At 39.8% G+C, this 144,179-nt stretch overlaps 1 protein-coding gene across 1 annotated transcript; it reads left to right on the top strand.

The window, feature by feature from the left end:
- The first annotated feature begins 28,082 nt into the window (after window positions 1–28,082).
- Window positions 28,083–132,723, top strand: LOC116422862 (histone-lysine N-methyltransferase PRDM16-like). Its single transcript, XM_031962979.1, has 2 exons — window positions 28,083–28,545; window positions 129,382–132,723. Exons 1-2 carry the CDS (start codon window positions 28,219–28,221, stop codon window positions 129,478–129,480), a joined length of 426 nt encoding a protein of 141 aa, XP_031818839.1. The 5' UTR covers window positions 28,083–28,218; the 3' UTR covers window positions 129,481–132,723.
- The last annotated feature ends 11,456 nt before the right edge of the window (window positions 132,724–144,179 follow it).

Here is a 144,179-nt window from a genome sequence, read left to right as displayed (position 1 = left end):
CATATATATCATAAGAGTTAGAGTTAGAAGAGACCCTAAGAAGTAATATAGTCCAATCCCCTCTTCTACAGATATGGACAGAGAGGCACAGAAGTTTGGAAATAATGTGACCAAGGTCACACGGGTATTAACTGGTGGAGATGGGATTGGGATCCATTTCCAAAATCAAAATTCTTTCCACCAACATACCACGCTATTAAATCAAGATTAGCTATACAGAGAGTCTTGTAAAGGGCAACAAAAACCATGGAAAGTTGAAGGCCATCTCCCCTTTCCCTTTACCATCCTCTATCTCTGTGAGGTCAAACTGGTACTCAGATGGATGACAATAATATTTTTTCCTTTGCTGAGAACAAGGAGTTCCCAGTATCAGACCGTCATGCTAAGTGCCTTTTCCTACCTGAATGGAAGAAACAAGAACTTGTAAATCAGTCACTAATTAGCAAAATGAGGAAATTTCCATTGGCCCAGAAAATTGGAAAGAATGCCAGAGGGAGAAGAAAACTAGCTGTTTCCTCACATGTACAGCCCCCTTCCCACCCCATACACACACATCCTGATTGGCCTCTTTTACCCTTGATTAAACTGTCTTCCCAAGCCTCTACTTTTCCCATTTCCTCAAATTGACCACAGATTTAATATGTGTGAGAAAGGGAAAGATGCCAACAAAGAGTTAAAATATGTCAAGGAAAATATGCCAGATAAGTCAAACAAATGAACATATCAGCACGTCATCCGTGTCCATGGTGTTATTCAATTTTACATATATATATATATATATATATATATATATGTGTGTATATATATATGTATATATATATACACATATATATGTATGTATGTATGTATATATATATGTATATAACACATATCCGAGTAGTTGGAAATCTAGATTTGTAGTTTAAATGAACTTCTGCTGAGCCCCAGAGAGGACAATGTTATCTTGTCTGCTTCCCCCAGTTGGCTGGTTTATTCCATCGGGTCAGTTCTTCTTTCAAAGAGAGCTAAGAGCCAGGTCTATGGGCTGGGAATGAGCTGAAGACCGGGTAAGGGGAGGGGAGGGAACCAGAAAATGTGGCTCATGTTTGTGGGCCTTGGAAGGAAGACTTGGCTCTGTCAGTTACACTGATGGAAAGAGTCTCTTCCCTTAACAGAAAGGGAACACAAAGTAGTTCACAGGTTCTTTGAATGGTTGATGGTTTCTGGTCCCAGTTTTAAAAGTAAAGAAGATGAAGGAAAAAAAGGGAGATTTTCTTATCCTCTTCTCTCCTGCCTTCCCTTCCCCTCACTGTTCTCTCCTCTTTGTCTCTTCTCTTTTTTTTTTTTCTTTCCCTTCTCTTTTCTCCATCTTTTCTCTCCATCTCCTTCCTTATTTTTTCATCTTTCCCCCTTTCTATCTCTTCCCCATTTCTCCTTTTCTCTTTTTCTCCTTTTAATCTATCTCCATTCTTTTTTATCCCCTTTCTTTTTCATTCCTTTTTTTCTTTTCTTTTCTTCCATCTCCTTTTCATCATTCTCTCTAGTGTCCTTTCTCCCTCTTTCCTCAGTTCTTTTTTTAATCTTTTCCTTTTCTCTTTTTCTCCTCTTTTCTTCTCTCTCTGTATCTCTTTCTCTTTCTCTTTGTTCCCTCCTCCCAACTTCTCTGTCTCTGTCTCTAACTCTGTCTCTGTCTCTCTATCTGTGTCTGTCTCTCTCTTTCTCTCTGTCTCTCTGTGTCTCTGTCTCTCTCTGTATGTCTTTGTCTCTGTCTCTCTGTCTCTTTGTGTCTCTGTCTCTGGGTGTGTGTCTTTGTCTGTGTCTCTGTCTCTCTGTGTGTCTCTGTCTCTTTCTCCCTTGTCCTCCCCTCCTCCTCCCCCTTTCTCTTTCTCTCTCTCTCCTCCGATCTCCTCTTCCCCCTAACCTCCACCCCCCCCCTCCCCCCCCCCTTTCCCTCCTTCCTCGTCTTTAAAGTCAGAAGGGCTGGGGGACGGTTGCCCGGAGCCGGCTTCGGGGCCCGCGGCCCCCGGGCCGAGGCCGGGCGGGCCGGGCCGGGCCGGGCCGCGCTCGGGTCAGCGGGCGCCTCGGCAGCTGCTGGCAGGGTGATTAATAGCGCCGGGGATTGTCGTTAATTCACTGGCTAATGACTGCGGCCCTGGCCGCTCTCGGAGTAATCGGGTGATGTATGTGGGGAGCGCGCACCTCGTGGCAGAGGTGAAAATCATTTCGACAAGTCAAATATTGTCACAGGGAACAAATGGCTCTCCCTGTTAATAAAAATTAATGCATTTTTTTCCCCTTTCTTACCACCACTGGCCTGCTAAATGAAGCTGGCGAGCGGCCGGCCGCGCAACGGGGACAGGCCCGGCCGACTGAAGCACTTTATTTCACGCTTAAAACGATACACGTCTTTATTAAGGCCCGGTGGCCCCGGTTAGGGTTTGGGGAGGGGCCTGGGAGCAGGAGGCAAGGGGGTGCCTCCCTCCTCGGGGTGCGCCCGAGAGCGCGGGAGGAGAGCCGGGGAGTGGGCGTGTGCACAGGGAATTCCCTTATACACACACACACACACACACACACACACAGAGACAGACTGAGACACAGACAGAGACAGACACACAGACAGAGACAGAGACAGACACACAGACAGAGACAGATATAGAGAGACAGATGGACAAAGAGAGACAGACACACAGATACAGATTCAGACTCACAGACAGACACAGAGAAAGACAGACAGAGGCAGATACAGACAGAGAGAGACAGATGGACACAGAGAGAGACAGACACACAGACACAGACAAACACACAGAGACATTTAGTCACGCAGACAGACACACAGAGAGACAGCCAGACACAGAGACAGACATAGAGACACACAGACACACAGAGACAGACAGATGGACACAGAGAGAGACAGAGATGCAGACAGACAGACACAGAGACAGACAGACAGACAGGCACACAGAGAGACAGACACACTCAGAGAACCCAGGGGGTCTCACAGAAAAGGCTGTGGATTCAGAGAACCTCTGTTCAGATTCTTCCTCTGACTCTTAACTCCCTGTCTGACCCGGCAAATCACTTCAAATTCTGGGGCCTCAGTTTCCTCGTCTGTAAAGAGCAAATTCTATTGCTTCTGAGATCCTGTTCTAGCCTTGTGATCATTTGACTTGTAGCCATTTTGCAATTCATGTCACTTTTCCGGCCTCGGTTTCCCCATCTGTAAAATAACAAAGAATAATATGGCTTCTCAGGTCTCTTCTGGTTCTTAATTTAGGAATATTTGAAAATATTCTGAGAAATTTCCCAGAAAAGAATGATGATGATGATGATGATGATGATGATGATGATGATAACTGGTGAATTACTGGATACCCCCAAAGTCTTGAATTGGTGAAAGTTTCTAACAATTTTAATAAAGTTGTTAAAGGAAATGCTTCTCTTTGAGCTTCGCATGATCGATAGAATGTTACCTTTGAAAATTCAAGAAAACCTGGGTTTTCTTGCCTCTGACGATTGCCAGCTATGTGACAAGATCCTTCAGTATTCTAAGGCCTCTTTTTCTTCATCTGGAAAATGGCCATATTATTGCTCTTAGAGTTATTGTATTATAGTGCATCTGTTATTTCCACGTAAGGATGCCCTCTATGAATGCAAACACCCATCTTCTGATAGCCAAACCCTACCTTCCTATCTTGTATGACTCTAAATGTATTATTGGTGACCTCTGCCCCTTTGGTAGCTACCTGTACCACAAAAGCTGAAAGGGACTCGGGACCAAGAACCTTTATTTTTGTTTTACAGTGAATTAACCTGTATTATCCTGGACTAACCTTTAGGAACATTAGTTCCTCAAGTTATAGCAGAGATTTCTAGCTGTAGAATGCTGGCACTATTCTTTGCCTCAGTTTCCCTGCTTGAAAATCAGAGGGGGTAGGGTAGGGTGGGGCCAAATGGTCTTTTTAAAGTCGATTTACTAAAATCGAATTTTGTTGTTTTCTTCATTTCATGGATTTTTCTGGGCCTCTTAAAAAAGGAATGCATTTGCAAAACATTTTGTAGACCAGAGGATAAGATAGAAATGTCATCATTCTGAGATCTAGCTTTGAAAAAAGGAAATGGCTCCAGCTTATAGGTAGGAACTATTGGGCAGAATTGGAACCTAGAGATCAATGACCCCAACGCCAGCTTTTTATCCACTTTTGCATGATGGTCTCCAAGTAGTCACTGGTGGAAGCTACTCAAGATTCAGTCGGCACAGGCTCTTGAACCAAGTGCCAGTGTCAAGAGAACTGCGCCTAGCCCTTTGTGCTCCTGACTGTTCGATTTTCACGGAGCCAGACATTGCCATTCACCTACCCATCCCATGGAGATGCTGATAGAGTTTCTTTTTCTCCTTTACCTTCAGCTGTTTGTCATCTTTTTAAGACTAGAAATATTAACCCATTTGGCTAGCAACAAGAAAGGGAGGAGGGAAGAGGATTTCCAGCAGCATCTTAGTGGGGGAAGATGTTCTAAAGTCTGTGTAGCTGTATCTGTCAAAAGTGATCAGTCAGCTCTGGGGCAGCATGACACCCAGGGTCGATTTTGGCTGGAGGAGATCCACAACCCTTCATCTGAGTAATTGGGTGATGTATGGGGAAAGCTCAGACCTTCAGGCGCAAACTCACAGGTCCTTCCAACAGTATCTTAGGTGAAAGGTGAGATCAAGCTGTTCGGGCCATGGAAGTAGAGGAAAGAACCTTATTGGTCATTTAGTAATGCAACTTTCTTATTTCAGAAATAAGGAAACTGAGATCCCGAGGATTTGCCCAAGCTTTCAAGAATTCAGATTTAAACCCAGACCCCACTGCCTCAATTTCCAATGCTTTTTCAACTGAGATTTCCTCTGCTGGTTATCACAAATTTATCCTGAATGTATCTTGTTTGTATGTAGTTATTTATATGATGTCTGTTGCCTAGATCATGAGCTCTTGGAGGGCAGGGGCTGTCTTTTATCTTTCTTTGTATTCTCAGCACTTAGCATAGTGTCTGGTACTTGTTGACTTGTCTTGAGGCATCCCTGATTCTCTGCGAATGTTGCTTTGGTTCAATCCAAAATATGAGCAGGTATCTTATGTTCCACCATAAACTTCTATTCTATGCAAGATCTAGAGCAAAATATTATGTAAGAACAACAGAGACACTTGTAGAAGCAATGAAGGATGAAAGATCATTCCCTAACCCACTCAACACCCTTCTCACTGTATTCTGAAGTCAAAATAAGAATGGGAAAGTTATTTTCCCAAATTTCCAAATAAAAAATCCAATTTCTGGTTTAGAAGAATTCAAGGGATCATATTAATATCAGTTTATAGATGGAAGAAACCTTCGATGTTATCTAATCCTCATCCTTTGTTTTATAGCATAAGGAAATCAAACAAGTCTTTTCCTCTCTGAAAAGTCTTGTCTGGGGATCAATAAGTCAATCAACATCTATTTATGAAGTACCTACTATGTACAATACACTATGTAGGATTACGGGATTAAAAAGACAAAAGCCAATACATACAATACACATACAAAGCAGATAAAAGGCAATCCTCCAAAAGAAGACACTGGTGGTATTAAGAGATCAGGAAAGATATTCTGAAAGGCTGTTGAGTTGACTTTTGAAGAAAATTCAGAATTCTGAGAGATAGAGGTGAGAAAGGAAAGTATTTCAGCTCCTGGAGTAAGTCAAGGCAAAGAAACAGATAAAGAGTTCTGATTTGGTTATGTTGAGGTTGAGATATTTCTGGGTCATTCAATTTAAAATGTACAACGGGCACTCTGGGGTTAAAGCTCAGGAGGAGAGACTACAGCTGAATATAAAGAACTTCCAGTCATCTGTCTCCAAATACTAATTAAGCCCATGGGAGCTAAAGGAGTCACCAAATGAGAGAGGATAGAGAGCACCTAAGATAGAGCCTTGGGAGACACCCACAGTTGATAAGAGAAAATGTAGGGACAAGAAATGGAAAAGAGAAAGAGAAAAAATTATGCAAAAAAAAAGGTACTCTGGTGAACTGGACCTCAAGGACCATCATCCCCCAGCCTCTGCGCCTTTTCCCAGAACTCAGAAAGGAATGCCAGCCCCTCCCTTGTTGTGATCACCATCCCCCTACCCCTGAAGTGGCAGTCTCAATTTAGCACTCCTGAAGCAGACAAGTAAATGAAAGACTCAAGTCCCACACAAAGCAACTTTTCCTGTTCTTCTGTTGACAAAAATTTCTTCCCCTCAAAGTTCCTTAGTGCCTTGTAGCCCTGGGATGACGCTAAAGATTTCTTTTTTTCCCATTCTCTATCTCTTCTTCCTATTGCTGTTTGTGTGTAATGGAGGAGGGGTAGGGAGGGAATGGGAGACTTCTAGCATATTTGGCTGGTGTTTTCTCTTCCGCTGCTAGAGCCCATCAGTGGTGACCACAGATCCAGTTGGTATAAACTGAAAAGATTAATGTGTCTATACATAGTTGAGGGGTGGTTATGTGCATGTTTGCATAACATTTAGCCCTCTGACTCGCACTAAATAAAAGCCCCCAAAACAATGAGAGTCCATTTCCCCCCATAATGCAGCCTGGCTTGAAGCAAACTTCTCATCCTGGAGATTAGGTTTGGAATGTGAGCCTGTGGATTGGCTGGCAGAGAGTACTTGGGTAGAGTCTAAGCGGTTGTCTTGTCTGCCTGGCTCTCTCTGTCTTGGGGCCATCTATGCCCTGGAGAGAACTTCACGGTTTGGGGCTTGCCCACTAATCTGTAGTAGGGCACCTTTTTACCCCATCCTTGGAGTGGAATCAAGGGCATTTTGCCCACTCCCAGAAGATCCAAAAGGAAGGCTCCCAAAGCTAGCCTCGAGGAGTTGCGTGCTTCCCCCCAAACTGGCACAAAATCGATGCTGGGCTTGTATCCGGCCCTCGCTCTCTTTTCCTAGACCGTTTCCAAACCTCAGCACCAAGTGGAGTCAATGTTCTCACCACAACCTTATCTCTCCTTCATCTTCTGCACATGTGTTTTCTTGTTCGCCTCAGCATCTCCGAGCCTCCCCTTTAACTCTGGCCCAAGTGTCCCGGTCTGGAAAGAGCCCAAAGCTCCATATTGTCATATTTCCTTCATGAAATGAGGAGGGAGATCAGAAGGAAAGGGCATGTCCCTGCCACTGAAGCCTCCTTCGAGAAACCAAGTTTTCATTCATGTGAGGGACAAGTGACCTGAATGACCCATTGATGGCCAAGAACATTTTATCTTTCTAATCTTGAGACTGAGTGGAAGTGGAGTGTTAAAAGTGTATTCAAATCCTGACTCTGGTTTTACATATTGTGTGATTTGGGGCTAATTATTGAATTTCTCCGAGTCTTTAAATCAGAAATTTTTACAGATAAAAAGAGTCACAATGATGATCGATCAAACCATGATCAACCCTAAAGGGATGTTCATTACTCTAGTCCCAATAAGTAGACATCTGGCCTCTGCGCACAGACTTACAATCAGGGAAATGCAGTCCCTCCACAGGCAATTCATTCTACTTGTGATAATTTTAACTGTCATATTTTTCCTTACTTTCAGCCAAAATTTGTCCTTTTCCTCTTCTACCCATTGCTCTTGATTCTCTCTGGGACTGAGAATGGTTAATCCCTTTACCTCATTAGGACCCTTAAAATATATGAATAAATAAGATAAACATCCCCAGTTCCTTCAACCAATCCTTAAATGGCAGAGATTCAAGGCAATTTACCATTCTAGTTGTTTGCCCTTCTTCAATAGTAGTTTCTAAAACTTCTTCCTTCTCCTTTACCTCTTCCTTTCCCTCCTCCTCCTCTTCCTCCTCTTCAATTGGCACAGAGGATACTCCTCCAACCAATGTACACCTATAATCATATTGTAACTTCCAGCTTTAATGAGTTGCTTAGGCCACTGAGAAATAAAGTCATTTACCCAGTCAGCATTCAGATCTTTCTGACTTAATCAGTTCTCTCTCTTCTAGTCCATTATTTCCTCTCATGCTTTTGCTTCTTTAAGACTTAGCTCAAATTCCCTCTTTTCCCAGGAACTTTCCCTGCCTGCTCTAGCTCACAGTGATGCTCCTTCCTCAGAGTCCTAGTTGCACTAATTGGCCATAACTCTCTTTGGCCCCTGATTATAACCTGTCCTCTCTTGCTGGATATTCTTCTGGGCATTTTTCTTGTCTCCCCAATCATATCATCAGCCTGTTGAAGGCAAGGTTTAATCTTCTCTATCTTTGTTTCCTTGGCATCTGTTCTGTCAAATGCCTTAGACATCAGAAAATAAAAATAAAAATTATGATAATAACAATGGAGTGGGAAGGGAGAGAATACTCAAAATTAAAAAAATAAATATTAAAAACTTCATACATGTAATCAAAAATAAAATATTTGAAAATTTTAAAAAAGAATATGATGAAAATGAAGAATATGATGGAATATAGGGAAAATAAAATATTTGAAAATAAAAATGTGATGAATAGAGTTATTCAGATTAAACTTAAAAAATAATGTATATTTATATATAAATAATATAAATTAACAATATAAGCATAGTATAAACTAATAGAAATATTATATATAAGCATAGCATAAACTAATAATATAAATATTATATATAAGCATAATATAAACTAATAATATAAATATATATAAGTATAACATGAACTAACAATATAAATATATATAAGCTTAACATGAATTAATAATATAAATATATATAAGTATGATATAAACTAATAATATGAATATTATATATAAGTATAATGAACTAATAATATAAATATTATATATAAGCTTAACATAAATTAATAACATAAATATTATATATAAGTATGATATAAACCAATAATATGAATATTATATATAAGTATAATATGAATAACATAAATATTATATATAAGCTTAACATAAATTAATAATATAAATATGCTATAAACTACTAATATAAAGATTATATATAAGTATAATATAAATTAATACTATAAATATATGCAAGTATAATATGAACTAATAATATGAATATTATAGATAAATGTAATATAAACGAATAATAATAACAAAGAGCTAGTATTTATATAGCACTTTAAAGGATACAGAATGCTTTATAAATATTATCTTATTTCATTTGATCACATGTGGTACTCAATGTATAGAGGATGATTTAATTTTCATTAAGTTCATACGCAGGGCGAATGCTACCCTCACTCCCTCCACCAAAGTCAGCCAGAGGATCTTTAGCTATATCTTGCTTTCTTTTCTAGTATATTGCTCTAAATACTTGTTTGAATTAGGAGACAGGCAGATGTACAAAGCTAGACTCAATCCCGATTCTGACTGAAGCTGAAAAGGGGACTCTTGAATTGAGCCCAGAAATGCTGTGGGCAATTAGGACTGCTTATAGGAAAAGCGGCTTCATTATATTGGAGCTCTGGCTGGGAAAACCTCACTTAATTTTGACTTTTCAGCTTGGTTCTGATGATGAGAAGTCTATGAGGGGGCGTTATGACTAGGTTTTTTCCTCCATCCGCTCCATCTCTTCACCGATGGGAACTGGTCCTAAGCCAATCCTTTCCATCATCCGCATCCTGCAGCAGTGGAAAGGGGGTAGCCGGGGAGTCGGAGGGTTCAAATCCTGGTTCCACTACTCGTCATCCGTGGGACCTCGAGCAAATTGTCTCAGTTTCTCAATCTGTAAAATGAGCAAATGGAAACAGCAGGCTTATTGTAGCTGGAAATCTATGACCTGAGGCTACGAGACATTCAGGCAGCAAAGGGTTACTGTGGAAATTAAACCTCCAGCCCAGACTGCCAGTTTAGATAGTGCTTTTGCATGGGTCGAGGAAAAAAAGTCAGTTGTGATTTAGAAGAAAAACAGTGAGATTCGAGCAATTCCATGGAATACCTTGCTTTCCCTCAGGGCACGTGGAAGTGGTATATTAACCAAGGAATCGGGGAGAGGAAGAAAAAAGGCCAAATCACATTTCTTTGAAACAAAGAGGCTTTTTACCAGGAACAAGCCTTGATAAAAATTACAGTGGCATCGCAAGGCATTCACCCGCAGCGCCTGGGGCTATATTAAGGGAGGGAGGAAATCGGGGATGCAGCAGCCCAGAAATACAAATACTGCTGTCCCAGGAGCATTTTACATATAAATAATCCTTCTTAGAATAATGGATTGGCTTTAAATAGGGCCAGGTGGTGTGTGCAGCACCTAAGATCTCTCCAATGGCAGTGGCAGGGATGTGGGCTCCCGGGGGGCTCTGGGTACCCCAGCAGCGGGCCTGGTCGCTGATTTAAGGGGAAGGGGGACTCCTCGGTCCTCAATGCTCCCCCAGACAACTGACAAAAGGCGTCTCAGGGGCCCCTGCCTGCAGAGAATTGAATGGGTGGCAGGAGTGGGAAGGATGAGAGACCAAGATGAGAAAGGAATTATTTATTCAGGGTCTACCATGTACCAGGCACTCCACTAAACCCTCTTACAAAAATTGTCTCATTTGTAAAAGCCTCGGAGGGAGATGCTGTTACTAGTACCATTTCACAGACAGAGGTGAAATGACTTGACCAGGATCACACAGTCAGAAAAATATCTGAGGCTGAATTTTTTCAGCTCACAGCTTTCTGACTCCAAGCCCCACTCTCCCTATGGCCAGCTGTCTCTTGGAATGACTCCATCCCAAGGGACGGCTAAGACTTAATTACCTGGCACGTGCCAAGCTTTGGGACCTGCTTCTAACATCATTATGGGCTGGGAAGTTTTCCCTGGAATCCACAAGCAGGAATCAGCCCTGATTCCATCAGCATCCTTTTAAGATGGAGTTTTTTTTTTTTTTTAAGTCAGTTTTGTTCATATATGAACTAGCTTCTTCCTTATTATCACAGTCCTTACAGTTCCTGGGTATAGCTTTATCTCGGGCTCTCCTGCCTTAAGAACATCTGAACCTGGCTTATTTCTATCTCTTGTCTCTATATCTCAGGAGAGCAACTTTAGTTTCCTCACAAATTAACAGATCATGGAATACAGAACAAATTCATTACAAACACCAAAGGAGAGTTAGGGAAGTCATACTTTCATAGAAAGTCAAGGAAACTTTGGTCTCTGATGACCCCACCTTCCCTAGGAAGACTTACTGATTTTCCAAAGCTTATTGGGATAATTATAATTCAATCAAGATGAACAATTACATCAGTGTGGATAGTCTTTCTGCTAATATAAATCTCCATTCCTCGATTGGCTTGGTAGAGCATCTTCGCTTGTAACCATGGCTAATGTGAGTGTAAAGTGCTTAGCCCAATGTCCGGCACATAACAGATATTTAACAAATATCCCTTCTCCCCCTTAAGAAATTCATGGTTGTTCTAACCACCAGGCTCTCTCCAGCTGGCAGGGATTCCTAGTGTCCTGTCCAGTTACCTTCCGGTTATGGAACAACCTTTCCAGAGGAGAGCTTTTATGGAGGAACTCCACCAGCAGCATGAGCAGTTAACATTTACATAGAAAACTAAGCTTTGTAAAGAACTTTTCACATGGGAAGAACCAACCGGGGTTCGTTGGCAAGAGAATCCATGCGATACATTGGCCATGATTTCCCGGCATGGCTCTGGCCCCAGCAACAATAAATGGTTCAAAAACTCACAACTACCGAACCTCTCTGTAGATTGTATGATATGGCAGATTGGGCAAGTAGCAGACATTCAACTTTGGGCTGGGAAAGTAGCTTTGGGAATGAGGGGGAAAAATCAGTCCTTATGAAGAATCCTGGCTTGGAAGAGATCTGGAATGGGAATTAGAAAACCTGATGGAAAAACCTTGGGCCTTTCTGGGACTCAGTTTCCTCATTTGTAAAATCAGGGGTTTGGACTGTGTATTTATATATATATCCAAGCCTTCATCTTCAGAGATGTCCTTGGTTGACATTGAAATAAGCAAGGACTCGGCTTTAAAGGGCAGAAGGGAAAATAAGTTGCCGAAGCATCCTTTGATAAGGTCCTTTTTGAACCTGGACACTAAATTTGGGGCGATTCACTCAATCAAGAATAAGTCTCTAGTGTTTCTGCAGCCATCAAAGGCTTTTCCTCGGTTGTGTGTGGTAGCTGTAAAATTTGGGAGCCGAGATAGGGTCTGGGGCTGGCCCAGAACTTCTGTCTCCTTTTGGCAATCTGTCCCTTCTTCTGAAGTCATCTTTCCTGAGGCTGAATCTCAGGCCCTGATCCCAATTCCCTTCTCTCCGCTTTGCAGCTGATGCCCCTTCTCTCACCAGTCCCCGGGGGTCGTGTCCCAGGCTCATGTTAGGAACTATAAACTGTTATTGATTATTATTAATATTTAGCATGTTTGTGAAAATGTCTTTCCCCCAGTGTTATTAATCTGCTGTGTTAATAATACCCAGTCTCCTGTTCCAAGCTCTGGGGAGTGCTCAGTGAGTGGAATGACAATGAGACCAGAGACCTGAGCTGGCTAACATTTGTCAGGAGATGGGAATGTGGAATTCAAGGCCTCCTTTTGGAGTCATTTCCCTGTGTTATCCATGTTTTATTCTCATCTTGCTACCAAGGTCCAGCTTTTAGTGAGACCTGCCTTGATGGATTTATTAAAGAACTAACTTCACTGTGATTTTTATTCGAAATCAAACAATCATGATGTGAAGAAAGGGAAAAATGCAACCAAACAGTGACCAAATTTCTCTTTCTAACAAAACCTTTTTTTTCCCCAAGAATTAGGTCTCTAGGTTGGACCCCTTTGCATTTTCATGAAAAAAAAATTTCCATTGACTTAGGAAGTTTTTCCATGCTTTATCAAACTTGACAGCAAAGTATTTGTACAGAAAATACTTGGCTAGAAGAAAAAAGGCAATTATACGTTTCTTTTTCTCTGGGAATCTGGGCTCTGCAAGATGTTGTCTGGATTGACTTTTGTCATGATGGTGAACTGGGAGCAAACCAAGGCGGTTGACCCTTCCAAAGGGGAGTCCAAATCCTTTGGGTATTACTACAAGCCTGGAGGCCTGTGTGGGACCCCATGCAGGGAAGGTGGAACTTACTGAAATGCTGGAGAATTTGCCTTTCTCGCAACCTCAAGTTCATTTTCCTTTTAGGGGAGTCCAAACCCTTAGGCTGGGAGACTGGAAGACAGGCCTCTGGGGTGGCAGGTGGGATTCAACTAAATGTGTGGGCAGAATTATCATTTCCTCAGAGGAATTTTCCTTTTTTAGAAATCTATTATCCTATGATCCAATTTTCGTTCAAGGACTATCAGAGCCCTTTGTGTTGTTTTCATTCTTTCGACTGACTGAAATAAAGACTATCCTGTATTGAAGATATATTGTGAGCTGAGTGTTTGCCCAGGAACGGAGGATCCTTTGCATCCTATCTGCAGAGACCAAGGCACAGGCTATATTCTCCCTTTCTCAGAGGAAACTCTTGGTAGGAGCAAATGAGCCAAATTCTGAGGTTCCCAGGGAAACCTGAATTGGGGCAAAATAATGCAAAGAGAGTAGTTGTTTTGGGTTTTGCTTTTTTTTTTTAAAGAAACCATTCACATTGAACCTGTTCCATGTAAGCCTGAGATTCTAGGTTATGGGTTATTATATATGTCTTCAATAGGTTCCATTTGTGCTTTGCCATAACTTATTTGGCATCCCCTTCCCCTTCCCCTTCCCCTCCTCCCATGCCCTCCCACCATTTCCTTCACCAAACTTCCATATGTACATTGACTTAGATGGTCACATGAGCTATAGATTTTTATGTATTTCTTTGGAGGTTTTGCTATTAAGAATCACCTTCAACTAAGGTCTAGCTATCTAGTATCAGAAACAGAGGAAATATGTGAACGGCCATAGATATCTCCCAGAACTGATTTTTTTTAGTTGTTTTTACTTTATTAGAGAAACATTCAATCTGTATCTGTTTATTGATGGCAGGGCTCCTTAAAAAACCATCCTGAGCTTGACTGGACTCTCAGACCCCAACCCCTTCCATCACCTCAAAGTATTGAGCATTGTGATTAACTCAGAAGTAAACCAAACATCCTTTCTGAAATGTTTGAATAACTAATTACAGATGTTAATGATTTCTAAATTCAATTAGATTCAAAAAATATTTATTAATTTTGTGTTGTATATAAGGGAATGTATTGAGCATATGGATACATGAATGAAAAATAATATCGTACCTGCCCTCAGATGACTTATATAATAAAGGATAGAATAATAACACAATAAATATACTATAATAAATATAAGCAAGAAGATATAAACCTGTGTGACACATTACCTTAGGGCTTGTGTCCAGGAAATTCTTTTTAATTTAAGATGAACACAATCATCAATGATATTTTTAATCCATCAAGCAAGTGAAATAGAACAAAGTTTAATTACAATTATTCTCATTGTAAAGTTAATTCATAAAGATCGGGACACAAACTACCAAAAAGTTTTACTCATTAGGTCACACCCCAATATACACTCCATATATCCACCTATGAAAGGGATATGAAGGAAGTAGAGAGGCAAATCATTTGATGGATGGAAAATTTATCCTGGAATCCAGAAGACTTGGATAAACTAGAGCAGGACTTCTTAAACTTGTTCCCCTCTTGATACATTTTCACCGGAGTATCATTAGCCCAAATGAATTAGTGCAAGTGGGAAATCTGATTGGAGAAATCAAGCTAGCTGTGGGCAGCAACCTCCTGGTCATGTGTAATGCCAATAGACTGTTTCATGAAAATATTTCTGGGGCCCACCAGGTCAGTCTCTACTTTTGCTACAAATAGGACACATGAATCAAGTAAAGAGCTATTTGGACATAGATTTTATTGGAGGAAAGGCATGTTAAGGAACACTTTGAATTGCTGCCATCGGCATTATTTTCTTTGTTCACTCAGGGAAATACTGTATTAAAAGAAAGAATCTAATTGTGAATCTAAAAAGAAAGGGACTTTATAGTCTATAGGGATATATAGGGAAAAGGCAAGTGGAAAATTCACGGGGTGAATTCAGTCAGTTTAATGAGTCAATTTAAATAATTTATTTTTTGTTTTCCACTCAAGCAGCTTTTTGAGTCTTGTTTGGAATCTAGGTGAAATAAGTACTGAGCTAGAGAGTAAAAAACACCTGAATTTGAATCTTGGTTAGACAGTTACTTGCTGTGAAACTCTGGGCAAATTGTGGAACTTCTGCCTGTCTCATTTTATCTGTAAAATGGGGATAATAAAAGGTGGGGGGATAAGGATAAAAGCATCCATCTCCCTGGTCTATTATAATTGAGGATAAGTGAAATCATAGATGAAGAGCTTTAAATGTCATATAAATGTCATTGTTATTGTTATTATTAGGCAATTTAAATTCTCTGAAGCAGGACATAACAGAAAAGAGCTCTAAATTTAGGGGCAGGAGAGATCTATGTTATTAGTTGAATGGACAAGTTACTTAACCTCTCTGAAGTAGAGCTAGAATTCAGAAGACCTGGATGCAAATCCTTATTCTGCCACTTATTTGATGTTTGGTTGTAACAGTAATTTCATCTCTCAGCAACTGTTTCCTTGTCTGTAAAATGAGGACTACATGAATGTTAAGGTCATTTCTGCCTCTAAAACTATACTCCTCATAGTTAGAATGCACTGCCTACCTCATTGGAAAGTTGGAAGGTGATATAGAACCCTGCAGGGTGGAGTCATTATTATTGCCATTGTTGTTATTAATAGTAGTAGTCCATCATCGTCATCATAGTCATCATCATAATCATCTTTATGGTATAGACCCATCATAACACTTATCTTGGAGAAGAGTTTTCTATACAACTTCTCTAGTGGTCCATTTTCTTTCAAAAAGATTCTTGTTCGTTTGTTTTTTTAATTTTCAGTAGTATTTCATTTTTCCAAATACATATAAAGATAGTTTTCAATATTCATTTTTTTAAAAAAATATTTTATTATAGCTTTTTATTTACAAAACATATGCATGGGTAATTTTTCAACATTAACACTCACAAAACCTTCTGTTCCCATTTTTTCCCTTCTTCCCCCTCCCACCTCCCCTAGATGTTCAATACATGTTAAAAATCAATATTCATTTTTGTAAGATTTTGTATTCCAAATTTTTTCCTTCTCTGCCTTAGCTGCCCCCTCTCCAAAACAACAAGAACTCTGATATAGGTTAAATATGTGCTATTCTTTTAAATGTATTTTTCATATTTGTTACATAATACAAGAATAATCAGATCAAAAAGAAAAAACACGAGAAAGAAAAAAAACAAACAAAACAGGTGAAAATACCATACTTCAATCCATTTTTAATCTCCATAGCTCTCTCTTTGGATGCAATTGGCATTTTCCATCCCGGTCGATTGGAATTGCCTTGAATGACCACATTGTTGAGAAAAGCCAAGTCCATCAGAGTTGATTATCACACAAGTTTGCTGTTACGGTGTACAGTATTCTCTTAGTTCTGCTCACTTCACTCAGCATCAATTCATGTAAGTCCGACAGAGATCTTTGGAAAGTCATTTTCCCATTAGTATTTTCCTTATTTAATTTGAAACCCCCCTTTTTCTGAAATCAGCCATAAGTGGCCTTGTGGAGAAATAATCTCTGATTTTTCTATAAAAAAAAAAGTTTGTTTGGCTTTTTCTTTCTTTTTTCTTTTCTTTTCTTTTTTTTTTTCTTTTCTTTTTTCTTTTGCCAGTGTTGATTCTCCTCTTTGGCATCCTCATCCCCAATGCCCAATCCCCCAGCCTTCTGGGAGATGTGACATAATGTTCTAATAATAGCAAGTTAGCCCTACTATTCAAGAGTAATTAAGAAAACAGGCTGTGCAGTCCAGTGGAAAGAATATTGGCTCTATAGTTAAAGACATAGACTCAAATCCTCCCTTCAATGCATACTATTTCTGTAACTTTGAGTAAGTTACTTCATTTCTCTGAGCTTCAGTTTCCCCATTTGTAAAGTAAGAGGGTAGCACTAGGTGATCTTTCAGGTCTCTTCTAGCTGGGAATCCGGGACCACTGGATGATGATGTTGTTAGAAGGTCGAATGTTTCATCACAGGCCGTGCTTGTCTGTAGGCGCATAAGTAGGTAAAATGACTTATGGGTGCCAAAGGTAACTAAGTTAAAGGGATTCTTGTTGAAGGATGGATTAGACCAGATGGCCCTTATGAGTTCTTCCAACTCCGATATTTGGGGATGCTATAATTCTATTTGGTAGCAAGGCGGGGGATTCTTCTCCCTTCTTCCCAAACTTTAATTTTTTATTTTTCTTTGGTGGGACAGTAGCATGTGCCTGATTTCTAGCCCACAATTAAAAACCAATCCAAACAAGAGTCTGACCCAAAATAAGCCAGGAACACTTTAGGGAATTTAGTCATATTCTATAAAGTTGGAAGGAGAATTTTTGTGTTTCCTTACTTGTTACAAATGTGGCTTATTTCTCTTTTGGTTGTCCCCTGCCTGCATCAGCACAGAACATCTTGACTTGTACATACAGAGGAAGCATCATGGCCTAGAAGAAAAAGGACTGGACTTGACTTGGGATCAAATGCCACTTTCCTTATATGCTCTCTGACCCTGGGTAAACTTAACTTCTCTAAGACTCAGCTCCCTCATTTGTGAAATGGGAATAAAAAGACTTCTAGTGACATCCTCCTAGAGTTGTTGATGAAAGTGTTTTGCAAACCTAAAAGTGCATTAGAAATGGCAGGTGGCATTATTATGATTTTTTCAGTGGTTCCTGTGGTTCCTCTCAATGCCACCCATTCTTGGCTCCCTGTTTCCTTATTTCATTTAGGTTTTTCCTTTCCTCAGCTCTTAAGGGAAAACTGATAAGTAACTACATTCTCCAAATCCTCCTCTCTCCTTTGTGTAAAAAGTTAAAGGGGGAGGGCAGTTAGGTGGTGCAGTGGATAGAGCACCAGCCCTAGAGTCAGGAGGATCTGGGTTCAAATCTGGTCTCAGACACTAGATACTCCCTGACTGTGTGACCCTGGGCAAGTCACTTAACTCAATTGCTTCAGCAAAAAGAAAGAAAGAAAGAAAGAAAGAAAGAAAGAAAGAAAGAAAGAAAGAAAGAAAGAAAGAAAGAAAGAAAGAAAGAAAGAAAGAAAGAAAGAAAAGAAAAAGAAAAAAGAAAGAAAAGAAAAAGAAAAAAAGTTAAAGGGATTTCAGGCATGAGGCTATTTGGAAGCATATAAAGGGCACTTCTCCAAGTAATATAGTCATAACCACTGGTGCTGTGCTGGCTAGCATAAAAAACCTGATGGTTGCCTGATTATACGTCAAAAGGGGTTCTTAGGAATGCTATAAAAGCTGGCAGAGCATTGGCCCTCCCTGGAAAATTAGAACCCCACCTTTCTTCAAAGCCAAGGACTGTTGTGACTACCATGGGGTAGGGAGCATAGGTTAGATAAGCAAATGTCCTTGAAGTTCCTGAGGGAGTTAGCGATTTTCCTGAGATTCCACTTCCACAGAACTGTTCATTTCAGGTACTATGTGAAGACTTGGGGCATTGCAAGGTGAGAAAGCATAAAAAAAGAAGTTAACCCCCTAGGGTCAAACCTCCAGAAATAGCCTTGGAAATTAAGAGGGTTTTAGTCCGTGGGAAGCAATAATAATTACTTACACTTCTATATTACTCTGAAATTTATAAAGTGCTAGATCTTTGCATCTGACTTAAAGCTGAAATCTTTAATATACAGTATCTGGGGGGGGAGTGAAATAATTTATACAGGGTCACATAATAAATACCGGAGGTAAGATTTGAACTCACTTTTTCCTAATTCCAAGGTCAGCGTTCTAAGACTATGTTGCAATAACCTTATGAGGCAGGTTAGGTAGTAAAACAAAAGAATGATTTTTCTCCTTATACACATTTCTCCATATATATATATACATATATACACATATTTATATATATTTCTCCATATATACACATATATTTATATATATTTCTCCATATATACATATATATTTATATGTATTTCTCCATATATATATATATACATATATACACACATATTTATATATATTTCTCCATATATATACACATATATTTATATATCTTTCTCCATATATACATATATATTTATATGTATTTCTCCATATGTATATATATATACATATATATACACATATTTATATATATTTCTCCATATATATGCACATATATTTATATATATTTCTCCATATATATATACACATATATTTATATATCTTTCTCCATATATACATATATATTTATATGTATTTCTCCATATGTATATATATACATATATATATATATATACACATATTTATATATATTTCTCCATATATATGCACATATATTTATATATATTTCTCCATAAATATACACATATATTTATATATCTTTCTCCATATACACATATATATTTATATATATTTCTCCATATGTATTTATATATTTCTCTCTCTCTCTCTCTTTATATATATATATATATATATATATATATATATACACACATACACACACATCGACTGCTATAGTTGAATAGAATTTTTACACGTGGACGAAGGAAGTCCTGGGTTCAAATCCCACTAGCTGCGAAACTAAGGGCAAATCCCTCCGAGATTCAGGCAGCTTTAACCAACTTAAAGGTAGATGGGGATCTGTCTCGGTCCTTCATTCACTCAGGAGTATATTAGCATTAAGTCTGCCGAGTTAAATGGCTTCTCTGCGACCACACAGCTAATAAGTATCAGAGGCTTGGCTCAGACGCAGGTCCCTCCTAAGTCCCTCCAGTCAAGTCCAGTGGACAAGCATTTAGTGAGTACCCACTATGTGCCAGGGCTCGTCTCTCCACCCTGCCTCTCTTCAAGAAAACAGAGCGCCCTTTTAAATCGCCCTCCCCCAGATAGCCAGCCCCCGATTCCCCTCTGGACCCGATCGCCCGCGAGGCTCAGCGGGGCTCCTTTGGGCCGCACCCACAGTGGGTGAAAAGTGAGGCTGGACCAGCCAGCATCTTGTACCTGCAGCTGGCGGCAGCAGCTCGGGCGGGGAGCTCGGCGCCCTTTCTCGCTCCTCCGTTGGAATTAGGAGCCTAATCATCGGGCAGGCAGCAAAGCGTCGGACGGGCTAATACCGGGAGGGAGCACATTTACAGTAACCACAAGTATTTTCGGGATTACGGCCTGTAATACTTAGGAGAGCTTGTTTCTGGGGTCATGTTTGCCTAAGAAGCCCGCTGTACTTTTTACTAGAGGAAACATGTGGAAGTTACAGCAGGCCCTTGTGAGTTACAGCAGAGAACTTGGGGGGGGGGATTGGAACTGGAAAAATGGAGGAGAGCAGGATGCTTCCTGGAATAAATTAGTTTTCTGTGGGTGATGGGCAGGAGGAAAAGCTTTCTGAAGTTTGGGGATGGATCCCGTGGAAGACAGTAAGGAAATGGAGTGTTTGCTCCTTAAGGCCAAGCCTGATGTTATTAATTCATTTCTCGGGATGAACGTGGTTCATGCTGAAAATGGTCATTTTTTGTGGGGTGCTATTCCCTACCCCATTACATCACAGGTCAGTCATTAATATGCACTGTGGGAGACCCTCTCTGTTCACCGGGGCCCACAATGGATCATTTGTTGTTCTTATTCTGGTGGAAAATCTAGGGCTTCTCTCCCCAGTCATGCTGCTGTGCATTTCACTGAGAAATCAGCTCCCAAAATTCTGCTCGGGAGGCTTTGGCGAATGGGAAATGTGTTCCTTTCCCCCCTCTTAATCTCAAGGAACCCATGGGGACTGTAGGGGGATGTCTCTGCCACCCTGCAAGGGCCAAATCTTGGATAAAGATTGCTGGTTCTTTGTCATTTGATTCAATTAAAGAAGCATTTGTGAAGAATCTTAGGCGGCATCCTAAGGTAGGAATAGATAAACACAAACACGAAACAATCCTCAAAGAGTTTATAATCCTCATTTTTTTTGCAAGGGTTCAGGGGGACAAATATTTATTAAATACCTATTATGTAGAAAGTAGTGCAAAATCGGGGTGCTGGGATTGAATAGAATACTCTATTTAGAACCATATAATATTAGATCTCAGAGGACCCTTATGGTATTGTGTGACTTAAAAACATAGAATGTCGGGGTTGGGAGGGACCTTAGAATAGAGAATATTAGATCTGGGAGGGGCCTTAGAACAGGGGAGTTCAGAACAGGAAGAGGCCTTTGAACAAAGAATGGCAAAGCTGAGAGGATTTTAGTATATAAAATGTCAGAGCAGAGAAAGGGACCTTAGCAGAATATCAAGTCCAAAGCCTTCATTTCACATATGAGGAAACTGGGACCCAAGGAGATGAAATGATTTTCGGAAAGTCAGATGGAAAATAGGTGGTTCGTCCATATCTAGATTACACAGACCACCTTTCCTGCCTCTCTCTGCCAAGGCCATCCACATGAAAATTAGCTTTGGAGAGGTGGGGAAGATCCATCTTCTGGAGCCCAGACATGGGCCGTTTTCCTCTTGTAACAGCGCCTGCATTCTGAATAGCCTTTGTAAAGCCTCTAAGACAAAGGTCCTTCATCTTGTTCGTCATGGATCCTTTTACAGTTAGTCTGATGAGGCCTACTGTCCCCTTCTCAACATCATGCGTAAGACAAAATAAGTAGGATTTAAGAGGAAACCAATTATTTTGAAATATGGTTGTCAACATATATGTGCATATACATATGCATAACCTCAATACATGTATACTACCATACATATGTGAATAAATTTATATATACATCAGTACATGTACCTCATACACATAGATATGTGTTCCTGCTTCCCCTTTCCATATATATCTGCCCAAGTTCACAGCATCCAGTTTGCAAACCTTGGAAGACAATAAATGAAGAAATAAAACAATTTAGAAGCTAACTCAAAACAAAACCCCAACAAGCCACCAAGAACAACCAAAACACCTTCCTGCTTTGGTGACTCAGAGATCACAGGTTTAGTGGAGTCCATGTTTTGTTTTAATAGCAGCCACAGAGATGACAAGTTCTGAAGGCAAGGCATTGAATTACTTCTCAGTCTCAGCTTTCTCATCTGTAAGATGAGAAGTTATGATATTATACATATATTACATACACAAATATATTATGCATAATATATACCATACAATCAATATGTTATATGTAGACATACATATTTTATGCATATAATATCTACTCACCACATGTAAATTATATGATACATATATAATATAAAATATGTTTATTATAATATATATCCATTGTAATATGCATGGTACTTGTAATGTAGAAATGTAATGTAATGACATATATAACAAATCACTGCGTTATATACATGCAATTGCACACATGTATATACATACATATATATGATTATACATATGAATATAATATTATATCTATGCATATACATCTATATCAGCAGATTATGTGTACACACACACACATACATATACATGTATATGTATGTGTATGTGTATAATTTATCAAAGTGATCTGGCTTTTAGCTAAGAAAACCCAGTTTCAAGTGTAACCATTGACATATAATAACTTCATAACTCAGAAAGAAGATGTCAACTTCTATTGGTAGAAGAGACTTCCTCAACTGGCAGAGGGTCAAATAAGTTAAAGCACTTCAGAAAATTTAAAGTGCTATATAAATGCTAGCTATTATTTTCTAAACCAATGAAATCATTAGTCTAGTGCCTTTTCACCTATATATTTCTATATCTATACATATATCACCTCATATACATGTTATATAATATATAGTATGTATTTATACAAATATGTCCTTATAAAAATGATTCCTCATAACAGAATGTGCTGCTTGGTATAATATTTAGCTCGTGCTTCACGGATAGCACCTGATTTGAACCTCAGAACAATTTTATGATGTAAGCATGATTAGGGATTACTTGTCCATGGTGATCCCGTAAAAAAATATGAAAAGGAAGACTTCAACCCAGGTCTCTCTAGTGCATCCCAGCAGTCACTCTGATATAGTAACTCCTGCAGGCCCTTGCTTGATAAGTAGCTCTCCAGAGACCCTTTTATTGACCTGGCCACATTCACCCTGCTGGCCAGCAACATCACTTGTATTCTTGCCTTCTTTCTTAATCTTCTAAGCCTAGAACTTGGTAGGATACCTCTCACTGGAGTTGCTGGGACACGGGGAGGAGGCAGACAAGGAGCCTGAAACATTAATCTGAGGATTCTTTGGAAATATAAAAATCCATCATCAACTTATCCCAGAAATACAAAAGACCCTCAAAGAGAAAGGGAAACCTATGTAGTCTGTCACTGAGAAAAAACTGTAGAGACAAAATGGAGAGGGGAATAAAAAACACAGGCTGTTATAGTAAATGGTGTGGTGGATGTGGGATCAGCAAGACCTCAATTTGAATTCTGCCTCAGACCTACTTTAGCTGTGTGACCCCAGCCAGTGTCTCAGACTCTCTGGACCTCATCTTTCTTATCTGTAAAATGAGGGACCTGTGACCTCTGTAGTCCCTTTCAGCTCTGAAGCTATTATCTGGGAAGATTTTAGAGGGGAAGGTGTCCAATTGAGTTGAGATGGCTGAAAAGGAGAAAAGGAGTTTGGAACTAAGCTTTAGTTAGAGCATCCCTCAGGGGATGAATGAATAAATGAATGAGTGAATCAATCAATCAATGGATGAATCAATGGATTGATGAATGCCTACTCAGTGGGAAGTCGGTTGGATTTCTTCACTTCTCAGACCCAATTTATAAGTTCCAAGGATTGATTGCTAACAAGTGGGGCTGTCTACAAGTTTCCCAACAGGAATTCAGCCTGAATTCAATAAAGCAGACAAAGAGTGGGTCAAATGATTCCCCCATAGGAGAAATGTCTTATGGGGTGGGCTATTACTTAGGAGAAATGAAGAAGCTTGGCATTTCCTGGCAAGATTCAGGGTATTATTTCTCCTCTTCTTGTTCCTTACCTCTTCTCTTTTCTATTCCCTTCCATCTTTATTTCCTTCTATGGGTAGGCCTCCCTGAAGGATTCTTGGGAAAGGGCCCACACAGCCATGATTCCATAACCTGAAACAGCCACAAAACCCAAATAAAAAATTTCAGGTTTCCTTACAAGTAAATAACAGAATTGTATCACGATGATTTCTAAAGTTATAAGGAGAGAGGGGGAGGAGGGAAAGACACAAAAACTGGTATTCTTGGCAGTGCCTTCTCCTGTGCCAGAGAATAGTGATCGGGGATACTCCGGCCATAATTGAAGGCTGGTTAGCAGTGATTGTAGGCCTGCCTTGGTGTTGCAAGCGCTAGTGGTACTTTAACAAATTACCCTGAGCTTACTCTGTCCATTTGCTGAAAATCTCCATCCAGTCCTGTTTTAAAGAGGTGTCTATTTGGGGGTGATGCCCCAAATGCCTCTCTGAAGGAGTCTGCTTTGGATCCCTTCACTGAGAGAAGCCATTCTTTTAAACCCCGAGCCTTACTGGTAAGCGCGCCAACTTATGTCAGAATTGTGACCTGGACCTTGGATATCTGATCCATTTCTTCCTGCTCTACCTGATTTCCAAACTGTTTTTTTTCCTGCTGTTGTTTGTTGCTCCCCAAACACATCCATACTAATTAAGCCCTTCAGTCAGTCTAAGAAGTAAGGCTGAGCTCTCACCACAATTACAGGAGATGAGATGGAGATATACAGAGGATAAGCCTACCCCACCAACTAGCCAGGAGACCTGATGGAGGAACCATGCTTTAATCAGCAGGAAATCCTTCCTCCCTCCCATGAATCCTTTGGTTGCTTGGCCCATAGATTAAACATGTGCACCCCACCCCTAAAAGTGCCAACTTTCCAACACTGGGTGAGAATGTTATTTTATTTTGCAAGTCGTATCAAGAAAAAGAAAATTCAAAAATCCCAAGAAGACTCTAGACTCAGATTTAGGTCTGACAGGGACCTTAGAGATCATTAAACCCCCTTGTTTTCTGGCAGGAAGATGCTGACATCCATCCCTGGGATGTGACTTGCCTTCCGTCTCACAGGCAGCAAACAGCAGAGGCGAAATTTAAGCCCCGTCCTTCAGACATCAAAATACAGCCTTTGTTCTACTGAACCGTATTGCCTTTTACTCAACTTTTGGGAAAGTTTCCTGACTTTTAATTCTAGTTGTAGCTCTCAGAAATAATCACACATTCCCTAATTGTGCTGGAAGGGGGAGAAAAAAAGGGGGTCCACACCCTTCAGGATCTGAAGGAAGTGTATTGTACAGAGACTGAGTTCTCCAGCCTCATTTTGTTTGTTAGCTCAGTGCAGTTACCAATTCCAGATAATAAGGTGGCATGTTAATTACCCCCTCTCATAATTTACCTCTATTCTGCAGGCATTCCGTGGGGATGTTTTATGGGGGTGTTCTTTGAAACCTAAACAACTCCAGATCCTTAGGGTGGAGGGAAGCAACAGCTGTAGTTTTTGTTGTCGAATTTCTGAAAGGATCCTAGGAGTCAATTAAAAAGGAACCGTTGGCCACTTAAAATGTAATAATTACTTCTGTGAATGCCGCTAAATTAAATAAGTGTTATCCCCATGATTCCCCCCCACCCCAAGACTTTGGTTTCTTTTGAAAGAAAACATTTTGTTAGTCTTTGAGTGAATCTGTTAGCAGCCAGTGTGCGAAAATATTAAATCTGCTTTTTTTTCCTTTCTTTTTTTCCCCTTGGGGCATGAAAATAATCTTTTCCCTGAGACTTTGCTTTCTACAGTTTTATATGAACTAGCAGATAGGGAATGAACCATGGTGTGGGGAGGGGGATAGGGAGAAGAGGGTCAAACTGACCACATCATTAGATAGACAAAAGGTTAAAGTGATTGAGGCAGGAATTAAATGAATTGAATATCCCTCCTTTGGTGTCTGGTTTTTCAAGTACTCCTTTCCCCTATTCTTTCTTTTTTTTCCCTACCAACTCCTATCATCCGTACCCTCTTCTCCTTCATAAACAGTTTTCTAGCTTCTTCTTCAGTACCTCTAAGTGGTAGGAACTATGCAAAATGGTGGGGATGGATACAAGGCAAAAATATAACAGCTCCTGCCCTCAAAGAGTTTCCATTCTATATTATTTTGGAACAACATATGACTGTATACAAAATGCATGCAAAGTAATTGGGAGGGAGATGCTGGAAACTAGAGTGGGGAAAGGAATCAGGAAAAGGTCCCTATTACTTAAGCTGAACTTTGAAGAAAATAAGATTTGGTTAATATGGGGGTTTGTTTTGCTTGCTTACAAGTTTGTAATGTGTTTTTTCCTTTTTTTCTTGCTTTTGTACTTGTGGGCAAAAGAAGGAATAAACTAAAAATAAAATAAAATTTAATTAAAAAAGAGGGATTCTATAAGGCAGAAGTCAAGATGGAGCACCTTCTGAGCCTGGGGAAACATCTGTGAGATGGGATGTTGTATGTAAGAAACAGAAAAATGGACAATTTCACTTAAAATGAAAAGTCCATACAAAGAAAGAGAATCATGAATACGTCAGTTGGAACCATGCTGTAAAACGTTTTGCTTGCCAAACAGAAGATTTAATTTCACCTCCATCCTCAAAAGCTCCTCACTTGATCACTCATTCCCTGGTAGCTATTGTCCCAGAATTCTCTTTCATTTTGTGGCTAAAATACTTGAGGCAGACAACTACCAGAAAGCTGATGATGTCCCTCCAGGTCTTACCCTTTCTTGCTTCCCCCTTGATAACATTCCATGTGATGACTGACTGAGTGATGTGAGGTAATACTCCAGCCAGCATTATGGGATGTGACTTGTCTCCCCCACTTTAGGACAAGGCTCTGGGGTCTCCTCCATCATGTCCTGAAGTTGGGAGTTCTTCCATTCTCCCTCTCTCCAAAATCATATTCATCCAGGATATCAGATTTTCTGGGTTTGGCTCCAATCATTCCAAGTATCTGGGATTTTTCAATGACCACCCTGTTTGGGGGAAAGAAGTCAGATTCGACTTTCAGTATCTTTTCAAACCTTTGATATTGTCTTGTGGACAACATTGCCCTCGTCTTCCAATGCAGCATTAGGGTCTACTTTGAAAAGGTTCCATCTCTTTGGTATCTGAGCCTCGAAAAGTTGTAGGTAAAACATTTGGCCAAAACTGTGTAGAGGTTAAATGAGTATTGTGTTTCCCATCATTCACATAATTTTACCTTCTGTCTCCATGCCCTTGGAGCTTTTATCCAACCCCTTTTCAGGAGGAACAAGAGGAAGTGAGCCTTAATTATAGTGTGAAGGCCTTACACTAGAAACAAGGAAGAACTTGTTAATGGTGATGGTTGACGTCTCAGTTACTGGAAGACGTTTTAGAATTCTGTCTTTGGAGAACTTTAAAAATAGGGTAGTCTTTCCTTTGGCCAGGAAGGTTTAGTATGGTATGGCCTGCAGGCAGGAAGATGTATTTGTTGACCTTTTGACTTACTTACAGGCTTAAAAATGTCCAAAGTCTTAGGTGAAATCGCTCCCTTTACATCTCAGGGGCCACTCATTCTAGTAAATCGACCTTATTCCTCCTAGAAATAAATGACTTCGATGTTGGGAAAAAAATCTTAGAAAAAGTTCGAATCTAGATCCAGAGTTCCTGGGTTCAAATGATCTTTGTGACCTTGGAAAAGACACAACCTCCCTAGACCTCAATTTCTTTGTCTGTAGAATGAAAGGACTGGATAAGATGACTTTTTAATTTCCTTTGAGCTCAAGGATCCAGGATCTTAACATTTAAAGCTACCACATAATGAAATGGGATGCCTCCAAAAGTGGTGAGCACCACACTTCAGTGGAGGTCTTCAAGCAGAGGCTGAATTTAATAAAATGCTAAAGGAGTCCTTTTAGGAATATGTGTTGGACAAGACGTCTCTGACTTCCCTTCCAAATCTGCTATTTTGTGCTCTCTCCCTTCCCAATATCTCCTCATAATCCCCTCCCTAGGGATATCCTCCCCATATTTACTTGGAAATATTATTTACTCCACTTTCATATGGTAAGCTCCTTGGGAGCAGAATCTGTGCCCGTACCTCTCATCCACAGCTCCTGGCAGCAAACAACAGATCTTTAATAAATGGTTATGGCATGGAATTAAAAACCTAGGTTTTGTTTTTTCCCCCATTTTATTGACAATCTTCCCGGTCTAGCCCAACTAGTTTCATGATTTCTTCCACTGTGGGAAGGGTTTACTACTCAGCCTAAGAGCCTTCTATTATTTCCTCTAGGTGACAGCGATATTGTAAATAATATGTATGAGACAGACCCGGACCTCTTGGCTGGTGAAAGTGCAGAGGAGGAGACCGAGGACAGCATCATGTCGCCCATCCCCATGGGACCGCCTTCCCCCTTTCCCACCAGTGAGGATTTTACCCCAAAGGAGGGTTCACCTTATGAGGCCCCCGTCTACATTCCTGATGACATTCCAATCCCAGCAGACTTTGAGCTCCGAGAGTCCTCGATTCCAGGGGCCGGACTGGGAATCTGGGCCAAGAGGAAGATGGAAGTTGGGGAACGGCTGGGGCCTTTCATGACAGTGCCCAGGACCACGCTGAAGGAGACAAACTTTGGATGGGAGGTGAGAACTCTGAGTATGATTGATCACCCTCATTTGTCTTGTGCTCAATCTATTTATAAATCAGGGGATCGAGCCCACCCGGCTGCCCCGAGGCGGGAGGCCATGGGTAAAATGAGTTGGCTAATGTCACATTTCCCTGGCTTATTTTATGCCCCAGCCTCATGACGCCATTCAGAAAACATCAGAGGTTCTCATGGGCTGCTCTGGGCCCCAGAAAGTTGTGCTTATTCTCCTCCAAGAAATGTATCTTTAATGACCTCATGTCTTAAAGAATCCCATGCTTCCCTTGTGGCTCATAGGTGGTAAGGCTATGGAGTCACAGCGGCCTACAAAAGATTAATCAAACGGATGAGAGTCAGTTCCATTTGCAAATGTTTCTGGGGCTGAGAAACTTGAATCTCTTCTGGCCCAAATGGAAGCTAGCCGTTAAAAAACAAATCTAGTAGCCAATGGCATTCTCCAAATACCTGACAGCCATGAGCTATAAAAAGAAGGCTGTAGCTCCTTCATCCCCCAATTATCAAAGGCTTTGGGGTTTTTATAGGTGTCTGGAATGCCCAATTCCCAGATTAACATTGAACAGAAAAGAATGAGAATTTCTACCTCCTACTCACCCCCCACCTCCAGAGCATGTTTGTCTTTTTAAAAAAAAATCCACTAATGAGGTCCAGCCAGAGGTGGTCTGCAGAACAGAAGGACACTAGGGCAGGAAGTTGGCTTAAATTTGAGGGATGCAAACTATAGTTACCTGCTGGGATAACTGGAAGGTAGAGGCAATCAGAAAATCTGTAGGCAGGGATCTATTTGGAGCTTGACCTAGATCTTCCTAGATTTGCAAGACTTTCAGGACTGTAAACACTCAGGGTGGGGGCAGAAATCTCATAAAACAGGTTTTTTTCAATTATTCCTGGTCTTTACACTGTATATGGAAACTAGGTTTTTGGTGAATATTTTTTTTTTTTGGTAGTGATCTTTCCCAAGGAGAAAAAAAAGGAATTAAATGTCTGGTTATTTTGTAGCTTTTTCAAGGGTTAGAAGAGAGGAAGTTCTGAGATAAGAGATGTAAGATGGAGAAGGAAAGAACCTTGAAGGGAATGGTTACTCTTTATTGAAACATCCAGGCTAGGGAGCAGAGCTAGAGGAATGAGGTCAGAAGCAGGTTATACAGAATCTCTTTTTATCTTTTCTCCTAACTCCTAGATCAATAAACATTTATTAAGGACTTAATATGTGCCAGGTATTGTGCTAAATGTGTACAAAAAGGCAAAATAATCCCTTCCCTCAAAGAACTCTGGTCTCATCACTTCTGGAATATTATATTTCAGTTGGAAGTATATTTTAGGAAGGGCATTGATAAGACTGAGATTGATCAGAGGAGAAAGATCAGGTGAATAAAGGACTTGAGTCTGTACCACATTGTTATTGGTCTTTGCAGTCATGTCTGACTTTTCACGACCCTATCTGAGGGTTTTCTTGGCAAAGATACTGGAGTTGTCGGCCATTTCCAGATTAAAAGAATCAAGCTAATTAACCAGAAGAAAAGAAGATGCGGAGATCTAAAAAGCTGGTTGAAGAGCAATTAGACTATTTCTATCCAGAAGGCAGAACCAGGAGCAGTGGTTTTAAAGTATGCATATCATTTGTAGAGAGGCAAATTTAATGTTTTCATAAGAAAAAGAAAAGAAACTTCCTGACATCTCGAGCTCTCCTAAAATAAAATGAGTTGCCAGAAGAGGGAATGGCTTCCTTCTCAATCGAGACCTTCCCACAGAGGTCAATTTTTATTTTTATTTATTATTATTTATGAAGTACCTCCTATATTCCAGACACTGTGCTATGTGTGATGTGGGAATGTTGTAAAAAGGATTACTTGTCAGATATGGATTAGACTGGATGCCCTCTGAGGTCTCCTTCGATTCAGAGTCCTGAGATTTGGTGAAATGCTTTCAGTTTATCACCTCTCTGTGAAGGAGGTTTTTTTTTTTTTTTAAATGCTCTCCAAATTAAATAGCTACACCTAGGGTACTCCTTGGTGATGATAGAAACTCTGTTTTGGGGATGCTGCATCTTTCAGGAGATTCAGGAGCACATAGGTCTTTTATGATCTTAACCTCACTATGCCTCTTGCCATATGCGACTGATTCAAGTGTATTAAAGTAACCCTCTTGGCCATAAAGAGTTAATGTGCTTTGCAATTATGCCTTGGAGTCACTTGGGTCCTGGAAGACTGACTTATAATTTCTTTCAGAAGGAATTGCCTCCTAAAGAGAGGATATGTCTCCCATTAGGATACTGGGACATAGTCTAGATTCTTTAGCATTATCAACAGTCATGGTGAAATGTAGCCCCATGGTCTCAGATTGGGCTTTGGATATGTTGCTGTAAAATAGAATAAAGCAAAAAAAAAAATCAGTACAAAGGATGACTTTTCTCAAAGAGTTAATCAGCTAGCCAACAGTCAACAAGCCCATCTCAATCTCTTATTATGTGCTAAGAATTCTGCGAAGTGCTAGGGATTCAAAGAAAAGCAAAAAACACAATCTCTGTCCTCAAGAAGCTCACAGTTTAATGGGAATGGGGAGAAAAATAAGATCAAAATAAGGTGTACATATGAGGTACATACATGTAGAACACTTCAAGAGGAAGCCGCTAACTTTAAGGGGCAGCAGAAAAGGCTTCCCGCAGAAGGTGGGATCCGAGCTGGAATCTGAAGAAAGTTAGGAGGCGGAGGTGAAGAGGGCAAGCATTCCAGACATGGGGGAACGCACGTGCAAAGAGAGAGTTGGGACGTGGAGCGTCATGTGCTCTGTTCAAAGCGATGTGGGTCACTGTAGGATTGTAGTATGAGAATCTGAATGAATGAGTGATTAAGCCGAATGAATCAGATTTACCTCTGCTAGAAGATATTAGAAATTACAATGAATTTTGTCCTGGGTGTATAATAGAGGCGAATTCTCGGCTACTCCTTTCGAATCAATGGATGATGGTGGATGATGGATCATAGAATAAACCATAGATCATAGAATAAATATGTTACAGCTTATTTTACAGATAAAGAAACTGAGTCAAACAATGACTTGTTTAGGGTCACACAGTGAGGAAGAATCTGAGGTCAGATTTGAACTCAGGAAAATGAATTTTTCTATCTCCAGGTACACTATGGCACTTTTTGCCTGCTCCCTCTGTCCCTACTATATAACAGTCATTGTACTAAATTCAGAGAATAGAAAAAAAATGTTTATAAAATACTAGAAAACTAGCCTGATGATCAAGAAGATGAGAGTTAAAGTCTAGATTCTGATTGTGTGACCTGGGTGCTCAGTGCCCCCCTAAGGGCAAGAAACTGAAAAGTAGGTGCCCTTCTGTTTCGGCTCCCTGGGAGCGCACCCTGATGAAATCATCGGCCCAATTTTGTGAAAAAGGCACGTGGTTTTTTGGCTGTGAAATGAAGCTATTTGCCCTGCCCTGCCCTGCCTGGCATTTGGACAAGTAGAATCAAAGACCAGATAGTTCGGCAGCCCTCCCAAGAGTAGGTGGATTGGGGATGATGAAGGGCATGTGAATTCGACGATAATCTTTCTCAAGACCTTCAGGGGACTTTGTTCTCATCTACTGTGTCCTGATACAAGTTTCTATTTGCTCATTTTTAAGAAATGGTCCATATCTCCATTACTCATTGAATGCCAGAGCTGGTACGAGCCGTTTCTGTTATCGGCCTCATGTGTTGACTCTGTGATATTATTTATTTTGGGTCGGACGTGCGAGAACGTTCTCCTCAGATTTCTGCCCCGCTCTTTTGTTCCCCGAGCATGACCCAACAGCTACCTTTCATGCCAGCAGTTGGAAATATTTGCCCTCGATCCAACGTCCTCAAACAGAGCTGCAGACGCACCCGGCATTATCTCTTCTGACCTTGTTTTCTTTGAGAGTTCAGGCCCTGATTACCTTGCCTTCATGATCCATCTTGTGCCTTTGTTACCCCGTGGCCATCCATTAAGGGGGCGAGTCATTGCTGTCATGGGGTGGAGAGGCCCATGTGAAGCTGGAGAGGGAGCATCTACACACGCTGAAGAAAGGGGAGATGGGAAGCGATAATCCAGATAATGAGGACTTGGAAATAGTTAATTACTTATGGGAGGGTAGGGCTTTGAGATTTTTTTTTTTTTTGGTTTTGGGGGAGAATTGAGCAAGTCACTTAACTGTTTAGATAGAGATTTTAATTCTCCACACCTGGGTTGTGTTCATATAAATAGTCTAATTTGCCAAGTTCACCAGAAGGCTTTCGTGTTTACACTACTGAACACCAAATTAGTGTTGATGTTGTTCGGTATTACTTTCATTAATGCTACTAATAATACCTAACACTTTAAAGTTTGCAAAACACATTACAAATATTATTTCCCTTAATACCCACAAACAACTCTGGGAGGTAAGTGTTATTATTATCCCCATTTTACAGAAGAATAAAACAAGGCTAACAGGGGTTGCCCAGTGAGTAAGTAATAGAGGAAAACCTTGGACTCAGTTCTTTCTGACTTCCAAACCAGCATTCTATTAACTAGACCACTTTGGGGAATACAATTTGATTCATTGCAGTCAAGTCAGCAAGCATTTATTAAATGTCTATTATGTGCCAGGAACTATGCTAAGCACTAGGGAAGGTGCCTGTTAGGTCCCGGGGCTGGGAATTTTCACTTCTCACCCATTGCAAGCAGATAAGTGCTTGAAGATTGTCTGGCTATATATCCTCCATTGTCCTCCATACTGTTCACTAATGACTTTCTAATTCACAGGCTTGCTGACAACTTGCTCTATAAGCATTTCACTCCATACCAGAAAATATTGAAATGTAAAAATGCAAAATAAAATACGAGAAGTTATGGTTCTATTTGAGAGGTAATAGGATTATAATACAGAGAGTTAAGCTCAGAACCAGAAAGAAGATGTGGGTTTAAGCCCTGCCCTTAATACACGCTGGTTCTATGACTCTGTGTAAGTCATGTGGCCCTTTAGCCTGCCTGTCCCCCCACCCCCAATTCTCTAAGACTACAAATCCCCATCTGAGATTTATATTGGTCAAAGGGAGTTTCTTTCTGGGGTTATCTATGACAATGAAATTACAAATCCCATTTTTTTAAATGAAAAATTCTCAGTGAATTATCCAGGAGTCACTTTCCTCAAGATCCTGCTTAGGAGAAAGAATTTGAAGGCAGGGCAATGAAAAAATCTGGGGATGGGGATGGGGAAAGAGGGAGGTGATTTCTCAAACTCTGTCCACTTTAGAGTAGGCCTTCACAGAGATCAGAAATTCTGGGCCTTAAGAAGCATTCCTAGATCACAAAGTCTTTGGCAAATTTATTTGAAAAATAACCTATTTTTTGAGTGCATTTGGAATATTTAGTGGGTTCCCCTCACTGGTAGCATTCATGAAGAGGCTGGATATCAGCTGGATGTGTGTCTTGTAGTATATTTCATTGTTCAGGTAAGGTTGTTAAAAAAAAAAAACTCCAAGCCCCTTCCCATCCTGATAATTAATAATAATTTATTCTACTCAATCATCATCATCAGATCATTTATTTGGACTAGATTTTGGAGACAGTTATGACCTAGGGCACAAAAAGAGAGTCTTGGTCAAGAAGGGCAAGCCCTGTTTCCGACACATGTTATCTGTGAATCTGGACAAAGATTCTGTCAGCCTCAGTTTCCTCATTTATGAAATGAGTATAATGATAACACCTAATACTCGAAAGGTTATTTTTGAGTATCAAGTGAGGTAGAAGTTTCTATGAGTCTTTCCTTCCATCACACCTTTAACCTAACTGAAAACACAGTACCCAAATCAATTCAAACTGAATTTTGGGTTTCCCTATTTCCAGCTCTAATAGAAACCATGTCTCATTTGAGGACCTTAAAACATCCCATTCACCAAAACTTCAGGCTTACTCATTATAACCTGAATAGCTTCGAAGATCAAATGAAGTCCCTAGAAGGCTCTCCAGGACTTTAAAATCAAAGAAAGTACACAATTATTTATTCAGGAAATTTCTTCTTAAGCCAAACAGGAAAAATCATGCTTACCTTATTTACAAAACTCTCCTTTAACGTAATTTATTGCTTTTGCATGCTGGCTTCACTACTCGAGCTGTATATTTCTTAGCCTTTTCTGTCCAAATTGCCTTAAAACAGGAAAAAATAGATCACAACTCCATTCCATGGGTCAGAGTTTTTTTTTAGGAGTGGCGGTATATGGGTAGTGAGTTATTCACTCCTGTTTCAAAGGGAAAAATGAGACGTGTCAGAGGATTTCCCACGTATGTGTGTGTGCACATGTGTGTATACATGTGTGGACATATGTATGTATGTATGTATGCTCAATGTTAGTCTGAAAAGTGTTTTTTTTTAAAAAGTCTTGGTTGTTGTTTTTCCTCTTTGGGAGAATATGTTTAAGAGATGTCCTTTTTGGGAAACCTTCACTAGAAGCAACAGAAAGGATCACATAATCTTGAAGTTTGGAACCTCAAGAATCATCTCGAACATCCCAAACCTAAACAGAAATCCATTCTCTAACATTGCCCCAAAGTTGGTCATCTACCCTCCCGTTGAATACTTCCAATGATGGGGAATTCACTACCTATAAAAAGAACCTATCGCATTTTTAAAAGAATGCTCTAGGTGCTCTAGTTGTTGATTTTCCATATTTTAACCATAAATTTGTCTTTTCCTCCTCAATATGCTTAATTCTGTTCCCCAGGGTGAAACAAAACACATCTAGTTCTCCTGCATAACAGTTTTGTGCAATAATTGAAATCTAAGTTTAATGAACCCCTTTTGATAATTACTAGCTGTGTGACCTCAGGCAAGTCATTTAATTCTATTAGCCTTGATTTCTTCACCTGTTAGAAGAAGGGGTTATTTGATGATGATAATGATGATGATAGCTAATATTTATTTAGCATCTATTATATGCCAGATATGGTGCTAAGCACTTTATAAATATTATGTTTTTGGATTCTTACAATAATTCTGGGAGATAGGTACTATTATTATCCCCATTATACAGTTGAGAAAACTGAGACAAACTGGGTTAAATGATTTTCCCAGAGTCACATAACTGATGGGTATCTGAGGTTCCATTTGAACTCATGATTTCCTGACTCCTGATTCAGGACTCTGTGGCTTGCCCAGCAGCTCCATCTTGATCCTAAAAAAGGAAGTCTTCTGCCACAGTCAAGGCAAAAAAATAATTTCTGATCCATATTGTTTGTGTGGTTTGGGGGAAATCATTTAATTTTCACAAGTCACGGTTTACTCATGTTTAAGATGAGCATGTGGATGAAGTAGTCTCTGAGATTCCTTCCAAACTACGATGAAAACAAAACTTGGGGTTAGACATCTCTGAAACCTAGAACCAGGATCTTGAGGTTTGATATTACAGTCAAAAGACATGGATTTCTATCCAGGAAGTAGCTATTTTTATTAATTTGGTGATCATGGGCAAGTCACTTCCCCTCAGTTTCCCCATCTGTAAAATAATGACATTAGAAGAATGACAGTTAGTTTATTGTGTTAATATACAAAGATGGTCTTTTTCCCTTGAGAAGCCAAAGAACAGCATTCATTACAAGGGTAAAACTGAGATGACGACTTTGGGATTTCAATTTCTCTTCCATCAGATTTGTTGGCACACCAATCTCTGATAGGAAAATGCTGCTCTCCACCTCAACAAAGGTTATGGAGACAGGGGAAGGGAATAGATGACCTCTCTGAAGATTTCTTCTACCTCTCTTATTCTGAGTTTACAAATCTTACAAGGATCTTTTCCCAAGACACCTTTTGTTTTAAGAAAGAAAGGTGATTAAAACTGAAACAAAAATACGTCTGTGCACCAAATGATTTTAGTGGTGAGTTTTTAAAAAATTGTACCATTTTCGTGCCTACCCCAACCCTTAACCAGGGAAGATTTTGGATAAAATAAATGTGGAGTTATCTTCATGGTGAGAAGAAACAGAATCAAATTCCAACCAAGGGGGCTCCGCTGGTGTCTGAATTTCTGAGATGTTCTGCCATGCTAGAGCAAACCCTAATGGCCCCCGGGACGGGGCGTTTAAAGAATTTTACAAAGAAGCTATGACGCAGACAGAAATACACGGTTTGGGAGAACTGGCTGAAAGATCTCAGAAAATATTCATGAGTCCCAGGGGTTGGAATGGAATTAAGTCAAATTGGTTCAAGGATTGGAAGAGACGTGATCTAGAAATCATGTAGGACTGAATGAACCACCTTATATCATGGAAGAAATGGTCCTCCTCTCTCTATTATTGGGGTAGAAAGAGAACTGAACCTAAAATCAGCAGAAGCTGATCAAATTCCAGTTCTGATGATTATGACTGCTGTGATCATTTGCAAAGTTTTCTCAACTGGACCTGAGTTTTTCCTTCTGTAAAATGGGTATAGTGATATTTGTAGTAACAACCAAACAAAGCTACTATGAATAATGCAATTCGTAGAAGAAAAAAAGCAAGAGGGGGGGATGAAGGAAGGAAAGAAGGAAGGAAGGAAGGAAGAAAAAGAAAGAAACAAAGGAACAAAGAAAGAAAAGAGAGTGAGGGAGGAGAAAGAACGTCTTTATCACATAAGCACAATCAAGGAAAATATATTCCCATTTTGGTCATGTCCCAAATGCTATAATGGTGCCAGGTTATTTTTGTTAACATCTTAATTGTTTTATTAATATCTTAATTCGGACATTTATTGGTTTTATATTTCCCTGACGAGTCAACGAGATAATATTTGTAAAATGTTTAGCAAAGTGACTGGCATATAGTAAGTACTTAATAAATGCTTGTGTCCTTCTTTCCTTTTTTCTTCTTTGAGCTCTTCATCTATAAAATTCATCTAGGAGGAACACTGGCATAGCTTATCTCATAGGTTATCAGTTGATCTGACTCATTTCTGGAGCAGGAAAAAATAGAACCAATCAAATGAATTCACCATTCATTGGAACCCCAAAAGGGGTTCAGATTTCACTGAAACAAATTGAGGGCATTCATCAAGAGCTCTCTCTCTTCTCCCCTCTTCCTCTTCTTCTATCACTAATATGGCTTCTGCCCCATCACCCCTGTCTCACATGAGAAGTTGGTTTAACTGAGGCTAACTGTAGGCTCAAGCTGTCCTGTTCCTCTTATCTCTTCTAAGACATTGCCCTCTCTCTTATTCCCACTTTATCATTTTTTTTTGTTTTCTGGCAAAGCAGTCAGGGCTAAGTGACTTGTCCAGGATCCTACAGCAAGTAAGTGTCTGAGGCCATATTTAAATTCAGATCCTCCTGAGCCAGAATGGTGCTCAATCCACTGTACCACATAGCTGTCTCTATCACTTATTTTCAATCTCTACTTAATCCTTATATACTGAATTCTTCCCTACTATCTACAAATAGTTCCAGGTCTTCCCATCCACAAAAAGCCTTCCCTTGTTCCTTCCTACCCTTTTATCCTTTTATATCTCTTTTGACCTTTGGGGTAAACTTCTTGAAAAAGCTGTCTACAGAAGATATCTACAACTTCTTTCTGTTCACTTTCTTCTTAATCCCTTACAACTTGGCTTCTAACCTCACCTTTCCACAAAACTACTCTCTTCCAAGTTCCCAATGATCCTTGATTGCAAATCCAATGGCCTTTTCTCCATCCTCATCCTCCTTGACCTCTACAGTTTTTGATACATTTATCACTCTCTCTCCTTCTTGATACTCTTTCTGTCTTAGTTTTCTGGACTCTATTCTCACCTGGTTCTCCTCCTACCTACCAGATTGCTCCTTCTTAGTCTACTTGTCTGGATCTTTAGCCAGGTCAATCCTCCTAATGGTAGACCTTCTTCTCTTCTCCCTCTACTACTCCCTCTACTACTCGGTAATGTTATGAGCTCTCAGGGATATATCTTTTCTGTACTGATGATTCTCAAATCTATCTAGCCCTCATCTGTTTCCTGAGTTCTCCCTTTGAGACATCTTGAACTGGATTCCACTAGTCATTTTAAATTCAGCATATCCAAAAATTTACAAAATTAAATACAGGATTAAATGATTTACATAAGGTCACACAGCTAGTAAGTGTATGAAGTCAGATTTGAACTCATAAAGAGATATCTTCTTGACTTCAGACCTAGCAATATATCCACTGCACCATCCAGCTGCTCATCTACAGTTAAGTAAAAGACATTTATTAAACATCTACTATGTGCCAAATATTCTGTTAAGTGTTAGAGATACAAAGAAAGAGAAAAAGAAAAAGTAAACCAGTGTCTGCTCTCAAGGAGCCCATAATTTAATGGGATAGAAGATGACATGAAAACTAGCATGTTCAAACAAGATGAATATCCAGGATAAATTGGAGGCAGTCTTTGAGGAAAACACTAAGCTGTAAGATTAAGGAGGACTGGGAAAGGCTTTTTGCAAGAGGTAGGACTTTAGTGGATTCTTCAAGGAGCCAGGGAAGCCAAGAGGTGGACCATCACTGTCTACAACATTTATGTACTCACTCAGAGGGCCAAGGAGATGCCAAATAAAATACCAGCAGAGGAAGAACCCAAGATCAACAGGACAACCTCATGGCTCAGTGTCTCAGGAAGGAAACCAGCATCCTCCAGGAAAAACAAAAACAGTGCTGCTGAATTGGTTTTGGACAGACAGGTGTTTCAATTTGCTATTAGGACCCTGAAAATGTAGGGGAAGAGCTGGAAGGCACTGGATTCATTAGAAAGCCGGCCATGGGTCCCTTCCTGGAGAGGAACTCCACTTCGCTTTTCTGAGGCTGTTAATAGCCCCAGATGTCACGGCATTTTCCATTCCTTTACCATTAAAGTGAGCATGTCAAGCCCCAGGATAAAGCCTGACTAGGAAAAGCTTGGCACTAAGCAGAAGTGTCAGCCCTGCCCTGAAAGTACAGGGCTGATGATGACTCTCTCCAAGTTGCCAGAGTTGTATCCACCCTTCAAGTCAGAGAAGCTGGGTCTCATCCTTCACCATTTATTAATTCTGTGATTTTGGGGCAAGTCACTTCACATAAAATGAAGAGATTGAAATAGATGAACTTTAAAGTCCTTTCCAGCTCTAAGTCTATCATTTTGTTTCTTCTGATTTTAAATACTGGGAGGAGATTCAGGGAAGGGAGTAAATTTACATGTTAACAAGCTCCAAGAAAATTCTTCCTCCCTATGCATCCCATCCACTTGATAGTTTTGGACCAGAAAGTCAGGTCAAAAATATTCCTTAAATACGTGTGTAAATTTTTAAGAGTTTGAGATCATGATTTTTCTTGTATAGCATAATAATTGTGGAAATATATGTGTAGAAATCACACATGTTTAGCATATATTGGATTACTTGCTCTCTCAGGAAGGAGGTGGGGGAAAGGGAGGGAGAAAAAAAAATTGGACCACAAAGTTATGCAAGGGTTAATGTTAAAATTTGTCTGTGCATATGTTTTGAAAATAAAAAAGCTTTAGTGAACTTGAAGAAAATCTTAAAAAGAATTTGAGATTATAGCTCTGAAGGGACAAGTGGAGGAGGAAAACAACTTTGAATAAGACTGACTCACCTGGATGGTCAAAGAGTTGAAAGAAGGGTTAATGAATTTTGGATTATGGAAAAAAGCAAGGGTTTCCTTATTATCCATTATCCATCAACTCTTGAGAAGTTGGATCTAAGAAGCAAAGCTATTGTTGAACCTAGTTAAGGTTAGATGGTGCAGTGGATAGAGCACTGACCCTTTCAGGAGGACCTAAGTTCAAATCCAGCCTCAGACACTTAATACTTCCTATCTGTGTGACCCTGAGCAAGTCATTTAATCCCAGTTACCTCAGCAAAAAAAAAAAAAAAGGTTAGATGGGACATAAATGTCAACTTTATGAGAATTATTTTTTCTCTTATATTTAACTTGATTCCAATGGCTTTTGTAATATCCTCAGACTGCTCATTTTTCTGCAGAACAGCTCTTGGGCTTATATAACAAAGCAGCTCTCTCTCTATATCAGAGATATAATGACTTTATCAGATACATTTCCTCAAAGATTTTTTTCCTAGTTGCATTGATTTCGCTTGTGCTGACGCTTTCCGGTATTCATGGTCTTCCTTCTTCTAGCATGCACATATGTGTGAGTATGTGTCCACATCCTCAGAGTACCATGAACTCTGAATTTGGGACTTCTTAACATCGAATATCTTTCCAGGAAGTGGCCCTACTAATGTTAGCCTGTCCCCCAGGTCTTTCATTTCTCCCATCCCCACCGGGAGCCCAGAACTACAGAGACCTATGACTACAGAATTCTCATAGATAGCATGCTCTTTTATACTCAGTGCTCAACCACCTTATTTTTGATTTATTCTTCTGATTACAAATCAGGAAAGTGTAAGAGGAACACATGGGGGTGTTGGTGGGAACCACAGATCTGAATAGTGGGGGGCAGAGTAGGGGAGAATAGCTCCACAGATATATCTATAGTTTGGTTCTGCTGCCTTAGCTGATATGTATGAGTTATTTGAAAAGCCGTTTCAAAGACTTTTAAATCTAACAGCAGGATTTCCCCTCCTTCACTCTCCCCACACAAAGTGTTACAGTTGAAAAAAAGACCTTCATGATCCTCTGTTCACCCACATAAATCCTCTATCTTAGGGAGTCCTTATACCATATGGTCTTTTGCTACTTTTCCCCTCTAAGGCAAAGACCAGCTTGATTTCAGCAGCTCAGTTAGGCTGCTTATATTTCTTCCCTGACTGCCTAGGAAGGTTTATTTTAGGCTAAAGAGAGCCATGGGCCTATTCCCAAATGATACCCCCAAAGCTCTCTCTCAATGCTACCTCATCTAAATGGCGATGGCGGAGGAAGGGGAAACAAAAGGGGGGGTCTGTGATGAGATGCTATTCAACGGGCAATCAAGATGGGCTTCGTGTCAGGTTATTCTTTATTTCTAGCATTTTAATCAAACAAAACCAAATCCCAGACGCTTTTCTTTATTTCCCCCAAATGTCCCCTGACATCAGGTTAGACTTTTTTAGACCACAAATACCATGAAATCCTGTACTATCTTAGGCCCAGCTCTGAAACATGGGTATATAAGGAATTTATTTTATTTTTTTTAAAGGAGAGAGAGAGAAAGAGAGAGAGAGAGAGAGAGGGAGAGTGACTAAGAATACCTCACTGATATTTCTCCTTTATTTCCTTAAGGGGCAATAATTCAGTTGCGATCCGGCAGAGGGTACTTTCTTTAAATAGAACATTCTGATTCACAAGCACAAGAAGGAAATAAATATTTTCTTTTCATTTTCAAGAGACATCCACGAATAACTGGTTTCTTAAATAGTATTTTATCATCCACATTTTTTAAAAAGAAAAAAAAACACAGAGGAACCATAAGAAAGCCACCCTTCAACCCAAGAATGGTTTGCTTGTGACCTAGATATTTGAAAAATAGCATTAGGCTTGTCAGAAGCCCGGCAGGATGGAGGCAGCCTACTGTCCTCCTCTGGAATGCTGGCTCCCTGCTCCTCCCCAGGCTGCCTCTGGGAACTGAGGGGCTCAAGAGACCTCTTTTTGAGGGAACTGATCAATGAGGATTATACATTAAGGGAATGTAACAAAGGCACCTTTAATCCTCCTGGCTCACCCCCTTGTTGCGTCTGGGTCTGGATGGGGCTGGGATGGCCTTGCCCCTGGGCTCCCCTACCTAGCTAAGGAGACTCAGGATTTAAAGGGCCATTGGGCCAGGGTTTTCCATTAGTCTCTCTGTGAAATGTCCTGAACTCGGTGAAAAGAACAGGAGTCCCTCCCCCCCTTCCTCTCTCCCCTCAACACAGGAGAAATGGTCTGAATAGAGTATCTGGAATCAGAAAAGCCTGGATTCTGCCCCGGAAGTTGTCTAGCTCCTGTGATGTGCTGGACAAGTCCCTTGTGCCTATGTCTCCCTACTATTCCTTTTGATTTCTAGCAGAATAGGAGCTCATTTCAGTTTTATTTGTAGCTGTCCCCATTATACAGGTCAAGAAACTGCCATACATGGACCTGTTATGTGATAGAGAATAAATAACCATGGAAGGGATGTATATGAAATGCATATGATATTTTGAGAGGGAGGCTCCTCATGGGGACATCAGGGAAGGCTTCTTGTAGAAGGTTCTATATTTGGAATAATTCTGGGAGATGGAAGTCCATCTTGTTGTTTGCCCTTTGTTCTTCAAGAGGACCGTGAGGGAGGGAATCCCGTGACATGCAGGAGAATTGGATTTCAGTGAGGGAGGGCTGGCCAAGGTCATCTGCCTCACTTTCCCCTCCAGAGCCATCTGGGTCTAGTGCCCAGATAGAGATCAGAATGACTGGAGATGGCCCTGGATGCAGGGGGAGGGCCAAGGTCTTCACCAGGTCTCAGTCTGACTCAGGCTGCACCCATTCAGTGATTAAGGCTGGGGAGCAGTGGAGGCAAAGAATGGCCTTTCACTTAGTCCAAAAAATCTGAATAAATAAATAAATCAGTAGGTGTGAGGGACAGTCAGGATGCTCTCTGGATCCAAAATGTCTTTCTTTCTTCAGTTCTTCAGTGACAGTTCTTCAAAAAGTCAATGATACTATCATCTCCATAGACCTTCATTTACCAACTACATAATTTGGGGTAAGCCATTAAGGCTTCTTGGAGACTCAGTTTCCATGGCTTCTTGGAGACTCAGTTTCCATATCTGTTCAGTGGGTCTAATAATACATTACAATATAGAATTGTCTTGAGGAAATTGTTTCATTTACCTTAAAGGAGTAGGGGTGTATGTGTGGATGTGTGTGTGTGTGCAGTACATCTGTTATTTCATGGATGAATTCGTATCAAAGCCCCTCTGTCACAGGAACTCCATGAGACTCAGAGGCTTGGAGAGTCGTCTGGGAGGCACTGGGAGATTGACTGCCTTACTCAGGATCTGGGCCAGTACATGGTAGAAAACAAAACTAGAACTCAGATCCCCCTGATTCCAATGCTGCTGCCTGAGTTGTGTCCCTTATTAATACCGAATATGGGTTGTATTATGTTCTGTTTGTTGTTGTTAAGTCTGTCCAGCTCTTCATGACCCCATTTGGGTTTTTTCCTTCTCCATTTGCCATTCCCTTCTCTAGCTCATTTTATAGATGAGGAAACTGAGACAAATAGGATGAAATGACTTGCCCAGGGTCAATCAGCTAAGAAGTATCTGAGGCTGGGTTTGTGAGTTTTCCTGATTCTCAGGTCCAACATTCTATCCACTGCACCACCTAGATGCTCCATCCCCGTTCTACAGATGAAGAAACTGAGACAGACAGAGGTAGCAATAAAATTTGAGCTTAAATCGCTTCTCAATCACGTATTATCTCATGACTGTGAGAAAATCATTGGCCATCTCTGGACCTCAGTGTCCCCATCTGTAAAATGAGATAATTGGACTAAATGACCAATTCCAACCTACATTCCCATCATCCCTAAGCTGACACAAATAGTCCCAACCACTTTGGTGGGTCAGATAAGTTGTCTGTATGCTCATTAAGTAATTGTCCAAAGGTCTGAATCTTCCCCAAGCAGAGACCAAATTCCAGCTCCCTCCTCTTTCCTCCCCCCGCCCAATCCTAGCACTAGTCCACGCTTATCAGGGATTCTTTTCTGTACAGAAGTTTTATGATCTGTCACCTTCAAACCTCAGAACTTGCCACCAGAATATGGCAAACCACCATGTACTGGAAAGAGCCCAAGATGTCCAGTCAAAAGACATGAGTTCGAATGCCCGCTTTGTTCTTTATTTCCTGAGTGACTTTGGGTGATCTCCTTAGGACTTTAGTTCTGTTTGTCAGAATCAAATCCACAGGCTCATCAGATTGTACATTTTACATCAGAAGGGATCTCGCAGATATTGTTTCTCTCTGATTTTACAGATGAGGAAACTGAGGCCAAAAAAATATAGGTGGCCTACCCAGAGTCGTCTAGGAAGTACTTGTCTGAGGCAGGAGTCAAGTCCACATTCCCTGGCTCCAGATCCAGTGTTCTGTCCATTTTTCCACACTTGCTTATGTGTTTTTTACACTTGCTTATGATTCCCTTGTTAGCTAAATGACAGCTAAAGCCTCTAAAGTTTGAAATCCTAGAATATGAAAGAACATTCCTATAGCAACTCAGAACAACCCCCTGAGGCAACAGGTAACCTGAATCCCATTTTATAGATGATAATGTTGAGTCTCAAAGAGTTCCCCATAATTATTATGCAGCAGAGGCAGGATTTGAACCAATAGCATATAGAATTCAAATCTGGCCACCACATGCCATGCTGCCTCACCCATATATGTTCCCATGTCATTATTAGTAAAGGAAGAAAGGAGATGAGACACAGAGGGAGAAAGAGAGGAGACTGTGACAGAGACAGGAAGATGGGGAGTGAGACTAAGACAGATGGACAGAAGAGGGAGGGGAGAAAGAGAGGGAGAGAGAAAGAGAGAGACAGAGCAGAGAGAGACAGAGAGAGAGAGAGAGAGAGAGAGAGAGAGAGAGAGAAGAGAGAGGAGGGAAGAAGGTGGAGATAAAGAACATATTTCTATATGGTATCCAAGAGCCACTTATCCCTAAACAGTGACTTTCTTGAGATATCTTTGCATCTTTCTGCTTATTTTCTATGCTTCAGTTTCTTAGAGCTTCACTTTCTGTACCTGTTAAAGGCATAATAATATACTACACTTTAAGTTTGTTGTGAGGGAACAGTCTGATATACACTTTAAAGCACTATAAATATATAGGATTCTCTGTGTGTTTGCATCTATATCTATATATCTATATACACACATACATATGCATGCACACATTCACCCATACATAGACACACAGAGATCTGTCTTCTATGGGGACTTCCCAGAGCCAAACCCCTCCATCAAAGCAGCTCAGATTTCCCAGGAAGCAAACAGCTCCCAGAATTTGTGGACAAAGTGGGGGTGAGAGGTGTGGAATTAGAACTGGAGAGATCTAAAACTTTCCCAGATGGGAATTGTCCTGAAGAGTTTCTCTCCCTTTGGCATTCCCTTCAGGAACCGTAAGGACAGACAGTTGCCATTCTTTGTATCCCTGGGCACTTAGCCCAAGGCACATGTAAACACTTAAAAGATGCTTTTTCAACTGACTGACAGACTTCAGGGTGGTTAGACTAGCAAACTTAAGTAGTATGTGGAGCTTAAGAAGGAGCATCTTTCCTGGACAGAAATCTGCTGGTGTGTACAGTACAAGACACAGAATAGGTTCACTAGACCATCAGTTGCCTGGTACGGCAGAATACTCCCATAATCCTTGCTCCTGAGAAAATTGAAGCTGGTGGATCTCTTGAGCTTGGGAGTTCTGAACTGCAATAGGGACAAATTAATTGGGATTCCTCCCTATGTCTGGACCATGAGGAGGCTCTGAGACCAGGGGGCCACCAGTTTGCCTAAAGAAGATATGTGCTAAACCAGATTGGGAATAGAGCAAGTTGAAGCTCCCTCAAGGACCAATAATGGGATTCTTTTTTTTTTTCTTAATGACTCAATAAACAAGCATTATTTTTATCACTACTAGGTACTGGGGCTGCAAAGATCAGCTCTTGCCTTCAAAGAATTTGCCTTCCATTGAGGGAACATCAACATTTGCTATGGCTTCTGGAGGGAAGGAATTAGACAGGTACAAGGGAAATGAAATCCCATTGGCTTCCTCTTGGATCACAACTGGGAAGCCATTGTTTTAATTCTGGCCCCATAAATGGGACATGGGATGTGTTAGCCCACATTTTTAGTTGAGAATTCTCCAGAAAGCATCTCCCCTCCTTCTTATCCTCCCGCTTTGAAGCAAAGAGTACATTGTCTGAACTAACAAAATATAGAAGAAATCAAGTCAGATCCCATCAGCAGTGACCTGTGGAAGGGGCCGCTGTGTTTTGCTGCTTTATAACCCTTGAGCTCATGGGTGAGGCTCGACTCTGGGAAGATAACTGCTGGATTTTCCCCAGAAATGGTCGGGCTGGAGTGGGGAGAACTTTTCTTTCTCTCTCGTCTGATCTGGACCGGCGTGCTTCTCCACTCCGAGATAATGCCGGCTTTAATTGTACATCTCATTGTGTCATCCCCGCTCAGTCGTGTTCAAAAATACCTCCATCCACTCCTTTCCCATTTAGGTCTTACTAAAGTCCATTCGAGCTTATCAGCACAGTAATTTCATGAGCAGAGCTAAGATTTCTCCCATTTAGACCCAGGGCATTGTCTGTCGCAGCTGCCGCTGAGATAAACCCTCACCCAGAACAAAGTCGAAATGACCTTTTACAAGTAGAATCGGCCTTGTTTCCCTCCAGACTAATTTATCAGCCTTCATTTCAGCCCAGGAGCTCAGCGGAGGCCTGAAAGAACATTATGAAGACCGTGAATGGACAGAAGGATTAAGATGCTTGCCTAGTTTCCTCTTTTTTTCCCCTTCTCCAACAGACACCTTCTGGATTTACTGAGATGTAAGCTTTAAATGACCCTAAGTGGGGAACCAACATAAACTTGGGGGGGGGAGCAGTGAAAAAAGAAAAATAAAACAACTCAATATCCTCTACTAGGGAGAAGATCTAGCAAAAATTCATCAAGGCTCCTCCTATTCCAGCCTACATCCGGATAACCACAGTGGTCCCCCCCTAAACATCCCCCCCGACAACTTCTCAGTGTATCCTTGCCTCCTTGGCAGCAGGCAGGGCTAAAGTAAACTCTGGGAAGCTAGACAGACTGAGGAGCCCACTCCCATAAACAGAGAGGGAGAGACAGAGGCTTTTCTGTTCAGGTGATTGGTAAGGTCTAAAATTCTGCCATCATGGCTTCTGGAGCTCGGACCCTAGACCCAAGCTCGCTGCACGTCGGAACGAACTGCTTCCTTTAATTGCTCGTCGGAAACACTTGCATCATAGGGAAAGACACACACATCCACATAGATGACTGACATTTGCGTGAATTATGAGGGTATTCAGGGAGGATTGCTGGACAGAATATTTTCCAGTTTGGGTAAAAAATTTTTCTGGCTTCCAGGTGAATCAGCTAACTCCTGCCCCCATGTCACACTATTACATGACCCTCCCACTCCTTTCTTTCATAATTTATTGAACACGGGGGAAGAGGAGGAAGGAAGTCTTTCCAGCACCGACATATTTATGCCGTGTCATTTCTCAGAAATTCGGTAGATGGCTATTACTCATGCCTTGACTTTTACAAAGAGCTCTGAAGACATAGAAATTTCTTGAATAGTCTAATTACAGATTGAAAGGTGGACAGAACCTTGCTAGCCATCATCGCACCCCCTCATTTTACAACTAAGGAAACCAAGGCACCAAGAAGTTAAACAACAGTAGAGCCATTCCATGATTTTGTCCACTTTCATAATCCCTTGCACATAGTAGGTGCTTAATAAAAGTTGACTTGATTCAAAAGACTTAAAAAAAACCCTTTGTCATAGAAAAAGCAGAATGCTGTAGTGGAGGAAACACTGGCTCTTCAGTCAGAAAAACTGGATTTAAATCCCATACCCAACACTTATTAATTAGGCAGTGAACCTTTCTAGCCTCAGTTGCTTTTTTAAAAATAAATTGAAGGGGATTGACTCTTGTGGGCCTTTCTAGCTTTAACTAAGGAATGCCATGACCTGGGTTCAGTTTTCCCCTTGTAAAATGAGGGGGTTCAACTAGATAACCTCTGGGGGGCATTTCTAGCTTCAGGTCAGTTGTTCTTAGCCTGGGTTCTCTGATTTCCCAAGAGTCCGTGATCTTGGGACCTTTAAAATTTTTTTGTTAACTATATTTCAATGGTATTGATTCTCTTGTAATCTGTATTTTAAATCTTATGTATTCAAAAACATAGGAATCTCTGGATTTCACCAGACTTCCAGAAAGGCTGCCAAAAATATTAAGGATTTCTGTTCTTTTTCTATGATTTAGTGATTCAGGGATGGGGAGGGGGAACCGTCAAGGTCATCTAAACCAAATGCTGCATTTCACTGTTGAGAATGGTTGATCAAGTTCCCACAAATAGTAAAGTAGCAGTTGCAGAACTTGAATCCAGAACATCCTTCCCAAATCCATCAGCTTTCCATTACCTTACACCAGTCAGAATTACTTGCATTTTTATTTTTGCATTTTCGAGTTTACTCCAAACTTTTGCCTAAACCATCCCCAAGGGAGAGTCTGTATCATGATTATTGTACCCATTTTAAAGAAGGGGGAATTGAAGTCCAGTGAGGTGACCTGCTCTTGAGTGTGCAATGCAGCTAGGATGCAGAAAGCGAGATTTTTGTATCTCCTCTGTTGCTGATCTTCCTTGTCAGAGTCAGGTAACCCAAAACCTTTCAGACTTTCTGCAGCTGTTTGATCAAAATCCAGTGGAGGTTAAACACTGCTGCCCCAATCTCCCAAACATTCATTCTCCATCTGCAGAAGGAGATGATGAGAAGAAGGCATTGTGCCAGACTGTCTTCCCCTAAATGAAAGATGGAGGGACTGCTGTGTTTATCTCCTTTGGAGATCCTGAGCGCCTCTTGGTCTAACTGAGTTAAAAGACCACACAATGAAGACAGCACACTGTCTGAGGTTTCCATGTGTCTCCCTGAGATGCCTTTGGAAGCAGATCCATATAAACACGGTGAGGGTTCATTTTCAGGCTGGAATGAACAAAATGACTAAAGGAATTCTGAGCTACTTCGGGGTTTGTTACTTGAGGGAAATACTAATCAACAGCATCACTGGATCTTAAGTCTAGATTTTAAGAAGGGATGTTGGATGGTAGAAACTGGTAATGGTAGAAACTGAGGCATGGGGAAGATGAATTACTTGATTAAGATCAAAGAATCAGAAATCTAGGCCTAGAAAGGATCTTTGTTTTTAATTCAGGTCTACCTGACTCTCTGTGACCTATGGAGTTTTCTTGACAAAGATACTGGAGTAGTTGCTATTTCCTCATCCAGCGGATTAAGGCAAATACAGGTTAAATGGTTTTGCCCAGAATCACATGGCTAATAGCTTTAGGATTCATATTCAGGTGTTACTAATTCCCAAACCTGCCTATTGTATCTGAAGCAGGATCTTACATAGAATCATTGGTTTAGAACTAGAAGCAAACTTAGCCACAATTTTATCCAACCTCCTTTCTCCAACACACCTATCACTTTATCCCACTCTAATTGTCAGGGTTCTAGATTTAGAGGCAGAAGAAAGACAGGATCATGAATTTAGAGAGAGGATGAACTTTAGAAGCCATCTAGTCTATTTCCCCTGATTTTACAGTGGAAGAAACTGGAGACTCAGGAAGATTGAGGGACTTGCTCAAGATCATACTGGCAGCACCATAGGATCAAAGGTAGAGTTTGAACCAAGGTTCTCTGAACCCAGCGCTAGCATATGTTCTGAGTTATTATTCTTTCAATTGGCAATGAAATAAGTCTGTGAAATCCAGACTCTGCCCAGCTCCTTTGGGAAGGAACCGTATTTGCTGTGGCTCTTCTGATGGATGGTGTCTATGTGACACCAGATGGACCACACCTGGCAGGAGCATGTGATGGCCCTTTTACTTATATACACCTTCAAATCCCAAGAGAGCGGAGACCTATCCAAGCAAATCCTTGCATTTTAATTATCCTACCTTAGTGTTTCATACTATCGGCCATGGGGGGGAGGTGCAGGATATGGTCCATGAAAAATGTCTGCATCTATATTATAAATCCCAGGTGTGCTTTTGGAGTTGTTTAACCTCTTCCTTATAATCATCATCTCATTGCATTTATCTTCTTTGTGGAATGCAGATAGAAACAGAATCTGAATGAGTCACTTTCTGCTATTATTCATTTATATTTAATGCTCTACAGACCATTGAATTAGTAGATAAAATCACTGATTTGAGGGGGCTAATAAAAATATAAGCTCATCTTCTGAAAACTCTCAGAAAGCATCCTTGGTACCACTCAAGTAACAATAGACAGAATGACAAGGACAATATGCAAGTGCTTCTTGTTCCCACATGTCCTTAAACTCTTCCACGGGGTCCCTATAGTTTGAAACTTTTCATTCTCTAGCGCATGGAAGTTATGAATTCTTGGTATTCTATTTTGGCCAATCTATTATAAAATGATGTTCTAAAATTTTATGGACCAATGTGAAATTATGGCAATGTTATGTTTGTGATGATACTCTGATTTTTTTTAATTGTCCAGGGTATTTAAGAGTTAATTACAATTAATGTGATCATATATCAAGACAATTAATTGTTTAGGGGAAACGGTACTTTTCATTACCACCATGAGAGATACAGTATCATGGAAACAACACAATATTGGGGCATCATGAGACCTGAATTCTAGTTCACCTACATGCTGTGTGACCTTGGACAGCTCCTTTCCCCTTTCTGGGTCTCAATTTCCTTATCCATAAACTGAGAAGTTAAGACTAGATAATCTCTCTCTCTCCTCTCTTTCTCTCTCAAATAATAATAGCATTTAATCTTTCAAAATACATGCAAAGATAACTTTCAACATTTACCCTTGCAAAACTTTATGTTCCAAATTTTTCTCCCTCCCCCCTCTCCTAGATAGCAAGTAATCTAATATAGGTTAAACATATGCAGTTCTTCTAAACATATTCCACATTCATCATGCTGTGCAAAAAAAAAAATTCAAATCAAAAGAAAGCGTGAGAAAGAGAAAAAACTTAATAATACAATACAGAGGTGACTATCTCTCTGGATGCAAATGACTCTCCACCACAAGTCTCTTGGAATTGCCTTGAATCACTTCATTGTTGAAAAGAGCCAAGTCCATCACAGTTGATCATCACATAATCTTGTTATTGCTGAGTACAATGTTCTCCTGGTTCTATTCAATTCACTTAGCATCAGTTTATGTAGGTCTTTCCAAGTTTTTCTGAAATCATCCTGCTGGTCATTTGTTATGGAATAATAATATTCCATAACATTCATATATCATAACTTATTCAACCATCCCCCAACTGATGGGCATCCACTCAATTTCCAGTTCCTCACCACTACAAAAAGGGCTGCCCTAAACATTTTTGCACATGTGGGTCCTTTCCCCTTTTTTATGATCTTTTTGGGATTACAGACCCAATAGAGACACTGCTGGATCAATGAGCACACAAAGTTTGATAACCCTTTGGGCATTGCTCCAAACTGCTATCCAGAATAGTTGGACCAGTTCACAATTGCACCAACAATGTATTAGTAGGACTAGATTATCTCTCAGGACCCTCTAGCTAGCTGTGTGACCTTTAACAAATCATTCCCGTCTCTGATCTTCAGTCTCTTTATCTCTCAAGTGAGGGGCACGGTAGGTGATACACACTTGCCATCTCAACTATTGTATAGGCTAAGGTCGATGGATTGCATGAGCCTGGGAGTTCTGAGCAGCAGTAGGCTAAGCTGAGGAGGTGTCCATACTAAATCTAGCCCCATTATGGGGTAGAGAGGCCACAAGGTTGCCTAAGAAGGAATGAACCAACACAGGTTGGAAATGTAATGGAGCAAAGGTCCATTAGCAATAAGCTTGCTTGAGGTCTAGGAACCTTCTTTTGCCTCTTTTTTGTATTCCTATGTTTACTATAGTGCCTGGTACATACACTAGGTACTTAATAAAATATTTATTTGTAGACTGACAGATTGGACCTGTGAGCAGCTCTTACAGGGAGTGAGATAGGGAAACCCAGTCTCAAACTAACAAAATTCTCTAAATTGAGAAGTTCAGATTAGATGATCCCTAAAGTCACTTCCAGCTTTGACATTTCGTAGTATTGTATGAACACTGAATAATGTTTAAGGTCACTTGGAGGAGCGAGCAATAGGGAGCTCATATGAATTAAACAGAGGACAAAAGGGTATTTTTTGTCCACCATTAACAGTTTTCTGATTTATTCTCATCTGTCAGCCCAACTATTCTACAAAAAAGCTTTTCCTGACCACCCCATCCTTGCTAGTGCCTTCTCTCTATTAATCATTGACCATTTAGCCTGTATATCTCTTACTCATATGTAGCTTTTTTTGTAGATCGTCTCCCCCCTTGAGAGCAAAAGGAACTGCCTTTTGATTTTCTTTGTATTCCCAGTGCTTAGTACAATGACCAGTACATGGTAGGTGCTTAATAGATGCTTATTGATTAATTCATCAGTAGATTTTGTTGAGTAAAATTTCACAGTTGCTCGCTTCTGTCTCAGTTTTTTTTAGCAGCACACATTGCCTTCATGGGACCCAGCACTGCCCTTTCCCCAGCCTTACAAATCTCTCTTTGAAAAAGACATGTTGTGAATACATTCTAAACAACCAGAAAATGGATACCGTGTAGTCACCGGGGCAAGATCTGAAGGACTTTTGATTCCATATATTCCTTTATAAAGAGCAGTGCCAATTTAGCGGAGAGGGTAGCCGTATCCAGATGGTAAAATCGGGATTGCATGGATTATAATTTATTACCTATGGTAGTCATACAGATAATTTATCCACACTCTACATTTTCTATACTGCTCGCTCTCTCCTTTCTGGGCTATGTTTTCACTAGACTGGCATTTTCCTACTCTGATGAATTAACTGTCAATTGAAGTTACTGAGATAAATCAAAACAAATGGAGAGGGTGCTCCATATTGACTTTCTCCCCTCAATGATTCTCAAAGCCACTTTCTGAGACTGGGGCTGCTGCTGGCGCCTTCTCAGGGTTCTAAAGACATTTACAAGGAAAAGGTAGGGACTGGGGGATCATCAGGATGGTAAGCACTTATTAAATAATTTGGCTTCATCATTTAAGTAGCCACTGACAAAGCATTTGAAGGAACTGTTCATTTCTGGAAGGGTTTTCTAATAGACTCCATTGGCCGGGGGGAAGATATAAGGCAAGTGAATAATGAAAGAGTTATAAATCCAAATCACCAAAGCAATGACAAGAGCCATTTCCCTTGTTTAAAGTATTTAAAGTTATTAGCCCTCAGAGTCAAATATATGCACATTGTTTATTTACAGGTAGATTGTAGGAGAGTCATGGAATCTTAGAAATTCAGAGTTGGAAGGGCCCTTGAACACCCAGAACCCTACCCATACCTGAAAAAGAATCCCCCTGTGCAACAACAAATTTGAGAAATGGCCATTAACCTTTGCTCAAAGACTCTAAATGAAGGGAAATCTTTTAAATCCTAAGGAAAGTCTTCCCCTTTGGGTACGATTCTAATTGTCTATAATCTTTTCCTCAAAAATGTGCCTCTTGGCAAGTTCTGCCTGGCTGTGCTCCCTCTGGATCCAAGCAGAATTAGTTGAATCTTTTCCATGAGACAAAGGTGATACAGCTGTCATCTCCCCCTCAAAATCTTCTCTTCTTTAGGTAGCTATGAAAAAGCACTGGACCTAAGAGTCATGAAAACCTGAGTTCAAATCTGACCTCAGACACTATGGATTCTCTGATCTTGGGCTCTGTTGACTCAGTTTTCTTAACCATGAAACATTAATGATAATAATAGTGAAGATCAAATGTGATCATATTTGCAAAGTGATTACTTAGTGCAATGCTTAGCACACAGTAGTCTCTTAATAAATGTTTTTCCCCTTTCTTTATTCCTACTAAGATAAATAGTTAAAATTTGTTTTTTTTTTAATCTATCCCCATGTGAAATAAATGTAAAGCCTTTTACTTTTAAGGCTGCCTTCCTATGGGCATTTTTAATGGTAAATTTTTTGTTTTCTCAGTTGTGTCTAACTCTCTGTGGTTCTATTTGTTTTGTTTTGGCAAAGATACCTGAGTGATTTGCCATTATCTTCTCCAGTTCGTTTGACAGATGAGGAAACTAAGGTAAACAGGGTTGAGTGACTTGCCCAGGATCTCGCAGCTAGAAAGTGTCAGAGGCCAGATTTGAAGCCAGGAAGATGAGTCTTCTTGACTCCACACCAGCAATCTATCCACTATGGCACCACTTAGCTGCTCAGATTAATAAGCATCTTCCTTCAAACATAGTACCTAGAGCTGAACACAATCCTCCATATTTGAAAAATCCAAATGCCATCTTCTAAGGGAGACTTTTCTTTATTCTCTTAGATGTTCAAATCTTCCCTTCAAAGGCTGTCTACCTTCTATTCTATCCATTCTAAAATATACTTGGTTGTTTATTGTCTCTCCAATTCAATGCAAGCTTTTTGAGGGCATAAGGCTAGTTTTTGTCTTTCTTTGTAGTTTCCATGCTTAGCACAGTGCCCAGAACATAGTAGGTGCTTAATAAATGTTCTCAAATTATGTTGTATTAAATTGAATGACCAACTCTTCTGCCTTCAACTCAACTCAATTCAACTGCCTTCAGAAGTCTAGCTTTCTGAGCTTTCGCATCATACTGTTGACTCCTATTATCTTTGTAGCCCCTGAAATTTGATTTAGATTTGAAGGATCTGAATTCAAATCATGATTCCCCTATTTATTATCTGTGAAAATATCTGTGTTTTTTTCCAAGAGAACTTTTGTCTCAGTCATGCCTTTCCCATCTTGTGCATGTGAATGATTGAAGTAGGGAGAGAAGGACTGAGGATGCCTGATACTGTGATTAGAGAACAGAGCCCTTTGAAATGTAAATGTAGCAGATGGATTCTCTTTGAGAGAATCATTATTTCCAAGGCCCATTGGTTCAGTCCATTCATCGGACCAGATCATGGATAGCTACTGGACCAGAAGCAGTGACAAAAGGGCAAGAGAATAGCTAGTTTGAATCCCATGTGTGGACATGTGTATTAAAGATGACGCTAATAAAAAAGATGTCACATACCTATAAAAGATGGTGTGAATAAAAAGATGTCAGAAGTTTTTTGTTTTTTTTTTTTTTCTGATTGGAATTTTTGTAAAAGGGACCCTTCCAAAATCACAGAGATGGAATCCAATTTGGCCTAAGCATGGTCTTGCAAGTTTGATTCCGTACAGATAGAATTTCCCATTCATCCTGTCCTCCATGGTCTCTGTGGTGTATGCATAAGTAAACCTCTCAATTAAAGGAAGGGCTGGCAAGGAGAACAGGATTGGATGTTTATTCTACATGCGTGGGGAAGGCTTTTGTTGTTGCAGTTGCTTTTACAATCATGTTCTAATCAAGAGAAAATGATTTGAAGATTAAACAATATGGCTTTTCCATTTTGGTGGGAAAAAGTACTATCAGTTCCCAAGCAAGACCCCCAAAACAGAGGAACTTGAATAAACATGATACAATGGAACAAGATCTTTATTGAGGATTGAAGGACTTGGGTCCAGAATTTTACTCTGTCACTTCTTACCTATATGACATAGGCGAGTGACAATTTCTCAATGCCTCAGTATCCTCATCTGTAAAATGGGGGAGTTGGACTAGAAGGAATCCAAATTTCCCTCCATCTCTAGATCTATAATCTACGAAATTAGGGCATTTAAATAGATGACTCCATAATAACCTTTTGCTGTAAAGCAAACATCTTTTAGGAAATTTCCAAACAAGGTTTTTTTGAGGGGTGAATGGGGAGAGGAGGTAGAGGAGGAAAAGAAGGAAGAGGAGGAGAAGGGGACAAAGGATGAGGAAGAGGAGAGAAAAGAGAGATAAGAATTCTTTTTTTTTTTTGAGTTACAATTCTTATTCTCCATAACATCAGTAATATGTCTCTATTTTGGGTGATTATTAAACTCTACTCTTGAGATGAGTTCTGAACAATCATAGTTTTGAAGCTAGGGTGGGCCTTCAAGGCCTTCCAGTTAAATATGTCAGAAACTAGACTCAAAAGCATGTTTTTCTGACTTCCATTTCCTACAAGAATTTCTCTCTCTTGTTTTCACTTGTAAGATTAGTTATCCAGATTTTGCTTGGAGGAGGGAGAATATACTATCTCTCATATGTCTGTATGTGTGTACACACACACAAAATATAAAAATATATACATGAATTAGATAAATATATAATATTTACTCATATATAAGGACACATTTATATACATGTATGTTTATGTTCATATAGTACATATAACATGTGATCATATGATATACAATTCCTATGTCCATAGAGGTTTATGGGTGGATTTTCAAAACACTATATTTCTATTTAGTTGAAAACATTCATTTAAATGTATACTTGTCTTTGCCAAAGAATACTAGTGCCTCTTCCTACATAAAGCCCTTCCTACCCCTCCACCCAAGATGCTGATGCCCTGACTTCTTCCCCAAACTCCTGGAAATATATTACACTGTTTTAAAAACTATATTTTCTATTACCTTAGGGTCATGTTGTGTTCAGTGTGGCTCAGTAGAAAGAGTACAAGACTTGGAGTCAGGAAGATCTGAGTTCAAATACTGTCTGACACTTACTAGCTGTGTTAATTTGGACAAATCTCTCTGATGATAATTCACCAGGAACCCTAAGGGTTCTGGGAGGGGAGTAGGGATTGAGTTGGATCAGAAGTCCCTGACAATTGTAAAATTCTGTGATTTGGGAAGTTAGTGAATGAATGGATCAAGATCAAGTTTGGTTAATACATTAAAAGTTCATACAATGTACACATGCACTTACCCACGCAACCTGCCAACATATACATATATGTGCACAGACATACACAGACGATAACAAGAAGAATCAAGAATCAAACATCCCTCAGTCTTCAAAGTGCTATTTCAGGGAGTCACTGACAAGGCTGCCCAATGTGGCTCATGGGACAAACCCAGCCCTCCAGCCCCTTGACCAATAACAAGGGGCAGAAAGTGAATAACTACTTCACTGAGTTGAGAGGTTTGCATATTGCCCTGAAATGGCCAACTCAGAGTATTACTATCTTAAAAAGGGGAAAAAATTCCCCTTTTCCCTCTGCTCTAACCTATGAACCAGAAGCCATACCACTAGGGACTTCCCATCAGTCAGTCAATCAGCAAACATTCTACACTCTCACACATGATCAGAATTAAACCTTTAACCAGTTCCTGAGTCCCAAAGACATTCTTTAATTCATCCCCTCCAGCACTCCAAGGGGAGTATACTTATAACCCAGAACCAAGGTGAGGTCTGTGTCTGAACAACAAAATCCAATTGCGTTTACTTACTCTATCTAGTATCAGGAGGTTGACAGATACAAAGACAGAGCTATACCCAGGGTGGAATGGCTGGTACTTGCGTCAGGATGCCAATATTTGGAGTGCCCCATACTCCTTCAGTGGATGGAACCAGTTGAGCTTAGTGTCTAGTTAAGAAGAACAATTAGCAAAAATAGGAAACTACCAGATGGAGAATTTCCTCCTTCCCTTCTGTCCATGTGAATGATTCTTATTGTCATTTCTCATCTCTGTGTGTGATGGGATTCAGAGAGAAATGGCCCCACACGAGTTACTCTTCTTTTGTGTCTAATGTTTTCCATAATATCCCACTGAGGGATAAAATGCTTGCTCTCTGGAACTGAATGAGAATTTGGGGATGTAAGCTCATCTTTTCTAAATACTTTTCTGGGACAGCTCCAGCAGCAGATGGGACCATGGAGATCCTAGCTACTTCCTACTGTTCCCACATGGTTTTGATTTCTTCTGCTAGATCCCTGAAAGCTTTTCCTTCTACCTAGTTTGGAGGTTCTGAGTGTGTGGTATGACAGAATGGATCAAAAATGTTGTTTAAAAATTTTTGTGGCTCTATGTTATATCTTGCTATTATTACCTTCATCTCATCTTTCTACAGATACTGTAGAATTGGTACTGGCACAAGTGATTCTCCTGCTGTTTATCTCTTATATTTAATGTACTATTGGTTATTTCACAAGTAGAAAAAATAGCAGCTTTTTTGAAATGAAATAAAAGTGTTCGGATCTAAGATCCATCTCTCTTGGATCCCTGAAAGACTTTTTTGGGGGATACAGCTTCAATAGTAGATAGGTCAATAGGGAAGACACATACCTATATTCTGTTGCCAAATGATTTGGATCTTTTTAAATTGGGGTAGGCAGATAGCACAGTGGAGAGAGCACCAGACTCAGGTAGAAAGACCTGAGTTCAAATCCAATCTCAAATACTTTCTATCTATGTGACCCTAGGAAAGTCACTTCACCCTGTTTGCCTCTCAGAAAGACCTAAATCCAAGTTCAAACTATGATACCAGCTGGCTATGTGACTCTAGGTAAGTCACTTAAACACTCAGCATCCCTAGGAAACTGTCTTAAGACTCTAAGATACAGAGAAGAGACCCACCTTCAGATAAGTCAACAGGGATGACATGAACAGTGTGTTGGTAAATCTTTAACAACCTGCTTTCCAGAGGGAAAAATATACACTATCCATACTTTAAAAATAATTTATATTATTGAAAAATTTCCCCATCGCTTTCTTAAGTCCAGTTAATTAACAAAACAACAAAAAGGCCCTGGTTGATAGCATTTGTTGATTTCTGAGATGTAAAAGCTCATCTTTTAATAATCAATTCTTGAGATCCAATTCTAGCTACCTCCAGCATATGAATGGATGATGTCTATATTTTTAAAGTTATATATAATCTGGAAGATGAGTATTTGTTAAAGCAACTAGTAGAACTGAGTGTCTGAATCGGGATCAAACTAAAATCATGAGATATGGAGGTTTGGGAGTCAACAGATGCCTGGATTTAAATCTTCTCTCCGATAGTAATTTACCATTTCATCATAGTCAAGTCTCTAATTCTGTTTTCTCATCTGTAAAGGGGGATAATGAGAACTCTAGTCTATCCCTTATTAAAAAAAAAACAGACCTCAAAAGGTTTTTTGAGAATAAAATGAAATTGCGGGTATAAAGTGTCCCGTTAACTTTAAGGTAGCATATAAATGTCTCTTTTTCTCTCTCCCCTCCCCTTTCCTCTTGCATTCCTTCCTTTCTCCCTTCCTTCCATTTTCCTTTTTTCTTTCTTCCATCTTTACTTTTTGCCTCCCTTCTTCCCTTCCTTCCTTTTTTCCCTTCCTCTCTCCCTCCCCCTTCCTTCCTTTTTTCTTTCTTTCTTTCTTTCTTTCTTTCTTTCTTTCTTTCTTTCTTCCTTCCTTCCTTCCTTCCTTCCTTCCTTCCTTCCTTCCTTCCTCCCTCCTTCTCTTTCTCTCTCCCTCTATTTTTCTTTTTTCTTTCTTTCCTTCTTTGTTTCTTCCTTTTTTCTTTCCATCCTTTCCCCCTTTTCCTTCAAATAAAATTATTAAGACCCCATCAAGTGTAATGCCCCATGTCAGTCACCTTGGGCAGGTGGTTGTGTACTAGATGACTTCTAAGATCCATTTCTTTTTCTAAGATGTTCTGGTTCAGTGACTTCAGTACACTTTAGACTCCTCACTCCTAGGTGCTAGACTAAGAAAAATGATGGGGAAGTTTGTTTCAGAAAACAGAGGGCAGGATTTAGGGTGGGATTGGGGGTGGCTAGTAGAGAAATCACTCCAGATCTAGGGATTTGCTATGGAAGAGTGTTATGAAGAAGATTCTTATCTGGCATGGGTTGGACTCAATGTTCTTTTTTCCATCCCTTCTGCCTCTGGCATTCTATAATTCTAGATGAGAAGGAAGACAAAGGAGTCAGAGAAGGAGCCATAGCCAGAAATTGATTTCAGGGGCAGCAGCCTTGGGCTCAAAACAATTTAGACAATGAAATTATTTTTACTTTTTAGTCATTTTTCAGTTGTTTCTGACTCTTCGTGATCCCACTTGAGATTTTCTTGGCTGTGGGAATGATTTGCCATTTCCTTCTCCAGCTCACTTGACAGATGAGGAAACTGTGGTAAATAGGGTTAACTTACCCAGAGTCACATGGCTAATAAGCACCTGCACTAGATTTCATCTCAGGAAGACTCATCTTCCTGCCTCCACGCTTGATACTCTATCATCTTCATCACCTTGATGCAGATCTTAAGTTTCTTTAATATGGAATTTCCATGGCACAGCAAAAAAGGAGCCTGAATTTGAAAAAGACCTCAGTTTGAAGTCAAACTATAATAATTACTAGCCACAAGATCTTGGGCAGGATAGGTACCTTCATCTCTAGAAGCCTCAATATTCCAGATTTGTGATTATCCAGCCTTTGTTTAGAGATTTCCAGTGAGGGAGAACTATCCCCTTTCAAGAAGCTCAGCACACTTGGAAAGACCTTCCTTTGTTAGGAAGTTTTTCCTGATATCAGCCATCCATTTTTCTCTTTGCATTTTCCATTCCTTGTTCCTCCTTCTGCTCTCTGAAGCACAGTAGGACAAGCCTAGCTCTGTTTCCACATGAAAGTCATTTATCTGGATGTGGAGGTGGTCATCATGTGCCTTCCACCAGTATGGCCTTGAGCAATCCTCATGGCCCCTGGCGAGTTATTTAACCTGTCCAGATTTCCATTTCCTCTTCTATAAAGTGAGAAGCTTGGAAGAAATGATCTCTGTGTTCTCTTCTTCCTCTAAGTTTCTGTGATCTTAAGTCTCCAGACTTAGAAGCTCCCCAGTTCTTTTATCCAATCTTTATACAGATCGGTCTCACTTAAATCAAATTCACAAGCAAGTCAAGACATCACTCTCATGATGTCATTGGTCATATTGCTTGAACTTGGATTCCCTCCAGCTAATGAAGGTCTTTCTTAAAGTGTGGTTCCCTAAATCAAAACTCCAGGAGGGATATTTCTGGGACAATCAATCAATTAATCAATGAGCATTTATTAAGTTCCTACTATGTGCCAGGCATTAGACTAAGGTCTGGAAATAACAACAACAACAACAACAAAAAGGCAAAGGATGGTCTCTGTCTTCAAGGAGCTTAATTTCTAGTAGAAGAGAAAGTCAGCTATAAAATAGGAATAGATGAGAAGAAAAAGAATGAATGGGAATTAATTAACAGAGGGAAGGGACTAGAATTAAGAAAGAAGAGTTCAGAGGGACAGGGACCACTACCTTTCTCCCCCTAGACACTAGGGCCTCTCTTGATTCTCCCGGAAATCATATGGCTTTTCTTGGCTGCTATTCCACAGGGTTGATTTACCTATTGATGCTGCACACTGAACACTTTCTCAGGCTGACTTGAAGCCAGACCAAAGTCAATTTCTTAGCACACATTTTATGGACCTCCGTAAATTTGGCCTCGATTTGTAGCAATGATAACTTAAGTTATTGCTTTATAAAACACCCCCAAAGAGTTTAAATCAACAGATTTATATTGAAACAAAATATATTTGTAATAAAACATTCCCAGGCCAGAACTAATAAACCAGATGATGCTATTCTCAAATATTCGCTGTGAAATTCATAATTTATACATTTGTGGGCAGCACCTGGGCACTGTTTGATTCCAGTTTGCTTTCTTGGCAATCACCCACCTTACTCAAATAATCTGTTGTCTATTCCATCATCATTAAATGGTTGAATCACCAATTAATATCAATTGAACCTGATATTCCCATAGCATAAAAGTGAGGTTTTCTGCACATGTCCCCTAATCCAACCAATTATTAACTACTGACCTGCTATGGAGGAACTAGATTCCTTGGCAGTTTGAAATCCAATGTGATCTCATGCTATATTTGGAAAGGTATCAATCAGGAAGTGATAATGCCATTGTACTTTGTCATGGTCATATAGGATATAGAATAATATATTTCTTTCTGGCCATCACATGTTAAAAAAGAGCATTGATAAATTATAGGCCATCCAGAGGATGGCCACCAGCAAGTTTTAGAGCCTCAAGTTCAGACCGTACGAAGATGAATTGAAAGAAATGGTGGTGTGTAGTTTGAAGGAAAGTAGACCAGGGGGAGCATAGGAAGAGATTTGATAGCTGTCCTTGACCATTTGAAGGGCTTATATATAGAAAAGAGATTCAGCTTGTTCTGTTTGGCCATAGAAGGTAGAATAAAGGATGATGGGTACAAAAGAGATAGCATTTAAGGAAATTCTTTCTAATAATCAAGATAACCTGGAGTTTTATTGGTAGAGGGAACTCCAAGGTAAGAAAACCCCTTCAATGTAAGTTAGCACCTTCTCAGCGACTTATAGTTTTATATAAGACTGCATAGCTTATGGTTAGAATTTTAATTAAGTTTTAAGAAATATTAAATAAGAGATTAAGTAACTTGCCCAGGGCCACATAGGCAGTCTGAGCAATATATATCAGAGGCAGCATTTGAACCTTGGCTTCTTGACTTCAAGGATGGCTCTGTCCCTGTTGTTCCATATTATAAAAAAAAAATCAATGGTTATTCATATAATGAATGGTTATTCATTAAAATGTCCCTAAATGTCAGAGAGAGACAGAGACAGAGGAAAGAGAGGAAAGAGAAAGAGAGAAGAGGGAGAAGACAGAAGTAGAGAAGGAGAAAAAGGGAAGAGAGAAACAAAGACAGGAAAACCGGAATAGAGGAAAGAGGAGAAATACAGATAGACAGAGATAGGAACAAACATAGACATCAACATGGAGACAGAGGTACCAAGATCTAAGTGGAGGATGTGTTTTGTTGTTGTGAATTGGATTTAGGTGACACTGACCTGAACCTTAAAGAGAGGAAGAGCTAAAAAGGAGCAAACTGGCTTATGCCAGGCTCTAAAGAATAGCAGCCTTTTGCTCCTGGTGGGAGAGGAGTACCCAAGGAAATACCCTGTCTCTGATGACATACACCCTAGCAAACCTCTGAAACTTCAGTCAGAAAAAAGTTATCTCCACCAACTCCATTGGGTTTAACATAATACCACCCTTTGCCTTGGTTACCTTTCTGAGTCCCTTATTCAGAGAGCTACTGTGAAAGTCCTGGGTCCAGAACATGGTTTATTGATTTGGGCACGAGGCTTAATTCTCTTTTTTCTGAGAACAAAATTCAAGTTAAAAGAATCTGGTTTTCCCTCTTCTCATTTGCAATGATAACTTGAGTTATTGCTTTATAAAACACCCTCAAAGAGTTTAAATCAACAGATTTATATTGAAACGCTATGTGCCCGGCACATAGAAGGTGCTTAACAAAAGTCACCCAATGAGTTTAAGTGGACATTGTTTGGCGATTGTTACAGTTATTTTTCATTTCCATAGTGTCTCATAGATTGACCCCAGCCTGAAATGCACTCCTCATTTGTGTCCATATATCTCTTGATATCTCCAATATCCTTCTGAATATGATGCCGTCTGCCTCAGTTTCCCCATCTGTAAAATGGGGATAATAACAGCACTTACCTGCCGGGATTGTCATGAGGATCAAATAGATCACATTCGTAAAGTACTTTCTAAATTTTAAAAGTGCTAGATAAATGCTATTTAATATTATTATCATTATTGTTATTGCTCTTTTCCAAAAGGGATCTTTCCTAGCTTCCTAAATTATTAGTATTCTGCTCCTCTTGAAATACTTGGTTTCACTTACATGTTGCATTCTTCCCAACATCCCTTCTTCTTGTTTTGTTTTTTTGTTTTACTGAGGCAATTGGGGTTAAGTGACTTGCCCAGGGTCACACAACTAGGAAATATTAAGTGTTCTGAGATCAGATTTGAACTCAGGTCCTCCTGACTTCAGGGTGCTGTATCCACTGTACCATCTAGCTGCCCCCCTTCTTTTATAGGATATAAACTCCTTAAAGGATTTCAATAACATTTTCAGGTTTGCAAAACAATTTGTGTCTATTATCTATTTGATCCATAACATAGGCACTATAGATAGTATTATTCCTATTTTATAAATAAGGAAACTGAGGTACATAGGATCACATAGGTTTTAAGTGTCAGGTCAAAACATGAAAGGGCATAATTTGAACTCGGGCCTTTCCTGCTTCAAGTACAATGCTATCATCTCATTATCTCCCATTCTTAGAGTTTGAAACTCTACCACCATCATAGACCCAACTTTTGTCTTTGGTTTTGACAATGGCAGAATTACCATGTCCAGCTCTGGTATGCATTGTAGCTTGCAAGGTGACACATACTCTTGGTTTCTGCCTCTTATGGGTATTTTACAATCTGGAATCAAAAGATCTGGATTCAAATGTTGCCTCTGATACGTATTATCTGCATAACTATGCGTCAGTCACTGAATCTCTCTGGGTCTTGGTTTTCCCATTCATCATTGGTTTAAACAGTCTCTGAAGGTACTTTCAGATTTAAATCTAGGAAATTACAATCTCTTTCAATTGTTCTTACAAAGCCGAGTTCCTTGAGAACAGGGGCTGTCTTTTGTCTTTCTCTAGCACTTAGCACAGTGCCTGGCACATAGTAGGTGCTTAGCAAAAGTTTGTTGACAGACTGATTTGTATCCCCAGTGATTACACCAGTAGAAGAATTTAACAAATATTTGTCAACAAACTAAATTGTATCTCCAGTGTTTCCACAGTGTCTGACACATAGTAAGGGCTTAATAAATTTTGTTGACAGATGATTTGTATCCCCAGGGATTATTAACACAGTGTCTGGCACATAGTAGGTGCTTAACAAACATTTGTTAACCGATGGATTTGTATCCTATGATTAACAAAGTACTTGGCACATAGCAAGAGCTTAATAGATTTTGTCTGACAGAGTATCCCCAGGGTTTATTAGCTAGTGCCTGGCACATAGTAAGTGCTTAATAAATGTTTGTTAACAGACTGATTTCTATCTCCAGTGATTATTAGCCCAGCTCTTGTCACACAGTTAAGTGCTTAATAAGTGTTTGTTGAGGAACTGATGTGTATCTCCAGTGATTAGCACAGTGCCTGGCACATAGTAGGTCCTTCACAAAGTTTGTTAACAGACTGATTTGTGTCCTCAGTGATCAGCACAGTACTTGGCACATGGTAGGAGCTTAATAAATGTTTATCAAGTGACTGACTTATGAAATAACCCCTCCTTCCCCCCTTTCCTGCCCCATGGGTGCACAGCCTAGCCTGGCTGCTCCGACTCGGTTGAGCCAGGGCTGAGTGAGTGGAGTGAGTGAGTGTGTTGTTTCATTCTTCTTGAAATGCTTCACCACAGTAGGCAAAATGGATGAAACATGAAAAAAGAGGGAACGATAAATAGTTTCCTAACCTTGCTTTGATAATGGAGAAAGTTCTTTAGACTTATTAATCCTCATTTTGCTTTTGGACTGTCAGCTTGGGAGTGACAGTGAAAAAGCTTCTGACGACTTTGCCTAATTTGCACTCCATTCACTTTCCCATGGAAGCCCATCAGGGCTGGCGAGGAACAGCCCTGCAATTGAGCTCATTCAATGCCAGAGTGATATACTGGGAAGCGGGCCAGTTTTTACAATGCCGAAAAGAGCAAATTGGACGCAAGCTTTGTTCTTCCCTTTTCTCTCTTTCCTTTTTTATTCCAGTCTTGCACCAGTTAAGCTCCTCATTTGCTCCCTCCAGAGCTCTGGGGCTCAGGTCACCCTCGGGGGCGCCTTTTCAGGTGATCTCCATGAACTGGCTGCCCTGGCTAAAGCAAGGGATGCTGGGGGAGAAAAGCTCTGACAGGCCTTGGGGTGCTGCTGACCCAAAGGGGGACGGCGGGAAGGGGTGCCTAGAGCAAGAGGACCAAATGCTGATGGGAAACACTCATTTAATTTGGAAATGGCTATGGAGGATAACTGGAGAGTACAGAAATTTGGCAAGCTGTGGAGGAGGTGGGCAGAAAGAGAAGAGGCATTAGCTCAAAAGTATCAAAAGATGCTTTCCTTAAGGTCTTCCTTCCTTCCTTCCTTCCTTCCTTCCTTCCTTCCTTCCTTCCTTCTTCCTTTCTTTCCCTTCTTCCTTACTCCTTCCCTCCTTTCCTCCTTCCCTTTCTCCTTTCCTTTTCCCTTTCCTTTCCTTTCCTTTCCTTTCCTTTCCTTTCCTTTCCTTTCTTCCTCCTTTTTCCCCTCCTTCCTTCCTTACTCCCTCCCTCCTTTCCTTCTTTCCTTTCCTCCCTCCCTTCCTTCTTTTCCTTTCCTTCCCCCTTCCTTCCTTTTCTTTTTCTTTCTTTCATTCCTTCCTACCTACCTTGCTTAAAAAACAAACAAAAGACAGTAATTTCAGGACATTAACATTTTGAACCCTCTTATTTAACAGAGGAAAAGAGTAAAAATAGTCTACTCGGGAGTCATGTGCCACAATGTACACAACATTCTGCTGTCCCCTCCCTCTTTGCTGACCGCACTGATGTATGTATCTGTTCTGCAGGACCCATAATGACTCTCCTGACCATTCAGACTTTGACTTCCTCAGACTCCTTTTCTATCCAGAAAAATAAGGAACAGTGTATGAGGATTAGGTAACTAACTATAAAACACTTCAGTTAGAAGTTCATTCATCTTCTCAGGGCACTGCAAATCTGTTCTGTGAAGGATACAAAATTATATCTGTGGATTCTCTCCCCCTTGTTGTTTTATTATAGATTTACAGAATAAAATGAAATTAATGAAGCAAATACCCTTTGGACCTCCATCCAAAAGCTTTTCTCCTCTCCCCAACCCATTACACAATTACTTATGTTCAGCAATATCTTATTTCCTCCCTTCTCCATGTCTAATTTCCTGCTTTTTCCCTTTAAACAGTAGTGTCAAAGAGTGATTCTCAGGTATATCCCATTTAATTTTTTTTAATGGAGCCAACATAGTTTTCCCTTGGGAATGGGGAGGAGGGGGTGGGAAGCCTCTGTTCAATGACGTTTTTCTTGAAACCTATACATCCATTACATAATACTGGCTGATATTTGTATAGAGTGTTTTCAGGTTTACATCATCTCACTGGAGTCACACAATAACCCCATGAGTTGAATGTTAAAGGCAATATTCTCCCCATTTTAAAGATGAGTCTCAGATAGCTTAGGTGAATGATCTCACACAGCTAGGAAGTGTCAGAGGTCTACCAAAGTTTCTCCTGATACCAGATTCACAGCTCAAAACAAGTTTTATTGAATTGTATGTTTTTTCCATTGCTGTCATTTCCTCATTATCTCCTCCTGACCCTAACCCAACCTTCCCCAGTAACAAAGTACAGTTGTGGAGGAGGGAGAGAGGATGGGGAGGAATCATCTTTGATAATGATCTATCATTTGTAATAAAAGATACTTGATTCAGCACCAGTAATGCACTACTTTCAGATGAAAAGAGAAGGAATTTTCGTTATTAGTAGGCCAAAATTCTCATGTCTTTTAGTATTAATTTCTTTTCTGTTGTGGTTTTTGGGTATATTATTCTCTTCATACAAGTCTTCAATCATTCAGTCAGTCAACAAGCATTTGTTAAATACCTACTATGTGTTGGGCATTATGTTAGTGAGTTTGCCCCTAGCCAACCTTTCCCTTAACATGGATCTTTTCATTAGCAAAACTGTTCATAGTCATGCAATTCCACGACCTGGACAGGGATGTCTTCTGAGTAATTCTCTATCCCAAGGGAAGTCCTATATAAGGACCTCCCAGGCAAAAGTCAGCTACACACATAGAGAAAGAGATCTTCAGTCTGAAATGGGTCTCTTTTACTGTGGCCATTTAAGGCGCACTGAAGTTTCTGTAGATCACACATTATATATCCTAATTTTTTAGGATTTTTATTTAAAATGTAAAGAGAGTAATCCCCTTCCCCTATCCCAAATGAATAACTAGTTGTGGGACTCCTATTATTGTTATTGTTTGTCCTTCATTTTTGAAGGGGACCAATGACACCACAGGTGATATATTATACATTGAAGTGTAAGGGGGTAGGATATCACCAGCTGTTAATGAATTAGGATGGCCAGTTTTTTTCCATCAGAAATAAAATTATTTTGACTTCTTAGAATGGCAAGCCATGACTCTCTCTCTGTGTGTGTGTGTGTGTGTGTGTGTGTGTGTGTGTGTGAGAGAGAGAGAGAGAGAGAGAGAGAGAGAGAGAGAGAGAATGAATGTTGAGAAGAGAGGTGGTTAAGGTCCTTTTGTTCCCTTGCTGTAATTAGAGACACTCCAGAGAGCTGTAATTTGTCACTCAACTTTGTCACTGGTATAGTGTTGTTGCTTGTGTTATGTTTGTTAGTTGTATTGTATTCCAACTTTGGAAAGTTAATTGCACATGACAGGTTCGTGTGTGTGTGTTTTTAAGGACAAAAAAAATCTGTTTTCATTTAATTTGGGGCTCAGGTGTCTGGAAGCTGTTTTCTGTAGGCATCTCTACAGTGCATTATTGTTGTTGAAAATGGCATGTGTTAATAGAACTTGGAATTTAGAAAGTGTTTCTTCCTAAGAGCTCGAAGTACCTGGATTATTGTACATTCTAGATCACTCCAGGACTCAACTTGGGCTCATGTGGGTCAGTATCTTGGGTACGTGGTCAGAGAATACAGTATCTTTGAGTTGTAAGAGACGTTAGAGGTCATCTGGTCCTAACTGTCCATGATATCCCCAGCAAGTGGTCATCCAAGCTAAGCTTCAATGTTACCTCCAGTGACAGGGACTCAGCTACCTCTCAAAGCAGCCTCATTCTATTTTTGAAGAGTTCTGTTTGTTGAGCATATTTTCCCTTACATCAAATAAATTTGTCTGCCTGCAGTTTTCACTCTCTGGAATAAGCCTAATTCATCTTCTGCTCAATAGCCCTTTCCAGTTTCTTGAAGTCTAAGTCCATACCCTGAACACACATCTGACCTCAAGGCAGAAAAAGTTTAGAGTTTAGATAGTGCTTGACTGGAAAACCAGTTGAGAGTCTCAACTTCTATAGACTCTTACCAACTGTTAGTCTGGACCTCAGTTTCCAGATCTGTAAAATCAATATGACTCAATGACTTCTAACTTTCCTTCCAGTTTTAAAATCCATGATTCTATGATTGATTCCTTCTTGACATAGAATGCGACTGAAGAGGAAGTCCATTCCAATTATGGATAGTCTCCATTTTGAATCACTCTAAATTAGCTCTCATTCTTCAGGTTTCCTTTCCCCAGGTGGAAACACGGAGGCAAATAAGCGTCTGTCCAAGGTCATCCAATAAGCCAAGGGCATTGGCGGGACGGTATCACCCCAGGCTTTGCATCGTGAGGTTAGGCTTTCTCCCAACAGACCACAACACCCTCCATGAAATCTGTCATTCCAGATCATTATCGATGTAACAAGGTCTGGACCATTAACTCACAAACATGCCTGTGGAGAGGGCCACTGGTCAGTGAACCCAAGGAAATTGCACAGGTGGGCAGTGACCAAACATACATATGTCTGATTTTCATTTGACCGCTAGGTCAGGTCCATCTGGAGTTCCACAGGCCTTTTGCATAGAACTGCCATTGTTTTCAGGAGAGGACGAGCTCCCTCCAGGGAGATCAGGGTTTCTCTGTGGAATGTGTGTTTTTGCCATTAAAAGAAAAAAAAAGTTTATGGCATCTAGCTGAATGTAACAAATAAGGAAAATGTTTTCCTTTTCTAAACAGGCATCCATTGCCTGCCTGTCTGCTTTTTAAAAGGGCCTCCTAAATACTAAACCTGGGATCATAAATTTAAAGCTAGAAAGGATCTAATAGGAACCAGCACTCAATCAAGAATAGAGCTCAGTTAACCCAGAGTCACACAGCTAGTAAATGTCAGAGGTGGGATTCGAACTGAGCTCTTACAAGTTCAAAGCTCTCCATTGCCTTCCACAAGTGCGCTCTCTCTCTCTCATTCTCTCTCTCTCTCTCTCTCTGTCTCTCTCTCCCTCTCTCTGTCTCTGTCTCTGTCTCTCTCTGTCTCTTCTCTCTCTCAATCTCTCTCACTCTCTTGTTCTCTCTTTCTCAATCTCTCTCTCAATCTCTCTCTCTCGCTCTCTCCCTCTCTCTGTCTCTGTCTCTCTCTGTCTCTTCTCTCTCTCTCAGTCTCTCTCACTCTCACTCTCTTGTTCTCTCTTTCTCAATCTCTCTCTCTCTCTCAATCTCTTTCTCTCTCTCTCTCTCTCTCTCTCTCTCTCTCTCTCTCTCTCCCATTAAAAATACAGAATTTATTTTTCAACCACACAATGCCAATCAACAGAGCAAAACACTTGTCAGGAACATAACGAGTTCAGAAATAGTCATGATAATAGCTTGGATATCTAGAGGGCTTAAAGAATGTCTTTATAAAGACATTTCTTTACAGGAGCTGTGGGAGGAACACAGTAGGTGATGTTTAGCATTATTGTTCCCATTGTACAGATGAGGAAACTGAAATGAGTTGACTGTGGTCATCCAGCTGGTATTTTAATTCCAAGTCTGGGGACTTTCAGATGATGACTTTTCATACCCTTTGGCCAACAAATAATTACACAGTATTTTGAGGGGAAAATTGCAAATATATTCTCTAGAGTAAAGCATATCACTTAAAATAATTTAAACGTGATAATTAAATAATAATAATTTTAAATGACATTTTTCTAGATTCTTAAGGTTTGCAACAAACTCCATATGCTACTGCACTTGCATCCCAACACGATAAAATGTGTAATGTAGATTAGTATCAGCATTATTATCCTCATAATACAGATGAGGAAACTGAGGCTGAGATGAAGTGGTTTGATCAGGGAGGCAAGATTCAAATGCAAGCCTTCCTGATGCCAATTCCAGCATTGTATCCACTAAATCACATTGAATTTTGTAAAGATAATTCCTATTTGGGGCTTGTTTGGAGCTCTCACGTCTGAGATGCTTGATATGTTACATATACAAAGTATTGTCCTCCAAAGAACCCTGAGAAGGAGGCAGCACAAATATTATCATCCCCGTTTCATAACACAGATCTTCATGGCCAGAGAATTAGAGAAATCATTTCATTACAACACATGCTTTATTTGAAGAGAAAGTGAGACGTGAAGAGAATGATAATAAGAACAATAATTATCAATAGATGGCTTAATACTTTCAAAATTCCTTCTTACATACATAAAGAACAACCCTTTGAAGGATGCTATTTTGCCATTAGTGTGCCCATTTGACAGATGATGAAACTGGCATTCTGAGAGTATAAGTCTCCTTCTCAGAGATAGTTAGCTCACAGGCTACCAAGGAGGAAGTATTCAAATCCAGATATTTCTGTGTCTTGGACCATCACAATATTCATTAAGTTGTGCTAATTAGATGACAGTGGATAGATTGCTGGCCCTGAAGTCAGGAAGACCTGAATTCAAATTCTATCCCAGATACTGATTAGCTGTATGACTTTGGGCAAGTCACTTTATCCTGTTTGCCTCAGTTTCCTCATCTGTAAAATGAGCTGGAGAAGGAAATGGGAACCATGTCAACACCTCTGCCCAGAAAACCTCAAATGGGGTCATGGAGAGTCACACATGACTGGACTGATTCAATAACAATAAACTGATTAGTCACAGTGACTGAAAAAATGTAGAAATTAGATGCTTTGACAAAGTGGATCCTAGTAGGGTTCCTGTAACTAAAATGTCTCTTCCTTCCTCTGTCCTCTTCTCTATAACCTTCCCTCTGGAGGAAAGGCAGCATGGTATCAACATGGGCCAAACTTAGTATCAGAGGAACAGAATTTAAATTCCTCCTTCAATCCTTGCTCCCTTGGGAACATCTCCCATGATCCTCATCTGTAAAATAAAGGGATGAGAGCAAGCACAGCTAGAAAATTGGCTTTGGAATCAGGAAGAAAGGGGCTAAGTCTCATCTCTGACACATATTGACTGTGTGATCTTGGGCAAGTCATTAAATACTAAGACGACTCTCCGAAATCAAGAGTTCCGGGGCAGAGGCTCTCCTGTAACCCAGGGATTTATCTCATCTGGGAATTTCCTATACTGAGGAAATCATAGGTCTAAGCATTAACCTTAGCATTAGACAAACACCCCTTAAGCATCTATTCTGTATAGGTGCTTATCTAAGGATATAAAGAAAGGCCAAAATATGGTCCCTGACCTTAGGAGTTCCCTTTCTAATGGGGGAGACAACAGTGGAAACAGTACATACAAGATATAGTGTTAATAGAATATAATACCCATGGAATTCCCCCCCCCCCCAGATTATGAGATATTTGTGAAGTATTCTGTAAATTTTAAACTACTATGTATATACCATCTACTATGATCAGGATAATTTAAAAAACTTTTTTAGTGTTATTTTCTTTCCCTCCCTCCCTCTCCCTCCTTCTCCCTCCTTCTCCCTCCCTCTCTTCTTTCTTTCTTCCTTTCTTTCTTCCTTCCTTCCTTCCTTTCTTTTCTTTCTTTCTTTCTTTCTTTCTTTCTTTCTTTCTTTCTTTCTTTCTTTCTTTCTTTCTTCTTCTTCTTCTTCTTCTTCTTCTTCTTCTTTCTTCTTCTTCTTCTTCTTCTTCTTCTTCTTCTTCTTCTTCTTCTTCTTCTTCTTCTTCTTCTTCTTCTTCTTCTTTTTTTTCCTCCTCCTCCTCCTCTCTCTTCTCTTCTCTTCTCTTCTCTTCTCTTCTCTTCTCTTCTCTTCTCTTCTCTTCTCTTCTCTTCTCTTCTCTTCTCTTCTCTCCTCTCCTCTCCTCTCCTCTCCTCTTCTCTCTCTCTCTCTGTTTCTTTCCCCCTTTCCAGAAATTCATTGCTGTTGTTGTTAAAATAAAAAAGAGAAATTAAAAAGACATTCAACAAAACCAATCGAATCTGACTGTGTATAAGATATTGCACATCCATAGCCCTGTACCTCTCCATAGAAGGGAAGGAGATACATTTGTCTTCCCTCTTCTGGGATGAGCTCAATCATTATGATTACACAGCATTTGGTTCTGTAATTACTCTTTACGTGGTCAATGTCATAGTCTTTGTGTATGTTGCTTTCCAGATTCTTTATATGTCCGTGCATCCGTTCATACAAATCTTCCTGAGCATTCTCCCCTATATCCTTCGTTCATGGCTCTGGTTCTGTTCTGCCCCTTCAATGAGTCCAAGATCCACAAAGGTTTTGTGTTTTGAAGCACAGGGATGGGCTAGAATCCTTAATGATTCTTGAGAGCAGATTGTAAAATTTTCAGTGGGAACATTTACACCTCAGAAATTAGCAACTGCTAAAAATCAGGACTTGAGTAATTGTTTGGTTAATTGGTTAACCTGACAGTGAAAATACTAATAATGGAAATTAAACTTAAAAGTGTGTCTGTCTTACCTTTTTTTTTTTTTTTCTTTTGGAGTGCCCTTTGTTAAACATTTAACAAAAAGCAGCTGACTAGAATCCAGAGATCTATGCTCAATTCTTATCTATGTATATGGGGCATAGATCAATTAACAACTTCTTTGGTCTTCAATTGCCCAAATTTGGCATAGATGATCCCTGATATCACTTCCAGATCTAAATCTATTATTTTCTCTGCTATGAAAGATGATGACAGCTATGAAAGAGTTGAATTGAATTTCCTGATCTCACTTTTGATTATTCTCTGTGGAAATGAATGCCTGTTTACTTACCTATGAACAGATTGAAGATGTGGTATTTCCCTCTCCTAGTGAAGTGGATGTAAGTTCCTTGAGGGAATAGAATTTCTTTTGTTTTATTTTTTCCTTTGAATTTCCATTGCTTAGCAAAGTGGTAGGCACATGGTAGGCCCTTTTAGTAGGGGTATAATTAACTCACAGGTCTTCAGCTACTTTGGAAGAAGAATAGCATGTGAGAGGCACCAAGATGTAGTGGAAAGAATACCAGGTTGGGGACAGGAAGAACTGAGTTCCATCACGCTTGAGGAACTTATTAACTCTATAAGGCTCAGTTTTGTTGTCTATAAAATGAAGATAATAAGAGCTAGCCTTTCTTTTTTTCTAATAGATATTTTTCTTTCTTTTCTTTTCTTTTTTTTTAAATCTCTTAAAGCTCTTTGTTTTTAAAACACATGCATGGCTAGTTTTCAACATTAACCCTTACAAAACCTCCTGTTCCAATTTTTTTTCTCTCTCCTCTCCCTAGATGGCAAGTAATATAATATATGTTAAACATATGCAATTCTTCTGTACATATTTCCACAATTATCATGCTGCATGAGAAAAATCAGATCAAAAAGGGAAAAAAATGAGAAAGAAAACAAAATGCAAGCAAACACCAATAAAAAAGGTGAAAATACTATGTTCTGATACACATTCAGTCCCCATAATCCTCTCTCTGGATGCTGACAGCTCTCTCCATCACAAAATAATTGGAACTGGCCTGAATCACCTCACTGTTGAAAAGAGCCGCGTCCATCAGAATTGATCATCACATAATCTTATTGTTACTGTGCACAATATTCTCTTGGTTCTATTCACTTCACTCAGCATCAGTTCATGTAAGTCTCTCCAGGCCTCTCTGAAATCATCCTGCTCATCATTTCTTATAGCACAATAATATTCCATAACATTCATATCCTATAACTTATTCAGCCATCCCCCACTGATGGACATTTGCTCAGTTTCCACTTCTTTGCCACTTACAAATATTTTTACACATGTGGGTCATGTTCTCTTTTTTATGATCTCTTTGGGATACAGACCTAGTAGAGACACTCCTGGATCAAAGGGTATGTACAGTTTGACAGCCCTTTGGGCATAGTTCCAAATCGCTCTCCAGAATGTTGGATCAAGAGCTAGTATTTTTATAGCACTTCAAAATTTGCAAAGTACTTTATAAATATTATCTCATTTGATCCTCACAAGAACTCTGGGAGATAGGTGCTATGATTATCTCCAATTTACTGATGCAAATACAGAGAGACAGACAGACAGACTGTTAAGTGAGTAGTTGCTCAGGGTCACTGTCAGGATCAGAGGATGGAGTTACAAGGTTTGGTACTCTAACCACTGTACCACCTAACTGCTTCTATATATGAGAATAATACTTGTGGTAGCCTAAGTTATAATGTAATTTGAATAAAGTGTTTGGAAATCTAAAGCACCATTTAAATCTATTTCTATGTGCTTCCCACACCATGAGTGCTTAAGGGAGACAGGACTTTTAAGAAATTTCTAAAACCTATGTAATCTAACAAATAGAGATACTCTTTCTTCCTTCCTTCCTTCTTTCCTTTCTTCCCTCCCTCCCTCCTTCCTTCCTTCTTTTCTTTCTTTCTTTTCTTTTCTTGTCTTTCTTTCCTTCCTTCCTTCCTTCCTTCCTTCCTTTCTTCCTTCCTTCCTTCATTCCTTTCTTCCTTCCTTCCTTTCTTTCTTTCTTTCTTTCTTTCTTTCTTTCTTTCTTTCTTTCTTTCTTTCTTTCTTTCTTCCTGCCTTCTGAGGCAATTGGGGTTAAATGACTTGCCCAGGGTCACACAGCTTGTAAGTGTTAAGTGTCTGAGGTCACATTTGAACTCAGATCCTCCTGACTTTGAAGTTATTGCTTAGTTTCAGCTGCTCTCTGTGACTTTGCATATGGCACCCTTCCCACCCACCCCCATTTCAAAAGAAAGAAAGAAGGAAGGAAGGAAGGAAGGAAGGAAGGAAGGAAAGAAGGAAGGAAGGAAGGAAGGAAGAAAGGAAGGAAGGAAGGAAGGAAGAAAGGAAGGAAGGAAGGAAGGAAGGAAGGAAGGAAGGAAGGAAGGAAGCTACTATGACCGGACAGTGCTTGAAGGGGTTATATGTAAGACAGGTTAATGCAGATTGTTAGGGGTTTCAATGAAAAATAGTCCTGGAGGCAATAGGCAGCCAGTAGACCATCCTGAACCAGGTAGAAACTAGTTTTGCATTGTGAAAAGTCACTTGAGCAACCGAACTCAGTGTCTCCAGACAAGCAGTCCTGCCCATTGCACCACCCTTGCCATCCCAAGGAGCCCCTGCGAGCGCCTGGGGGGTGGACGGCCCCAAGTGACTGCACTTCCTCTCCATGTCCTTTCCCTGTCTGACACAGAGTCACTGGCATGGCTGTGGCCTCCCTCTGTCATCTTTTTGCCCTCCTTCTTCGGGTGCCCTCAGGTCTTCCAATTTCCCCTCCTCTCTCACAGATTCTGCCCATGTCCGCACCCTCATTAATCAACGTCAAGGCACGGAGTGCACAACAAGGCTGGCTTTCTTCGGCTGCCCCCTCAGCCCTCTTCCATCCCATTGTTCCCCACACTGATTCACATGGCCAGAAACAGCCGAGGCAGCACATAAAAGAGATGAGACAAAAATGAAAAGAATCGAGGGAGAAAAAAGAGGAGGCATTTTTCCCCCTGAAACACTCGAATAAATACTCGGCAATGATAATTTAAATTATTCATACATTTATGAAAACATCCATTGAAGAGTGGACTGTGTGATGGTCTTTGTCTCCTTCTTCTTGTCTCTTGTTTGGGATTAACCTTTACTGTAACTTGGGCCGGCCCGGCCCCGCTCACAAAGACCACACTTTCTTTCCATGGGAAAAATGTTTCATCATATCCAAAGGAAAAGTTAAGGGGAGGTATTTGTGCTGATGCGGCACTTCCAAAGCATTAACGATGCAGGCCGATCCATGTCCCGAATAGTGTCTGTTCAACAGAAACGGACAAAGCCCGCTCTCAGATGGCCCCTCGCCTTGACGTAGCCCGTGGACCACTATGGCACCGTCCAGTTGGGAGACGCCAGAAGCCTTTGTCGAGCTGCCTTCTACAATCCCCGCTATTCTTCTACAGACAGGGGTCCAGTAGGGCGTCCGCAGACCCTGGATGACCCGCTTCCCTCTTGTTGCCCACTCTGCAGCTGAGTTTTAATCATGTGCTTCTACTGTATTCCTAGTGCATTACTAGCACATAGTGGGTGCTTGTTAAAAAATAAAATAGGGCAGGTTGGAATAGACTGGACTAGGATGGATTAAATGGAAATTATTTTTATTTTTTGCTAAGGCAGTTGGGGCTAAGTGACTTGCCCAGGGTCACATAGCCAGGAAATGTTAGATGTCTGAGGTCAGATTTGAACTCAGGTCCTCCTGACTTCAGGGCTAGTGCTCTATCCACTGCACCACCTAGCTGCCCCTGGAAATTGTTTTTAAAAAGAAAATTGTCGGGGCTAAGATGGGAAGAAAATATCCTGACATTTGACATGAGACCAAAATCAGTTGGTATTCAATATGGTTAATGGTGCTATATGGATTTTAGTTCAATTTAATTAAAAAATACCTACTATGTGCAAGGCAAAACCAAAACAAATCTTCACTATAAGAATCATATTTTAAAAGGAGAGTGGAGATACAATAAAAATACAGATAAATCAACACAAAGCATATAGGAAGCAATTAAGGGTGGGGGGAACCATTGACAATTGAGATGGATAAGAATTCCTTGAGAATGTATTCAGCTTGTGTTGGGCTAGGTACCAACAAACAAAGACAAAAAACAAAATAGTCTTAGTTCCTCAGGCAGCTTATACTCTACTTTGGAAGGGTCAACATCGATTACATTAGAATATGAACTCCCATCATTAGCAATTATAAAAAAGTTTGAAGTAATCATTTGTAGTCCTTAGCACATTGCTTGACACTTAGTCAGCACTTTAAAAAATGCTTGTTGACTGACTGGCTGATTTTTATTGTAAGAGCATTGATAAATGGGAAAATCAGGAAATTTGATTCAATTTAGCTAATGCTTCTTATATGTATTATGTTATAAAAGTGTTAACATTTCAAGCAATATATTAATAAATATGTTAAGCACCTACTATGTGTCGGGCATTATACTAAGAGCTAGGAACAGAGACAAAACTGCCCCTACCTTCAAAAGGTTTACATTCTAACAGATCAGATAACATGTAAATATATTTGAGATGGATAAGAATTCCTTGAGAATGTATTCAGCTTGTGTATATATGTGTGTGTGTGTGTGTGTGTGTGTATACATATAAAGAAAATACATACAAAGCATATTCAGGGTAATCTGCAGGATTGTGGGAAGCAAGGAAAAGATGATACACCTTCAGCAACTCTTGTAAAAAGTGCTACTTAAGTCCAAGCAACCCAAAGATTCTAAGAATTGGGATCAAGAAGGGAAAACATTTTGGTTCCCAGGTGCTGTGCCAGGTACTGGAGATAAAAAGACCAAAAAAAATGGCCATTGCCTTCCCTCTAGGAGAAAGATTTGGATTGGGACAAGTATCGTGGTAATAGGTGGAATCATATGTTTAGAGAACCAGGCCAGGAGTCAGGAGATTCATCTTCTTGGATTTGAACTCAGACACTTACTGGCTGTATGATCTTGGGCAAGTCACTTCATCCTGTTGCCTCAGTTTCTCCATCTGTAAAAATGAGCTGGAGAAGGAAATGGCAAACCACTTCATATCTCTGCCAAGAAATCCCTAAATAGGGTCATGAAGAATCAGAAGTGTGTGAATAGCCAAAAATCACTGTAAAGTAGAAGAAGTCTTGGTTCTTCCTCTTAATAATTCCTTTCACTGTGATTTTGGACATCTACTGTCATTTTGTTGGATGTCAGCTTCTTTATCTGTAAAATGAAGTGTTTGCATTAGAATTGTACCAGAGGTGTCAAACATATAGTAGATCACAACACTTCCAAGTGTGGTCTGAATCATTAAAATGTAATTGGGATATATTAAACAAAATATATTAAACTACAATAAAACACAGGCAATATTAGATTTTAAAACTAAATCAGTATGGGGACCTCAGGGATCCTTATGTATGATTCAGTTCCCTCAACTGTTGTTCTGACTCCCTAGTCCAGGGGTGCAAGGACATAGACATTTGCACTTTCTCAGGCATGATTCAGAGGGAAAGAATGCTCATGGAATTGACAGTTATAAGATCTCAGTTCAAAACCCAGCTTTATCACTTACTATTGGTGTAACCATGGGCAAATCTACTAATTTCTCTGTGCCTCAGTTTCCTCATCTGTAAAATGGATGGACCAAATGCCCTCTGAGTTAATTTTCAGCTACAAATCTAGAATCGTCCATGAGATGGATCCCGCATGAGTTTTATTTATTTGGCTTTGTAAGGGGCAAAGTTTGGTAACCTGCAAAACAGCTGGTCGACCAGCTGATTTCTGCATCTCCCTTGTCATTCTTCTGGCCTGGCTCAAGCTAAAGGGGCATATTACAAGCCACCGACACCCTATTTGTGGACTAACCAAAAATCCAGGGCAGATTTTTATGGAAAACAAGTCTCCAGACGTTAGGAATACTTCCAAGGAGTGTATTTTGGAAACACCAGACACTCAGTCTTCAGGTGTAGCCCCAGTCATTTCTTTCCTCTCTCTACTTTGTCAATCCTTTCATCTTCCCTCCTCACTCTCACTCTCATCCCTACGTCTTCCCTTCCTCCACCACTACCTCTTTTTCTGTCTCCTCCTTATTGTCTGTCTAGTCATTTCTTTGACAAAATACAGCCCCAAACTGGGTATTATTTTAAGGCCCCCACCACTTAATGAGGCCTGGTTTGCAGCAGTGTTCCTGTTTGGAATGTTACAAGGGCAAAAGAAAAAAATACATCCAGACTTGTGTCAGAAATGTCATTTTAAGAAACTATTTTCCCTTCCCTCCTCCCTCTCCCTGATCAAAGGGGTGTTGTATGTGTGTGTGTTTTTTTAAGGTGCCCTCATTCCAAAGGAGGAGAGAAGCCCAAATTCACATTCCCCATCCAAACTCAGAAATGGATGAGGATTTGGGGGAGCCTGAGTTTTAAATCATTCCGAGGAGAATTTTTTTTTGGAAGGACCCCAAACTCGCTTTGGCTTTTAAATCTAGGATTATAGTCAGTCAGGATGGGTTCTTTAAATGTTTGGGGAACAGCAAGTGTAGAAAAGGGAAAAAAGAAGGCTCCAAGATACTGTTTAGTCCAGGAAGGTATCCAGGGACTTTTTTTTGGATGCTTCATCAAATTCATCCTAACTTATTTGGTCTGAGAGAAGAGTTGGGAATCCCATGAGAGTAGCTTTTCTTGTTGGATTTATGAGCCCTCGTGGTTCTGTCTAGGTCAGAACCCAATGAGAAAAAAAAAAAAACAGAAAAAGAAAGAAAGAAAAAGCAAAAAAAGTTCTCTCTCTTTTTCTGTTCCTGATCCCAAAGGGAAATGAGAGCTAAAAAGTAAACCCAGAGACCAGAAATATATACTTTTGGGGAATGAGATGAAAATTTGCTTTGGGTCAGTGAAAGTTTAGAGATGAGAATCTTCTATGATCCAAATTCATCTATCCCTAAAGGGTACCCAGCACCTTTAAAAACAAGCCCTACCCCCTCCTTGAGCTTAGGATCTGGTCACATGGTTTTGATCTATCACTTGTTCCCATTCAGGGCACCCCTGGCATTGAATTTTTAAAAGCCTTCTTTTTTTTCCTATTCTTCAGAAAAAAAAAAAAAAAACTCAGACTGAGTCAACAACAAGATTTTCAGAGGACTCTTGGGGACTGTAGTCCTTCTGTGCAATACCAGATTTGAGGGGGACGGTTGTGAGATTTTTGTCATATCCTTCTTCCTTGTCCATACAAGGGAGATACCTCCGTTATACTGTAACCTCTCTTCTCTTCCTCTTCCTCCTCCTCCTTCTCCCCCTGCTCTTCCTCCTCCTCCACCTCCTTCCCCTACTTTCCTCCTCCTCCTCCTCCTGCTTTCCTCCTCCTCCTCCTCTCCTCCTCCTCCTCCTCCTCCTCCTCCTTCTCCTCTCTCCTCTGCCACTGATGCCGGGGTCTGGGAAGGTAGCCAAATGCCACGGAGGACACTGGAGTAATAAATCACGCCTCTCCAACATCTGCAGGCCCCGAGGGCTAGCCCCTCGCCGCTGCCTCTCTGCCCACCCCCAGCCCCCTACCCAGCCCCTCTCTGACAAAACACCTTTTGTCGTGGCCCAAGTGAAGAAGATTCCTTTTTCTCGTACAAAGGCCTTCTGAAGCCAAGTCGTGGACGGCTGAAGAAGATGCCTATATCTCTGCAGGGAGCCTGAAGCTCGCTCTTTTTTCCCCCTCTGGTTCATACTTTTCCTCTCTCACGGGGGTCACCCAAAGCCTTTCATTCTGGCTTCATATTCACATAAAGACATCAAGAAAGAAAAAAAAAACTCAGCAGAAAGAATTATTAGGCATGCCTGTCAAATGCTTTATCAGGAAAAAAAAAAAAAAAAAGGCCGAGGGAGGAGGTGGAGGGAGCCTAGTAACTCTTTCTGTGCTGGCTTTATCATCCGGGCTCACGTACACCCGGGTCGTTTCTGCCCAGGACCAAACCGGAGCTCGGCGGGAACAAGGGGGGAACAGGGATCCAGCTGAGGTCAGTCAGACCACAGGGCTGGCAGGTACTGGCCCCAGCCTTCTGCCTGGCAGATAGGAGAACAGTACACTACCCCCGAAGGAACAGGAGGGGAAGAGTTTTAATTGAAGGTGGCGCTGGTTGTTGTTTTAATTGCCTGGGCTTATTTATAAAGCTGGTTTTGAAATTGCTAAATGAAGCAGAGGAACAACTGGAGGCAAAGGTCACTGGCCCCACTTTGGCTTATTTAGAAACATTTTCTTCTTGGTTTCTTGAAATTCAAGTTTTTTTTTTTCTTTTTCTTTTTCTCTCAGTCATTGGGGATGGCGTTTTGTGTTTTTTTTTCTTCTTCTTCTAATTAATAGGAATAATTCTGTTTTCACCTTCCTGGAGAGGGGCCCCAGGAGTCCCTTCTTGCCACCTCTTGCAGGTGCGGAGAATGGGAGAGTGGTTTTTGATCTAGCATTGTGGGTCTGAGGATGAAACCAGCAGGAGAAGGTAGCAAAAATGGCAAGGTCTGCCCTGGCCACAGGTTCTCCTGGCACAGATCACTGGGAAGGTGCAATGCAGCCTCTTGTGTGTAGGTCACGACAGGTGACCCAATCAGGTGGCATTTGGAGAAGGAGCTCAGCGTGCAGATGAGGGGGGCCTGACCTCCTGATCATCTCTGTCTTGACCTTCCGGATCCCTCTTACCAGTAAAAGGTTGTCCTACACTCTCCTTTCTGCAGTTTTTAAAAAATGTCTTTAATGGGAATATGAAGTCAGAATGAAAGGCTTTGGGTGACCCCTGTGAGAGAGTAAGTTCTCTTAGAACTTTCTAATGACCCCGAGGAAGCAAAAAAAAAAAATGAGAATCTGCCCAGATGATCAGACCCTTTCCAAGCCCCTTTGGGTGCTTCTCCATTCTTGGGATTTGGGGGAATCTTTTCCATCTCCTGAAATCATTATTTATTAAAATTTCACATATACCTATCTTTTTGTACATCAATAAGTAAATACAAAATATACATATGTTTGTGTATTAATATGATGGGACGTAATAGGAATGACATAACATAATAACATATGTTATTGTTTTTCTGTGTAGAGCTGTTTCACTCTAACACAAAGTAAACTTCCTTATCTTGTCTCTCTATCCCCATATCATTAAGAGAAATGGCCAGCGCATAGGAGGTGTTTCATACCTACTCTTCAAATTCCCAAATTAATGTCCTTATAGGATCCTAGATTGAGCTAGAAGAGATCTCAGAAACCATCAGATCTAACCACCTCATCTTACTTATGACAAAAGGGAGGTGGAGAGAAGCAAAGTGACTTGCTCAAAATTACAGTTAGCAAGTGACCAAGCTGGGGTTAGAGCCCAAATCCTATGCTTCCTATCCACTGTCTCATAATACTTTGATATTATACAGTTTTCTACCCTTATAGATAATGTGAGGAAACTTTCTTCTTATTGTTGTTGTTCTCCTTCTCCTCCTCTGCTCTTCATTCTTCTCCTTTTCCTCCTCTTTTTCCTTCTTCTTTCTCTTCTATTTCCTTTTCTATTACTTCTTCTATTTCTTCTCTTTCTTTTCCTTTTCTACCTCTTCTATTTCTTTTCTTCTTTCTTATTCTTCCTCTTGCATTTCCTCCTTTACTACTTCTATTTCTTCTCTCCTTTTCTTATTTTTCCTCTTCTTATTTCTTCTATTCCTTCTCCAGCTATTTCTTCTTCTTCTTCTTCTTCTTCTTCTTCTTCTTCTTCTTCTTCTTCTTCTTCTTCTTCTTCTTCTTCTTCTTCCTTCTTCTTCTTCTTTCTTCTTCTTCTTTCTTCTTCTTCTTCTTCTTCTTCCTTCTTCTTCTTCTTCTTCTTCTTCCTTCTTTTCTTCTTCTTCTTCTTCTTCTTCTTCTTCTTCTTCTTCTTCTTCTTCTTCTTCTTCTTCTTCTTCTTCTTCTTCTTCTTCTTCTTCTTCCTCTTCTTCTTCTTCTTCTTCTTCTTCTTCTTCTTTCTTCTTCTTCTTCTTCTTCTTCTTCTTCTTCTTCTTCTTCTTCTTCTTCCTTATTCCTCCTTTTGTAGTTCCTCTTCAGCTTCTATTTCTTCTCCTATTTCTTCTTTCCTTCTTTTTGCATTTTTTCACTTCTAATTTCCTCCTCCTCCTCCTCGCCTCCATACCCCCAGCGCCTGGCACACAGTAGGTCCTTAATCCACGCTTGTACCACCGAACGCAGTAGAACGAGCCGGTGTCCCGCCCTACCTGGAGGGAAGGTGTCAGGAAGCTCTAAGCTCCCCGTTGTACTTGGGGGAAGGGGGGGGGGTCGAGGAGGGAAACGCTCCCTCCAAGTTCACGCACTGTAAACAAGTCGTTAAACTTTACGACGGGGGGAGCACGGGAAGGCGGGAAGTGGCCGTGGACAAAGTTTAAAGCATCCTCGGAGAAGCTCGGGAAAGCCGAGGCCGCATTCCGACGAACGAGTCCCTCGGCAAACATTTTTATTTCCAATTAGCAAAAGAAAAATTGCTAATTTGCTGCAGTTGGAGCCGGCTGACGTCTCAATCTGCGGAGTGTCAGCGCAGTGAAAGGAGATGTTTCACACCGCGCTGGAGAGAGCGAGCAGCTCTAAAGAGGGTCAGGGCAGCGGGCCCAGAAACCAGATTGACTGGCCATCGCGCTAAATTACTCACACAAGACACACATTGTCTCTAGTGCCAGCCCGGGAGGACTCGCCTTCTCATTCTTCTGCCTTTGAGTCGGGGGCTGCTGGGAGGGGCGGGGGGGGGGGGGGGGGGGGGGGGGGGGGGGGGGGGGGGGCGGGGGGGGGGGGGGGTGGGGGGGGGGGAGGTAGGGGGGGCGGGGGCTCGGCTTGTGCTTAGTATGCAGCCTCATCCTCCGCCATGGGCCGCGAGCTGAAGCTTCCACCCTGCCCGAGCCAGGTTAAACATTACCCAGCCTCGTCTGTAGCTCTCCGGCGCTGGCAGGTCACCGGCGCTCCGGTTGCGCCCTGCAGATTTCGGCGTGAGATAATGTCCCTCCGGGAGTTAATAACTGAACGGGCAGCTAGTGAGGGGAAAGCACATCGCCAGGTCACATTGAAACGCCGGGGACGCGGACTGTGCTCCGTGAGAGGCAGCGGCTGCGAGCCCGAGAGCATCAGCCCCAGTGACCGGGGATCGTGCCTCTGACGCCGCTGGCCGTGCGCCCTGCAAAGAAGGCCCTCCGCCCCTCTGAGACTCGGTCTCTTTATCCGGGCAGTGGGGGCAATAAGTCCAGTAAGGCGCAAGGGCGTACCGGGCTCCGATGAGACAAACCGTATAAATGAAGCACTTTGCAAAACTTTAAACCGGGGGCTGAACTGGATCATGGCTTTGGAGCTAGAAAGTGTATGAAGAGATGGCCTGTGATTTCCTAGATGGGGACACTGACATCCTAAGAGACTGGATGACTCGAGGGAGGGATTATCAGTTATTGTTGTTCTTTATCATTTGGAGTTAAGTCAGAGGACTAGGGTTCAAATCAATCAATCAACAAGTGTTTATTAAGTACTTACTGAGCACAAAGCCCTGTGCTATGTTGTGGGGCCACAAACGTACACACACACACACACACACACACACACCCCTTATCTTGTATTACCTCTGATAATTGGGACTCAGAGATCTCCTTTCAGGTGTAACCTGGAGATACCGGCAGCATCAAGCCCACAGGATTGTTAACCAGGCTCCAATGAATCCAAAGAACTCCATAAAACTTTAAAAGACTTGATAAATAGAATACTAGATTAAAACGGAAAAAATATCCATTCCTCCCCCCCCCTCTGTTTTACAGATGAGGAGACTGAGTCACACAAAGACATTTAATTCAAAGTGGATCCGTTAATAAGTTATATTAGTAGCATAGTGAATCATTAGACTTATTCATTATTGTTAATTATTGATATAATTTTATTTGTGGTTTATGAATATTTATGTCGAGTGAGAAGACTTGGATTCAGATTCTTACTTTGCCTTTTATTTGCCTAGGTGACTTTTGTGCAGTTATAGACCCTTTGGGCCTTGATTTCTCCCTGTGTCAAATAAGAGGCCTAGAAACAACAACTTTCAAAATTTCCTTTTGTGCTAAATCGATAATCTTATTCCTGATAGAATCTTTATTTTGGTCAGTTTTCAAATTATTTAAATCAGATACACAGGGACCCATCATACAGAATAAGAATTGAGTTTTGCTTTTCTTTGCTGGAAGCCATATACAGTAAGTACCCCCCCCCAAAAAAATGAGGGTAGTTGCTTAGCACTGATTGGATATTTTTTGCTAGAGGTACAATGAGCCTCAGAATATTTAGCTCTTCCTCCCACCCCACCCCCATCCCACTCATCATCTCCTCTGGAACCAGGAAGCGGTAGAGGGGGAAGAAATACTAATGATCAGTCTTTTGAAAACTTAACCAAACATTTCCAGACTTCAAAAGCCATCAGAGTGGGTGCTTAGTCTATCCAAACAGGTCCTCTAACAAACCCAGACATAATCTTTCTTTTAAAGCAGACATTAATTATTAGAGCACTAGGTGGCCCCCAGGGTCAACCCTGGCTGAAAATAAGGAGATCACCCTGAATTTACAGAATTTCAGAATTGGAAGGGACCTTAGAGGCCATTTAGTTCAGGAATCTCCTCTCTAACATGCTAGACTTATTCCTAAAAGACTCTGCGGTGGGGAATGCAATTCCGTTTATCGTTTAGTTATTTTTGACTCTATCTGACCATGAGATTTTCTTGGCAAAGACACTGGAGTGGTTTGCCATTTCCTTCTCTACTGTGTCTCCATGTTACAGAAGAGAAACTGAGGCAAAACTTATCCGGGGTCACGCCGCCAGTAAATATTTAAGGCTGGATTTAAACATTTCCACTTGGCAGCCCATTATTCCAAACTAGACAATTCTGGTTATTAGGAATTGCCCCGAATTAGACAAACATTTATTATCTACTGCATGCAAGACACAGTGATTATAGCAGGCTCAAATCTGCTACATCTGCCTGCTATTTCTAGCTCTACCCTTCTTCTTCCATATGATGGTCCTTTAAAAACATTGAGATCACTATGATGTCCTGCAGAGTCTTCTCTTCTGGAGGCTGATCATCCTCAGTTCCTTCAACTGAAAGCATGTTTTCCAGGCTTCTCACTAAACCATTCACCCTCCTCTGGAGAGTGTCCAGTTGTCTTTCTAGTATTTGACACCTAAAGTACAGTGTTCCAGCTTTGGTGTGACCAATAATGGAACTCCTCCCTCCTTCTCAAAGCCAGACCTCTCGTAATGCAACCAAAGATTACATTAACTTTCTTCATGGCCACATCACAATAGTGATTCATGTTCAGCTCAAAGTCCATTAACAACCCCAGATGGTTTTTGGGCAAAGTGCTATTTAGCCATGGTTATCCTGTGCTGTACTTGGGAAGTTAAGTTTTTTGAATCTAAGTCTAAGACTTTGTGAGGCAGCTAGAAGCTGCTGTCTAGACTCAGGGAGACCCAAGTTAAAATCTGGCATCAGATATTTATTAACTCTATGACCCTAGGCAAGTTACTCAAACCTGTTTGCCTCAGTTTCCTCATCTGTAAAATGAACTTAGAGAAGAAAGTGGCAAGACACTTCCCAAGAAAGTCCCAAATGGAGTTCCAAAGAGCCAGATGGTACTGAGCCACATTTATAAGGCACTTTAAGTAATGTGTTTTCCATATATCATCTCATTTGATTACTTCATTTCAATGAAGTACCATGCCCTATGAGGATCACCTGAAAGAACTGGGACCTGAGTTGTTTAGCCTGAACAAGAGAAGATGCGATGGTTATCTTGCAGAATCTGAAAGGTCACCATGAAGAAGAGGGATTAGCTTTATTCCTCTTGGCCCCAGGAGCCAAAACTAGGAGCAATGAGCAAAAGTTGCAGAGACCTATTTAAGCTGGGTGTTAGGAAGACCTTCCTAATAACAAGAGCTGCTCCCCAAATGGAGTGGGTCGCCTTCGAAGGTCATAGAGATTCCCTTTGTGGAGGTCTCCAAGCAAAAACTGGCTGACCACTTGGCTCATACCATGAAGGGTGGTTTCCTGTTGGTATGGATTGGACAGAATGATCCCTTGCAGCTCTGTAGAATCTATAATTCTGTAAATGTCTCTAAGCACTGAATGATTTCGTTTTTCCATTCGAGTGTTTATTGAGCCTTCACTCTGTGTACGAACCTGGTCCTAGATAGATTAGGTGGTGGGGGTGAGGAGAGGGGACCACACAGTAGAACCAGAGAGTGATGGGCACCCATTGCCAGAGTGAAAGGAGCTTGCCAGGGCCCTTACCTCATCAGACAGGTTCTGGGTTTCTTCCTACTGATAGTCCCATCAGACCTCTGTCTGCCGATAAAGCCAAATTCCAGTGAAGAAACCTAAACACATTAGTGACTCCCTTGCATCCTCCTATCCTCTCTGGAGCCCTTAAACACTGCTTAATGTTTCCTGTGCATTAACCAGAGCAGATTCCTACCCTGCCCCTCAATGGTAAGGACCCTTCCAAACATCACAAATAGAGCTGATAGGAGGCTAGACCTGCCATGATAACACCATTAACATTTTCAATGTGTCTCCCCCTTTCCAATCCTCCCCATCCCTAGACATCTACACCTCTTCCCTAGAGTAAAATAAATTGCTTTCAAATGCCATTTTGCCATATAACTTAGTCAATTAAGACCTCCACTTATAGATTCTGACCTTCAGTGCCGATTCCCAAGTCTGGACCTGCTGGCATCTCTGAGCTTGCTCCTGCCATGCTCCATCCATCAATATGCTTTACCCCATTTGAAAAAGGAGAGAGAAAAAAGAACCCCAGGGTCGGGAGACATAGAAATTGAAGATTCCTATGCCAAAATTGGCTAGCTGGATTCTGAGATGCTTTCCAAATCTGAGAACCAAATCAGTCCCAACATATATAGAGAAAAGTGTCAATTGCAGGATTTGGGTCATGATGATCCTGCTGTTTTATTTCACAGGATGATCACACATGGAGTAATGTGTTTAGTTGTGATTTTATGATGGACACTGAGAAGGAAATTATTAAGTACTCATATCGTGCCAGGCCCTGCCTAAGTATTGAAAATACAAAGAAAAAACCCATACATAATATAATTATTCCTTCCACATCAAGACTTTCCCCATTCTGATATATTGTAAATTGGCATAAGAAATTAAATGAGAATTTAGGGGAGTTTTGTGAAACTCAAAGACAATACATAAAGGTCAGAAGATGACAGAGAAAAACCGTTTAGAATAGTGTTGTATAATATTAACCCAAATTTTACAGTAAGATACCTTAAACGTACCATAAAAGAAAAAGAAAAAATTCAGACTTCTTCTCTGATGCAAAGAGAGAGCCAAAAGTTTTTATTTTTTTCTAGTTCACAGGAGAATCATGTACCTAGCTCCTGAGATGTAGAAAGAATAACTGTAGAAGACTATATATTTAGAGTTGTTATAGACTACTTTGTCTAACTCTCTCGTTTAAAAAAAAGTACCGACTTTTTAAAAAATGCCATTTAAAATTTTACTTTTTTAAATTAAAAAGCACTAACTCTCTCTTCCTCCCACCTTATACCCACTGGAGAAAAAAAAAGAAAAAGGGAAGAAAACCAAAACTCTAATCATAGTCGCATAGTTAGGCAAAACATATTCTTCATTTTGACCATGTATGTCTCATTCTTTCTCTTGAGTCCCTCATGTCTCTGTCAGGACAACCCCCTCATGTTATACATGAGGAACTTGTTTTTCCCCTTTTTACATAAAGCTTTTTATTTTCAAATATATGTATAGACAGTTTTTGCAAAACCTTGTGTTCCAATTTTTTCCCTCCCTTCTCCTCTCACCTACTCCCTTATACAGCAAGTAAGCCAATGTAGGTTAATTTTTTATTAATGCTGCACAAGAAAAATCAGGTCAAAAAGGAAAAAAATGAGAAAGAAAACAAAATCCAAGCAAATAATAATAAAAAGAGTGAAAATGCTATGTTGTGATCCACACTCAGTCCCCACAGTTATCTCTTTGGGTGCAGATGATTCTAGATGAGGAAACTGAAGGCCAGTGTCACACAGTTGGTCATGAGATAATCTTTCTGCCTTGGAGAGTTTACGTAGCATAAGGAAGGCTTGAGAAATGACCTTGACACTGATATTTGTCATATGCTTGCTTTTCCACAGAACTGATCAGACCATATGGCAAAGGAGGCAATTTGCATGAAATGTTTATGTACAGATATATGGTTTATTCCCCCCTTTTGGGGGGCCACAGCCATTTCTGAAACCAACCTATGAAAACATGGAGAGATTTGATATATATCAGGGCAAGAAATGTCACACCAGGATCCAATCCTGGATTCTTGCATCCTCCATACAACCTATCTGGAGACATCTGTCTATATTCTTAAGAATATTTTCTATGATTTGGAACACATTGTCTGACATAGAAAAAGTATGTTGGGATGGCACATCCCAACAAGGTGAGTCATCCATGTCCACATATGAGCTGTAGTACTAGGAAGGGTCCCCCAACTGGTGAGAGCCAGATTCAGGTCACACAGCTGGCATTCATTGTGGGTGACCTTTGGTAGTTCTTGAAGTCCCAGTTTTTCTTATCTGCAAAGGGGAGATAATAATATGTACTAGGAGTAATGTTGCATTACCTTGCTGAATTCTCACTGATGGAGCCAAGGAATATCCTCCTTCAATTACGTAGATTCATTGTGACTTTTATGGAAAGAGCTTATAATATTGCAAGACAAAAATTTGGTCACTGAGCAAACTGAATCCTGTGTGTAGTTTTCAGAAAAATCTGTCATGCCCCCCAAAGCCGTGCTTGTGGTCACTTTTGTGCCCCCTCCACCTAAACAACTGTCCACAGCCATTCTCACTAAAATCTTTGGGATATGGTCTCTGACCATGAGACTCATTGACACAACTCTAAGATGGCTGCTTCCTTCCTCAAAAGAAAGTAAGACAAGGATGGGTTCATTGCCATCTTTGCGTTATGGGGACCTATCATAATGCCCAAGATATGAGGAGGTCTTTAAAATATATTTTATAATAAGAGAGATAGTGTGATGTGTAGGGAAAACAAAACACTTGCATGGAGTCAGGAGCCTTTAAGCATTTTCTTTCTTTTCTTCCTTCCTTTCTTCCTTTTTTCCTTCCTTCCTTCCTTCCTTCCTTCCTTCCTTCCTTCCTTTCTTCTTTCAGTTACTTTCTCGTATACCCTCTCTTCAAATAAAAGAGCTCAACTAAACAGAATATACATTTCCTACTTTTCCTCCTCCTTCACCTTCTCACTTTCAACTCCCACAATCCCTTGCTTCCTACAAAACACAGTTTAGGAACTCCTTCCTACAGGAAAACTTTCCTGATGCCCTCTCTGTTATTAGTGCTCTTTCCATTTTGAAATAACTTTGTATTATGTTGTATATACATTGTATTTATGCGTGTGTGTGTGTGTCTGAGTGGAATTTAAATTGTTTCTAGAAGTTTGCCTGTAAAGAACTGCAGGTTGGGCTTGATCATTTTCTCTTTGTGTTTGTAGTTCAGTCATTTTTCAGTCATGTCTTACTCTTTGAGATCCTTTTGTTGGAGTGTATGGGACTGCAAAAGCTTAGCTGTAGATGTATACAACTTGGCTTGAAATACACTCAAATAAGTTGTGAAAGCAACACCTTTTGGGGAAACCATAAAATGGACACCTTCTGCCCACTCTCAGGTTTGCTGTGTTGAAGAGCATAGGGGCTTCCCAAGCTGCCCTGGGAATTCTTTTTTCACTTACCTTGCCAGCCATCTATTGCTGATCCCAAGTTGACTTTGTGAATTCCAAGTCAGTCTCTCTCTCTCTCTCTCTCTCTCTCTCTCTCTCTCTCTCTCTCTCTCTTCTCATCTACTCTCGCTCCCACATTGACTTTGTGAATTCCAAGTAAATCACACAGAATGCACTCTCTTTGGGGTGTGTGTGTGTGTGTGTGTGTGTAGCAGAGGAATGGGGGTAGGGAGAGGCAATTCTGGGGGAAAAAAGGCTGATTGGTTTAAGGAGTGCTCAGAAGGAAGGCTTAAAAGACTATACTGGGCTAATTTTAACCCCGACACAGCTCATAAAAGGCGCTGATTAGCAAGTGGCTGCTGTCTCTCATTGGTGAGGAAATGTCTCTTGGGTTTATAAGCCCCTGTTATCTGGGACTAATAAAAATACAACCAGTGATGATGAGCCGAAGTTCATCTTTTGTCTACTGTTCAGGTGGCGCTCAGAGATGCTATCTCTGTCTGCGGGATAGGCGTATTGTGGCAGTATATCGATCGGGCCATGTGCACAGCATAAGAACACAATCCCTCATGGACGAGCACATAAGGCTTTTCTTTGTCACACTTAAAAAAATCATAATGATGAGAATAACAGGACATCAAAATGTGAACGTCTGAAAGGAAATGTTCTTCTTGTTTCCTCTGAATTAAATTTATAGGATCACAGGATTTAGAGCTGGAAAAGACTTAAGATTATTTAGTTCCATGCTCTGATTTGACAGGGAAGAAGAAAGAAGCCCAGAGAGAGACTTGCCCCCGAGGTCACACAGGTAATCTAATTAGCAGACCCAGGTCTTCTGTTTTCAAATCGAGGACTCATTCTACTGCATCATCAGAATAATTTTCTATCTTGAATGAAAAGAGTCAAAAGTCAAATTAGTCCAACTCCTCTTCATTTTACAGATGAGGAAACTGAGTTTTAAAGAGAGGAAATGGCTTGCCCAAGGTCACAGAGAGTGCTGGGTCTTCATTCCAAGTTATTCAGCTCCAGGTCCACAGCAGCAAAAAAGAATTTCATAATTCTCTATATTGTTTGAGATTGCCCCAGGAGGTAGGCAGGACAGATCCCAGATAACATAATCCCCATTATCCTGATGAAGAAACTGAGACTGACCAAGGTCACATGGCTAATCAAGAATAACTGACATTTCCATAGCCCTTTAAAGTTTGCAAAAGCCCCTATAAACATTATCTCATTTAAGTCTCACAACGGCCATGTAAAGCAGGTGTTGCAAGTATCATTATCACCTTTTAGAGAGGAGGGATGCTGAGACCAACCAAGCATATATGGCTGTTGGGCGTCAGGAATGGGATGTGAGCCCAGACCTTTCTGTCTCCAAGCTCTGTGCTCTCTCTGTATCTCTGTATGTCTCTGTCTCTCTATCTCTCTCTGTGTGTGTTTCTATATCTTTGTGTGTCTCTCTGTATCTCTCTTTCTCTGTCTCTGTCATTGTGTCTTTTTCTCTGTTTTTCTTTCTGTCTCTGTGTGTGTATCTCTCTCTGTGTGTCTCTCTCTGTGTCTCTCTCTCTCTCTATTTTCCTCCCTCTTCCTTTTCCTGTCCCTCCCTCTCCTTCTCTCTTTCTCCTCTCCTCCTTCTCCTTCCCCCCTCTCTCTCTCTCTCTCTCTCTTTCTCTCTCTCTCTCCTCTACCACTTAGTGTCTCATGAAAGAAAACAAAACCATGATGAAAATCAAAAACAGCAAATCTGAGAGACCTTCAGAGCTAAACATTCTTCTGTAGCCTGCTAATACTGCTGTAAAGTCAAATAGTAGACAGTTTTCTTCTCCCTTTAATATTAGATATCAAGGTCATCACACAGCTCAATGGATGATTATTACACTGCTGCTGTAACTTAGTCTTTTTCACATCCCAGATGAGTAATTCTCTAGTAGTAGCAGCACCGGCAGCAGGAGCAGTAGTAGAAGTGGTAGTCAAAGCAGTAGCAGCAGCACCTGCTGCAATAATAGTAGTAATAACTGTAGTAGTGATAGCAGCAGCAGCAATAGTAGCAGCAGCAGCAGAGGTAATAGTAATAATAGCTATAGTAGTAATGGCAGCAACAACAAGAGTAGTTATAGTAGTAGTTATATATAGTGGCTATCGTAGTAGCAGCAATAATAGTAGCAGCAGCAGGAGTAGTAGTAATAATAGCTATAGTAATAATAGCAGCAACAGCAATAGTAGTAGCAGCAGCAGAAATAGTAAAAGTGGTAATAATAGCAATAACAGTAGGATTAAGAGTACTAAGAGTTGCAGCAGCAGAAGAAACAGAAGTAGTAGTAGCAGAAACATTTACATAGTACTTAAGGGTTTTAAAGTGCTTTAAATATATTAATTCATTTGATCCTCACCACAGACTTGTCATTATTAATTTCAGCTAGATGATACAGTAGATAGATCTCTGGACCTGGAATCAGGGAGACCTGAGTTCAAATCTAGTCTCAACCACTTACTAGCTATGTGACACTGGGAAAGTCATTTAACTTCTATCTCAATTTCTTCAACTGTCAAATGGGGATAATAATAGCACCTGTCTCCCAGGGTGATTGTGAGGAGCAAATGGGAAATAATATTAATACAGTATTGTATGAACCTTAAAGCACTATATGAATACTAGTATTTTGTGAAAAATGAGATATCAATAACACCATTATTCCAAAGGGACATGGAATAGTCTATGCACACATTTGTCTGCCTGTCATCTGTCTGTCTGTCACTACCTCACAGTAGAATATAAGCTTCTTAAAGGCAAGGACCATTTCCCACTTTGTTTTCATGTGTCTAGTCTCTAAGAAAGCATAGCCTCTTACACAAAGCAGGTTTTCCATAATTGCGTGTGGGCTTGAACTGTTGGAGTAAGTAAAGGTTCTTTATCTTTTGGCATCAGAGCCTTTGGCTCTCTGCTGGAGCCAGAAATATCATTTTGTCCCTTATATTCATAATTGGAGGAAGTAATAAATTTCAGTTAAAGGTTAGTGAAAATAAAAGACATAAACATTTTTCTTCTCTAAATTCATGAATCTTCTGAAATCTATTCCCAGTAGTTACATAGATCTCACTTTAAGGACCCTTAGATTAGGCTCGGGGGTCAGGGGTCAGGGGTCAGGGATCAGGAAGACTTGAATTCAAAACTTGTCTCTGACTCATATTAATTATGTGCCCTTGGAAAAATCGCCTGTCACATTAGTGTAATATAACAAAAAGAATATCACCTTTGTAGTTAAAGGACTCGGATTCAAATTCACTTAACTGCTGTGTAACTTTGGACAAGTTACTACATCTCTGTGCTCCAGAAGGAGGCTGGATGAGAAATTCCATCTACCTCTAAGCATAGGATTCTGTCATTTCTTTGTGCTTTTTTTTTCTTATCCATAAAATGGGTATAAGATGTTACATGGTTATCATTGGATAGAGTTGGTGCAAAGTAGTTGTGTAACTACAGGCAACTCATTTCATCTCTTGGTGCCCCAGGGAACTCTGGAAAAGTATAAATTACAAAAGAAGTGCCAAAGTGTCTCAGGGAAGGGAATTTCCATAATGGAAGTTCCTCCCTCTGATAAAATCATAGACCCTAACAAAAAGCAAAGAGAGAAAGACGCATCGTGACTCTACTTGCATTCCTGTTGATAGCTTACAGAATATTTCAAGCCATCTCCGTAGACAAAAATGTTAGGAAGGGAATAACTTAATTCAAAATGTCAGCTCAGAATATATGTCAAGTGCTGGCTCTATCTCCATTACTCATTTCCCTTCACTCTCCTCATCTGAATTTCCCACTTTGAACTCTCGGCAACGTCCCCGACGGAAGCGATCCTGATTTTGGATAAACATGTATCACTTTGGAAAATTCGAAATTTAATAGAAAATCCATCGCACCAATCAAAGGATTTGTCTTTCAGGGAAGCTATTGTGCTTGGTAAAGAGACAGCAATAAATCACCCGGCTCTGCCCCTCCAATAGATAATCAATTTCAGTGAAAGCATCAATAATCAGAGCTGGACATTTATTGCCCTGCGGATGGTTTATCTTTGGGAGTAGGGGACAGCAGGGGCAATGATAAATACCAAATCTGCCAAGAAACACAATTAAATGCTGTGAGGATAAAGGATTTTATACCGGGCCCCCAAAAGCAATCAAATTCATAATTGAATGCTATTGCCTGGAATGGGTCAGAAATAAATATCACACCCAAATGCATATGATTTGAGTGCCGAGTGTTATAGGTCAGCAGATAATGTAGCAAATGGCCCATTTGTTTATTCTCCTTTTGAGTCCTTATCTTGCTATTCTCACAAGTGAACAATGGGGCAAGCCTGCCTCTACTTGGTTCCTCTCCACTACTCAGGTTTTCTCTTTTTCTCTTTCTCCTAACAAAAGAGAAAACATTTTTGAAGGGCTGAATTGTGCTCCAGGACTCCCTTCCTTAGAATTGTGTGTGTTCACCTGGTCCCCAAGCCTGATGCATTCATTCCCCAGGGGGAGATGGGGAGATGGATACAGCTCTGAGCCAATGAAACAGATGCAGGGTTTGCTGTCAGTCTCTCCAGAAAGGGCACAGTTTCTTTTTTGGCCAGAATCATGACTTTAAGTTGCCTCAGGGGAAAGTAGAGAAGAATTCTTAGCTCTTTGGGGCCTCTTCTGCTATTGCTAGCCCAGGTGCTGGCTCACAAGGGCTCTGGAAAGCGATTCGGTAAGGTCAGGACATCCAACATCTTGACATGAACTATTCAAACTTATTCAGAGAAGAGAGAATGACTCACTGAAGATTAGAGCAAAACCATCACAAGGGTGAGGCCATCGGTCCTCTGACCTAGGGCACTAAAATTAAGAGGAGCAACGATAGCACTTTTGGTCCATAGATCTATTGTTGTTTTTGTCTTTGGTTCTGGAAGGGGACCATGACATCAAGGACCTGATGCCATGACATATAAGTGAACTGGATTTAAGTGAGGGAAGGCTGTTCAAAATCACCTGTCTCACTTTCCCCATCCAGAGCCATCTGGGTCCAGTGGCCAGATATTAATCAGGACTGCAGGTGATCCTGGATGCAATGGGAGTGCCAAAGTTTTCACCAGCTCTCAGTTTAACCAAGGAAGCATCCATTCAGTGATAAATGCTAGGTATCAATTAAGGTTAAGAATCTCCTCTTTTACTTAGTCTAAAAAAATCTAAATAAATAAATCTGGGGATTAGCTAGGTGGTGAAGTGGATACAGCAACTGCCCTGGAGTCAGGAGGACCTGAGTTCAAATTTGACCTTAGACACTTAACACTTCCTAGCTGTGTGACCCTGGGCAAGTCACTTAATCCCAATCACCTCAGCCAAAAATAAATAAATAAATAGATAGATAAATGAATAAATAAATAAATGAATCTGAGAAGGAAAGACCCTTAGGATAAGATAAAACTATTGAGGTTATATAGTCCAAATGCCTCATTTTTCAAATTAGGAAAATCAATTAGCTCAGGATTCTGATTGTTCTGTTATTGATTTATTGTAGTTAGGATGTATATTGGAGTCAGAAAGGCTTGGGTTCAAAACCAATCACAAATATTTACTGACTGTGTGACCCTAGGTAAGTCACTCAACCTGCCTCTGTTTCTTCATCTGTAAGTGAGGATGATAGTAATAGTCCCTACCTAATTGCAATAATATTTGCAAACTGCTTAGCACACTTCAAATCATTCTGTAAATTCTAATTATGATGATTATAGTCAATTACCTCTGAATTTAAATTTAATATTCTTTCTACTATATCCCACAGCCTCCTAGATTTCAGCGCTCCAGTTATTTCTTGTTGTTATGAACAAGACACAAATGAGTGATTTATCATAGGGTCCTACTTCTAGGGCTGATAAGGATCTCAGTGATCTCATCTAGCCCAATTCTCCCATTTAACATAGAAGGAAACTGAGGTCCATGATCGTGCAGGTAGCTGGCATTTGACCTCAGATTATAAGATCATAGACGTAGGACCATAGATTTAAAGTTGGAAGTAACTTTAGAGACAATCGAGTACAGACTCCTCATTTTACAGATAAATAGACCAAGGATAAGTGCCTTGCCTAGGGTCATACAGCTAGTAAATGTCTGAAGCTGGATTTAAACTTTTTGACCTCAAGTTAGGGTTTTATTTATTATTCCATTTCTGACTCCAAATTCAGCTTATTCTACTATTCCATTAAAAAATAAAAATAAAACAAAACAACAATCTTGAACTTAACAACCACTTAGGAATAATTATGATACTTAAATAGGAAGTTATTAGATGGAGTCTCTTCCTCCCCAGTGATGGCCACCCTACACAATTGTTGTTCAGTCATTTTCAGCCATTTCCAACTCTCTGTGACCCCATTTGGGGATTTCTTGGCAAAAAAGAACTAGAGTCATTTGTCATTTTCTTTCTACAGTTCATATAACAGATAAGGAAACTGAGTCAAAAAGATTAAGTGACTTCTCCAGGGTCACACAGTTAGGAAGTGTTTGAGGCTGGATTGGAGTCCGTCTTCCTGTTTCCAAGGCCGGCGTTCCATCCAATCCACCACCTAGCTGCTTCCACTTTGTTGCATGAGAAGGAACACACCGTTGGTTGCATTTCATTTCCACTGGGACCACATGAAGTTGAATTTTTTTAAACAAACTTGAAACTTTCAGGGTTTAAGTTCATTGAAGCTTGGCAAAAGAAGGCCTTCCATTTCTAAGAAAAAAGGCATAAAAGGGGGGCATTTTGGACACCAAATAGCTCTTTAAAAACAGCATTTTGATGAGTTAAGTATAAATAAATCAGAAACACACGGATTTCATTTCCTTTAAAATACCCATGGGCTTAAACACTAACGGAAAATGTGCCTGGCAAAAGGTGGTTTGGGATTGTGACAAACCCAAATATTTTAAGAAGGTTTCTGAGATGTTTGCACCCAGGTTCTCCTCTCCCTCACATTTTATTCTCCCCGATTCCTTTAGGGAAATAACGGAACTTTTTTTGTCTTTTGGTAAAGTCACCAGTTCAGAGGTGGCCTTCGGCCTGTCTGGTAACCTGCTCACCAAATTCTAATTGGAGGGGAGGGAGAAATAGGTGGAAAAGTGGTGGGAGGGGTGGTGAGTGAGAACAGAAGCAGAGGGAGAAAACAACTCGTAGATAGTAGGTGGGGTTTTCTGAATCCCCTGGTTCTAATCTCAGCTCGAATTTTATTGCAAAAAGCCAAGTGAGAATTCTGACTTCAGAGAAGTTAGGATAGGGGACGAGATTTGGAGGGGGTGGTGGAGTTAACCTTGATTCCACTTCAACCTTAGCTTCAGGCTGTGTCTACAGGGTACCCAAACAGACAGATGTGCCAGGCCAAAAGAAAACCCATAAGCTACTCATCCAGATGTTTGGCACAGTGATGACAAAACATCTGGTTGGGTGCACCATGCCAAAACATCTGGAGATGTTTGTCAGTCAGACATAGCCTTTGGTACAGATGGTGTTGGACCCAGACAGACTTCTAGGGAGGGAATTGGTATTCCCCTTTCATCCACCGACAGTCTTTTATCATTTGACATATTATCCCCTTTTTTCCTTCCTTTCTTTCTTCCTTCCTTCCTCCCTCCCTCTCTTTCTCTTCCTCCTCCTACTCTTTCTTCTTCTTCTTCTTCTTCTTCTTCTTCTTCTTCTTCTTCTTCTTCTTCTTCTTCTTCTTCTTCTTCTTCTTCTTCTTCTTCTTTTCTTTTCTTCTCCTTCTCTTCTTTTTTCTTCTTCTCTTCTTCTCTTATTTGTTCTTCTTCTCCTTATCTTTCTTCTTCTTTCTTCTCCTCCTTCTCTTCCTCTTTCTCCTCTTCTTCTCTTCCTCCTTCTTTTCCATCTTTTCTCCCTCTATTTCTACTTCTTCAACATAAAATCTTAAACTCTTATCTCTATTTCTCTGCACAAATTGTCCCCCATGTCCAATACACATTTCTCTGCTTCTTAGATCTCTTATCATTTTTAAGGCACAACTCCTGCACAAGGGACCTCTCCCACATCCCAATTATTTCTAATGACCATATCTGAAATCTGCTTTCAAATCACTTTGTTTTTATTTACATGTGTTCATGTCATCCCTCCTTTCTTGCCCTTAGTAAATATAAACTCCTTGAGTGCAGAGGCCATTTTATATTTTTCATCCCTATGCCTAGCTCAATGCTTCTACATCCTAGGTGCCTGATGAATTTTTGTTGAATTTGTCTTTGGGATGAATGGATCTTTTGCTAAGTTTGAGAACTGCCTCAGAGAATGTCAGAAGAGACTGCATCATGTGTTTGGATGATAGACATGGGGGAATGGTGAAATATGGGTTCCTTTGTAAATGATTTAGGACATCTCCAGAGAGAGACTTAAGAACAAGGCACTCATTCCAATGAGTCAGATGGTCTCAGAGACGTAACTAGCAATCCTGGTGTCTGTCATTCAGGATAAAAATCCCTTATAGGATAAAACCACGTAAGGCTGTTGCTGAGGAGGCCACTAATCAATTAATTAATAATCATATAACACCTTTTGGGTGTCCAGAGAAAGATGCATGGAATAATGGATGGAGTCAGGAGGTCTAAAAGGCAGAAAAGATCTGGATTCAAATCTAGCCTCTGATGTATCTAGGCTGTGTTCCTCTGGAGAAATCACCTCAATTTTTTATGAAACTCTCTAAGACTTTAAATTGCAGAGAAGGTGACAACTCACACAATGAGAATTCCTTTCCTCTTTATGGGATTGCTTTATGTCAACAAAACCACAAATCCAGTTCCTGTCCTGGATGTGCCAGGATCTATGTAGGTACTGGAGCTATAAAGTCAAAACCAAAATGAGCTGTTTCCTCAAGGACCTTGCAATCTATTTGCAGGAGACATTTACATACAAGGTATACATAATGTAGACACAAAATTGAAAATAAATGGTCTTAAGGGGAAGGCATTTGCAGCTAGAGAAAATCATATTGGACTTTATGCAGAAGATGCACCTGAGCTGAGCCATGAGAAAAAAAAAAAGATTCTAAATGCTGATGAGAGAATAAATGAGAGAGAGAGAGAGAGAACTCATTACTTTTAGTGAGCCAAAAAGCTGATCCCAGTAAATACTAGAGAATTTGGTCTACTTCCATGAGCTGGCTTGCCATTTCCCAATGTTATAAGACATAGGGAATTCATGGGGGGGACAGTTTTAGTAACTCAGGGGAACATTTGATTCGAAGACATTGACTTGATGAGCCCTCCTCCCTTCCTAATCATACAGGCCAAGCATTGGTTGTGTTCAAAGCCAGATGTTACTTGCCTTGGGCTGGCAGGAGAAATTCGCTTTTTGTTAGCCAGCTTTTAGCAACAGTTTCAGGAAACTTCATCAGCAGCATCTGGGCCCACTCTGGCCTTCTTGGGGTCTCAGAAACACCACGGTCATTTAGAGACATAAACAGAAATGTTGTTTGGCAAGTACCGGCACGGAGACATCTTTCACCCACAATGTTCCTCTTGGCTTCTGATGAAAAAGAAAGGGCTCGCAATCAGAATCCAAAGTTGGATTTCCCGAGCGTTTCTGCAGGATTGGGCTCGGAGCACTTAATAACAAGTATCACTGCTGGTCTGTCTCTAAATTTATAATAAAAATAAATAATCTACCCTTTTGATGTAGAAGGCCGTGCCAATTGCCAGAAAAAAAAGAGCCGGGATGGAAGAGGGCACAATTAGGTTAAATTCCCTTAAATGCCATGAACTTAAGGTCTTAGACATCGCGGCAAGGCTCCCAGTGAATCATAGCTCACCATTCTCCATTTGCGAACTCTGGGGAATGGAATTGTTGGGGGCTGACCTCCAGGCTCTCTTACTAATTGTCCAGAGACCCAATGTAATCAACATGGGAAGCAGTTGTTGTCTGCCCCCTCCCCACCTTGAAAATCAAAACAAAACTGGGATTGCTAATTACACAGATGTGGCATCTTGGGCTAATTAGACTGGTAAATGTTAGTTCATAAAGCACTTTCCAGGATACCGAAATGGGAGATGAAAGGGGCAATTCATAAGTCTGATAATAGGATAATAACTGCTATTAATTAATAAGAAGTAGTTCCTGCCTCCTATAGCCTGTAGTCCTCAAGTTTCTAGTTCTTTTTTGAAGATGACTATAAATGAATGCTTTGGAAACAGCCAACTGGCGCCCTCCGCTCTCAATCCGCTGCAGACACTCTTGCTTTGCCTTTAGCGGCGGCTTTTCTATATGTGTGTAAAAACCGGGAACAGAAAGGAGAAGAGAGAGGGGAGACAGAGACAGAGAGAAAGGATGCACATACTAAGAGTGTATTGTGTGCCAGGCTTTCTGCTAAGCTTAAGATAATAAGCCTGATCTAGTCTGGCAGAAGGAGTTCCCGGTACTGATAGAGAAAGAAAATCATAATGTGTTATTATTCAATTGTTTCAACCATTGCCAACTCTTGGAGATCCCATTTAGGGTTTTCTTGGCAGAGATATTAGAGTGGTTAGCCCTTCCTTCTCCAGCTTATTTTACAGATGAGGAAACTGAGACAAGCAGAGTAATTAAAGTGACTCACCCAGTGTCACACAGCTAGTAAGTGTCTGTGGACAGATTTGAATTCAGAACTTCTTGACTGCAGTTCTGATGCTTTATTCACTGCACCACCCAGCTGCTCTAATCACAGTCCAAGAGATTCTAAAATGTTCAGATCATTGATGGACTCTTTTATCATGTGATGAGAGGTAAGAAGCAGGACATGACTTTCTAATTCTGAAACCAAAATAGGGATACTGGGCAAGTAGCCCCCAGTCAACTCAAATGGAAAAGCAAAAAAGATCACAGCTCCTCAGCATTCTGATGAGACCATGCAACAAAGAATTTGGCAAAAGTTGTGATTTTTACATAGGACTGAATCGTTTCCATTTCTCATTCTTTCTAAGAAGTTTGGAGCCAGGAAAAGACTGAAAAACATTACCTTGTCGTCCTAAAATCCCAAAGGCTTTAGATGGATGGAGGGCCAGGGTCTCCCTTGACCGAGGTTTAGCAGAAAAGGCCTGGTCTTGGACTTGACGGGCAAGGAAGATTGCCCCTCGTTGCCAGTGACCCTTCTCACCTGGCACTGTTAACATGGCAGTAAAGTCTCTGATGAAAGGCATTCCAGCTTAATGGATATAACTCTAAACTTAGAGTTGGGAAGTCCAGGGTTCAAATCCCTCCTGGTTGTTCGAGCTGCAGGATTATGGGGAAATCACAAGTTTGTGAACCTCAGTTCCTTCATCATCCCTCATTTTTTCTGCCTATCCTATAAATCCCCTGTTTTCTCTCCAGGCTCAGTTTAGGTGCCAGACAAGACCTTAAAGACGATATAATCCAATTCCTTCTTTCTCACACATGTGTCCTGAAGGGTAATTGCCTTGTCCAGCATGACACAGGTAGTAAATGGCAGAGAGAAGTTTCAGGCTTGGGCTCCTTGACTTCCAGGATAGTGTTCTTTCCACTCCACCATCCCATCTCCTCCCAATTATAACTATATTACCCATCCCTCCCTCCCTCCCTCCTTCCTTTTCCCTCCCCACTTCCTTTCTCTCTCTGTGACTCTCTGTCTCTCCGTCTCTGTTTCTCTCTCTCTTATTTCACTTCTGTGATCTTTCTCTCCATACATTACCAGTGATCTATCCACTACACCAGAGGTACATACACCTCAAGCCAAATCCCTGATTCCCTCCCAATCCTCTGCAAAGGGTCTCCTATTCTGTTTACGTAAACTCTTTTATCTGAAATTATTTTGTATAAACCTCTATGCGTGTTTCCTTTCCTTCTCAAATGAAGATTCTTTGAGCGCAGACATTAAAAAAAATTTTTTTAATCTTCAGAACCTAGCATAGAACCTGACATTTAATATGGTGTTATTATTAATATTGCTACATATATGTAATATATTGTTATATAACATTATTCTATACATTATACCATATACTATATACATTGTACACATATATTCTATAAATTGTATTACATATGTTACAGTATGTGTTACATCCATGTATTATTATATACATCATGTTATACATTATATACACATTATTATTTACATTATATATATAATATACATTACATTGTATATTATACACATATTACCATGCATTATATTAAATAGTAGATGGCATATTAGGTACAGATATATTTATATACCTGTATTATTATATACTTATATAATATATAATGTGCATTATATGTTACATATATTTATTATATGAATTATATTAAAGATTACATATGTGCATACATACTTATATTATTACATTAGACATTGTGTACATATATTTTATAATGCATTGTGCTAGATACCTTATGCATGTATTATTGTATGCACACACATATATAATATAGTATTATTATTAATAAGAACTAGCATTTCTATAGCCCACACCTGGATGTCATGAGCAGCATTTTGGATTTGGAATCAGGAAGGAATGGTTCAAATATCACCTCTGGCACTGCCAAAAAATGTGGCCACTGGGGAGACTCTTTCCCCTTTTATATCTCAATCTGAAAGTTGAATGAATAATATGTTAATTAATTAATTATATATTAATATATAGCAAGCATTTATCTGGTGTTTTAAGGTTTGCAAAGCAATTTTAGTAGTATGACTTATTAATAAATATTAAAGGATGATACAATATAAAATTATAATATTCTATACCTATACTGAATTAGTATGATCACTATAGCATGTGATCTATGTGACAGCATGACTCTGTATGATATAACTATATTATAATTTCCTAGTTATAACATTAATATAATAGTATTAATGTAGTAATGATAGTAGTAATAAGCAGCAACGTGGGACCCCGGGAAGGGATTTCTGTTGTTGTTCAGTGTGTGATTTTCTTTCTTTATCAGTACGGGGAACTCCTTCTGCCAGACTAGATCAGGCTTATTAAGCTTAGCAGAAAGCCTGGCACATAGTACACTCTTAATATGTGCATCTCTTCATGACTCCAAGGCCCCTTCTCTTGCCCACTGTCTCTGGAAGTCTCTCCAAGCCCATGTTTGTTGCCTCCATGTCCCCACAGACAGGTGCTTCTTAGCATTCCTTCCTATGCCCCCTTTTCTGCTCCCCCGCACCACACTTTACATATAGATTTATCTGTGTCTTGAGAAACAACAAATCCAAGGTCCTACTTTTGAGTTTTTACCCTGGAATACAGATAGAAAATGGCAGATCCGGGGAAAAGCTGCCCCATCCAGGCTGTGTCCCGCAGGCAAGGCTGACTCCTCAATTGAGAGAGAAAGCAAAGAGAGCATCCTCTCAGATGCTCGTCACACCTCCTCCCTTGCTTTTATTGCCTCTTCTCAGCCCTGGGGAAGCCCACTCGCACATGTGCTCGTCTTCTACACTAATGGGGGTCATTTTTCTCACTCCATCACATGGACAGATGGCGACCCTGTCATATTAAAGTGACACTCCTGCTATGTCAATGTGACGAGTTTCAAACTGCCATCTCCCATCTCGGCCATCAGGGACTCCAGGCAGAGGTACGGTCCAGGCACCAGCAATTGGGAAAGCATCTCAGTTCAGTTCAATCCATCCACCTTGTGGGGAGCTGAGCTCAGCTGCTCATACCAATCCTGCATTTTCCTTTCCAGGGACCTACAGGGAAACCCCAAAAGGCCGGCTAGCCCCCATCTACTTCTCAGATCCTAAAGGAATAAGACCCCACAGTTGTGCCAATGGGTTTTCAGATATTTACCAGAAAATGAGTCTAGATAGAATCTGAGTAATTTTGTTGCCTCCCTCCCTGATGTCTGGATCCATTCTGATAAAATAAATAAAATAAAACCTGATAAAATCTTGGGGGGGAGATATCATATTTCTATATTATAAGTATTTTAGAAAACCCTAAATTATACTTTTAACAGAAGAAAAGAGCATTGAATTTTGGGGCAGAAAGACCAGGAATGGAGTTCTGGTTTTTCCACTTGCTACCTGTGTGATTATGCAAGTCAGTTCAGCTTCTCAGGCCTCAGTTTCCCCATCTGTTTCATTGGACTAAATGATCTCCAAGGTCCTTTACAACTCTCCATCCATGACCCTATGATCTGGATGTGACAAAGAGGAACAGTGCATAGAAAGATCTGCTTTGGGGTAAGAGAGAGCTGGGTTGAAGGCCTCCTTCTGAGAGACACTGTCAACATCACCCTGGACAAGTCATTTCATTTTTCAGCCCTTCCGCCCCATAATTCTCTAAGTTGTTTGTTGTGTGTATATTGGAAGGGCAAAGGGAATGAACTTAGATTTTGCTCAGCTTGCATGCTTAATTTGGCAGGAAAAATAAAACCCAACAACCTAATGCTATCTAGGGTTGATTTAAGAGAGCCATAATAGCATAGCTCTTAGGTATAAAGCAGTAATATTCTCCCTCTTACTTATTCTGTCCTCCTCAAATCACCACCATCTTGAATTTAATTCTGGCCACTCCAGTTTTGGAAGGAAGTTCAGTAGGAAGTTGGAGAATCTTCCCAATAGGAGGAGGCCATTCTTAATTGAAATGTTCATTTCTGTTCTATACCTCAAAATCACATTTCATATCCTCATATGAGAAAGGAACTGGGAATAACTATCTTGGAGAAGAAGAGACGGAGACATGGGGATGGAAGATGAGGGGATGATTATTACTGTCTGAGGATATAACATTACAGGTTTCCATTTAGAATATACTTCCAAGGCCATCTACTTAGCCCCCTCATTTTGAAGATGAGGCGATTTGTCCAAGATCACCCAGCTAGCAACAAAAACAGAATTTCAATTACAACCTCTGACGCAGAACTTAAAAGTGTTTACCACTGCACAACACTGCCTCTTGCCCAAGTCCTAGAGAAACTGTCTCATACAGAAGAAGGACTAGACTTTTTCTGCTTGGTCTTAGAAGGCAGAACCAGGTTTGTTGTATGGAATTTGCTAAGAGGCTACTTAGTGGGATTTAAAAAAAAAATAAGTAAAGCTACCTGTGCAGAGAAAGGACTTCCCTTCCCTGGAGGTCTTTAAGCTGTGAGTTCTGGTTTTACAGATGGTTCCTATGAAAGGTGACAGGATGGGGTAGTTTTTATTTCTAAAGTTTGATGCCAAATTAAAGCCTTCATACATGAGTGTGTGAGCACTCATTGCAAAAATGCAAGTCCCTTAAATCTATGAAATCATGGATATACTTTCACCATCTCTCTGAAACACACACACACACACACACACACACACACACACACACAGACAGAGACAGAGACAGAGAGACAGAGACAGAGACAAAGAAAGACAGAGAGAGAGAGAGAGAGAGAGAGAGAGAGAGAGAGAGAGAGAGAGAGAGAGAGAGAGAGAGAGAGAGAGAGAGAGAGAGAGAGAGAGAGACAGCGACAGAGACAGAGACAGACAGACAGAGAGACAGAGAGAGAGAGAGAAAGAGAGAGAGAGAAAATGAATGAATACAAGTAACTTAAAGGAAAGAAGCACAAAAGAAAAACTACTTTAATCGCATAAAAAACCAATTGGTAGGCTGGGGAGGAGGGGAGTGTTGTTTTTATTAACATTCCCTCCAATTCCCTGGAAATTGCCTCTTCTTGATATTTTGTCTCTGAACTAAGGCTCTGATTCAAATTTCCCTCCAGCTGTCTAGGATTCTTGGATTGCTGAAATGCACTCACAAAATGCAATCAAAAGGGTGCTGACATCACCAAGAAAGGGGGGGAATGGCAGAAACGAACTCAGTAGAGAGGCAGATTCTTGGCGTAGAGCTCTTTTGTGGAGAGTTTGGAGGAAAATCTCCACTTCATTGATCTTTGCTCTCTGATTTCTGGCTTTGCAGCTGGTTCCTATGAAAGGTGATGGGGAAGGGGCATTTTTGATTTCTGAGGTTTGGGGCCTAATTGAAGCCTTCACACATGAGGACATTGGTTTCCTGACCTCCTTAGGCTTGCATTGGTCCAGGGTTCAATTACAACTGCATTCCATTGACATCCAGGGTCAGAGACAGAGTGATTGGGTGGACAACTCTGTTGTCAAACAGGGGTAGCTATCAAATCATTCATTTCAGACTCAGAAAGAAAGGCTTCCTGCCTTCTTTAAAGCGATGGGGGGAAAGCACAAATAGAAAAGATACTCTGGCTAAGAAATGAATAAGGAACCTCGGTGGACCCTTTCTGATGTTCATTTTTACAGGGAAAATTAGAAACACAAGATTATGGATTCATAGCTCCTTTATGGGTTCTCTCACCCATCGTTTTGTTTTACAGGATAGGAAACTGAGGCCCGAAGAAGGGGATCATGGGATCATGGAAATAGTATGGGAAGGGACTTTATAGATCACTCAGTCTGACCACCTCCTTTTACAGAAAAGAAAACTGAGGCAGATAAAAATGAAGTGTTTACCCTAGATCACCCAGATTTTGTCACAAAGAGAATTGAAGCCCTTGTTTCCTTTTGAATCCTTCCATTTATCTAGAGCAGCTTCCAGTCGACAAGTCTTGTTCTTGGCCTTGGGGTCTGTGCAATCAATCAATAAGCATGTATTACACCTATTATATGCCAGGCACTGTACTAGGCACGGGGGAAACAAAGATTGAAAAAAATAAAATGGCCCTTCAAGGAACTTAACAATGTCTCAGGGAATGGAATATAATACACAGAAAACAGTAAGATTGGAGAGTAAATAAAATACTTGATCTGGATGAAGGAAGTTCATGACCTGAGTTTAAATCTGTCCTCAGACAATCACTACCTGTGTGAGCTTGGATAAGATTTCTGAGAGATGAGACATAACAGCTTCCATCTTTTGCTCTTCTCTAACCCACTGTCAAGTTGTCCAAATGGGTCCATTAGTTTCTACGACATGGGTCTACTGGCAAGTAGCTATGATATTGATACACTGAACTCATTGAACTATTAGTTTCACTGCATTGCATCCTGGGTCATTGCCAATTGACTTATTTTTAGTCTTGCCTGTGGATTTCAATGATTCTAGAATAAAGAGTGAGGCTGACAACTTTGTGCAACCTTGCCTTAATTAAAACTAGTTCACGCACAAGGTAAGACATCACCCCAAAGATGTCATTGGTCCCTTCAAAAATAAAGGACAAACAACAATTTTAAAAGCCATAGAAGCTAAATATTAGGTATGTGTTAATTATTTTAGCACATGGACAAGAGAATGATCTAGTGAGGAAAGAAAGAAAGGAAGTGAATGAATACTTATTGAGTAGCAAGCAGTGATTAAATCAGAGGACCGAGTTCAAATCCTCTCTCTGATACTAGCTTTTCTTAGTATCCCCAGCATTTAGCACAATATGTAGCTCATAGGAGACACTTAATAAGAGTATAATCACTAATTGTGTGACCTTAAGCTAGTAATTTAACCTCTCTGCTTCTCAGTTTCTTCATCTGTAAAATGAGAAGTTTAGATTAGATGGCTTCTGATAGGGCTAGATCTATGAGCCTATAGTTTGTTCTTACAACATCCTTTTCTCACTCCCAAAGTGGTACATGATCTCATTTTTTAAAAAGTGAATTAAGATAATTGCATTTTAAGAATTTGCTGAGAATTTTATGAGCCCCCTGAGATCACTGGGACACCCCAGGGTCACCAGACCACTATACCAGTAGATGAATGGTAGCCCCAGTGGGATTGAACGCCATCTTTGAGTATTGTTCTTTCCTGCTCAATCATGGGACTTTAATACTTTCAAACTCATGTATACCAGCATGGCCACTACTAGGAGATTTATGGTCCCTCTTATTCACTTACGATATTAAGGATCATCTTAATAAACCAGTTATCAATACGTAGGATCAAGTTGAAGTGCATTTATATTATTTTGTCAATAAGCAGGTCACTTCTATAACTTAAAAGGGTTAGAGATCAAAGATAAATGTTGATAGAAAACAAATCATTGACTGGAGTGATTTATTTGCCCTACCGTGGAAAGATAACTTCTTTCTCAGGGGGTGTAAAATTGTCCAGTCAATTTCTAGTTTTGTGGGCTCTCTTAAGTAGACTTTAGTTGAATATTTCAGGTTAGACCCCTCTGTATTTAAAGTATCCTATGCTATTCCTTATTCCCAGAATCATGGTCATTGATTGGTTGCATTTGTGCTTAGGAAGATGTCTTAAATACAGACTCACTCAACACCTATTTCCTTTTTTGAAGGTTTTCACATTGAACTCTGTGATGAGTGTAAATGACTTATAATTCTGTTTTGCACCCATTTATTTTGGAATATGGGGGAGGTCGTATTTACAGTAATGAATAGAATATCTAGCATCAAGATGAAGTAATGAATTTTAAAGCATTTATTAAATGCTTCCTGGATGCAAAATACTTGTCTTTAATATTAAGAATACAAGTATAATAATAAGAAAGTCCCAACTTTCAAGAAGCTCCCATTCTAATGGGAGACACAGTGAATATGGAGTGGTTTTAACTACAAGCCAGATGAAAAGGGCCCATGATCCTTATGGTACAGATGCAAAGCAGATGGGAATATTCCTTCTTTAATGTCATTTTCATTAATAAAATATATATTGGCTTCTTGTATTGAACGATTTAACAGTGTCAAGTCCTTAGATGTAACAAACTTTCTTTTGCAGGTTTAAAGTATGAAGTCAACAATTAAGCAGGCATTTATTAAGCACCTACTATATGCAAAACACATATAAAGATTATATATAATTATAATTATATATAACATATATATTATTATATTATTAATTAATATTATATATTACTATATATAATATATACTATTATATATTAATATATAATTATGTATATAATATATATATATAAAATAATAGCCAGTAAAAATGTCCAGAATATGTCAACAGACCAGAAAAACGAAATATATGAGTTCAAATCTTGACTCTGGTACTTAAAAGTGGTGTGGAAAAGTCATTTAATATCTCTGTGCTTCCAAGGAACTTCTCAGGACTTGTTTAGAATTAAATTTGGAGTTAAAGGATCTTTGTTCCAATCTCAGATACTCCCTACCTATGTGACTTTGCATATGTCACAACTTCATTTCCTCATTTGTAGAATTAAAAGGGTAATCCTGGTGGCTTCTGAGTTCCCTTGCATGGATTTGCATGTTCATTCCTTTCCCCTGGCTGGGTCCCTACTTGAATTGCTCTTCCTTCTCACCTCTTTGGAAACCTTTAGCTCACTTCAAGTTTCAGTTTAATCATCACTACATCCAAGTGACCTCCCTGATTGTACCAGTCATTTGTGCTTGCCCCTAAATTTGTGTTTATTTTGTATTTATTTAGCTGCATGCGTATCTTTTCCCCAAGCCTTGTAGAATGTAAGTTTCTTGAGGGGAGGGACCATTCATTTTTGTCTCTGTTTCCAAGCTGGCACTTGGCGAAGCCCAGAATGTAGTCAGTGCTTAATCATTAATTAATTAATGCTTGTTGACTTGAATCAACTTGATTTCCAGCTTTGCCACACTGTAGATATGGTGTGACCCAACTTGACTGGAAATCGTTCCCAGACGGGAAGATGCTAATACTTGTGATATCAATGACGCTTCAAGGATCTCCTTGGCTGGACAAAGGGGTTATCTGACCGCCAGTGCTCTCCTCTGTGAAATCATTGCTTTCCATTAATTAGTTGTCCTATATTCTTGAAGGGGATCAAAATGGCATCAAGATGTTAGAATCGAGTTACAATGCATCTGACTGCAGCTGATCAGACCAATGCGAGCTCAGAATGCTCTGCCACAGTCCAACACAAATAGTCCCTAGGAACATTTGGGGTGCTTCTCTAACTTTGTTGAAATCTCAAGTTTCTTCTGAGCTAATTCAATTCTGCTTTGCTCATAGAGCATAACATCTTCTCTGATGAGAGCACGCCAAGCTGCGCGATCCTGTACCCACGTCTCCCGTGTCGTACAACCTTTAGCTACTCTTTAGGTGAATTGTCAGGTCTTGATTCATTGCCTGAACCCAAGCCCAATCATAGGAAGGCAAACAGCACATTTTCATAAAAATGTTCAAAAGAATAAGATTTAGAGAAATCTTTGGGAAATGGGAGACTTTGGGGGAGAGTTTGGCAAGAAGTCTTGTTGATGTTGCTTCAAAATGACTTAAAACTTACATATGTGAATGTATGTGTGTACACGTGTATGTGTGTAGAAGAATTTGTTTCTACCCATTAATCCATCATGGATTTATTCATTATCTATCATGTGTCAGGCCCATTATAAAATCCTAGGGTTACAAAGACAACAGAAAGTCTCTACTTTCAAGAAGTTTAAAATCTAGAAGGGTGAGACAAAATTGACATATATAGGTTTATATGGAATAGATTGAGGCAATTGAGGGAAAGGAAGAAGCACTAGTGCCTGGAGGAATCAGAGAAGGTTTCAAGTAAAAATTGATGTTTGAGCTGAGTTTCTTGAGTTTGAGTATGAGTATCTTGAAGGAAACTAGGGATTTTAAGAGATAGAAAGGAAAAGAGAATGCATGGAGGACAGCTAGTGTAAAGATGGCTGCAGATGGTGTATTGAGTATGAGGAGCTGTAAGGCCATTTTGGTTGGAGTCTGTTGTATGACAAAGGCAGTAACATGTAATAAGGCTGGAGTCATTTTGTAAAGGGCTTTAAATGCTAGCAAATGAATTTTATGTGAGTCTTATGTGACCTCAAGGGGAGTTAGGTGGTATAGTGAATGTCAGGAATCAGGAAAATTCATTTTTGGAAGTTTAAATCTAACTTCAGATATTTACTTGCTGTGTGAATCTAGACACTTAACTCTTTGTTTCCTTTTCTGTAAAAATGAGCTGGAGAAGGAAATGGCAAACCATTCCAGCATCTTTGCCATGACCTCCCTCTTCACCTCTACCTTCTTGCAAAGGGTCACAAAAAAGTGTGAAATGACCCAATGAAACAATACCAAAAAAAATTTATCAAAGCATTTAAAAAATATCTCATTTTTTTTTACCTCAAAATAACCCTTGGAGATAGGTGTTATTATTATTCCCATTTTATAATTGAAGAAACTGAGGCTATATTTGAATTCATGGTCCAATAGGCTACATTACCACCTGGCTGTCTCATGTAGCTGTGCTTTGAAAGAAATTAGGAATTCTATGAGATGGATGGAAAATAAAAAAAATAAGAGAGGAAAGGATTGCAATCACAATAGCAGCCAACACCTAGAAATAGCCTTCACTTTAGAGATGGTCCCTATCTCGATGATCTAGAAAATGAATACAAAATGAAAAACAAATGAAAAATATTTCTTGGGAGAGTTTTGTTTAGCTACTTAACCAAGCTCTTAAGTGCATATTTTTGGGATCTGTACCACTGGACTTCAAGGAGATGATAAGAATATAGTCCTGAATACAGTGAGATCCCAAGCACTGCCTTCCTATGCCAGCCTCTGAGTGGCTGATGAGAGAAAAGGTGACCCAAGCTAATCAAGCCCCCTGTTTTATTTGTATTGGCAAAAAATCTTAAGTCCTCTATTCATGGAAGTCATGACCTGTTCTCCCTTCCATTTGGGTTCTATTTGCTGGTATTCGTCCTTGGATTAAATCACGAAATCACGGAGGCGGATTCTATCATTAAAAGTGATACTGACATTTAGATATTTTACAAGTACATTTTCTTTTTATTTGCTCTCTGGATCTGTACTTTAACACATTCAGTGTCTCCTCCCAGAATGACCTTGTTGCCTGTACTTCCCCCTTAAAACCTTGCTGGAGATGTCTCTTTGCATGGAGCATATTGGACTGTCCATTTGCTTCCAATAATGAGACCTAAATTTTCTGTTACCCCAGAGTTTTTTCTTAAATAGAAAATACAATTTACTGAAATGTAGCTTGACATGGTGGTCAGAATAAGGGCTTTAGAATTAGACAGTGGTTAGTTTGTAGTCTCACTCTTGTCCTACTCTCCATGATCCCATTTGGGATTTTTTTTGTCAAAGATACTAGACTGATTTGGCCCTTCTCTTCTCCAGCTTATCTTAGAAGGAAAGAAAGATTCAAGGTGAGAGAGGCAATTTTCCTGAATACATAAAGACTGAAGTCAGTGGGCTACAAATAGCCAGTAGTCTTTGTTTGGCTGATGGAAAAGAGACCATGAAGGCCTTAAAGGTCAGGCCAAAGAGTTTGTAGTTTATCCTATGGGTCATAAATAAGGAGCCACAGGAGATTTTTGAGTAGGGGAGTGACATGGTTCTTATGTACTAGGGAAACTATTTTGACTATGGGGGAAAAGATGAATTAAGTGGGAGAGACTGCAAGCTGAGGTACCAGTTAGTTTCTCTATTATTATATAATGGGAACACTCACTCGAAATCCCCAGTGGAACATCAGGCCTTGGTTCTGTGGCCATGCTACAAGCTTTTTACTTTATGTAGGGAGTAAGACTAAATGAGAGAGTGGGGGAATTGTGGGCTCCTGCACACTCTAGCCAGGAGCCTCATCTCATGGGAATAGTCCAGACCTACTTTGCAAGATGAAGGTATCTTGGGATTAGTGATGGGACTGAATGGAAAGGATCACACTTTTAGAGCTGAAAGGCACTCAACAAGACATTCAATGAATCTACTTGACAAAGGGGGACAAAGGGTAAAGAGAGGCTACCCAATTGAAAATTAAAAGTGTTGAACATTAAGTCAGAATATTCTTACTTACTAGCATATGACCCTCAATAAATCACTTAATCGTTGTCTGCCTCAGTTTCCTCATCTGTAAAATTTGGCGAAATAATAGCACCTACCTCTCTGGGTTATTGTGAGGATAGAGCACTATTTATACAGTGATTAGCAAACCTTAGAGTAATATATGAATAAATACTTTATTATCATTATTAGTCGCACAGCTAGTAAAACACCTGAGCGGGATTTGAACACAGGTCCTTCGGTGGTATACACTATATCATGCTGTGTCCTAATGTATGACTGTCTCAAGAGAAGAGTATCAATGTTCCTCAAAGTAGAGGTCCCTAAAAAATTGGCAAATCATTTAGCCTGTCTTAGCTTTTGTTTTCTCCTCTGTACTATGTCCTCAGACGATTTCTAAAGCTCTTTTATCTTAAATTTTTATAATGTGGCCCCTCCTGTTTGCACTAGGGTAGGGTTTAGGAACGTGAGTCAGTATTATTGATCTGTTCTGCTAATGAAGTCTAAATGACTTATAGACTTGTTAACATTAATATGATTATTTTTAATTACCAATCTGGCTTTTTTTATAAAAGAATAAAGGAATATTGCATTTTCTATCTGGTAGCTAAGAGTCAAATGGAACCAAAGATTAATGTTTTTCTTATGCTTTTTTCACATCCCCAGTGTCCCAAGTACCCAACTTTTCCCTTTGCCTCAAGCTAGGATGACAAACCCAGGCCAAGAAATGTACCACACACTAAGCACAGAATTGATGAATAATTCCAATTCGGGAACAAACATTTATTCAACATCAACAACACTCAAGCTGAGAATCGGTACAGTAGAGATGACGTGTTGAACATGGAATCAGGAAGTTGGTGGTTGCTGTACTTCAGTCATGTCCAACTCTTCAGGACCCCATTTGGGGTTTTCTTTGTAGAAATCTTGAAGTGATTTGCCATTTCCTTCTCCAGCTCATTTTACACATGAGGAAAATGAGGCAAATGGGGTTAAGTGACTTGGGCAGGGTCACATAGCTTGGGAGTATCTGAGGCATGTTTTCTTTGACCCAAGCACTCTATCCACAGTGCTGCAAGTCCAAATTCTACCTTAGATAATATACTCCTTACATGCATAACTCTGGGAAGACGACTCAACCTCTTAACAACATTTTCCTTACCTGCAAAAAAAGAGGGGGGCAAGGGAATAATCATAATACATACTAATAGATAATAATAATAATAACATACAGGATATGTTGTAAGGATCAAATGGGATAATATTTGTCAGATGCTTTGCTAACCACTATATAAAGCTGTTATTGTTCCCTGCCCACAAGAAGCTCACATTCTCTCTGGAGAAACCAAAATGTACACAAATGTGTATAATTATTAAGGTAATTTAAATAGGAAAATTAGTGAGAATTCCCCTAAAGCTCACTTTTGGTAAGGAACGCCCACAGAGGAGTGAATTATCTTGATAATGATCTGTTTCACTTTAAAAGATGGAATGTTAATGAAACTCTAAAGCACCAGCAGAACTAAAAAGGGGAAGGAGATAGAAATTATTATTATTATTATTATTATTATTATTATTATTATTATTATCCTGACCTAGTAATTGCTCTAAGAAAGAGTGATCTGGGATCCATCAAAGAATAAAATACAAATACAAAACGTGACCAAATAAAATAGAAATGTTCCAATCACTCTGAATTTGGAATGGGGAGAAGATGGCAGATCTATGTTTCTGTTGAAGCAAGAGCTGAAAGTGGGGGTGGGCAGTAAGTGAACTGGGTAGCTTTTCATATTGTAAATACAAATGCTGTGGATTTGCAATGTGCATTTTAGAAAAGGTATTATCTTAGGGTGAGGGTCCTCCTTCTTGTTATACTTGATTATGTAAATATTTTTCTTAGGGAAGAAGAAAAAGACTTCATACATTTGGTAAATTTCACTGGAAAGAATTGAGAACTGTCTGCATCATTATAAAAGTTTTAAAAAAGGCACTTTAAAAATTCATTTCTCTAACTCAAACGTGGCCAAATGGACTGTTTTGCATGTTTTTTTTTAAATAAATGGCCTAACTAAATAAATATTATCCCACTCCTGGTTGAGACCCAGAGAGGTTGTGTCAATACCAACAATCCTTTGCTGGGGTAGCAATGGTATTTCAGCCTCCTGAATAATGGCTTTTCTTGTCTCATGTAATGCTAACAATGAGACACATCTCAGACTCTTTATAAAGCTGTCCTCCAGACCCAGACATTCTGAATGCTGCTCTCCTGAATGATGGTCGGGAAAGTCTTTGGAGGTGAGAGATATCTGTCCTGGCTGCAAAGATCCATTTAATTCAATTCGTCAAAATAGATATTATATTCTTTCTCTGTGCTAGGCTCTGTACTAGGAACTGGGAATGCAAAAGCTAAAACAAGTCCTTCCCTCAAGGAGCTCACACTGTCCTTGGAGAAGGGAGAAACAAGGGAGGAAAGAAGACAACTGGTATATAGAGAAGGAAAACAGCATAATTTCAATAGGATTGTTGTGGCTTGTCCTTTGTTCTCAAAGAAGATCGTGACATAGGGAGGAGATGCCATAACATCCAAATGAATCAGAGTGGGGACGGGCTGTGCAAAGTCACCAGGCTCACTTTTACCTCCACAGCCACCTGGTCCACCATCTCCAGGATGGCTGGAGATGGCCCTGGATGAAATGGGAGACCTTGACCTTTTTAAGCTAAGGTCTTCAACAGGTCTCAGTTTGATTGAGGCAACACCCATTTAATGTTTAAAATTAGTAAGAAATGAAGCAGAGAATGGCTTCTTCTGTGTAGTAAAATAGATAAGTATATTGATATAAACACTCACACATATATAAAAAACCACACAGATTTACACATATATATTCATTATGTGGGTATATACATATATGTCATATATGTGTATATGTGTGTGTTTTAGGTGTGTTTCCAGTTTTATCTATATGCACATATATATGTTTGCATATCTATATGTTTCATGTGTTTACTTAGACATATATATGTATGTATACGTGTGTGTGTGTGTGTGTGTGTGTGTGTGTGTGTGTAAATCTTTGAGGGTTTCTGGCCAAAAAAGAAAAGTTTCTTGAAATTAAAGATTATTTTTTTTAAACTCCAGTATCCAGCTCATGAGCCCCCATTAATGTAGTTCTCCATGATTGTTGGCTATATCAATTAGTCAGACATACTTAATTAGCTTTTAGAAAGGGATATTTACTGAGGTGATAGTATAGGAACAAACAATATAAAACAGCTCTCCCCCCAAAAAAAAATCTGTGGTATATGCTTCCTCAAGTAGAATTCCAAGCTTGGAGAGCACATATGGCAGAAGTAGACCTTGGAGATCCTTTTGTTGAAGTCTTCAAGACATTTTCTCTAGGTATTATGTAGTTTTTCTTCCTACTAAGTTCCTTTTATAACTCTGAAATCGGTCTCCATTATGTCCAGTCTATCCTTGAGTCTCAATATAGATATAGCTACCAATTGTTCTGGGGATGCCGCTAGAAAGTTCAAACTTTTTTGGACTCTTTGACCTTTTCCTGCTAAGAGAAATAAGAGAAATCTGAAAACAAGGCTAAGACCAAGGCTCTTTGCTGCCCTCACACCCAAAAATTCCTTCTTAGAGGTTCCCCCAGAGGTTTCCATCACTAAGTCCCAGATTCTTGAACTCTCTGATCTTGAACTGGCTTTCTATTTATGGAAAACCAACACAGAAGACCCAAATTTCCTCAACCAATGTGGGTACCTTGAAAAATCCCCATGAAAGCTACTCTAGTTCATCCAGTGGCTTTCAAGGACTTTTTACATGTAGTAAAGGCTTTGATCAATTGTTTGATTAGTGATGTTCTCCACTGGTTAGGTCATTATTCTTAAGTGGAGGTAGAATGATTGATTGATAGATTGATTTAATGGAACCCACCTTCACATTTGCTTGATTGGAATGGATTGAATCGTTAAAAGGAAATGTCTCAAGTCCCAGTTACATCTCTTTAATATTAAGACTACAAAATCTTTCTTCACAATAAAAGAGAACACACATATAATTTGTGTTAGAAGACTATTCATTAGTTACCTTGCTTTGATTGGACAAACAAGAGACCACGAATAAGTCTTAGGATGATTTTCCTGGAGAAAAGGAGATGTAGTATTTGGAGAGTTGACATGGCCACAAAGGGCAGAATTAGGAAGTAGAGTAACAGATTTTTGCTTTAAGGTAAGGACAATTTTCAAATAGAGATGTCTGAAAAGAGAGTATGATGCTTTGGGTGGGAATGGTTTGTCCCTTCCTGGAGGTCATCATCCGGAATTTGAAACCCAGGAATGTGGGGTGAGGACTTCCCGTTCAGGTATGGGTTTGGCTACATGGACTTTGAGACCATCTCTGGGATCCCATAAAGCCCTTTCCCCTTGCTGGTTCTTAGTCTCCTTATTCATAAAATGAAAGGCTTGGATTAGATAGACCTTTACATTCGAACACACTGTGGTTTTACATAGCTAACGATTTTTTAAAAATCTCAACCTCTATAAAAGTAAAATCAATCATAAAGTAGTTATGTGGTATTTCCATGAATAAAAAAAAAGTTTGAAAAATAGCTTCGTGAAGTATGGTTACAGGGAGACAGTTAATCCTACAGAAAACCTATTTCTTGGATCAGCTTCTAGCCAAATGTAAGAGATTCCCAGGTATGTAGAATGAAGGTCTGACCACATAGGGAGCAGAAGCCAGCGCTTGACCTGAGATGAGCTTTTCTGTTGATTTTTAGTCATCACTTCTTCATGTTCCCAGGCAGAAATGATTAATGCTCTGGGCCAATATATTTTGCAATCTGCCATCCTTACCAAGGAGAAAGGTGGATTTCACTTTTGACAAATGCTTTTTCTTCACTGATGAGACAAGCTTACCTCCTTTCTGTCTGGGCCACTTGGTGACCTAGAAGAATATTGTCCTTTACATGATGGTTTTGGGGGTAGGAAGCCTGGACATCCTCTGGGGGAACTCTCTCCTTTGCTGTTCCATATACTCTACTCCGTCTCCCAGACAGAGAGCTTTGGCAATCTTTAAGAGCTATCTAAGCATTAACTATTAACTATTATTAGAATCAAGCTAGATGATTTTTTTCTTATTGAAAGCATAACCAACATATATATTATATAGCATATATACATACTCACTATGTATAATATTATATGGATGGTATATTATATATTTTGTTCTATATTATAACATAATAATATATTATAATTAATATTATAATATATAATATAATCAATATATTATAATTATAATTAATAATATAACATAATATATGGTATTACATATAATGTATACTTCTGACAATATGGGAGATTTTAAAGCATTAATAGTCTTTACCAGCAAATGGCAAGCTGGCCAGTCCTGGTGCCAGGGGGTTTAGCTAGAGATCGTGAAGTGGTATTTTAGAAAACAAACCACATTTGCCTGGTTTGAAGTTGAAACAGAGACGGTACAGAAGCAGGGGTGTATGGTATGTGTGTGTATGTATGTGTATGCATTTGAGGAGAGCAAGTGTTTTTTCACCAGAGGTCACTGCTAGGTGAGAAAACTCAAAGATATGTACACAAGAGATTCTCAGGCCACCGGTATACTGGGGGTGCCCAGGATAGTAACTAGCACACCATAACTCAAATAGGCTATTAAAATGACTCCTCCATCTAGATACTTTTTTTTTCTTTTTTGGTTCAATTTTAAGTTTCCAAACTATTTCCCCACCACCACCCCTGCCCCAGGTACTTGAAGATAGTTAGTTCTTGAAAATCTCCTGTGTACAATGAGATTTAAAAAATCGTAAGCTTATTTTTAAAAAATATTTTATTTCTTATTATCTTTTATTTTTTCATTATCCATGTTTCCAACTCTCTTTTCTGAGACCCATCCCTTAAAACAACAATGTTTTTTTTACTGGTCTAATTATTTCTATTTTTTGTTTTAGTATTTGTTTTTTTTCTTTCAATTTATTTCCTCTTTATTAAAACTTATTATTTTCAAAACATATGCATAGATAAATTTTCAACATTGACCCTTGCATAGCCTTGTGTTCCAAATTTCCCCACTTCCCCCCAAACTCTCTCCTAGATGGCAAGTTATCCAATATATGTTAAACATGTTAAAATATGTTAAACCCAATAGATGTATATATATATATATATATATATATATATATTTATATATATAAACCTTTTAAAAATTTGTTGTTATATGTATACATATATGTATGTTATACAAATATATAAATATATACATACATGTTATATGTGTGTTATACAAATATATACGTTATATATGTTATACAAATATACATGTATACATATTCTGACAAAATTTTAAAAGGTGTTTTTTTAAAGCAGCTTAGCGAAATAAGCCAGTATATCAGAAAATTCTATTATTACATGCAATGCCCCACATTCATCTTCTTCCACCTCTATGAAGAAGTGATAGGTAGTTTTACCTCATAGCTCTTCTCTGGGCTTGAATTTGGTCTTCATACTTTGGCAACATTGGGTTTCCTTTGCTTTTTTGTTCTTCTTGGTATTTGGGTGCGTCTATTGTTGCACTGATTCTGCTTACTTTATTCTGCATCAGTTTTATAAATCTTTCCATGGTTCTGTGACTTCGTTTTGTTGGGAAGAAGTAACATGGCGTAGGGTGGGTAGGTGGCTCAGTGGATAGCATGCCAGGGCTCGAGGCAGGAAGGCCTGAATTCAAATCCAGGTTCAAATATTTCCAAACTACGTGATCCTGGGTAGTATCTATTATGTTATTGTTACTCCCATTATTAGAAGATTACAGGATAAATCATGGTCAATTTATTCTTTTTTGATGTAATAATTATGAAAAACTTAAGTCATTTCTATTTAGATAGGGAGCAATTTCTTCAGAAAGATGCTTTTGCCAGGGGCCTGGAAGAGTTTCTAAGGATCATGGAATCATGGATTTGGGCTTGATAGGAACTTGAACGATCACTTTGTCCAGGACCTCCATTTTTTGCAGAGAAAGGAAATAAAGTCCAGAATTAGAATTGGGAATGGGAATCGGAATGGAAACCCAAATCCTTTTGGTTTCAAATCTACCCAGGGTTATCCTGTAACTCTGGCTATTACCATTAAGGTGGCTAATTAATAACCGAGGAAACAAACTAAAGAAAAACTATAGGCTGTATTAATTTTTATATTATGCTATTTATATATCTTATAATTATATTTTATATTATGTTAATTATATATAATTATATTCCATTTTATACTTTATATTATATTAATTATATATAACATATTTTATATTGTTGATTATATGTAATTATATTCCATTTATATCTTATGTTGTGTTAATTATATATGTGATTATATTTTGTATTGTTAATTATGTGTAATTATATTCCATTTTATATTTTTATATTGTGTTAATTATAATATGATTATATTTTATAGTATTAATTATATGTAATTATATTTCATAAATATTGGATATAATGTTATATTTCATATCAGGCTTAATTAATTATATGTAATATTCAATATAATGATACTTTATTAGATGAAGAAACTGAGTCAGATCCACATGTCTCTAACTTTCAGCATCAGAGAGACACAGGGCTAATCTTGTCATCATTCTGAATATTTGTCCAAAAGACAGTGAGATATAACCCTTGTTCATCCCTGTTAGCCCCAGGGAACCAGAGGGCCCTGAGCCATCCCGGGCACTGTGCCCTGTGGGTTGGCCCCCTGAGGATGAGCCCAGCCTGTTGTCAGGCAGGGAAGGAGCTGGGCGGATTGTGTGGGCCTGTGGATGAAAAAAAAAAAGGAAGAAAAAGAAGAAGATATTTTATTTGAATTGAAGAAAAAAGCTGGCTGCTCATGACAGACAAGCCCTTTGTTTTGATCAATGCATAGAGAACACCACTGACCTTCTCTCCAGCCGGCAATGATCTATGCAATTCTCACATCAGAATAGAGGGAGCCTGGAGCCTGACTCATCTCCCACAAGAATAGAAAGTGGCCTTTTGAAAGGAAAAGATGATCACTGAGAGATGAGGAAAAAACAGCCTCAGAAACTTTCCATTCTCAGGCTATTTCATGCCTCCGTGCCCTCTGGCTATGGTGGACTGGAAAGCACTGAAACCTGGATTCTAGTCCTGGTCCCACCTCTCAATTCACTAGATGATCTTGATGGAGCCAGGCTGTGTGACCTTAGACAGCTTATTCTCTCTGCCTTAATTTCTTCACCACCAAAATGAGAAAGCTGGACAAGGCGATGACAGCCAGGGCTTTAAGGTCTAGAAAGAATATATCTTAATTCAATCCTGGAAATAACCTGGGGAAGAAGTTGCTAAATTGGGAACTTTCATTTTTCTCCCCAGAACAATTATAAGCGTGAAACTCCTGAGTTCATAGAGCCACAGGATCCTGGGGGATCTTAGATTTAGAAGTGGAAAGGACTTTAGAGACCATTTAGTTCCATCCCTTCATTTTAGAGATGGGGAAACTGAGGTCCATCATGATTAAGTGGCTCTGAGATCTTAGATCTCAAATTGGAAGAGAACTCAGAAAACATTGATCAATCTACACGGTTTACAGATGGGAAAGTTTATGACTTGTCTGTACCAGGACAATGTTGGACTCCAGATCCAATATTCTTTCCACCATGCTACATTGCCTCTCTGCTAGAAATTCCCAAATTTACGGGAAGACTCAATCAAGGAAAGAAAGCAGCAGCATAAATTCGGCCAGGCTGGCCGATTCCTCGCTCAGGGGCATAAGGTGCTCGTTCCATTGGGTTGATCATTCTATTCCATCTGGATTCAAGGCATTCCCTACGAGAGCCGGTGTAGATCCAGCACTGGAACTGCCTGTGTTCTGTTTGCCGTGGAGACTAAGCCAATCTGGAAGTAGCAACCACCGGTTGGATAAGTCAGCATGCTCAGCTGACTTTATACCTTTCCAGGGGCTGTCTGGAAGAGACCGTCCCAAGAAAGAAAACAGAGAACAAAATGTTTGAGTGACAGCAGTCGTGTATCAGAAAACGACCAAGATGAACTGATGGTTTCCAGCATGAATTGGACATGGTTCTAAATGTTAGGGATAGAGGTACAAAGAAGCAATCATTTCTCTTAAGGAATCTCTCAATACGAATCCAACCATGATACGTGGATGGATTAATAAATGAATGAATAGACAAATAAGAAAAAAAATAGATAAATACAGAGGATAGATATATAGATAAATAAGAAAAAATTAGATAGATACATGAATAGATAGACAAATAGGAAAAAATTAAATAGATATATGAATGAATAGATAAATAAGAAAAAATTAGATATATGAATGGATAGACAAATAAGAAAAAATTACACAAATAAATCATTAAGGATGATGTTGTATGTCAGGCGCTGAACTAAGAAAGGGGTCTACAAAGACAGAGTTTGCATTCTGTTATCAAGGATTGAACACGATCACAGATTAGCCAATGTGGATTAGAGTACAGAAAACTTTCCTAGTGTTGCAGGTGGTGGCAGGTGAGCGGAATAAGAACTGGGGGGGAGGATCAAGAAAGAGTTTTTGAAGGAAGCTGTGAGAAGAGCTAGAGATGTTTGTTTGGAGGAGGAGGCAGAAATGTATTAAAACTGCTAGACTTGGAGTTAGGAATCCCCAAGAATGACTGCTGCAGATTCTTCCTAGCTGGATGATTCTAGGAATAGGTCACTCTGAAACTCTTCTTCCGCATCTGTAATATGGGAATAATCTTAATAATAACACTTTCTTCCTAGGGTTGCTATGAGAATTGAATGAGATAACATGTAAAGTGCTTTGCAAACCATAGCTAACTAGTTAGATAAATAGACATATGATATATGATTGGATTGATAAATGAATGAATAGACAAGAAAAATTAGATAAATAAGAAAAAATTATAGATACATGAATAGATAGACAAATAAGAAAAATTAAATAGATATATGAATGAAAAGACAAATAAGAAAAAAATGGATATATGGATGGATAGAAAAATAAGAAAAAATTACACAGATAAATGCATGGATAATAGATATATATATGGATACACAAATAAGAAAAATCACACAGATAAATACATGGATGATAGTTATATGAATGGATAGATAAGAAAAAATTAGACAGATAGATACATGGATGGATAGATAAAAAGTCTAGAGAGAAAAATAGATAAATGAATATCTGGATGAAGAAAGAGAAATTAGAGAGAGCAATAGAGATAGATATATAAACATATACTAGCAATGATTATTATTCAAACCCATCGAGTTCTTCGATCTTTTCTCTGCCTCCCCCCAGTCCCCATGACGGTTTATCTGGGCTCATGCAATAAATGGGTAACATTACTATTTATGTAAGCTCTTTGTGATCTGCCTGAGTAATGTAATCAGTTTGGGGTTAGCTACAGCTGGGGCATGCCAGCTTGTAAACTGTGTCTCAAAAAGATTCACATGGTGTCCCTTGAAATGTTTAGTATATTGTCATTTGAGGCTTTGCAAAGGTTTTTTTATTCATTCCCATGCCCCGGACCAAATGAGATACTCTGGCCACTTGTTGGGGGTGTGGCTTTTGTGGAGAATGTTGGGTCGGTTTTTTTTTTTTTGGAGGGAGTCCAGAAAACAAGATTCAATTGAGTTCCTGTATAATTGGAGATCACTGATCTCCAAGCAGCTCTTTGAAAGCCATAGGTCTTTCTTTCTATAGTTCCTAATGGAATGATTACTTTCTCTTGACTGAAAGCAATGTGTCAGGTTAAAAACTATATATGGTACAAAACTGCATAATGGCGGAAAGTATCTGAGGCAGCGGCCGGGCTGTGGGATGAGATGTTCAGCCCTGCATTCCATTCTTCCATGGCATTGCAAAGGGCACGGGGCAAGGCCCGAGTGAGAGTCCTCAAACAAGAGAATTCTTTCTAATGAATGCTCTCCCTTTGTATCTCTGTTTAGTTTCCTGAGAGGCTTCAGAATGCTGCATTGCAGCCCCCTTGGGGATTTCTAACAACCACTTGTTTCTGTGACTCAAGCTGTTCATGGGGTCCGGGGATGATATCTAGAAATCATGGCTCTTTCTCTCTTTGCTTCATCTAGATTAAAGGGATTTTTGGGGGGGATACTGGCTCCCATCATCGCCAATTATTATTCATTTTTTAAAAAAATAAATTGTATTCCTATCCTGTCTGGATAGAACCCACACATGTCTTCATTCGTTCCAGCACTGAAATCTCCCCTTGTGGTAAAAGAAAACAATTAAGCAAATTCAGTGACAGTATTCTTCACCCTTAGTTCCTCACTTTTCTACTTTCATTATTTATTCTCCGGGTTCAAGATGACTAATTATAGTTTGGCTCAATTATGATGTTATTTTAATATATATGATTGTCATCATTATGGAACTTGGAGAAATTGAAGGAGTTAGATCAGATGGCCACTGAGCTCTTCTCTTTGTTCTGTTTATAGCCTTCTGTGTCCATTTATATAAATCTCCTCATGATTCTCCAAATCCCTCCATGATCTAGCTCCTTAATCCGTGATTATCATTATCATTATTTTATAATGATGTGATATATTATTAAAATGACATTAATTATCATTAATAAAAATAATAAGACACTCATAGTCTCCAAATTACATGAAACAGTAGGGTTTTTGTCTCTCTTGTTTTTTCGGTCACGTCCAGCTTCATGTGGGATTTTCTTCTCAGAGATACTGGAGTGGTTCGCCATTTTCTTCTGCAGCTCATTGGACAGATGGGGAAACTGAGGCAATCAGGGTGAAGTGACTTGCCCAGAGTCACACAGCTAGGAAGCGTTTGAGGCCAGATTTGAATTCAGGATAATAAGTTTTCTTAATTCCAGTCTGGTATTCTGTCCACTGGGCCTCCCAGCTGCCCCTTCATATAGATGAACTCCCTTCCTTTAGAAATATATATATATATATATATATATATATATATATATATATATAAAACCATGAGTGAGATCTTTGAGTCAAGTGTACAGGTCACTTGGTCACTCTGCTCACATAATTCTATTTTTACCTCCTATGGCTGCATCAATTCATAATTCCACCAATACTCTAAATAGTGTGCCAGCTTTCCCATAGTTCCATCCACATGATCTGTTCTGGTTTTTACCCTCACCAGTTACTTACACCAGTTACTGCCATGTCTTAGGATACTGGGTTAAAAGGTTCAGTATGAAAGTTTTTCAACTTCTGCCTTAATTAATATTCCTCTGGGGTCTTCCCAAGTAACGACCATTTCTCCGGCCCTTGATGGAGCCGTAGCCAGGTTCCAGCATCAGCCACAATGGGCAGGGTTCTCTGACAGGCCAGGTGGCCAGGCTCATTCTCCTTGCAGAAGCCCAGGAATTTAGCAAGCATCCAGCCAGGACTCCCTGCCTTTTTATTTCAAAAATAAGAATTGAGACAGCTTGCTCAAGTGCAGTGATCTGGGCGGGGGCCAGGAGGCAGGGTTGAGGAGGTAGCTAGCAGGATTAAGACTCCTTGGACTTGGTGGGTCTGGTTTTGTCTCTAAAGCCTCAGCAGCCCCACCACCCACCTCCACCGAGGCTGACCAATAAAAATCGCGTGGAATAGTTTATTATGAACTACTTAACCTCCTTCATCTCTTGCTGTTTTCCCTGCAGAAAACGTTCCTGTTTCACTGCTCGGGGTGTTCACCTTTCATTCTCTGTTTGCTTTCAGAGACTTTCCAAACCGCAATTTCGGGATCTATTAAAAGAAACATAAAATACCAAATTGGTTAGAATTCTTAACATTTAAAATATGACTTATTGTTATTACAGCTGAGCTAAGACCAATTAGACGACATTTTGGAATTTGGTCTTTGGGACTCTTTCACCTGGCCTCTGTGGGTATTGGCTGCCTCTTTTAAAAATGTGGTTTTCAGGGGAGGGAAAAAAAGAAGAAGGACCCCTGAATTTGCCAGGAGTTTCTCATTTTGTTTTCTTAATCTTAGTTTCAAGACCTGGTTTTCATTCTTATGGTAACAACTTGACAATTTATGCGTATGTGTGTCTATGTGTATACATAACACCTTTAATCCAAATGGGCCTGAAAGTGTTTTATAAGCTAAACAAACTGACAAATTAACTGTATAAATTGGATTTGCCCATCACAGAAATGTACCAATCCACTTTTGGAGTGCGTTGGTAGTGGTGGCTTGCATAGGCAGTGTAGGGTGCAGGATAGAGCACTGCACTTAAATGCCAGGATAACTTGGGTTCTAATCCTGTCTCTGGCACTTGTTAGAAGTATGATCCTCAAGCTAATTACTTCAATCTCCTAAGCCTCAGTTTCCTCATCTGCAAAATGATCGTGATAATTCCCCTCTCTCCCCAAAGTATTGTGAGATTCAAATGAGATTATGTGTGAAAGGTTTTGTAAGCTTTAAAGTAAATATTAGTTATCATTATTAATTATAATTATTAACATAAATGATTTAGTTATTAATAATAAGAACGTCTGAGCTACAGGATGTCCCATTTTAGCTGCAGAATTAAGCCTGAAATGGCATTTTTCTAGTTAGAGATGATCAAAAACAGAGATTCAGCCAGAGTTCTTCTTAATTACTTTTAATGGACTCTCACCCTGAAGTTCTAATCTACCCTAAAAAGTACATTCAAAGTAATATTGTTTAACTAACTTACATTACATATGGAAATGGAGTCACAAAGAGTTTAATCAGTTGATCAAAAAAACATTTATTAAGGGCCTACTATCCGACAGGCACTAAGGGAGGTGCTTAGGACACAGAAAAAAAAATAAAACAAACTAGCCTCTAGTCTCATGGAGTTTACACTCTTTTAAGAGTTCTTAACCTTGGGGTTGATGGATACCCCCTCAAGGGGTCTGGATATAGGTTTTAGGGGATCTGCAAAGCTGAATGAGAAAAACAAAAGCTTATATACTGATTTTCACTAGTGTCTCAATATAATTTAGCACTTGTTTCAATCACAAAGAAACATGATTCTGAGTTTATATACCTTATGAGTTTATACAAAATATATGCACGTAATGAATGAAGAAAGTGACCTGTCCAAGGTCATGCAGCTAACGGTGACAGAATCCATTTTGGATCCTGGGGATGACTCCAGTGCATTTTCTACTGAACCACACCAAGGGTGTTAACAGAAATGTTAAGCAACTTGGGCAGGTTCACAGACCTAATTAGGATCAACCCAAATCCACTCTAAATCCATCTATAGCATATGTCTGTCTGTCTGTCTATGTGTATGTTTAACTTTCTCTCTGTCTGTCTATCTATCTATCTACCCCTATAGCAACCTTGGAAGTTTGTCCTCTAGCCATAAAGCAAAAGATTCATTTCCTAGATGGCATGTTAAAGGCTTTATGCGTTATTAGTAACTGAATCCCAAATTAATATTCTTTTTTCTTTTTTCCAAATAAATTTAATTTTCAATACACATTACTTCATGAATCATGCTAGGGGAGAAAAATTGGAACAAAAGGGAAAACCACAAAAGAGGGGAAAAAAAACAGAAAAAAATTGAACATAGCATGTGATGATTTACATCCAGTCTCCAAAAAAAAATTTTTTTTGGATACAGATCACATTTTCTGTCCAAAGTTTATTGGGATTGCCTTGTTTCACTGAAATACTAAGAAGAACTAAGTCTTTCATAATTGATCAGCACACAATCTTGCTGTTACTGTGTACAATGTATTCCTGGTTCTGCTTCTTTTGCTCACTATCAGTTCATATAAATCTTTCCAGACCTTTCTATAATCAGCTTGTTCATCATTTTTATAGGACAATAATATTCCATTACCTTCATGTACCATGACTTATTTAGTCATTCCCCAATTGATGCACATCCACTCCTTTTCCAATTCCTTGCCACGACAAAAAGAGCGGCTGCAAACATTTTTGCACATGTGGGTTCATTTTCCTCCTTTAAGATTTCCTTGGGATACAGATCCAGTGATGACACTGCTGGGGCAAAGGGTTTGCCCAGTTTTATGGCCCTTTGGACATAGTTCCAGATTGCTCTCCAGAAAGGTTGGATCATTTCACAACTCCACTGACGATGTATCAGTGTCCCAGTTTTCCCACATCCCCTCCAACATTTTTCATTATATTTTCCTGTTATCTTAGTCAATCTTAGAGGTGTGAGGTGGTACCTCAGATTTGTTTTAATTTATATTTCTCTAATCAGTAGTAATGTAGAGCATTTTTTCATATAATTGTAGATGACTTTAATTTTGTCATCTGAAAATTGTTCTTATTCTTTCATCAATTGGGAACTAATATTCTTTTTCATAATCATTTTCCAGGAAGTACTGACTGATTCTGATGTGGTGTCTCAAGAAGGCTGCATCAAAAAGGTAGGAGATCTTCCTCTGATGTGTCACCATGTGGTACGATTGTTCTGATTCTAAGTGGTTTTGATTCTGTAAGCCCCAGGGCCACATTTGTGCCGGACATTACTTGTGCATATCTCAGGCAGACAGGGTGCAGGTAAAGGAAACCTGACTTGTCTATGTGCGTCAACAAAACCAAGATTTAGGTGTATTTATAGGGTATATTTCAGTTTAGGGAATTGAGCAGCTAGGGGAATCATTTGCTGCGTGACCTGGATTCATCCGAACTGAAGAGGGGTTTTCCTTCTTTGGAACGTGGTGGCTATTGACTATTTTATAGTCATTATTGCTATATTGATGTATGGATAATGCTTTTTTATTTAAATAGATATATCAGTGATCTATATCCATCCATCTATATAATATGCCCATATACATATACCTAATTAAGCATATAACCACAGAACAAAATATTTTACTTTATAAACTGGTTCCAATAGATTTGCAAGTATACTGAAAGGAACACATACATATACATATATATATGTGTGTACAATATATATGAATGGATATATAAAACAGATATGGTTTTAGCAACCTGTCTCCTTTAGAAATCCTAGCGCATTCAAAGGAATATATCTGTAGGTATATAATGCAGGTCTCTATGTGTAAATACATATATATTTACATGTATATGTGTATATATACACATAAGTACATGTGTGGATTTTAAAATATCTTCCATTAATTTTGGAAACAAATGAGTGTGTATGTCATCATTTATGACTGGAAATTCAACAATAGGGCTGGCTAATCACTTTGTATGTAGGAGAAGCCATCAGTTAAATAAATCAGCTATTAAATTCAGAACCAGTACCATCCCAGGTCTGTCCAATAATCTGTCCAACGTTTGGTAGACTGTTAACCCCAACACAACACATTGGCTCACATGGACAGAGAGATACCTCTCTAATGGAAAAGGTCCCGCAGGAATAGTAGATTCTGGGTGGTTTTAGTAATTAAGAAGTAGAACAGACTTTTCATCCAGCTGTTGCTCTGTTTCCTTAAGCAGGAGGAGAGGATTCTCTCTCATTTTGGATTTTCCTTTATGGTAAAAAAAAAAAAATGTCAAGATTCCTATTGGTTAAGAAAGAATTCTAGAATAAATCAAAAAAAGCCTCATCCAGATACTTCTTATTCAGATCCCCACTGGGAAGAGTAATATAGTCCTGTTTGCATTAGTGGATTGACTTTTTGTAATCAAATTCCCATTAAGGGCTATTTTCTCAATGTGAGAATGACTATTGGATTTTTCTTGGTCAAAATGCATGCTTGAGAAATGCTGTCACTTATTTCTGAGCTGGCAACGCCGTCACAGATTTTGAATTTGGGCTGAGGCTCTAACGTAGGGACTTGGGAGCCACCTTCTTCACCATTGCTGAACTGTGAGAGTTAAAAGAAAATACTTGTGGGGTCCTGCCAAGTGTGATGAAATCCTATCCCCATTCGGCTCCGCGGCTAACTGGAGATGAAATCTTTAGACATAGCTATCTGCAGAGGGGAGGACCAGTCTCCTCTGACTAGGTTGATTCCAATAGACCTTTATTTTGGAAATCGGGTTTCCCACTGGACTCAGTTTCTGGCCATGCTGTGACCCTCGGAGGGACCTCTAGCAACGGGGGTGAACTTTTTACCTTCTTATCTCCATAACTCATTTGGCAATGTCTGTGCCTCAGTGGGATCTTTTTGTCTGAGCAGACATGGGTGAGAAGGTGACCGAATAAGTTATTCTGATTCTCATAACCCAGTTATCCAAATGAAGTAAATCCTCCCATCCGGATGAGCACTGAGGCCCTTTTTAAGCCCTTGAAATTATCTTGAATTCATCATAATATAAAATGAGCCAAATCTCCTTGCTTCTCTCTCTCTCTCTCTCTCTCTCTCTCTCTCTCTCTCTCTCTCTCTCTCCCCACTTTTCTCCCCAATTTATTGTCTGCTTGAAATTCTATTTTCTTAAAGGATGCAAGTTGGAATTGTTAAGTCGGTATTTTATTCTTATTAAAAATACTCAATTTGACTTCTTTTTTCTTTCTCCTGGAAGGGGACTTAATTCTACACACTTTAAAAGTACACCCACCCCTCCACCTCCAAAAAAAATATTGACTTTCCCCACCCTTCAGTCTGGAACACAGCCATTTAGTCACTTGGAGCAGAGATCCACTCTGGAACATTATGTTGCTGAAGGGCATTGTTGGGGAGCAGTAACAGAGGTTTATGAGGTGGTAAATTTATGGAGAGATGGGCAGTAGGCTTTTACGGCCAGGCTAAAAAAGGTCAGAGCTAGAAGGTAAAGAGTTCAAGTCTAAATGTAATGGTTTGTGAAGAGACATTTAGTAGACAGCTTTTCAAGCTAAAAAAAAAAAAATCAAGTATAGAATCAGGAAAAATTCTCTACTTTTTCCCCTCTTGAATTCTGTGATAATGGTTTATTTTGGGGAACACTGGGCACAGGAGATTTTGCCTTTAGCTTTCCAAAAGACAGTTACCCTGAAGAAATGGTATTCTTCTAACCACAGAAAGGTGCATTTGAGGAGACATCTCAGAGTCTCCTTCTCCACTTCATATATAGTCATGACGACCTAAGGTAGAGACAGCTAACTGGAAATCTGGCTACCATTGAACTCAAACCCTAGAGGAGCTGTGTCTGAATGAAAAATTTTCTTTCTATTCTCCCATACGCTGCATATCAGGTTGGATGTTATCTTTAGGACAATCAGGGTGGATGTTATTTTAGGGACAATGAGCTGGTGGAGGAGGAGATTTCAGGGAAGTAAAAGGTAAATAGCTGAGGGTAGTCAAGTCGTTGAAGACCTGAATTCAAGTTCAGCCCAAGATACTTACTAATTGTGTGATCCTGGATAAGCCACTTAATCTTTTAGTCTTAGTGCTAGCTTTTTATTATTATTATTATTGTTATTATTAGCCTAATTAGGAATAGAACTCAAGTTTTTGATTATCATTAGTCCAGAATTAATTTTTAAGCAAAGAATTCCTTGTAATATGTCTTTTCCAGTTTTGAAAATGTCTTCTCAGGATTTTCTTGAAGTGGGGCAAACGCGTCTCTGTGTTATCTATATATAGGGTTGGAGTGGAGGAAGACAAAAATGACATGAAGTTAGTTTAATGTATGAAGTTTAGGAGTGAGGAAATCCAGAATAGCTCTTTACTCTTAGTGATGTTGCACAAATCAATCAGATTCTCTAGACTTCAGATATTTTTCTTTTAAAAACAATAGCTTATTATTTTCAAAATATAATTTTCAACATTTACCCCTGCAAAACTTTGTGTTCCAAATTTTTCTCCCTTTCTTCCCCCAATCCCTCTCCTAGACAGCAAGTGATCCAATATAGGTCAAACATGTGTAATTCTTCTGAACATATTTCCACAATTATCATGCTGATATCATACAAGAAAAATCAGCTCAAAAAGGGAAAAAATGAGAAAAAATTAAAAAGCAAGCAAACACCAACAAAAAAGGTAAAAAAATTATGTTGTGATCCACTCTCAGATATCTTTCTGATGGCATATTTCTATGGATTCCAGGGTAGATTTGGATAACTGAAGTCTGTCCAGGAATCTATTGGTTGATAAGTGAAATCATGAGGAACAGAAAGTAACCATGGATTTTTGTGAGAGAGGTCCTCATGAATCATGGGAAATGTTGCAACTTTTGTGTTATCCCTTTGGGCATGTGGTAAGAAAGATTACTGATGGATTGGTGGAATCCTCCATAAGAATCTTTGAAATTTCAAGATATTTAGGGGAAGCCCCTTCCCCAAACTTATAGACTCCCCTCTCATCATAGAAGCCTCCAGGATGTTGGGTGGAACTCCATTGAGGATTTGTGTGGATTCATGGACAAGAGTCATACAAGCTAAAGTGTGGCTGAACTGTGATCTGCACTCGCCAAGGGAATGTCTATATAAGTGAGATCATGAAGTCATTGATATATTTCTAGGATTTTAAAAAACTGAATCTGTAAGAGAAAACTCTCTCTCCCTATAAGGAGGAGCATTGTATAATCATATAGTATAATTATATAATACTATATTTTGTTCATTTATGAGTTGCCAAGCTTTTTTCTGTGTTATCTGCTGCTGGTTCTGCAAAAAAAAAAAAAAAACTCCCCCCAAATCCCTATTTAATTTCTTATGCCAATATGTAATATATAGAAACTCAGATGGGGATAACTGTAATAGCAAAATAGAGAGGTAACAGTAATAGCGCAGTGAGATGGCACAGTGGGCAGAGTGTTGGTCTTAGAGTTAGGACTTTTTTCCATCTTGATTTCTATATATCACAGGAGTCATAAAGAGTTGGGCATGCTGAATAATAATAGTACTGTAATAGCAACTGTGTAATAGAATAGGATTATGGAATAAGAACAGAATAGCCTGTAGTTGTGTATTCTTTAACATATCAAGAATCACTAGTTTCATTGATATGAGCTTGCCTACCAATGATACCAAGAGAAATCCATGACTGAGTAAATGCAATTAGAGTTATTATTGGGGAAAAAAATCCTTCACCCCATGACCAGTGAGAGTTCTCTCTGATCATAGCACTTTCTTGCTCTCCCTTAATACTCATACCCTTCCTTCTGCCAATTATGTACAATTTATCCTGTCTGTATCTTGTTTGAATATAATTATTTGGACATTTGTCTCTCCCATTAGACCATAAGCTTCTTGAGGGCAGGAACTGTCTCTTTTTCTTCCCTTATGTCACCAAGGCACTTAATAAATGCTTATTGACTTATTTAGAGAGGCTTGTCCCTAAACCAGATGACATAATCTCTCACAGATCCCATATTCAGAGGTTTCCCAGTTTGGGTATTACCCACCAATGTTAGTGCCCCATTGTCATGGTGCCATCCAAGTCCAAGTCATTGGGGGACACTTTCATTGGAAGCCAAGATATTTCCCCTCTTTAAGCCTGAATTTCCTCATCTGTAAGTTCAGTCAGTCATTCAGCCTTTATTAAGCGCCAACTCTTTATCAAGCACTCTGCAAAATTCTGGAGATAAAAAGAAAAGCAAATATATAATCTCTCTCCTCAATGATCAGGGTTGGACTAAAATATGACCTTTACATCTCCAGAACTATGATCCTACAAAATATAAAGCTATTTATATTATATATTATTACAATACAGAATTACATACATATCATATAATTCTACTCAATTATATATTTATTGTATATATTTTCATATCTGAACTAGAGAAGAAGTCAACCTATAAAAAATAAGCCTGTCAGGGAGGAGGGATGAGGAGGAACACCAGACTATTTCTGAAACCTTCTTGCCGCCCAGCCCCCTGCCTATCAATCATCAGCGACTTCATTCTTCCTTTCGAAGGGGCACTGGGGTTGCAGGGGAGGGGAGAGGGGGCTGCCTCCTCTTTCCCTCCCTGCAGTTCCTACAAGTAACTGCAAAGTAACCCAAGCTCAATAGCTTTCGGATGTAGCCTTATGGGAGAGGTGAAGGATGGAAAATATCTCTACCCCGATTGGAAATGTTCTCATTTCCCCTACATGATGTCTTCTGTGGGATAACCCTGAATGTCTTTAGCTTTTCCTTAAAAGTCACTTTGGATGAATGTCAGGGATTCAGGCTGGGCTGGGGATGGGGGATGGCACAGAGAGGGAAGGCCTTTGCAAAAACCCTTCTTCAGGATGTACGAGTTTTTCTGAGTGTGGTGACAGGAGACCTCAGGGACTTCTCTCTTCAGTACACTCTCTATTTAGTCTCTGTTTACTTAGAGGGAATAGCCTAGGGGCTACTGGAGAGAAAACATCTGTGGGAGATAATCTATAGAGTTATCTATCCATCACTCTTGTCCATTCTGTCTCCCTTGAGAGTAAGCTGAGAAACTTGTAATGAAAAGAGCTGGTGAAGAGGCTTCGGGGACAAATAAAAAAGACATGTTAAGGGCCAGCTAAAAATGGATAGACGGCATCATTAAAGCTCAATAGCCCTCTTATCAAAATCCAATAGGATAGACATTTGGCAAAAGGCTATAAATTTATTCTTTGACTTTCTCCAGAGCTGGAATTTATCTGTTAACATGAATACCCTACACAGGGGAAGAGAGTATCAGTGAAAAAGAGTTAGATTCAGTCTCTGGGTTCATATGAAAGGGTGGAAGGAAGGAAGGAGGAGGGGGGAGAAAAAATATCGCACCAAACAGTCTTTCTCTTTGTCCAATTTTTGTTTATTTTCTTTTTACAGCTTGAAATGTAAGGAAGTGTTAATACAGTACGACTAGGGAGAAAATGAAAACCAAAGCTGATCTTTTTTTCCCCTCCCACCCTCCCTTTGCCCCTTAAAAATAAATAACCATGATTTTGCTCTGGTGGACCTAAGACTGTGGGGGTGAACAAAAAGAGAAGCGGACCCCACTGGGGCTTCCCAAACCTTGGCTCCTATCGGAGAATTGCCCTACAGCAGCATCAAGGCCGCTAAAAAGCAGTGCTCGGCAGAGAGTTCCAAATAAATTAGACCTAATAAAGTTGTATGCTAGAGAGAGAGACAGAGAGACAGAGACAGAGAGACTCATAAATCTATCCAAGTTTATTATGATGTACAAAATGCTACAGGTCAAAAAAGTCATCTGATACTTACACCCGGCTTTGTCAAAACTGGATGATTGGCTCATAATTATGATAATTTGTGAAATGATTATTTGGATATTATAACCATAGCTTGTCCCACTGGGCTGTTGTGAAGACATTTTCTATAGTCTGGGCCATCAGGAATGGCCTCTGGTAACGGGGGATGTCGAAAGGTCTCCGAGGGCCTCTCCCAATGGGACGACTGGGGCTTGATAAAGGATGGCTCCGAGGAACCAGAAATCAGACTTCAATAAGCAGGCAGGAAGGTAGCGAGAGGAGACAGAGGGAACCGCTGTCTTTTGTGAAGCAATTACTTGGGGGAGGCCACACACCCTGAGGCCTGAGCGGGGTCTATCATAATACCAGACACACACACACACATCAAGCCCACAGCACTGGATGATTTGGGACAAGCCTTCTTTTTTTCTCAGGGTCCCCGTTTCTTCATTTGTCAAATGATGGGTTTATACTAAATGAATTCCCCTTTAAGATCCAAAGCCATTGGATTGGATTGGATCCAATTGGATCAGGAACCAGCTGGATCCTTTCAAATGATGGCGGTAGGAAGCCATAGGGAAAAGTCAGGCAAGGATTAAGGTGGGAAATATACTTTTTCTCATCCAAGGTATTCTAGATGTCTGAGGGTTAAAGGGATCTGTTTACAAACTAATCACTTGGTGATCTATAATCTGTACGACATAATGGAAAGACCACTGGTTCTGGGGTCAGAAAACCTGGATTTGGATCCTACCTATAAAATTTACTCACTGTTCCTCTGAGAGAGTCAACTGGGTGTTAATTCTTTCCTAATTAGAGGAATGGATTGGGCAAAATAATCTTTGGGGGGGGGTCTTTCTAGGGCTAAATCTATGGTCCTTGGAGGAAAGAAGGCATCAGAAACTCTTGCGCACTGATTGGATCCAGAATGGGCTCCCAGTGTCACCGACCCAGGTCTACCGTACTTTGTAAACAATACATGGTAGGACTCTGCAACCACCTTCCACCCCTAGTGGAGAAGGGAACAAACCCTTGGGTCAGGAAGCTCGAGTTCTTTAGCTCAATGGTGAGAAATTCCTCTATTCTGGTTCATTTAGCTGTCTATTTCCTTCTGTTGTGTGTCCCCCATCCCACCCTCCCCCAGATCACGGCCCTCTGGGCTGACCAAAATTGGCAGGAGAGATCCTTAATATTCCCGATCCGGTCCTCCTGGGGTCTCCTTCATCGATCTAGCCATTTCTTAAAGGGCTCTAATTTGCTTGTTATATCAGTTATGTCTTTATGAAATCAAAGTATACTTAGCTGCTGCAAACAGAGGCAGCCCGGAGTTGATTTTGATAATCTTCAGCTGAATAGGCTTGCTTCATTCCAATAAGCCTTGGACAAAGGGCCGGACAGTTGGGGGAGAGGGGGGGGGGGGGGGGGGGGGGGGCTTTTTTTTTTTTTTTTTTTTTACAACATGTCTCTCTTGCCATTGTGAGGCAGCCGCTAATAAAAGAACCAGGAGTCCATTAATTCAGTGAATGAACATAGAGTAAAGTCAGTCCCCTCTCGAGAACAATAATAAGTGAGGTCAGCTCCAGTTGCCATGGAAACTAAGTACTCCTAAGAAGTTTGCATCCTTGATTTTGCTGAATCAAAGCCCCCAAAGTGAAGAGGGGCCAACGCATCGAGAGCTCGGACCGGAAAGTCAGAAAGTCCAACCTTGACTGGGCCAACTCTGCCCCCCCCATCCCCATCTCCACCCCCCCATCCTCACCCTCAACTGATTTATTTATTTTTTTGGCAGCTGCCTTTGATGGATTTCCCTCCCATTTGCCCTTTGGTATTATTGACAGGTTACTTCGTTTCTTCTTCCTCCTATCTTCCCCTCAGTCCTTCCTCAGCCAGGCCTGTTTAGGGGTGTGTGAGTGGGGGGGAACCTGCTGATATTTGCTTATCTGAAGAGTCTTTCTTCGGAGGCCCTTGCCAGTATAAATCAGGGGGCAAGGCCCTATCTACAACTGATACCATCCAGATGAACTCTAAACTCGCCTACAGCCGTCAGCGCCTGAACTTGGCACTGTGGGATGAGTTTCAGTTCTTAATATTGTCAATACCCCGGCCGATAAGGTTGATTAATGGCACATTAGTGTGTCCCTGATCTGGGAGTCAGGGCCGGCCCAAGACTAGGTGACGACTTCCGGGTTTCATTAGAAAGGTGACCTTTTATCATCCTTTCCCCCACCCCAACACCTCCCTTCTAAATTAAGTTCATTCTCCACCCCTCAGCCCCCCTTCCTTTATCTAAGTTTTCATTAAACCAGCTTTAAACCACCAGAATAGTCCAGGGAGCAATGAAACTAATTAATTTTCCTCCCATTACTTTATAACCTCCTGGTTCTCTTGTCATCTTTAACTGATCTGAATGTCCAAAAGCCTGGTTCCTGTTCTGAAACTGTTGGGTTTTTTTTTGGGGGGGGGAATCACTCCTTTGGGAAACAGACTTTGGACTCCCCCCCTCCTTACAGGCTCTTTCCTCTCAGTTGAAATTCCTCCTGAAAGGAAAAGAGATTGGAAACTGCTCTCCCCTCCAACTTTTTGATTTTGGTTCTTCAGCAAAAGGAGAAAGAAGGAAATGTGTTTGCCCTCCCTGAGAAAAGCAGTCAGGTCAGCTTGTGAAATATAGCTGGGGGGTGGGGAAAGATGGCTAGGAGACATGGTAGCAGCCTCCAGTTAGTTTAAGAATGCCAGAATGCCCTGGGGGACCCCACACTGCCCCTGCCAGCCGGCCCCTGTCAGAGCCAGGGCCTGTCCTGTCTGGAGCCCCAAATCAGCTTTAGGAAGGTCATGTGAAAGAAAATCCTCAATCATGAGGAAGCCCTTGCCCTCTTGGCCCCCGCTGACATTTTCTGACAAAGCTGGAATCAGAGGAGCAGACAAAACATCCCCAGTTTGGGAGAGGTAGGCTCTGGGATGTTAACCTCAAAGGTAAACAAAGGGACCTTGACTTCCCCCTGATATCTAAATCCCAGAGGAAAGAGAGCAGGATCAGATCCGAGGGATCTAGGATCGGAGGGATCTAGGATCAGAGCCAAGAAGTCACATAAATTCCACCAGAACATTACAGGGCCCAACCGGTCGATTCCACAAATTAAAATCAATAAGCATTTATTAGGTGCCTACTGTATTCAGGGTTAGAGATACACAGGCAAAAAATAAGAGAATCTCCCATCTTCAAGGGTCTTATAGTCCACCTATTGTGTGTATAGGCAAATTTTAAAAAATAAAGACAAAGTAATTTTAAAAAAGAGATAAAGACTTGGAAAATTCAGAAGGAAGTTTTGTAGGAAGTTAATGTTGAAGTAGAGATTTGAAGAAAAGTAGGAATTTTAAGAGGAAGGGGGAGGGCAGATGGAAACCATGTTGTGGAGAGATATAAATGCCAGGCTGAGGAGTGTGGATCTTATAAAAAGAGGCAATAGGGCACCACTGATGACTCTGGAGCAGGGAAGGAAGGTCAAATGTGAATTTTTAGAAATTGCCATTTGGAGGATGGAGAGACAGGAAGTCCAAAGACCACTTAGGAGACGATCCCAAGGCTGATAAGGAGAACTTGACCTAAAGGGGGGAGGGGGGTCAATGGTAGAGATGCTTTGAAGATGGAAATGACAAGATTTGGTAATTGTTTAGATTTAGAGGGAAAGAACGAGAGGATTATCTGTTTAAAACTGAAAGGAGACTTATGAACTTTGTATTAGGAACCCCTTTATTTTATGGAGGAATTAAACCCAAAGCACAGAGAGGTTCCCTAATGTCACATAGACAGTTTGAAGAACTCAGACCTTTTGAGAATTTGAGACAAATTCTGAGAATTTGAACTCAGACCTTTTGAATCCACATCCAATGCCCTTTTCACTTCAGAGAGAACTACTTGCTCTTAAAATAAAGCAGGATTTTAAAAATAAATAGGCTCCCGGCACTCCCCAATGTGTTGGGCTCTCCAGCTACTAATGATTTCCACAGTCTCTCTCTATGAGTGCTGTTAAGAAAGATGACATCAAGCCGGACGGCTCTCTTAGCCAGAATTAAGTTCTGAAGCAGGATTTATTGTGTACATAACTGGCGTTATAAAAGCCAGATGGGAGAGCCAATAAAATCTCCAATCTTCAGGTGTGTGCGAGATGGAGTTAATTAAGTTGGGCAGCGCTATTAGGAGGGGGGAAAATATATCAGTTAAGGAACCCATTTAGCGTTTTCAGCCTTATAACACAAACACACACATGTGTGCATGCACACACACACACACACACACACACACACACACACACATTTGGAGAGTCACAGACTTATATGGTCATTGTATTGGGTGTCAGAAACAAGCCAGGAATTAGCTCCTTCCCAGGTGAGCTTTTTCTCCAAAGTGAAAATGATCTGGGTAGCCTCCATTAAATTCTACAGCAAACTCTGATTATCATCATTTTAAAAGTTGAAATATAGGCTCTTGTTCGTTTTAGTCTAGAAATGGGGATTTCTGATATGCTCCCCTAGGACCTAAAATATAAAAAAGTCTCTCTCTCTCTCTCTCGCTCTCTCTCTCTCTCTCTCTCTCTCTCTCTCTCCTTGTCTCTTTCCCTCTTTCTCTCTCCTGCTTTTCTTTCTCTTTTCACTCTATCTCTGTCTCCTTTTATGTATTATATGTAATATGTAGAGAGAGGTTCATATATTATATATATATAACCCTGTTATATATATGGATATAAACATATGGATAGAAGATAGATAGCTAGATGGATAAATAGATTCCTATAATCCTGCCTCAGATACTTCCTAGCTAGGTAACCATGAGCAAACAATCTTGCCTCTCAAAGCCTCAATTTCATTTTTTTTTGTAAAAGGGAGATCACAACACAAACTTTTTCTCACAGTCACAGATCCAGAGTTATTAAAGATGTCAGAGGTTGCCTAGACTAACTCTCTCATTTTATAATTAAGGAAAGCTGAGTTCCAGAGAGACTGAGTGAATGATTTGCTCAATGTAACACGGGGAATGACAGGCTGGATTGTAACTCAGGCCTTCTTATCTCGAGAATGTTCTTTGTAAACCTTGAAAATTGTTAGAGGTATGAATTATTCTTAATGCCATTTAATGCACTGGATTTTTAAAAAATGTGATTTAATCCCTTGTCTTAAGGAATTTATACAGACTAGTAGACACAATAAGAGATTGTTCATTAGATATAAATTTTGGACTGTATATTTGGAGATGATTTCAACCTTTCTCTACTATATCTTGTCTCTTTGGCTTTATCCCCAAGAACTCCTTGCCTCTATTCCAAATAGACTGCCAAAGTTTCATCTATCCTTGAAGTAATTTTCTAAATCCAAATTCATAAGATCATAGATTCATTCAACAAATATTTATTAAGTTTGTGCCAAGTGTTAGTGCTAGCAATATAAGAATTGATGCTGGAGATACAAGGGCCAAAAAAAAATATTCCTGTTCTCAAGGAGCTTACATTCTGCAGCAGGAAAGAATAGACACATGGGTGAATCCGTAAAAATATTTATAAAGTAAATAACAAATAATTTTATGAAGGGTTAGTTTTAAAAATTATGAGAGATCTTATGGGTTATCTCCAGTCATGTCAAACTCAAATAAAAACAAATCCCTGCCAGCTGCATGTTGAAAAGGCAACATTGAAAAGGACAAATTAATATTGTCCATGTTGTATTTTTTATCAATTTTTGTTAAATATTTCCCAAATTTATTTAATTTAATTCAGACAAGTCTAGAGGTTTGCAAATTTGATATCACTGATCTAATCAACTCCTTTCAACTGACGTATTCATTTAAAGTTTAATTGATGCCTTTAGTTTTTCATACTCTTCTGACAGATTGCCAATACCCACAAGAATGTATTCTGAAACATAACAAATCAATTGATGCCAAACTAATCAGTGTAACAATACTTGTGAAATTCTGCTTCCATAAGATTCACCTTCATACCGAGAGGATAAGGTATTTCATGCTCTCTGGAGCCAAGATCAGCCACCATCTTGACTCTCAGTCCAGTTGCCTTTTAAAAGTATCTCTATTTGCAGCATTGTTGTGATCATATGTATTTTTATTTTCACTGCTACTTTCTTTGCTCTGCATCAGTTCTTTTAAATTTTCTTATGTTTCTTTGTGTTCCTCATATTCTTTGTTTCTTACAATTTAATCATATTGCATTCATAGGCAAGCTTTGTATGACAGCAAACTCAACCACCCTCATGATTCCACTGCATCCATATTTCACCATCTGTTCATCCATTCCCTTTTAATCAATAGACACCCACTCTGCTTTCAGTTTTTTTTGTTAATACCCCAAAATGCTGCCATAAATAGCTTGATATACCCGTCCTTTGTTTCCATCTTGGATTTCCTTGGGGTAGATACCCCTAGAGAGATCCCGTGAGGTCCAATGATGTAAACTTCGATCACTTAATTTCAAATTGCTTTCCAGAACCCAAACTCTTATTTTAAAGAGATAAGTTAAAGCATTAAAGAGATGATTTCACCAGGGTCACACCACCAGTGATGGTGAGAACTTGAAATAAGATACAAGCCTTCTCACTTCGACTCCCAGACTTTCCCCCCTATACCAGAATACCTCCAAGGCCCCATGATAGAACTCTGACTTCTTTGAGGAAAAGATCAGAGTTGCCAAATCATCCAAAAGACGATGAAAATGAGGTTTCTTCCCAGAAAATCATGGGAGTCAAGACTTAGGACACATGGAAAAATAGTATTTTGATTCCATTGTCTTATTTTGATGTAAGGGTAGCTAGAGGGCGCCATAAGTGCAATGAATCTGGAGGCAGAAAAATTCTTCCTGAGTTCAAATCTGACTTCAGATACTTAATAGCTGTGTAACCCTGGACAAGTCATTTAGCTCCTTTTGACTCAGTTTCCTCATGTGTAAAATGAGTTGTAGAACAAAATGGCAATCCACTCCAGCATCCTTACCAAGAAAGCAATGAATGTCTTCATGAAGAATTAGACATGACTGAAAAATGACTGAGCAACATTTTGATATTGCATATGGACCTTATTGAAATGAGCTCTAGCTTATCGGATCCTTGAGGGAAGGGAAAATTTCATTTTTGTCTTTGGCTCCAATGTAGTTCCTAGCTCATAGTGGGAATCTGATATGTGCTTATGGGTTAATGCCATCCACACCTTCTTATCCTGAGTCATTTTTGTTTTTGTTCTTCTACATTTCCACATTGGGGTTCTTGGAAGCTTCTCTCGTAATTTTTCTAGGTAGTTTTGGTTTGTTTGGGTTTTTGTTGTTTGTGTTTGATTGATTGGGAGGGGATATATGAACTTGAAATTACTTTGTAGAATCCAGATTATTTGTTTTGTAGACCTCACTCTGGCTAGTGACCGACTCTCTTCCTTTTCTGGTCATACATATCCTTGATGTTATATGGAGCCCAAAAGAGTTATGACTCTGAAGGCATCTAAAGGACCTGGGTTCAAATTCCACTTCTGCCAATGATTTACTATCTGTGTGACCATGGTCTGATAACTTATATCCCTAGGTTTCAATTTCTTCATTCATAAAACAAAAGAACTGGACCAGAAGCAATCCCACTCAATAAATATTTATTAAATGACTCCTGTGTGCCAGCTACTGTGCTAAGTGCTGGGGTTACAATCCATAATTAAAAATGACAATTCTGGCCTTCAAGGAGCTTACTATCAAATGGATACTTACTTCTGAAGTATCTTCCAGCTGTAGTAGAATTATGAGCGTATGTCTTAGAAGTTACTTCTAAGTACTAAGTTCTAAGAACTTCTTAAAGTCATCCTTGTAAATTCTATTTCTATCCATCATTACTTTCCCATTGCTCTCTGAATTGACAGAGATTTTGATTCCTGGTGCACGGAATCCATAGGTTAAAGCACTAAGGAGAAAAGAAAAAAAGTTTCCTCATGTCTCATTCTTCATTAATTCTCAATATTGACTATACTTGCCAAAGAGTTTAGGAAAGTGATCCTAGTTGGAAATGAACAGGGATGATAGAGTTACAAGGGCTACCTTTCTGAAAGCCCATGCCCATCCTATTGAA

This window comes from Sarcophilus harrisii, chromosome 3, assembly GCF_902635505.1.
Source record: "Sarcophilus harrisii chromosome 3, mSarHar1.11, whole genome shotgun sequence".
Classification (NCBI taxonomy): Eukaryota; Metazoa; Chordata; class Mammalia; order Dasyuromorphia; family Dasyuridae; genus Sarcophilus; species Sarcophilus harrisii.
Note: the sequence above shows the minus strand (reverse complement) of the source record. Positions and strands in the feature narration are given on the sequence as shown.

What these genes read in the sequence shown, in the direction of transcription:
- LOC116422862 (XM_031962979.1), top strand. Translation starts at nt 28,219, where the DNA reads ATGTATGAGACAGACCCGGACCTCTTGGCTGGTGAAAGTGCAGAGGAG. An exon ending in AGACAAACTTTGGATGGGAG is followed by an intron (nt 28,546 to 129,381) that starts GTGAGAACTCTG and finishes ATCATTTTCCAG; the next exon opens with GAAGTACTGACTGATTCTGA.